General features: G+C 41.7%; 1 pseudogene across 1 annotated transcript; it reads right to left on the bottom strand.

Moving 5' to 3' along the window:
- Positions 1-28,752: 28,752 nt before the first annotated feature.
- On the bottom strand, positions 28,753-135,374 carry LOC309834280 (nuclear distribution protein nudE-like 1; annotated as a pseudogene). The gene is made up of 3 exons: positions 135,222-135,374; positions 134,925-135,002; positions 28,753-29,773 (listed from the first exon to the last, which is right to left on the bottom strand). The product of its transcript is annotated as a nuclear distribution protein nudE-like 1 (transcript).
- Between the last annotated feature and the right edge of the window lie 8,805 nt (positions 135,375-144,179).

Below are 144,179 nucleotides of genomic sequence, written 5' to 3'. Positions count from 1 at the left end.
TGGGCCATGAAGAAGGAAAGATCAACTCAACTTCTGTTAGCACAATGGGCACTTTTTAAATGAAGCACAGCTTGACAGTGCAAATAAAGTGCTATCTCTTGAATTACTGCAAGTGTTATTTTCAGAAATAGCCACAATTCTTATATCCACGGGTCAAACATACAAGGATTTAGAGGATTAAAACTGAATGGAAACAGCATTCAGAAATCTAGATGAAGGACTTCCCTGGTGGTGCAATGGTTGGGATTCTGCCTGCCAATGCTGGGGACTCGGGTTTGAGCCCTGGTCCGGGAAGATCCTACATGCTGCAGAGCAACTCAGCCCATGCACCACAATGACTGAGCCTGTGGTCTAGAGCCCGTGAGCCACAACTACTGAGCCCGCGTGCTGCAACTATTGAAGCCCGCGTGCCTAGAGCCTGTGCGCCACAGCAAGAGAAGCCTCCACAATGAGAAGCCAGTGCACCACAACAAAGAGTATCCTCTGTTCAACGCAACCAGAGAAAACCCACACGGCAACGAAGACCCAACGCAGGCAACAATAAATAAATAAATTTATTTAAAAAAAAATCTAGATGGAATCTCCAGTTCTTGGAGCTGGCCACTTAATTTAAAAGTAGCAACATTCACGTTGTTAAAGTGGAAGTTAAGAGAAGTTGAGCAGAGAAGTCCACCATCTTGGTAAGAGTCAGTCTGGGTAACAACAGAGTTGTTGGGTCTTGACCCCACTTCTCCGACTCCTGCTTTAAGTGCTCTGGCAACCTCTGCCTTGCCTGTGGTCCCTGGGACACACTGTGGCAGAGGCCCTTGTGAATATTTCAGGGAATTGTTAGACCAGGCTAACCCATTCATGCGTCATCTTGGCTGGAGGACAGCTTTAGGAGGAGGTGTGAATTTCCTCCTTGGCTGGGAATTGCTATCCGTGGACCTCTTGGAAGAAGAGAAATACCTACTCTTTTCTACTCTAATCCTCTAGGGGGCACTTGGAAAGACTTTAATTTTCATTCCTAGGAAGCTACATTGTTCTGCCGTTTTGAATATATACAGGAGAGTTTTTATTATTCCCTTAATATACCTGTTATTAATAGTTACATAGAGCACGTCTAGTGGACAATTGTATTATTTTAATAACATAATTGTAGCTTTGTTATTATAGCACACACCTGTTTTCTTAAAATGATGCCATCTTTTCATAAGGTTTTATTATTCATTTCCTGGGGATATTCAATTCATCTGTCTAAATCCAGGACACCCTCACCATCTCTAGGACATCCCCCTAAGGTTGTTATCCAGGACTGGTTGCCTTCCCGTCTCTGTTCCAACCACTGTTTAGGACTGATATCTGTGATGACTATGGGTTTACATGACTTTTCTCCTAGGAAACTAGACACTGAGCATAAGCAGACTGTCTTTAACCATCACAGCCTCAGGGATGCCACAGTAATCAGCCCTGACTACATCTTCATTCCACTAGAACTGACTGTTTAATCAAGTTCTGCAACTGGGTCCACTGCTGATGTTATTACAATAACCAGCATGCTCAAATGTTGTCCTCGTCTCAGAGGCTGGCTCCCAAAACCACCAATTCAATATCTGATTTTTTATTTAAAATCTTTCATTTACTGGAAAATGAAAAATTTCCAGCTTACACAGATGAGTGTGGAACCCAATGTTCAAGAAATAGTTTATATTAACAGCCTGAAACGCTGGGCTGGCAAGACATACCAAGTGCAGCTTTTGGAATGTGCTTCTGCTTCTAAAAGGGACAACCCACACACACCTGGGTGGTCCCTTCCACATGTAAGAGCTTAGACTTTGAGATCTCCTGCAACATTTGGAGCCCTCTTTTAAAAGGACTGTAAAATGAATGCTTGGCCCGTACATTTCATGGGCCACTTGGCAAGAGCCAATTGTCTGCCATAAATGGGTCCTGTTATTCCAGTGCCTGTTGAGGGTCAACTATCCCCCTCAAGAAACACTCCAATCCCTAGTTAATGACTCCCCACAGACCGGGTGGTAGAGAGAGCTTTCTTTGGGAATCTCCATCTTCCTAATTCTCAAGAAGGCCTGTATTCAGGAAGTCATTGCTTATCCCTGAGTCATTTGCAGTGGAATGCAATTATGCTTAGCTTACTTGGCAGTAAATTTGATTTTGGCAAGAAAAGATGGGTTTCCATGAAGTTTCACTACTAATATTAGTACTGTTACTACCAATATAATATAGTAATAATACAGATTGCCATAAGATTGCCTACTGTATGCCAAGCCCTGTGTGCTTTATCACAAGTAGGAAGAAGATGTTCTTATCTTTTGCAGTTTATAGAGAGAGAAACTGAAGTTTAGGAAAGTTAAATACCTTAACAGGAGTCATATAGCTAGCAAGAATGAGGGCTAGTGTTTGAATCAGAACTATTTACTATAAATATTACATTCCTGACTGTTATGACACACTCCTTACAGATATGGGGGTCTCAGACACAATCCGAGAGACCTAGTGTTGCAAAGATGTGAGTTCTAAACATCAGGCACTAAAATACTACATTCTGCCCCACAATCCTCACCTATGCCAACTGCCACTCACTAAACACATGATGTTGTTGGCCATAAGAGAAACCAGACAAGGAATTACTCAACTACTCAACAAACACACCATTGGAAAAACAGCCTTGGGACTTCCCTGTTGGCTCAGTGGTTAAGAATCCACCTGCCAATGCAGGGGACACAGGTTCGGTCCCTGGTCTGGGAAGATCCCACATGCCGCGGAGCAACTAAGTCTGTGTGCCACAACTACTGAAGCCCATGTGCCTAGAGCCTGTGCCCTGCAACAAGAGAAGCCATTGCAATGAGAAGCCTGTGCACTGCAACGAAGAGCAGCCCCTGCTCGCTGCAACTAGAGAAAGCCCGCGTGCAGCAACGAAGACCAAACACAGCCAAAAATTAATTAATTTTAAGAAACAGCCTTTCTGACAGAGTGGGAGAATGTTATCATTGCCAGCAAAGGGTAAAATCATTTGAAAGATAAAATGGTAATTTACTGCATTTTTCCATGCTTTACAATTTATTATACACTTTCAGATTTGGAGGTAATATGGTAATGTGAACCCTGATATGTAAATCCACTATTTCCAGATTTCTATAGAAAAGATTAGCAGAATGTAAACATAGAAGTCACCACCACTGGTAATAAAATGGAGTAATATCTATGCATAGAACATTTTACTAGAAATAGAACAGATGCGTCTGGATTGGAAAAGGCAGAGGACTGATTCCAATTTCCCTCCTCTAAAAGAAGACATCAGGGAAGAACTCTTAAAACTCCAGTCTCAGAGAAGTAAGTGTTCGCTGGAAGGGAGAGGAGCAGAAAACCTACTCTGTGAGGATTCTGTCCAGAAAAAACAGTGCACTTAAGCAGAAATCCAGAAAGCAAAGCCTCCTCACTTTTCAAAGAGCAGTTTGGGGGATAGGAACCCAATATTTGTTCATGGTTATTTTATGACTCTGTACCCAAAGTCAGACCTGGTAGAATAATCAATGATTATATCGTAAGCACAGTGGGGAGAGATCTCAACGTGTGATGCACGGTGCTCCAGAGTAAGAGATTTTGGAAATCCCACCCCTTCTTTCCCTGAAGGGCATGGGAGGCAGGTGAGTTTCAGAGATGTGCCGCCAGGCAGGATTCCCCCCAAAGCTGTGGAAAGGAGCTAAAAATTTTAGATAAGTTTGAGAAAACCTAAGACTATCAGAGTATTGAGCCACCTCCCCAGATATAGCATGAGGAGGAAACTGCATGCTACTAAGAAGAAACTCTTCATGTGGCTGGACACATGGCCAAAATGGTGTGGAAGAGACAGTGTAGCACTAGCAGAGGGAAGTGCTTGAAGAAGTAATCAACAGTGATGTTGGTGGCTTCCCACAGCTGCAGTGCAGCAGGCAGTGGTCCAGAAGCTCCTGTAATTCCTGGGGAGGGCAATGTGGAGCAGATGGAAGGGGAGGATGCCAAGTGTTGTGATATCATTCAAAAGAGATAGTAACGAGGTTTGTGGTCAACAACATTGAATATTACAGGCTTGAAGGCCAGGTAGCACTGGTAGCAAAACCAGGAATTTGGCAAGGATAGAGGCCAATGTAAAGACTAATTCAGTCTCCATGTGCAGACATGGAGCCCTACTCCTCCCCAGTGCCACAAGGACACAGAGCCACACTCCCAGCAAGACCCAAACACCACATTGTGAAGAGTAGTGGGGAGGAGAAGAAATAAAGAAAACCCAACATTTGCCCTAAATAAACTATTTTGAAAAAGAAGAGATTTAGATGCTGCTAAATGGCAGGTTTAAGTAACCCTCTCGGACATCCTCTGTACTCACCAGGGCAGGGAGTTAGAGAAAGATTAGATTAGATGAGTTATTGAAAATAATATAAAGTTTTTCTGAAATTTGTGAAAGTTTGTATGGGGAAATTTCTGTCATAGTCTCACCAAGATCTGAAAGGATATTGAATCAATCTATGTAACCAGCACCAGTACCTATTTCTGAAGGGGTAATAATCTGAGGTATATATTTTTAATTTATGTTGGAAATAAGTATAATCTGCTCCCCTCACTGCCACAGTCACAGAGAACCTAATGAATCCAAGAGAAAATTAACTTGAGAAATTTATGGAGAAATCAGAGAGGGATAAATATATGGAAATTAGGCTAAAAATGAGAGAATTTTGAGGGAAACAATACAGTCGTCTCTCATGTGGCTGATGTGTACCCACCACTAGCCACATCTTTCCTTCTGCAGTGATTATTTCTGGGATGAGCATGTGATTCAAGTTTACCTGACCTGGGAGATCAGGATTGCTGTTCAGTGACTGTGGGAAGATGTGTGTCTGGATGGGAATGAGGAAAACTACAGCCCTGAATTCCGCTGGAAGCCAGCTTGAAACAATGCAAGAAACCAGCCTGGAGTTGAAGGCAACCCAAGGAGGAGTCCAGAGCCAAGGGAACTGACAGAAACACAGGCAGAAACTTTTCCCATTCCTTGCCTGAAGCGTGAGCTCCCTCTGGATTTTTCAGAAACAGAACCAATATATTTGATTTACTGTTTAAGCTAGTTTAAGTTGCACTTTCTGTTATATTCAATTAATACAGAGAGGGAGGAAAGATCAAGAAGATTGAAAACATATTCAACAGGAAACCCAAAAAGAAAACAAAACAGATGCAGTTAATGTAATAATATGAGAAACAGTCAAAGACAACTTAGCTGAACTAAAGTAAAGAAACCTTACTCAGAAAAAGTTCACTAAGTACTAGCAAAATTAGTTAAAATAATCCTGTGCCTGAGCATTTATTCTCTTCTAATTTCATGGATAAAAAAAAATCCCAGAAGCATCCAAGAAAGAAAAAAAGAAACCAAAGGGGAGGGGAAGGGAGAGAGAAAGGAAGTGGGAGCAGGAGGAGGAAAAGGAGGAGAAAATGAGAGGAGTAGGAAAAAAAAGGAAGAAAATTCTAATGGAACAAAAATGTAGGCTGGTATCAAACTTCTTGAAATTGTGCCAAAAGACATTTGAAAAGAGTCTAGTTTTAAAGGGAAAAATCATGATAAAAGAATTAGAAGAATCTATGCCTAGATAAATTCTCTACTTGCGTAAGAAACTTACATTTTCATTTATGGAAAAAACCCAAATTATGAAAATAATGAAAGCAGCACATGACAACTGACTGGAAGATGAATCCATGTACTGGAATCTGCATAAGAACTTCACAATAAACATTAGTGGGAAAGGATGAAACTCACATTTTTAACCAGAGCTCAGTCTAAATAATTATATTTTGAAAGTTATTAAATAATTGTTAATTTTAAAATAATATTATATTAATATATTATGTTAAATAATTGTGTAAAGTGATAACACTTGAATAGTAATCTCAATCTGGATATAAAGTTCCAACATAGAAAAAAACTGAAAAGAAAAAGAGTTCTGAAACAAATAATTTAAATACTTTGTACAGTGTTTCAGAGTATAGAAAAGGAAATTGGGCAGAGGGGGGGAACATTACACATCATAGCTAATACCAAAATCTTACAAAGATATCACAGACAGAGAAAAAAGACTAGGCAATACTGTTTTTGAATCAGTATGTAATGTTCTAACTAGAATGCTAGAAATAGAACCCAGCAGATAATTCAAAGAAGAATACATACTTTGAAAGTTGTGCTAGAGACCACATCATGCGTTTGCCAAGTCCCATTTCTTTTTCTACCTGTGAACACAGGTACACTACATTTCCCAGCCTCCTCTGCATCTTAGATGAAATCATGTGACCATTTCTCACCAGTGGAATGTGAGTGTGGTGGGGAGTGTCACCAACCACAGGGGTGAGTGTTCTGTCCTTCAAGCTCTCTTTTTCCCTGCCACTGGCCAGAGTCAGGGGATTCAGAAAGAACTCTAGACCCCCCAGATAATGGTGGCACCACCAGCCAAGGAGCTTGTGCTTCTGAGTGACTGAGTAAAGCAGAGCCCCTCATCAATCAGCATTGGACAAACAACAAGAGCAGGAAATAAGACTTTATTGCAGTAAGCCAATCAGAATATGGGATTTTTGCTACAGAAAGTAATCTACCCTAACTAATAAAAGCATTTATCCCAACATTTTAAGAATGACTTAATGTAAAATTAATATAATATATTGCAACAGGAAATTAAAGAAGACAAATATATATTTATTTCAATAGATTTGAAGAAAGCATTTAAGATTTAATATCCATTTCTGAGTTAAAGCTACTTTTTAAAAATGTAGAGAAACTATAAATAAATGGATATGTACTTTAAATTGGGAGCGAATACTCACTTGAAAACCATATTAAAACCGACTGTACAACACAATGGTATGGTTTTAGAGATATTTTAATTAAAGACAAGATAACTAAAGAAAAAGTTCTAGCCATTACATATGGCAGGAAGCTTAAAGGTTGTAACGACTGGAAAGGAGACAAATACATCATCCACATATGCTGAAAACCTATAATAATTAACTGATATATTTTAGTTAATAATAAAATTCGGCCTGGTGGCTAAATACAAAACAAACATACAAAATTCCTGAGAGTTTTTATGCATCAGAAATAATCAATGAGAAAAACCCTATAATGAAGATCCACCTTTAAATAGTAAGGAGAAGGAATAAAGAAGAAGAAAGAAGAGACTTGGGATGAATATAAAGAAATGAGTGTAGGATTTATGTTTGAAATTTTTTTAACTTTATTTAGTGACACAAAATTAAAATGCAATATATTGAGAAACATGACATACTGAATTCTAGTTAAGAAAATGCAATAGTACACAATTTACAAATCTCCTCAGAGAATCTCCATAATACCGCATCCTGAAGTTTTTTTTTCTGAATATTGGAATTGAGCTGATTATATTTTCTTCTAGTGCGTTTTGTGTGTTTTTTCAAAATTTTCTTTACTGAAGATGTATTTTTATCAGAAAAAATTATGCTAAAAAATAAAGAAGAGTTTAGAAGGATAACTATTTCCAAGTAAATAGAAAAGTTTGGGGGAAATACTATTCCTGACCTGGCTGAGTTCTGTTCTGATTCCGCTCCACAACCAAGCAACATTGTCCCAATGTCTTCAGGAACTTCTCCTAGGCGTGAGGGTGCTCCCCTCTTGGCTCTGGCCCCTTGACTCTACTATTGCCTTGTAGCCTTCCTGGGATTTTTACTCCCTTTCCCTGATCGAAGGAGGTTCAGCGTTCTGTTCTTTAAGAATGCTTTGAATTCCGATATGTCCTTAATTCTATGTTCACCACACCGTCACGTCCAGTCCTACTGCACCAGGCCAGGCTCTGCCAGCCTTTCCAAGAGAATCGCTTCATTTCATTAAAAAAAAAAGAGAGAAGGAAGGAGCAGCTGGAACAGGGAGTACTTTGCTCCTGCCCAGATCTCAGGACACTTTCACATTTGGTTGCAGAGGGATTCTGACTACCCTTTGGCCAAAATAGGCTTTTACTCTGAACACCCCAAATTTCTTTCAGAGGAATGCTTCAAGACGAATCATTCCGATTTCTGGGAAAAATCCTCCATGGCCCCTAAACACACTTATCTTGCCATCAACACTGGTATGTGTTGGCCCTGGGAAGCATCCCCACAATAGTAATTATTTCACTAAGGGTTGAACAAAGCCATGATTTCGATTCTCAGCTACATTTCGTCATGTGAATTGCCTGGATTACTTTAGTGCTCTGCTGAGACTAGATGATCCAAAAAGCAACCGAATTAGGCATCAGAATAAATTCCATTGTGATTTAGTATTATATTTTAATTAAGTTTGACTTGAATATATGTCTTTGGCATGGTGATATACTCCAATGGCCTTTTCATAGAATTAGTCATTTTAAGAATGCAGAAGGAATACAATTTTTGACCCACCCTCTTTATTTTCCAAATGAGTTGACTATGGCTTGGAGAGGTTAAGTAACTTTCCTGAGTCACACAATGAGTGACAAGCCCAACTCTGTGATATTAAAGGTCTGTCCCATTAGTGAAGAAGGGGCTTTGTAAGTCATGGGCAATGGGAACATCACAGCCAACAAGGTTATGAGGTTGCCAGAGTCCCAGCCCTGAAACACTTGGCATGGTGCCGCCCATTCAGCATAGCTTGGACCCCTCTTCTCTTTAGCTCCAGGCTTGGGGCCTGGGCTCTAGATTGCTGCTAAATTTCGATGGTGAGATTAAACCCCAGGCCTTCTAATTTTCAGGGCACAGTTATCTCTTTACACCACACTCTTACCTTTAATAATACTGGTTATAGAATTGAACCTCTGGCATGTGGCTTTCAAGAGGCCAGGGCTTCATGAGTTAGAAATAATTCAATAAGAGTCTCCTCTGATTATTAATCTAGGGTTTTATTTCCTCTTATAGCTGAAACTATAATTAAAATAATATGTAGACTCTTAGAACAGGTTTCTTTGTATTCACAAAGAGGAAGATCAACAGTCCCTCCCAAAGCAGCTCCTCAGGGAAAGATGGGAAATCCTGCAAGGGTGGGACTGCAAGCCCAAAGGCATAGATTGACCTGGGGCCAAGTTCAATAACTGTGCAACACAAAGCAGGATGTGGGTGGGCCCATCACAATGCCCAACGAAGCCCACTTAGGCCAGGTCTCCAGCTGGTGGAGTTGAGGGTTGCTCTAAGAGGCCCTGCCAGCCCTGCCCATGCACACACTGGGAAGTGGGAGATGTCAGTAAAGACTTGGGAGGACCATCTCAGCGGGAAACCATTTAGGCCTCCATGACTCATGTTTGGAACCTGGAATATTCACCCACTGCTCATAGACATATTTCAGTGCCCTGTTGGGACCTGGAACTTTACACATAAGATCTCCTGGCTCTGCTTCTAGCCATCTGTGTGACCCACCTGAGCCAGTCTTCTCCTAGTCTCAGTGCCTTTCAGTTCTTATTCTGCTGCCTAAAATAACAACAGTAAGGCCTCCAGAGCTCTTTATTAAAATGCAAACACCACAAGAAGGGTTATAATGCACCAAGACATTGGCTGGAACCTTAAGTTGGTGTTAGTTAAGAGCATAAGAGTTTTGTGAACTGCATGATGTGAGGAGGGGGGTGCTGACAGAAAGCCCAGAAGTGAAAACCAGCTACTTCTCAGTGTCTTGGACGAGAACACTGACACCAGGCTGATTGCATTTGTAGACACGTCAAAGCAGGGAGAGGGAGACAATGCAGTGGACGACAGAACAGATACAAAATGGGGTCTGTGGACTGAATAGAAACTCTGAATATAAGATGACATAATTCCAGTAGCTAGAGGGACTCCCCCAACACAGAGATGTGTGTCAAATATCATGGATGAGGACTACCCTGAAGAAAAAGAAGATAAAACAACTGTTTTTTACCCACACTAGTCAGACCTAGGCTGAGACTGATACGTTAAAAATACCTCCCCTTCCCCCCTCCACCCCCCCAAAAAGGCTGAGAAGTACACAGAAACAGGGCATGAAGAAAATCAAAAAGTTTAATTTTGAAACTAAAATACTCAGAAAACATGAAACCGGATAGCTGAACTATTGCTACATGGAAGAGGGTTTAGACGATAATTAGCCAGTGAACCATTGGTTCATGTACTGCCCTCCCCGCCCTTGTGTCCAGACGTGCCTGAGGGACCCCATTTCTCTCTCCCTCTGAGCCACGAGGTAGCCTCCTTGCCTTCAGCATCAGACTGCAGACAACCACAGCCAAATCAGTAGAAACCAAGATAAAGCTCAGCTGCCGTTCTGAGATCAGCATTATCTTTGGAAGTAACGGGGAAGAACCAGTATCAAAGGAGAAATTCTACGGAGGGACAGATTTTATTCAACACAAGGAAGAACTTTTTAAAAAAAAAGAACAATTAGAATCACTCAACTATGGAATGAGTCTACTTTGTGAAGTAAGCAATCTTCTATCACTTTAATTTTTTTAAGCAGAGGTGGTTTAATCATTTGTCAGAGAGGACTCTGTGTGGGTAGGGCATTGAAATATGACCATCAAGGCTCCTTCCGGACTACAGTGCCTGTGATTAAAAAGAAGAAAATACAATCTGCTGTAATCCCTCCCACTCAGAGGTCCACTCCTCTGGAAACAGTAAAGGTCTCCAGATCCATGAAGTTTGCAGACACCAGATGATATTCTCATCCAAGAGGATGACACAGTTGAAGGAGGACCCCTGATGAAGCCCTTAGAGAAGAGAAAGTCAAAATATAGAAAGGAAGGTGATTCAGTGTGTCCTGGCTTCTTCTGAGCAGTGAGGAGAATGAGACCATTTAAATGCAAGAGACCACGTGATTAAAATTAGCTGAGGTTTCAGTGCTTTTTCATTCACCAGCACTTGGCTGAGCACTTCATCCTCACTAGGAGCCTCAATGCAGACACCAGTGGCGCCATAATTTACAAATGAGGGAACTAAGGCAGCAGGGTCGGTTGTTGGACACGGGTCTGGCTGATGCTAGGGCACCTTCTGGTGGTAGGAGCAGTAAACAAAATCCTGCAAAGCCCTGGTGCTAGAAGGAGCTGAATATAATAGACAGATGACTCAGTAGATGCCAGATTTAGAAGAGTGGATTTGAGGTTGCCACAACCGTCTCTTTCTGTCCTATAAACTACTTCATTTGTTCAATCACAACAACCTGTAACAACCTTGTGGGGTTCGCATCTCTGTCTGTGGGACCCGTACCTGCTTCCTCTATATCAGGAGATGGACTCTGCTACACTCAGGTTCCCAGAGGCTACTGGATTGGGAGCCCCAGGGATTATGCCAACCTCGTGGGGTTCACATCTCTGTCCACAGATTCCAGCCCATGGCAGGATCCATAGCAAGTGTGAGAAGTCAAAAGAAAAGATGGGAGTCTGGCCAGATGATTGTCCACACTGGCTGCACGTGAACTTCACAGGGGTGAACTTTTGAAGATATCCAGGCCAGGGCGTCACCTACAGGTGGTGTATTTTTTTGTAGCTTGTCAGATACTTCCAAAGCACAGAACTGCCACAGACTAGCCCAGCCGGACTATGGACAGTTTACTCTTTAGCTCCAGCCCCGTTTTACTCACCTAAGCCTGCAGAAGCTTCTAACTTTATAGAAGAGGAAGGAAGAAGGCACCAATTAAACAAATGAAAGAAGGAAGGCAGTATGATTTTAACATGTATTTTTAACATTACCTATTGCATCTTAAAATTTGGAAAGAACTTTGTGCTTGAGGATTGGAGCCATTGTTCCCTCACATTCCTCTTATTAACAGAGTCTATCTGGTTTGGGACCCTGAACTGGTCAGCAAAAGTTAATTTCCTGTCGGTAAGATTAAAAAAACATTTTTTAAAAGAAATAAAATTTCATGTTCATTTTAATAATCTCACTGGATCTTCAAGGCCTCTGAATGTCAAATGCCTGCTGAAAACTGATACTCCTCATTTTGGAGAAACCAAGTTCCCCTGAAGGAATAGACTTTTGGCAAGTTTGACTTTATTATATTTTTCCAGAAAATAAAAGTTAAGATGAATATGAGTAGAGATGGCCTAAAACAAGTCAGAGACCTGAACTCTGGGCTCCTGGACCTGCATTCTGGTCATTTTTCTGTGAACTTGCCCAAACCACAGGATCCCTTGGGACTCTAGTCCCCTATATAAAATGAGGAGAAGCTGGAAGGAGTTGCAGTCGGGCCCTTCCAACTTCGACATCATCAGATTATGAAGCACAATGAGGAAATCAGACAAGTGATCAGCACAGTCTATAAGGCATTTTGCAAAGTGGGGCGGGGGAACCTCTTTGGATTTGGAGTCAAAATAACTTGTTTCTGGCCAAGGCTAGGCGACACTGAGCAAATTTGGTTCTATTTTGTGCATCAATTCAATCACATACATGGAGTATGTGAGTGTGTGAAACTAACTACAAGCTCTTTTGAAACTTAATGAGTAGAGACCTGATATTCCTTTAAGAAGTTCAAGTTGCTTCCTGCTTCCTAAATGCACATGTGAGAGTTTGCTCTTTTGTTGAGGAAAGCCCTCGGTTTGGGGTGAACCTAGACTCATCATTAACTTGAACGTAGATGTCGAGACAGGTTCCCGTGCAGGTTCCTATTTGGCAGAGAAAACCTGGTGCTGTATTTCTGAAGACCTTTTACTTTTTAGGAAAAAAATTTTGGGGGTCTCTATGATGCAAGATTATTGCTTCTCTTTTTTCAAGAGTAGGCAAGTGTGTGCCTGTGTGTGTGCACTTGAGTAATCACGTGCTTATGTTCATGCAGGCAGCCCCAGAAAACCTGGGGAAGTGGACCGCACATCAGATGTGCAGGCCTGGGCACCGCGTTTGCTCCAGCATGAGGTCAGACCAAAAACAAATGTACCCAGTGTGCTGCACCACTCTTCACACAAGACTATTATCAGTCTCCAGGTAAAGGTATTTAAAACTGAGTAATTCCAAATATGCTATTTTTGGACTGTTAGGTTCTTAGTATAAAGTGTACAAGATCACATTCCTGTTGTCAAGGAAGAAAATTTCTTTTTCCGAAGTGGATATTCCCTGTGCCAATCACTTTAGCTAATCTATGCTCTTTTGTCAAGTGCAAGGGAGTCGCTTATTTATTGGAAGTTACATTTGACTGTGATACCAAGAGCCCAGGAGGAAGTTGCAATGCTACAAAAGTCAGTGGTTACTAAAGCAACCTGGAACTGAGCTCGGTCTGTGGCTACGCCTTATACCAACATCAGAGGACTTTCTTGGCAGTTAAGATGCTGCCAGGGAAACTGATTGACAGCGTGTTTTCTCCTAACTCCTGCACATCCATATGACACCAATAGCCCCAACTGGTGGCTGGTCCAATGGCAGCCCTTTGTAGCTGGACCTAGAAACCCCCAGGCCTTGGTGGATTTATGACTCATGAAAACAGGGGCTAGAATTTGTTCATAGGGTTTCATTTTAATATGCCTTTCCCTGGAACTGTTCATCGCCAAGTCATTTTCTCTGTGTGAAAGGAGGTGCCACTGCTCAGGAGACTTTAACACAAAGTGTGGGACCCATACCTGTTTCCTCTATATCAGGAGATGGACTCTGCTACACTCAGGTTCCCAGAGGCTACTGGATTGGGAGCCCCAGTGATTATGCCAGGAATCACCTTTGGAAGCCAATTCTCTTTCCAGAGTACACTGCTTGGGAAACAGCATAATTTGAAAAATGTGATCACTTTTAAACCTAGTTGGGTTATCTTAGCCTTAATATAAATATGACTTGTAAAACATCTGTGCTTCATATGGACAAAGCCAGGGAAAAATCCAGCTAGGAGCTACATTCTTTTCACACCTGCAACTAAAACGCTCTACTATTATGCTCTCTCTTGGGAAGAATCCTTCCATATGGCCAACACGGGAGAATTAAATAAAATATGTTGCACCTTCTTTTCCTATTATGCACTTTATTTTCTTTAAGGCTCCATATACCTCGTCCTCATGATTTATTTAATGTCCTCCATATTTCTCAAAAGCAGACAGCACTGTGGTATATTTTATCTCTCCATTAGACGGATAAGGAAACTGGGACATACAGACTGACAGTTACCTCTCTCAACACGATTCAAGTGATCTGAGATAAAATCCCTACAGGCTCTCTTCCTCTCAGGACAGTTGCTCCATCCACTTCAATGTCAAATACAGTCACATGTGCATAGAATCAAAAGATAGGAACCACAGTTTCATATTATGCAATAAATATATGTTTTCTAGCAGAACACTAGCTCAGCAGTTATGAGTGAACAAGCTTGTCTTCAAATTAATTCATGCAAAATCAGTTTTATTGCATGCATGAACCCTTGCCATAAACCTATAAGGTACAAGTAATTTTTTCAAAACAATCACAAAGTGCAGAATCGAGTTGTTTAAAGACATCCCTATTACCTGTTAAATGTCCAGATGACGGAGTTCGAAGATAGAGCCCTCAGATCTTCACACACAAGCAACTGCCTATAATCTAAAGAACTTACTAGGTAATAAATATTTCCACAGAATTTAGTTACTTTTCTTTCATGGAAAACTTTGAAGAAGAAACTTTATCAGTATCCAAACTAACAATTAAAATTAGATGACAATATTTATTGAGCACTTCCTGTGTGCTGGACACTCTGCTCAATACTTTGCATTAATAACCTCATTTCTTCCTCATGATAATCATATAGGTGTTTGGGGCAAGTGGGGTTGCACTCGGGGAATAAGTTGCATGAGATCCTAGAGCTAGGAGAGCTAGGATTTGACACTAGACACATCCAATTTACCTTAACCTCTAGACCTGCACTTCTAATAAAATCGCTATGACTCATGTAGATATTTAAATTTAAATTTAACTTAAGGGACTTCTCTGGCAGTCCAGTGGTTAAGACTCAATGCTTCCACTGCAGGGGGAACGGGTTGCATCCTGGTCACGGAACTAAGATCCCACATGCCGAGATAAATAAACAAACAAACAAACAAACAAATTTAACTTAAAAATTCAGTTCGTCGGTCACACTAGCCACATTTCAAGTGCTCAAAAACCACATGAAGCCAACAGTGACCATATTAACAGTGCAGGTATAACACCCTCTCCAGCAGCTCCACCAGACAGCCCTGAATACTCGCTTTCTTAGCGACTACTGCAATTTAAAGAGAATCACCATCTGTCTCCAAATTTCCTCACTTCTTTTTTGGGGGGGCGAGGGGGTAGGAAGGGGGCTGTATGGTGTAAATTTTGGAAATAAACACATTGACAAATCCCAATCCTTCCTGTCCTGTAAGACCAAATACCACTTAACTGTTATATCCTCTCTGATATTTCCCCAAATTCCCTCCACTTCAACCAGAGGAGAGGAGAGGTGGGGAATGGGAACTACTGTGTATGGAGTTCCAATATGGACACATACGATCTCCTTTAATCTCTTCAATGGTATACATGAGAGCATATTATTATCCCCAATTTCCCATGAGGAAAAGAACTTGAATTATTTGTTCAAATTCCCAAATACAGCACGACCCTTATAGCACAATGAGTATTACCATTGAAAAGCCAAGTCTTCTTCATCCTTTTCCCCTCCTCAGTGCACACCTAGGTAACGTACAACATGTGAGACTTGCTCCCAGGTTGTTACTCAGAATTATAGGGAATAACGGAAAGTATATTGAAACACTTATAAGCAGAAATAGCATTACTATAGGGATAACTGTTCTAATAAATTAAAAGGTAAATTATTTGTGAACTTTTGCATTTTCTGTATAGTCTGGGCTGGAAGCCGCAAACTTGAATGCCAAGAAAGATTGTGCAGAAAAGGTAGATGAATGAAACAGATGACTGTGGGCCCTTGCTTGGACCAGTAGCAACACTATCGCCTGGGAACTTACTAGAAATGCAAATTATCGGGCTCTTCACCTGGATCATTAAATCAAAACCCTGGGGTGGATCCTGCAATCTATGCTTTAGCAAGCCCTGCAGGGAATTCTGATTCAAGCTAAAATTTGAGTACCCCTGCTTTAAGCAGTAGGAATTGGTAGTATGATGAGTGGACAATGTATAACCCCTCTACCCAGATGCAACCACTCATTGCCTGATTGGAATGAAGGTCTAGTGTGGCCAGACCTGCCTAGAATTCGAATGTCCTAGATGGGAGTGGAAGGGGAGGATGACTATATGAATTAAGAAGTATATTGTAACTTGGAGGCTAATGATACTGTGCTACTGTATTTCTGTACAATATTTTTAGAAGGTAAATGGTATACAGATTAATGCTAATTTTTTTATTTTATCATTATCTCTAATATTTTAAAACATACCATCTTAATAGTATCACAGCAATTCTTGGTCTCCTTTAAAATCTTTTACTACATCTAGATTCTGTTCCAAAGTTACTTATATTTAGTACATTGTTTTCCGGACTCCAATAGCACCCATCAGAAGTCACAGATTATTTTGTTATAAGATATAAAAAATAGGTCATATTCGAACAACACTAAATATTTGATAAAATCACCTGTATCACTAAAATTTCTCACAGAAATTCTACGAAGTGATGTCCTGAAAAAGAGTAGTGGGAATTTCTGTTTCTCAGCTAAAGTAGTGCTGCTATGAAACAATAAAGTAAAAACAGTTTGCTGTGTGTTTGGCGCCCCCTAGATTAGAAATCATTTAATTTTTTACTTTCATTAAAACTATGGATTTCTCAATACTTTCAATTTTGTACATAAACTGAAACTTTATTAGTATTTTTAAGGAGCTATGTTTCAAATTGTACTAATGTGATTGGACTACATAAGAGTTTTTCTTTCATAAAAATTTTATAAAATGTTTCCTGTCTACAAAAGATAAAGAATGGGGATACTCTTCATTGCAGTGCACGGGCTTCTCATTGTGGTGGCTTCTCTTCTTGCGGAGCATGGGCTCTAGGCGGGCGGGCTTCAGTAGTTGTGGCATGCAGCCTCAGTAGTTGTGGCTCACAGGCACTAGAGCGCAGGCTCAGTAGTTGTGGCGCATGAGCTTAGTCGCTCCGCGGGATGTGGGATCTTCCCGGACAAGGGCTCGAACCCGTGTCCCCTGCACTGGCAGGAAGATTCTTTTTTTTCTTTTTTTTAACATCTTTATTGGAGTATAATTGCTTTACAATGGTGTGTTAGTTTCTGCTTTATAACAAAGTGAATCAGTTATACATATACATATGTTCCCATATCTCTTCCCTCTTGCGTCTTCCTCCCTCCCACCCTCCCTATCCCATCCCTCTAGGTGGTCACAAAACAACGAGCTGATCTCCCTATGCTATGTGGCTGCTTCCAATGAGCTATCTATTTTACGTTTGGTAGTATATATATGTCCATGCCACTCTCTCACTTTGTCACAGCTTACCCTTCCCCTCCCCATATCCTCAAGTCCATTCTCTAGTAGGTCTGTGTCTTTGTTCCCATCTTGCCCCTGGTTCTTCAGGACCTTTTTTTTTTTTTTTTAGATTCCATATATCTGTGTTAGCATATGGTATTTGTTTTTCTCTTTCTGACTTACTTCACTCTGTATGACAGTCTCTAGGTCCATCCACCTCACTACAAATAACTCAATTTCGTTTCTTTTTATGGCTGAGTAATATTCCATTGTATATATGTACCACATCTTCTTTATCCATTCAACTGTTGATGGACACTTAGGTTGCTTCCATGTCCTGGCTATTGTAAATAGAGCTGCAATGAACATTGTGGTACATGACTCTTTTTGAATTATGGTTTTCTCAGGGTATATGTCCAGTTGTGGGATTGCTGGATTATGTGGTAGTTCTATTCTTAGTTTTTTAAGGAACCTCCATACTGTTCTCCATAGTGGCTGTATCAATTTTCATTCCCACCAACAATGCATGTGGGCCCCCTTTTCTCCACACCTTCTCCAGCATTTATTGTTTCTAGATTTTTTGATGATGGCCATTCTGACTGGTGTGAGGTGATACCTCATTGTAGTTTTGATTTGCATTTCTCTAATGATTAGTGATGTTGAGCATCCTTTCATGTGTTTATTGGCAATCTGTATATCTTCTTTGGAGAAATGTCTATTTAGTTCTTCTGCCCATTTTCGGATTGGGTTTTTTGTTATTTTGATATTGAGCTGCATGAGCTGCTTGTAAATTTTGGAGATTAATCCTTTGTCAGTTGCTTCATTTGCAAATATTTTCTCCCATTCTGAGGTTTGTCTTTTGGTCTTGTTTATTGTTTCCTTTGCTGTGCAAAAGCTTTGAAGTTTCATTAGGTCCCATTTGTTTATTTTTGTTTTTATTTCCATTTCTCTAGGAGGTGGGTCAAAAAGGACCTTGCTGTGATTTATGTCATAGAGTGTTCTGCCTATGTTTTCCTCTAAGAATTTGATAGTGTCTGGCCTTACATTTAGGTCTTTAATCCATTTTGAGTTTATTTTTGTGTATGGTGTTAGGGAGTGTTCTAATTTCATTCTTTTAATGTAGCTGTTAGTTTTCCCAGCACCACTTATTGAAGAGGCTGTCTTTTCTCCACTGTATATTCTTGCCTTCTTTTTCAAAGATAAGGTGACCATATGTGTGTGGATTTATCTCTGGGCTTTCTATCCTTTTCCATTGATCTATATTTCTGTTTTTGTGCCAGTACCATACTGTCTTAATTACTGTAGCTTTGTAGTGTAGTCTGAAGTCAGGGAGGCTGATTCCTCCAACTCCATTTTTCTTTCTCAAGATTGCTTTGGCTATTCGGAGTCTTTTGTGTTTCCATACAAATTGTGAAAATTTTTGTTCTAGTTCTGTGAAAAGTGCTAGTGGTAGTTTGATAGGGATTGCATTGAATCTGTAGATTGCTTTGGGTAGTAGAGTCATTTTCACAATGTTGATTCTTCCAATCCAAGAACATGGTGTATCTCTCCATCTCTTTGTATCATCTTTAATTTCTTTCATCAGTGTCTTATAATTTTCTGCATACAGGTTTTTTTGTCTCCTTAGGTAGGTTTATTCCTAGATATTTTACTCTTTTTGCTGCAGTGGTAAATAGGAGTGTTTTCTTAATTTCACTTTCAGATTTTTCATCATTAGTGTATAGGAATGCTAGTGATTTCTGTGCATTGATTTTATATCCTGCTACTTCACCAAATTCATTGATTAGCTCTAGTAGTTTTCTGGTAGCATCTTTAGGATTCTCTATGTATAGTATCATGTCATCTGTAAACAGTGACAGTTTTACTTCTTCTTTCCCGATTTGGATTCCTTTTATTTCTTTTTCTTCTCTGATTGCTGTGGCTAAAGCTTCCAAAACTATGTTGAATATTAGTGGTGAGAGTTGGCAACCTTGTCTTGTTCCTGATCTTAGTGGAAATGGTTTCAGTTTTTCACCATTGAGGACGATGTTGGCTGTGGGTTTGTCATATATGGCCTTTATTATGTTGAGGAAAGTTCCCTCTATGCCTACTTTCTGGAGGGTTTTTATCATAAATGGGTAATGGTGTTGAATCTTGTCAAAAGCTTTTTCTCCATCTATTGAGATGATCATATGGTTTTTCTCCTTCAATTTGTTAATATGGTGTATCACATTGATTGATTTGCATATATTGAAGAATCTTTGCATTCCTGGGATAAACCCCACTTGATCATGGTGTATGATCCTTTTAATGTGCTGTTGGATTCTGTTTGTTAGTATTTTGTTGAGGATTTTTGCATCTATGTTCATCAGTGATATTGGCCTGTAGTTTTCTTTCTTTGTGACATCTCTGCCTGGTTTTGGTATCAGGTGATGGTGGCCTCGTAGAATGAGTTTGGGAGTGTTCCTCCCTCTGCTATATTTTGGAAGAGTTTGAGAAGGATAGGTGTTAGCTCTTCTCTAAATGTTTGATAGAATTTGCCTGTGAAGTCAACTGGTCCCAGGCTTTTGTTTGTTGGAAGATTTTTAATCACAGTTTCAATTTCAGTGCTTGTGATTGGTCTGTTCATATTTTCTATTTCTTCCTGGTTCAGTCTCGGGAGGTTGTGCATTTCTAAGAGTTGTCCATTTCTTCCAGGTTGTCCATTTTATTGGCATAGAGTTGCTTGTAGTAATCTCTCACGATCCTTTGTATTTCTGTAGTGTCAGTTGTTACTTCTCTTTTTTCATTTCTAATTCTATTGATTTGAGTCTTTTCCCTTTTTTTCTTGATGAGTCTGGCTAATGGTTTAGCAATTCTGTTTATCTTCTCAAAGAACAACTGTGCCACCAGGGAAGTCCCAAACCATTCAGATTAATAAACAGAACAATGCAAATATTGTTGAAGTTTTTGTGTACCCATCCTTGCTCTCATTCCTTCCCTTCTCCCAGAGGTAACCACTCTTCCAAATATGTTATTTTTTATTCCTTTTCTTTTTTTATGTTTTACCACATATGTGTATATCTCCAGAATATATCATCCTGTTTTGCATATTTTTAAACATTTTGCAAATAAAATCATTCTGTATGTACATTTCTGAAACCTGCATTTTTACTCACTGTTATGTTTGTGAACTCTATGGTTGGTGATAATTGTAGATCTAATTAATTTTTTTCATTACTGGAAAATGTTACATGAGAAAGAGTCCACCAACATTTAATCATAATTTCTTTTGCTGATGGGAATTTTAGCTGGCTCCAATTTTGTGTTCTCAGAAATGGTGGTGCCAGAATTTTATGTTTCTACTGACTACGTGTACAGATGTTTTTCCAAGTTACATAACCTAGAGAAGAATCGCTGGGTTATACAGAGCTATAAATGATTCTTCTCATTAATTAGATATTGCCGTATTGTTTTTCAAGTGCTTATAACAATTTACATTCCTCTTGTAGGGCATGAGTGTTCTTTTTTTAATATTTATTTTCCAATACTTGACATTGTCAGACTTTAAAATATTTTTGTCAATCTTACAAGTGTGGATTCTTTTTTAAAGAATAAACTTAATGTTTATTACTTATATTCCAGTGAAACTTCTGAGAGCTAAACACAAATTTGACCACAGAAAAACTTTGTAATAAAGTTAGTTTGGTGCTTCTTTACATAAGTGATGGAAAAAATCTTCTCTATTTTTTTAAAAACAACATTAAATTCCTGGTTATAGCACTGTTTGCACACTAATTCAAAACATTCTACACAAAAATTAACATTGTCTATTTTATATTGAGTAAAGTAAATCGAATATATCTTAAATAGTTTAATTCTATGAATATTTTTTTGTCTCCAGGTGATTTAAAAACTTAGAAATGCAAACACCATAGTAAAACAGAAAAGTTATATTCCAAAGAAAGGGAAAAAATAGTTTTTGCTCCCTTTATACAGCCTTTCCCCAACCACAGCCATTCAAATCTATCTGTGGATAACCTTTTGGTAAATACCCCCTTTTGCCCATTCCGTTTTCTTAAGGCACTAGAAAGGAAACTAAACATACTCTTATCATATGATCCAACAATTGCACTCCTCAGCATCTACCCAAAGGAACTGAAAATCTTATGTCCATACAAAAACTTGCACATGAATGTTTATAGCAGCTTTACTCAATATTGCCAGAACTTGAAAGCAACAAAAATGTCCCTCAGTAGGTTAATGGATAAATAAATTATGGTACATCCAGAAAATGTAGTGTTATTCAGCGCTAAAAAGAAATGATCTACTGAGCCATGAAAAGATATGGAAGAAACTTAAATGCATATTTCTAAGTGAATGAAGCCAATCCGAAAAGGCTACATACTGTATGATTCCATCTGTACGACATTCTGGAAAAGGTTAAACTATGGAGACAGTTTAAAAAAATTAGTGGTTGCCAAGTGTTGGGGAGGGGAAGATTGGTGAAGCACCGAGGGTTTTTAGGACAGTGAAAATACTCTCATTTATACCGTAATGATTGATACATGTAATTATCCATTTGTCCAAATCCATAGGATGTACAACATCAAGAGTAAACCTTAATGTAAACTATGGACTCTGGGTGATTATGATGTGTCAACGGAGGTTCATCAATTGTAACAAATACACCACTCTGATGGGGATATCGACAATGGGGGAGGCTATGCTTGTGTGAGAGCAGAGGCGTGTGGAAAACCTGTGTACCTTCCTCTCAATTTTGCTGTGAATCTAAACTGTTCTAAAATTAAAATATCCTTTGAAAACAGGCAAAGTGAGGTAAAAGCAATGCAAATATGGTCAGATGAGAAAAGTATGTATCAAGTGACGTATGGTGAGACTTTTACACGATTATTAAAAAGGAAGAATAAATAAATAATGTGTCAATAAAACAATATGCTAATTTTTAAAACTTTCTTTAAAAATAACCACAAAAAGATGAAGGAATTGCAGTAGAAGTCATCTGGGAATCACCAGCCATGCCTGATATGTGGCCTCTAACTTAGGATGAGAGCTACCTTTTTCTGAGTGTTGAGAAGGGTCTAACAGATGCCGAGATGGAGTGTTTCATGTTGTCCCACAAGTTTCTGAGGCTCTGTCCATTTTTATCAATATTTTAAAATTTATTTTTCACAGCATGCAATTGTAACAAATCAATCAAGTTCACTATTCTACTTCAAATATTATTTTAAATAACCTAATAATTTTTTCATGTCAGCTATTAAAGTTTCCATTAGCTTATTTTTATAATGAATATTTATTTATAGAGCTCTCTTATTTATGGTGTTACTGTCTTTATATTTGCCTTTAATTCTTTAAACATCTTTTTCTTTTCTTTTTATCTTTTGACATATGAGATCTAGAAGTCTTTGCCTGCCCAAAGCAACATCTGGGATCACATAGAGTCACTTTCTACTGACTGCTTTTTTCCCCCCTGAGTCTGGGTCACACTTTCCTGTTTCTTTGCATGCCATACTTTTTTGTAGTTAAAAAAAAATGGCATATTGAGATAATATATTGTAACAAGTCTGGATTCTGAAACTTTTTTGTCTTAAGAGGGTTTTGTTTGTCTTTTATTGACTTGCCTAGACTTATCTATAGACTCTGCCTCCCTGACTATATGTGGCCACTGATGGCTTCCTATGGGCTGCTCCAGTGTCTGAGTAGCTTAGGGATCAGCCAACAGTGGAGAAGAGTGTGTACTTGAGTGTAAGTCTGTGCTCAAAATGTAAGGCTTCCAGTCTCTGCAATGGATCTGTGTGTGGGAAGGGGGCACATTCAAAGTTCAGGCAGTTCTCAGGTCTTCCCTGGCTTTTACTTTCCCCTGGGCCCTCTCAGATCTTCCACAACCTACATGCATAGATTTCCTGTCTTTCAAGCATGTGTGAAACTTATTTAACCCTTCTATGGGTCTCTAATTTCCAAGGTATTACCCTTAAATTTCTAGCTGTTCTGCCACTCAGTGCAACCAGGGCTAACAACCTTATGTTAGCAGAACTATGGATTTTCACCATTTTTTTCCTACTTAGTTTTTTACTTTTACTAACACCATAAGCCATGAGTTCTTACCCTTCACTCCAAATCAAGTTATCTACTCACGGCAGCAAATTTACTGGTTTTCATGATCAGTCCTGCCTGGGTAAAATTACTACAACTGAGCTGGTGGCAGGAAGAATGGAAGAAGATTCACAGTTTTTACCCAAAGTTTCAGCAGCTCTTCATGGGTAAATACTTAATTTGCTACTTGCTTTTGGTCAATCTCTAGATGCCTGAAATACTTGTTTTTGATAATTTTATTTAGTTTTAAACTTGGTTTTGTGGGGGAGAAGGTTTGCCATCCTCTTTACCATAGCCAGAAGTCCCACTTGTTTTCATTTATAATATAGATACATTTACTAAATTTTCCTTTATGGTTTGTAATTTTGTGGGTTTTTTAAAAGAAATCCTTCCCTCTCTCCCTTAGGTGTTAAATATGACCTCCTTTATTTCTTCTAGATTTACATGACTTTTCTTTACTAACTTAAGTTTTAATTCACTTGGATTTAACTTGTGTACAGCATGGTATAGGTTCTAATTGTATTTTTTTCTTTATGGAGGAGTTATTGTATGTTAGCATATCTCTGGAACAATCAGCATGGTCTCTATTTTGCCAAAATCTTTACAAGTCTTGATAGAGTTTATTCTCTACCTTCTTTTCTTCTCTTTGGCTATTTTTGCCTGTATGCTCTTGCATATAAACCTTAAAAGCAGTTTGTCAAATCCATGTAATGTAATTGCATTATCTATAGATTAATCCTGCAAAAATTTATATTTTCATAATAAATATAATATTTAATAATAATTATGTTGATTTAAATTTTCATATCAATTTTACAGAATTCTGTCTAGCTAGCTGGTGCATGTATAGGAAGATGTCAGTAATGATAATCATCAACTCTTAATAACAACAATGTCCCTGTATAGAATTTGGCTAACACATTTTAAATTCTTTTTGTATTTTTAAGTTTATTTTCATCTTATTTTTATAGTGAGTAGGTGTTAAATTTTAAAAGAAAAAAATAGTTATTTAAAAAAATGTATTAAGGAGAAAGCAGCTTAGGAGGTAGACTAATTCAGGATCAGTGACCTCCATGATGGGGGTAGAATATGTATATATGGAATTCTTCTGCAGTGTGGCAATGTTCCCAGTCCAATAGGGTAGCCAGTTTTGTGGTCCTGATAAGTCACAATTTTTCTAATTAAAAAGAATTAGATTCAAATGCTGATTCCCTCACTGAGTGTTTTTTCCTTTATTCTTTTGATCTTCAGTTTCCCAGTAGCTTGGGGTCAATAACTTCCAACCCTAGGATTTTTGTCAGTTTTAATGAAATAAAATAATGTAAATCAAAGTCAGTTTGGTTTTACTTAAACCCCCAATTCCGTGCCCTTGGATGTCAAATCCATCCCCACAATTTCTGCTGATGCCTTAAATTTATACTTGTATGGTTCTCCTATGTTCTATTTCTGTTATATTGTCTCTGTTTTGTCCCCACATAAACCCAAACATGAACTTGCAGTTATTTATGAATTCCCATGCAAATGGGTCATGATTAATTTTATAAAAAATTAGGAGGGGCTCAAGTGCACTGTCTTCTGCCATTTCTGCTGATTCTGCTGCCATTTGTGCTGATTCTCTAGTGTCTAAACTCTGCTCCAAACTCCATATCACAAGGATTGGCCCAGAAATAGTACATTGGTGTCAACCAAACTAAACAAAACCAAACAAAACAAGCAAAACCAAAATACAAATGAAAATCATCTTGGAAAGTGATTGCTGCTATGAAATGTCATGTGTATATATTCTGTGCATGTGTTAATATCTAGCACAGTGAATGTCTAGACATTAGTTCAGTAAATGTTCACTTTTTTTCTTCTTTGTTGGGTCATCACCTTATAATAGTATGAGAATCAATTTTAAGAACCCATCCTCTTGTAAATGTCTCTTAGCTAAGTTTCAAGGGCCATGCCATGGCCCCCTTTCTCTTTTCATACACCTCATTTTCATCCTGCTGAAGACAGCTAGTGGCAATATCTTAGTGTCACAGAAGCATAAATCTCTTCTCTGGCCATGTTTTTGAGTCTCAGCTAGCACTTACAGGGACTGAAAAGTGGAAACAGGACTCAGGGTTTACAGAACATAACTATGTTTTTGGAGACAGGATTGTGTGGTCTTTGCCTTGCAGCCCGCCTGTTCACCATTAGCCCCCAGTAAAATGAAGTCGTCATGTTTTGTTCATAATGAACCAATGCGGTTGGAACAAAATCTTTTGGGTCCCATCATTCTAAAGAGCTTATTCACCATTGAGGACATCCCTCAGCATGTTTCAATGTTAACAGCTCTCAGGTTCATTTAGAATCCCCTTCTGTGACCTGACAGAGACCCAGGACCCTGCATGCATCCACGGGCTTCTCTTCTTAATGGCCTCTAGACTTAATGGCTCAGTTCTGCAATTGTCCAACTGAGAGTGGAGAGCTCCACCTCTTTCTGGGACCAATAAAATCAGAAAATTATTCTTGCTCCTGGCTTCAAGTTGCAAAACAACTACTTTCTACAGTTGTCTACTAGGTCTGCTGTGTCCCACTGCGATGTAATCATTGTTTATAATCTTTACAACAGATTCATGAGATTGGTCTTATTAGAGATCATTTTATAGCTGAAGAAATGGAAGCTTTGAGAGTTTGAAAAACTTGCTCAAAAATACACAGCTAATAAATGATGAGCTAAGATTTAACCCTACTAGAGCTTACTCTCTTTTCACTCACCATGTTCCTGGCAGTGGACATACTGTGAACAAGTGAGCGCTTTGCTTGCCATTTCTAATGGAAGATTGAGGAAGGGATAAGGAGACCCAAGCTCACAGGGCAAATCAGTGGGTGTGCTGGGACCCAAGCCAGCTATAGCAAGAGATTGTTATTTTTGGGAAAGGGCTTGAATTTGGATTCAAACCTCAGCATTTACAAGCCGCTTGATTTGGGGCTAGTCACTTTGTTTGAGTGTCAAAATTCTGTCTTGAAAAATGAGTAGAAGCACATTGGATGCCTCATTAGTTACTATGAGACTAATGAATTGGGATAATTAGAGAAGGCCTGCATGACAGAAAAGTTTCATCTTGTTTGCCAACTTCACTCAGCTGCTGGTGGATAACTTCACTGAGGACTCCGAAGGCCTAGTCAGCGATCAGAAGGAAAAAATGCAATGACTGATTAGTGACAATGGCCTCATTATGAGAGTGGTAAATGTGGTTTTGTCCTACTTATTTGCTCTGTTGATTTAAAACAATATTACGTTTCCAGCTGGAGATTAAGGAGGTGCGATAAATCAGCCCAAGATTACACAGCTAGTAGGTGGGTGGCAGCGGGTCCAGGACCTCTTAGGGTATCATAAGATTCAACCTCAAAACATGCTCTTGAGAGGTGGAGCCCACAGAACCTTGCAGACAATGTGGATGAATCACATTAGGTCAAGGTAGGTGGCAATGCACCCCACTTCTAAACCCCCACTAACTCTTTCCAAAGAAGTTTCAAAGCTATTAGTTCATCTGAATTAGGTTGTTCAAAAAGGATAATTATTGCAACCACCTCAAGCTTCATTGTTTACTATTTTGTGTGGGCCATGCCAGAAGGAATGGACTGTCGCCTGAGATTCGATCTCATGAATTTTTTTATGCTTTCCAACTTGATAAGTTTCCCCTCTGATTCCCTAGCTGCTAAAAGCCACCAGCTTCAACTATCACTCCCTTATTGCCTTAACTATATCATCCCGGATACCAGCAACTTCTTTGGCTTTAATATCTGCATCTGCTTGGATGTTTTCAGAGTACACTGGGAAAAAAAAGAAATAAGAGGAAGAGGGTGGAGGAGAAAATAATGATGATATTAATGGCTGCTGTTCATTATTCCCAGTCATTGAAATGATCAGTTTTCTCATTTGCAAAATGATTGAGGCAATAGTATGTACCCCTCATAGGGCTAAATGAGGTAGTACATATAAAACACAAGCACCCCTGACTGATATAGGGTAAGATCCCTAAAGTATTAGATAGCATAACTTTATAGGTACTTTATTAATATTTTATACAAGATTATCAGTATTACACTGTTATTATGTTCTTTTTCTTAGAGCTTTATTAAGGTAAATTTATTGTATAAAACTGCATTAACCTAAACTCTAAAATTTGATGAGTTATAATATATGTTTCTTTATATACCATGAAACCATCCTAATGAAGATAATATTTTCTCATACCCCATTGTAATACATGCCTTGTATCACCGTGGCCCAGCACAAACAGTATCATTTTATTTTATTTTTTTATTTTTACTTTTTATCTTGGAGATTGGTTGATTTCCAGAACTGGAAACCAAGCCAGGTAAGTTCTGAGCAGGAGGCCTTAAGCACCATAGTGTACTGCTGCTGGGTCATCAATACCACCAATAAGCGAGATACCTAAAGCCTGTTGTAAACTGTAAAGCTCTCACCAGGGCAGAATATTGGTGCTGATGCTGTGATGTACGTTGACGCCTGCTTGCCAGCTGCATGCTGGACTCCTCTGGCTGTGCCTATGGCTAAACATTCTAGGAAAACCTGATGTGTCCTTTTGGCCTCTGGAACTGTTCCAGGTCCTGCCTCTCACCCTTCACTTTGAACTCACTTTCTCCTCAGCTCCCATCCTGCTGCATCTGAGGCCAGACTTTCTTTATCTAGCCTCCTTCTGATGGGTGACCCTGCTTGGCTGGCCTTGAATGGCTTCTGTTTGGCTCTACCTGAAGGCAGTGTTCTCAGGATGGACACCTCTGCCCCAGGCCTCAGCCCATCTCCTGCCGAGGCTTCTAGCCTCACCAGCCTCCCTTCACACCATAACTCCCAAGTGCATCCTCCAGGTACCTGATTGCATCATGGTCTCCCTATCTGCACCTATGCGTGTGGTCCCTTCTCCACATGAAACACTCTCTCTGGAATATTCTACCTTCTCTTGACTTAATTTCAATTTCTTTTTGGTCTCAGCATCTGAACCTGTGAGCCGAGTTGCTGGCCCTGCAAGGGATCCCACAGTGCCCTGCGTTCACCCATACTGTCCACTTGTCAGATTCCATTATGTCACATCCTGACAATAAAGGAGCGATTGGAGCCAACGGCACTAGGGCGAGAAGAGAAAATAGGCAGTATTGATATCGCGCAGAGTCCTGGGGCTGGGCAGGGCCCAGTAGCCGCCACTGCGTGCAGCCTGCCCTCTGCCAGACGGAGGGGCACGACGAGCTGGGCCCGGGCACCGAGGGGTGAGGCGTGGGTGTCCTGGGTTGTCGCAGGAGGGCGGGAGCGGCCACCTGAAGGCCGGGCACTCACACACTGAGAGGCAGCACACGGGTGCCGGGGCGAGGAGCCCGGGCCAGGAGGAGGAGGGGCCTGGTCAGAGCCCTTTACCGCCCCTTTGTTGAAGAAAGACGAGTGCCCTGATAGAGAGAACTTCGTGCCGTGGCTAATTATCATCCCGCAGTTCATGTTCCCTGAAATACAGATTTTCGTGATGCTTGGGCCTTTGCAAACTTCCTGCCAGCTGCTAATTTGGATTCTAAAGCCCCTACTTTCCGTCAGCGATCCCACACGATGTTTGGTGCTGATATCCTAGCTGAAGGAGTCAGTGGACCGGTACCAAAACCGTTTGGTATAGATTTCAGTGAAGGAAAACTGTTCTCTGTTCCGTTGCCAACAGGAGTAGCTGGCAAAGAAAGTGATGCTTGGACGGCAGAATCCATCTTTTCCCAGTCTAGAGTTGGAGAACTGGGAGCCAACTTTCTAGTTACTTCCTGTTGTCTTTCCCCAACAGTTAGTTGTTGTCTTAGATCTCTCGCTTCGTCCATTAACCTCTGCACAGAGACCAACAAAGATTCCTTTTCATCAAGTTCACTTTTTAAAAATGCATTTCGTTCAATGGCTTGATTTAGCCTTGTTCAAAGTCTTCCAGTGAAACTACTGTTGCCCTTTTTGCTCACTCCAGGTCATCGCTGGCCGGCTCCAGCTCTCTCACATACTTACGTAACTGCTGCTTAAAGGCCCGAGTCTGACTTAAATCTTCTTCTAATACTGAGACCTGCTTGTAGCTCTGTGCATATTGATGCTCCAGGTTCTCCGTTAGTGCTTCCACTTCATACTTCAGTCTTGCAAGTCTCTATTTCTTTGTTCAGCCTGTACTGTGCTTCCAACTCTGCTTCTAATTCTCGGCTTCCTTCCTGGAATTCAACTAGCTCATCCCGAGCTTCCTGGAAGCTTTGTTTATACTTCAAGGCAAGTTCCTTCCATTAAGCAGTTTCCTCCATTAAACTTGAAAACTCTGGTATATCTTCCACCCATGATCAAGAAAGCCTCCAATGTGTCAAAAGCGCATGTCCCCCTCTGCTCCACCGACGTCTCGCTCAGCGGGCCTGGCCAGGCCCGCCCAGCTGCCTAGCTCCGCCCCACTCCGCAGCCTTGAGCTCAGCTCCGCGCACCTCCGTGCCCTCTCCTCCCCGACACTCAGGGGCTAAGTGGGTGTCCGAGGCCATTCTGTGACGCACGGAGGCGGGGTTCTGTCACTATTTTTTATTTCAACCATTCTAATAAGTGTGTAGTGATATCGAATTATGGTTTTAATTTGCATATCCCTAATGCCTAATGATTTTAAACATAATGTCATGTACCTATTTGCCGTCTGTATATCCTCTTCAGTGAAGTGTCCGTCCATGTCTTCTGCCCATTTTCTAACTGGGTTTTTTTTCAACTGTTGAATTTCGAGATTTCTTTATATATTCTAGGAACTAGTCTTTTGTCAGATATACTGTTGACAAATATTTTCTCCCAGTCTTTAACTTGTCTTTTCATCCATCATCATGGGGTCTTTCATTGAACAAATTTTTAAATTTTTGATGATGTACAGTTTATCAATTTTTCCTTTTATGGGTCGTGCTTTTAGTGCCAAGTCTAAAAACTCTTCACCTGGCCCTAGGTCCAGAAGATTTTCTCCTAAGTTTTTTTCCTAAAAATTTAATAGTTTTATCTTCTATATTTAAGTCCACAATTCACTTTGGGTTAATTTACATAAAAGGTATGAGGTTTAGGCTGAGATTCATTTTTTTGCTGATGGATGTACAATGACACCAGCACTAGTTATGGAAAAGGCTATTTTTCTACTACTGAATTGCTTTGGCATCTTTGTTAAAACTCAGCTGGGCTTATTCGTGTGGTTATTTCTGCACTCTCTATTCTGTCCCATTGATCTCTGTGTCTGTTCCTCCACCAGTATCACATTCTCTTGGTTACTGAGCTATTCTTACATTAAAGTTTGTTTGTTTGTTTTTTAAGAATGTTGTTGTTGGGCTTCCCTGGTGGCGCAGTGGTTGAGAGTCCGCCTGCCGATTCAGGGGACATGGGTTCGTGCCCCGGTCCGGGAAGATCCCACATGTCATGGAGCGGCTGGGCCCGTGAGCCATGGCCACTAAGCCTGCGCGTCCAGAGCCTGTGCTCCACAACAGGAGAGGCCACAGCAGTGAGAGGCCCACACATGGCAAAAAAAAAAAAAAAAATGTTGTTGTTCTTATGGGGCCTGTACCTTTCCATATAAATTTTAGAATAAAATTCTCTATGCCTAAAAAACTACTGTTGGGATTCTGTTGCGAATTACAGTAAACTTAAACCTCAGTTTGGAGTAAGGCTTTTATTTTGCTGCGTTTCCCTCCAGTTCCTATTATCCATCCTTCAGAGGTTAGTTGCTGGGGCACAGTGTGACCAGAAGGAATAAAACCTGTTCTCCCCCTTGAGGATGTTCTGCTACTACTTCGTTCTGAGCTGGGAGTGGGCTGGCCATGGTAGCCCTGGATCCCAAAGGCAGCACCAACACCTCCCTGTAACCTGCTCACAAAATCTCTCTGGCCCAGCTACAGGCCACCTGTGAGTGACCTGCATCTGGAGTGGCATTGCCTCATCTCTACTTTATCACTCATAATCCTATGTGAGGAGGGGTCTAAGCCCATTTCATCCCTTGCTCCTCTTGGCAAGAGCAAAACTTCTGACCCCTAAGTATGGTGTAGAATCAACAAAGGCACCAGCTTTAAATGGGTCACTGGAGCTCAGACAGTGAGTAAATCTGTGGCCACCATGACACAGTGACATAGACAGGGCCCTTCTCTCCATTTTCTTGTCATGATGTAAGTTTTTCCCATTCCTGTGTGAGCCTGGAGAACAAAATTAGTCAGGTAATACTGGGCCATGAGATGATAACAAATTAACTCCTAAATGTCCCTGGCTTAACTCAATGAATATTTCTTTGTTCCTTCCAGAAAGTTGCGTGTGAATCTGGTGGCCTCCTTTTCTATAGAGCGAAACCATCTGGAAATGTGATTTTGAAGCTTACCAAGCAGGAAAGAGAGAGCTGGAAAGTGAAGCTGAGACTTTATACCACCTCAGCTCAGAGATGATGTACAGCACTCTTGCTGTGGTTCATTGACCAGATCTAGTCAAATGACCCCGAACTAACCTCAAGAGTCAGGGAAATAAAATTGCTGTGAACGCTACACATCAATAACAACGAAGACCGAAATTCCTTTCACCTGGAGGCAAAATTGAGTTTGATTTAAAAGAGATGAAGTCATCTGACAGTTCCCATGCGCACATTGTGGGGGTGATTTTTTACCCACACCATGTGCTGTAGACTGAGCTGCTTTAAGCTGAGGCACGTGAATGATGCAGCTCGAGTCTGTTTCATGCATGTATCCACACCACTTTCCCTTCTCTGCTTTGTCTTCTCTAAAATACTCCGAAGAGGGGACAGCAGCCAAAAGAAGGATTAGCCCCACATAAAAGTCAGGTTTCAGGTTTTGTCCTCTAGGAGGTGTAAATATCATATTCCAAGACAACGAGGCTGCTGTCTGCTCTACTTCATTACCAAATGCAACTGGTGTCCGTGGACCAGAATCTGAACTTCTGTACATGAAATTCAGTTGCTGGCTTATGGCACAATAAATTAATATGTCTTCAAAAGCCTTAACGTGTTCATTTAAGGGCATGCCTGTGTCTTCAAAGAGCCGGGTAGAGTGGCAGCAATCTCAGGTGGCTATTTAGGCAACACTGTTGTTTTCATTATCATTGGAGCTGCTGTCACCTAGTTTTCCTGGGGGTGATTGTTTGGACAAATGCGGAAAGACTGAGGAGGGAAATGAAACGTGTATACACGAGGCCTCCCTTGGCTAGAGCTCAGAGGATGACAATCCACCTACACAAATGAAGTGCCCATTGTCTGGGCTCGTGGAGGTGTTCCATTCCAGAAGCGGAGACTGGTGAGCTGGACAAACTCTAAGTTATTTCCAAATACCATTTCCAGTTTTTCTTAAATATCATTTGTTTGGAACATATCTGTTTTTCTTCCTTTCCTTGAACTTGTGTTTTGGTATTAATATCCCTCAGTGTCCAACACAAAGTTCCCAGCATTGCAATTGCCATTTTGACAGCTGAGGCAGGAGGGAAAAGGGAGCTCTGCTAGGCATTCCTGACTCTCCCTGTCATGACAAACTCTCCGTAGGTGGGTTTACTTACAGGTACAGCATCTGAGTGGCCCTAAGTTACATGTCTGAAATAAAAATGTTGTTAGTAATGAAGTGTGACTGAGTTTATCTGAGGGTCAGCTCTGCACCTGACGTGAGGGGAGGAGGGGTTTGCCCCCCTCCACTCAAACCTCCTGGGACCTAGGCCAGCAAGGGGCAGTGTCCTAGAACTTAACATGACAAACGTCTCTGCCACAGGCCAGCTCTGAAGTTGTTGGATCTTCAGTGCCAAGCTGCCACAGGCCAGCTCTGAAGTTGTTGGATCTTCAAAGCCAAGTAGTCACATCACGAGGAGTCAGTTTGTGAACTTTTCATCCAGATTTCAGTATGCATCAGCCATTGGCAGTTTACCTCTAGTGCTTCTGAAATAGGTGGTGGTGGAGGTGGAGTGTGTGTGTGTGTGTGTACGTGCGTATGCATGTATATGCATACATGTGTATATGTATTTTTATGCATATGCACACATGCATCTTTCATGTGTATGCATAAATGCATTCATGTACACATGTGTGTGCACGTGAAAATATGTGTATATTCGTATGTGAGTATGCATACATATGTATATATACACAGTGTGTGTGTATTTAACACAAATCAAATGCTTGCTTGGAGTATTTATTTGTCTCTTTTATGTTTCAAGTCCGGAAAGAGCATGTTTCCAATCCTGTGTGCAGAAGGGCTCCATGGAACTTATGAACATATAAATCTGAGGCAAGTGAGTCTGATTGAGGAAGCACATTGACCTTGTGATCAATTCCTTTTGTGATCAGTTCCTTTTGACCCTCAAGGGCACCACATTCCACCAGTGAAATAGAAACTCCGTGGAGTTCTGTCATGTCCCTGGAGACAATGCCCACATCCCCACTCTGAAGGAGGCTGCCCAGTACAACAGGAACAAGGATGTCTTTTTTGGAGATCTGGAAATCGTTACTAAGCTTACATTGATTCTGTTCTCCTCTACAACTAAAAGATCAGTAGGAAAACCATAGAAGGTAATCTCTGGATGTATTCTCTTTGGAGCTCAAGATCCAGTGAAGCTCCTAGGGTGGGATTTGAATAATCACACCCAACTGTAGGATGAGGCAGCCCTGGAAGTAATTGGGAACTCTGGGACTGTGTGGGGTTGAAGGGGCAGATGAGTCTCACTGCGTCCTTCCAATCTTAGGTTTCCTGAGACAAACTATTTTTCTTTGAATTACCTAGGCATATTTGGTATTTGCAATTGCGAGGGTCTGAGCCCCATTATTTGTGCAATTTGGCCTGGAAATAGAGACCTCAGCACTTCTAGGGTCAGCTGTATGTGAGAGCTGCGGCTCTGCATACCTCATTTCTTCCTGGCCTTCATAAATTTCACTGCTGTCAGCTCAGGTTTTCTTTGTGGGAGCTAACCCAGGCAGTGGCCAGGAAGAGCAGAGTGGGCCAAACTGTCCATTCAAATCTATTTAGCATCTAATACTGAGAAGTAAAGAAACTGAGAGAAAGGGGGAAGGAAGATGAGATGCTCTGGTGGAAACCTGCTAAACATTGAAAGCATTTGGCAGGAGAACCTCAAATAAATCACCAGTGGTCTGAAACTCACAGGGAGACACTTTGGTCCCTGGAAACCTTGGTGGGGTGAGATATAGGGTAGAGAAGCAAGTCAGTTCTCAGGGAACGTGGTGAAAGCACAGGCATCCTCAGCGTCCTTACACAAACCTCCTTTCTCTGCACCGCTCAAGTCAGTAATCCACAAATCTCTCATCTGCAAACTTGCTCCTGCACTGCAGAGTTAGAGGGGTCACATAGGGTACCACTGCTTGCTCCCATGGACCGGGGCAGATGCTCCACAACCCTACTGCTGGCCATGCTGCCTCCAGGACCAGCCAGTTCTAGAATCATTCTCCCTGAGTGCAGTGCACCCACTGAATCCAGAGACACATCAGCTGTATGAATAAGTTAGATGATTTCCACTTCTCCCGAAGCACAAATAACCATACTGCCTTGCACTTAAAGACAGGGATAGTAACAGTAATAACACTAACTAATATTTATTGAATTCTGTATGTTCCTCCCTACATAACTGAATATAATTCACTTTATTAAATACTCATTAAAAACTGATTTTCTAGAATCTATCCTTGAGGGTCTAAACAGATTGGGAGGTCTTTATCTCCAGTATACAGTAGCGCTGACCCTGTGTTAGAGTTGTTTAATGAAGATGTGAACACTAGCTAGTTTTCCAATAAAAAACAGCAGGACACCATATTTACTAGCAGTCATATTTAGAAAATAAAAATAAACAAGTGAAATTAATGTTACTATATTTTATTTGGCCCAATGTCTAAAATATTATCATTTCAACACATTATCAATATAGAATTGTCAACAGATACTTTACATTCTTTTTTCAGTATTTTACACTGCATTTACACTTACCTCAATTTAGACTAGTCATATGTCAAGGGTGGGTAGCCTTTTACGCTTTACAAAGGTAATTACACTGGGAGTAGTATTCTAGATGGACAGTTTTATTTTTTCTTTTACTACACAAAAAAATGTCATTTCATTGTATTTTGGATTCTCTGGTTTCTGACAAGAAATCTGCTATTATTTATATTGTTGGTCCTATGGATATAATTTTTTCCTCCCATCTGGTAATTTTAGGAATTTCTCTTTTTACCTGGTTATAACAATCGGATTATAAAATCTGTGATTTGATTATCACATGTCTTGATGTGATTTTCCTTGTGTTTCTCCTTAGTTAGGGTTCACTGATTTTACTGGAACACTGGGTTTATAGTTTTCATCAAATCTGTAAAATGTTCTGTCATTTATGTTTTCAAATATTTTTCTGTCCCTCCTTCTAAATCCTTCCCTTATTCAAATTACCCATGTTAGACCATTTCATATTGTATCATGTCTCACTTAATCTCTTTTATTAAGTCTTTATATCCTCTGTGTGCTTACATTTGTATTTTTTATGTTGCTTTGTCTTCAGATCTACTTTTCCTTTATTTTGCAGTGTCAAATATGCAACTATTCCTACCCAGTGAAATTTTCATTTCAAATATTGCATTTTTCATGCCTAGAATTTCCAGTTCGTTCTTTCTTATATCTCCCATATCTCACGCCATGATCACATTTTCTTTAAACCCTTGAACATATTTATAATACTTGCTTTAATGCCCTTACCTGCTAATTCCATCATCTCTGTTATCATTCCTCAATGATGACATATATTGATTAATTTTTCTTCTAATGATGAGCTCTATTTTTCTGTTTCTACACATGTATAGTAATTTTTAACATGTATAGTAATTTTTAATTGGGTGTCAGACATTGTGAGTTTTGTTGTTTAGTTCTCCAGATTTTCTTGTATTTCTTTAACGAGTGTCCACTTTTTTCTGTAAGGCAGTTAAACTACTTATAGAGTAGCTCAACCCCTTCATGTCTTATTTTTAAAGCTTTTCTAGGTTGGGGCTTGAGGAACTTAGTTTACGCAAGGAATTCGTTAGTCCCATTTCTAGGAGTTGACGCTTCTGAGATCTCTATTAAATGACCCATCTATTCAACAAGATCTTTCCACTCCAGGTAGTGAAAAATGGGGAGATCTCCAAGACCTGTGCAAGCTGTAAGGAATTGTTTATCTTACAAGTTCCCTATAATTATTCCTTTCTGGCAGTTGTGTTTTTGTCTGGACTCATAAAGTTTTGCCATACACACATTTAGATTGGTATTCAGCCAAAGACTCAACGCAGCCTTCTAGAGTTCTTTCACTGTGTAACTCCTTATTTTACGGTACTTTGTTCAACAAATTCTAGCTGACTTAGTCTTCCTGAACTCAAGAGACAACTAGCCTCTGTCTGAGTTTTTCTTTCCTATGCTGTTGTCTAGAACTTACTTCCAGCCGGAAGGCCAGGGGGATCACCGGGCTTAGCTCCTTTTTTTTTCTCTTTTCTCAGATGTCATAGTCTGGCACTGCCTATTGTCCAGTGTCTAAAAGCAGATGCCTTATATATTTTGCCCAGTTTTCTAGTTTTTTTTAATGGCATAATTAAAGTCACTTCTTCATGGTTGAATGCAGGAGTGGTTTTCTTTAACTCAACCCCCCCTTTTAAACTTCTTCTAGCAATATCAGTTAAATTATTATTTTGATATGATGATTAAAATGTTATTATACACATTAAAATAAGTATATTTAGTAAAATAATGTCATAATTATTAAAACTATGAATTGGTATTGAATACCAATTGCTATCATCTTGATGCTCACTAGGGACATAAATACCATATTTTAGGAAATTCTATATAAAAATTTTTAAGTTTTTAAAACAAAGTCAGCATTTTATATAATAGCAGGGCCTAAATCAAGGATGAGATGACCCCTGAGTCATTTACTTGACGGAAAAAACATTTAAGACCAAGAACCAAGGGAAGTGGGAGATAGGATCTGGCCTTTCATATTTTCATCAAGGTAAAGATTAAGGTCTTCTGAACCTGTTCCCTATTTTAATTAGATGAGTTAGGCCAGGTACTAGGGCATAAACCAAGACACGGGGTCTGCTATTCCAGGCTTTTGGGATTAGAAAGTAAACCTGTCCTGTGACAACAAGTGGTATAAACATAAACAGTATCTAATAGAACAATCCTGGACTTTCTAAGAGTTTCAAGAGGAACTTCTGTATTCCTCATGTGATGTGTTTTGTATTCCTCATGTGATGTGTATGTATTCCTTGGGTTTGCCCTTAGTATTTTGGAAAGACTTTTGAATAAATCAGCCTACCTTAGCTATTTTTTAGAGGTTCCAAGATCTAAGCTTGATCATAAGTGAAAAGATAACATTGGGCCAGCTTCAGGCAAAAGAAAGGATCCCAATAATCAGGTGAGGTTAAGAGCTATGATTGGGACTAAGCAATCACCTATCCTTACCCACTTGAGATATTCCTTGTCTAGCAAGACTTGAAGGGGCTGAGTTAAATTAGGAAGCAAGACTTTCCTGTTATTAAGCTTGCATTTGTGTTCTTACAGTGACTTGAGTCTCTTGAATACTCAGATATAAGTTTGTAAGAACAGCATCAAAATGGGGGGAGGGTGTTGGGGTGAAATGTAATGATTAAATGAAGGGAAAAAACCTGTCATCCTAATGAAGAAAGGTTTCAGAGTTAGAAGAAATATGTGAGTTCAACCCCTCATTGATTTCTTTAATCTTCACAACAAAATCCCTCCTAAATATTTCAAGCGTAGGGGAGGTGGAGTGATAAACTAGTCACAATGTTGTGTAATTTACTAATATTCCTCCCTGAATCCGTTTACAAATAATGCATAGTTCACTGGGTTCCTTTGAGTTTTAAAGGAGTAAATAAAATAGTGTATGGGTTATAGAAGGTATCCAAAGTGTTAATTACCTTTCTTCTTCCTGTCCAATGACAGGAAACTCTCTGCTCTCTGAGGGAATATCCTTTGGTTTTGGATATGGTGTTAGTCTCCTGTTGCTATCATAACAAATTACCACAAATTGAGGGGTTTAGACAGTATAAATTTATTATTTTATAGTTCTGGAGATCAGAGTTCTGGAGATCAGAGCTATCTTATAGTTCTGTAGGTCAGATCAGATCTCTCTGACCCACTCTTCTGCCTCTCTCTTCCACTTTTAAGGATTCATTTTATTAGACTAGGCTCAACCAGACAATGCAGGATAATCTTTCCATCTCAAGGTCCATAATCTTAATCTTATCGTTGAAGTCCTTTTTTCCGTGTAAGGTAACATACACAGGTTCTAGGGATTAGGTGTGAACATCCTTGGGAGGGGTATTATTCTGCTTACCTGAGATTCCTCTCTGAGAGTTTCATCTACTGATATTACTTGGATTTCTTATAATTCATTTTGTTGCAAAGCAATGTTTTAAAAGCAAGAGTAGTATCCAACACCATCTATTTTGCAACCTGTCAGTTCTTCACTACATTATCAATGTCCCTCTTGAAGTAATAAATTCTGTTTTCAGAAATGGGCTACATAATGGATGATGATAACTGCCGTTTACATGAATGTTTATATGTAACACACATAAGCTGATTCAATCTTCACAATATCCCCATAATTATCATTTCATGGATGAGGATGCATCTTAAATATTTAATAAGTGATCGCTATTATTATTATGATTGCTATTATTACTATTATTCATTATTTCAAATGAAATCTTAGAAAACAAGGGTTTTTTTAATAGATTTATTTAATTTATTTATTCATTTATGTTTTGGCTGTGTTGGGTCTTCCGTTGCTGTGCACCGGCTTTCTCTAGTTGCCGAGAATGGGGGCTACTCTTCGTTGCAGTGTGACGTCTTCTCATTGTGGTGGCTTCTCTTGTTGCGGAACACAGGCTCTAGGTGCACAGGCTTCAGTAGTTGTGGTACACGGGCTTCAGTAGTTGTGGCTCACGGGCTCTAGAGCGCAGGCTCAGTAGTTGTGGAGCACGGGCTTAGTTGCTCCGCGGCATGTGGGATCTTCCCGGACCAGGGCTCAAACCTGTGTCCCCTGCATTGGCAGGCAGATTCTTAACCACTGCGCCACCAGGGAAGCCCCAAAACAAGTTATTTTTAATAACAGTAAATTCTAAGTACCACCATCAATTAACAGTTTTGTCTTCCTAATTTATAAAACAGTAATGGTCACAAAAGTCCTCAAATCTTCCAGTAAATAGGTAAATTTCTCAAAGTTATACAGGCCTGCACTCTTATTTGACAGAATTAGAGCCTTTAGTCTGTTTCTTTCAGAGTTCTAAATCATTCTGTCTGGTGTCCTACTCTTTGGACCTTCCCCTTTACTTTGAGATTTCCTGAGTCCATCTCTCAAGCTGCCTCTTTTGCTCCGGTAATCTCACCTGAATACCCCTTAGTTGTACATATCACAGGATTATCTCTCTTTTTATCTAACAGGTAATAATCATTAGCTTTTTGTTGAGTGAAAATGACTTGAACCCTCTGCTTAGGTAATGCTTGACTTCCCTTCAAATTTCATACAATAAAACATTCCAGATCTTCCTGCCATTTCATTTTACATTTTAGTGAGAGCTTTTTTTTGGCTTGTGGAGACTTTGGCTTACAGCTCAAGAAGTAAAGTTTTTTTTAGTTTAATTTAAATAATCTTTTCCCACCACTTAAGACAGCATTATTCAAAGTAGAGATGTACTGTAGAAAGGAATTTTGTTATTACAATGTGAAAGTAGTTGATGTATATCAAAGATATTCCAAATCCACAGACAATTAGAAAATGCTGGAGCCATTGGAGCAAAAACCTCCACATCTTCCACAGGCCCAGTGGTCAAGTGAAGAGTGTCAGGAGGTACAGCCCAGAGCACGTTTACTCATTTCTCTTTTCCCTAAAGCTTTCACCAGATACCTCATCTATTACAAACTGACATTTTCAGGCCAGAAATCACAGTCACAGTGTCCTCCTTCAAAGGCGGCTTATGACCCAATAGTTGCCAAACTCTGTTGTTGAGCTGGAATTGTTCTCATAAGAAAGCCCTCGGGTGGTGGGTAGTGTGGGAAATGACGAATACAGGCAGTCGGATAGTTTTTGAGCTATTTGTGTGGTTCCTAAGGTACTACAAATGTATAAGAATTGTTCAGCTTTAACTTTTATAATAATTCTTTAAAATAGACAAGATATGGTTTGAGCCACCTAAGAATGGCCACAGTGACCCCCAGACTTGGTACCTTAATTACAGTGATATTACCTCTTAGTCTGGACATCTGAGGACCCCACAGGGCATTAGGCGGGGAGAGTCATTTTCACCTAATTATTTCTGAGCCACATTTACAGATGGCTTAAATTGTCGTAACTTTGGGACAATGATAATGTTCAAGATCTGAGTAGACATGCTGTTTTGTGTACAAGATGGAAGATTAACGTATCCTTGTATAAGGACAAAATTTTTCAAGAGAGTATGTGAAGAGTATGTTTTTCCTCCATTAAAAGGAAAAAAAAGAGATCTGCCCCAAGCAACAACTTACAAGGAAGTCTTCTGATGAAGGAAGGATACACAAAACTAGAGTGGATGAGACTCTGCTGGCCACCCTATCAGAGGCAGACAAGGTTGCCAACTATGGGAGAAGAGTTTGGGCCCAAGGAAGCCACAATCACACTTACAGCTGCTTAGTGGAAAGTCAGGGAGATGGAGAGAGTTCTGGAGCACCAGGCTGATGAAGCCAAGGCTCTTGCTGTCCTCACATAAGAAAGCTCCCTGGCCCACCCCAAGCTATGTTGGCAGTCTCCTCTTGAAGTTATTTGCCCAGATCCTTATGATGCTTCCTTCCAGTAGCCAAATATAAAGATCTAGTCTTGCTTTTTATTGCCTGGAAGATGCCTTTTCTGAGCCTCCCATCATGCATATATTGTTACTCTTGATGGTGTTCTACAGGCCACTGAGGTTCTATTTTTATTTTATTCTCTTTTCTTTCTACTCTACACACTTGATAATCTCTATTGACCTATCTTCTAGCTTATTAATATTTTGTTTTCAGTTCAAATCTCTTTTTAAGCCCCTCTAGTGATTTTTTTTCAGTTATAATATTGTTCAATTCCAGAATTTCTATCTAGTTTTTTAAAATAATTTCTGTATTTTTACTGATATCCTGTATTTGGTGAGATGTTATTGTCATACTTTTTAGTTCTTTAGATATGGTTTCCTTTAATTCTTTGGAAATATTTATAATACCTTATTTTAAATCTTTTTCAACTAAGTCTATGAGGGACATTTTCTATTGGCTGCCTTTTTTATTACTGAGTGTATGATATATTTACCTGTTTCTTTGCATATCTTATAACTTTTTTGTTCTTGAAAACTGGATATTTTAGATATCATCTTCTAACAATTCTGGTACCAGATAGTTCCACCCACCCCGCAACATTTGTTTTTGTGGCTGGTTTGTTGCTGGTTTTTTTTTTATTGTTATTATTTTTCCCTGTTGCTGCTTATTTATTTAGTGAATTTCCTGAATGAGTTCTGTATTTCCTTCGATGTATAGCCTCTGAATTTTCAAGTATATTTTTCTTTTAAGTTTTTGTTTTTATTTTTAAGTCTGCCTTTTAGAAATCATACCTGGGTCGGTATAATTTAGTGGTCAGCCAATGATTGGTCAGAAGTTTATTATTCTTTATATTATATTCTTTATATTATTCTTTATATTCTTTATATTCTTTTATTATTCTTCCCTTCTACCCTTTGTCAAGGCTATCTGTGTAAGAAAGCGTATCTTAAAACTTCAGGCAGTTTACAAGACAACCTTAGCTTCCACTTCCACTTGAGCAGGGTCTCAAGGTCAACCAGAGATGACTGTCTCTTGCCTTCTCCCTTCCCTGGTCTTTCCTAGTCAGGCACACAGCCTTATGCATATGCATCATCTTATATATCCTCAGGCTAATGTTGGAGCTTCTCAAAGTTCCATGTGGTTGTCTTGTTCTCCAGCATTATCTCTTAAATTCCCAGTCTGGCTCTAGTTTACCCCAAATGAGATCACAGCCTTAGGCAGCTGAGATATTGAAAGCAGTTTGCTATTGTTCAATTAGGGGAGTAGGTTCCCTTCATCTCCCTTAGCTAACCTCTGAGTCGAACTGCTTAACCCCACACTCTGAAAATAGAGATTTTCCAAGGAACTGCAAGTTTGGGATAAATCTTAACTGTTCTTTGTGGATGGTCCATTTAGTGGACCTCGAGAGGCTGTCAGATCTCTCCATTGTTGGCAAAGCTGCCAGCTTTGGTTCTCATGTCACTGAGCAAGGCAGGAAGAGGGGATAAAACGTCACAAGTTAAAGTTAAAATGTCACAGACCCTGCTGCTTTACCCAGTTTCAGTTGTGACCGCATTGTCTTACCAAAGTACAGTAGTTTCCAGTTGGTACAGTTGGAAATACAGTTTGGGGCTCCATTTATGGTTTTAGTTAAGTGCCAGAGTTCTGAAATGGTTGATTTTAGTTGTTTTGCTTATATTTTTAGAGGGAGAATGAGTTCACCTGGACCCTCAATTCACCATTCAGGAAGCTGAGACCTCAATCTACTTTTTAAAAGAAAGACATTTTGGGCCCATAATAGGAATTCACTTTTTTAAATTAATTAACTGATTGATATTTATAATAAAAATTTTAATTAAATAAAATTTTAGAAAGTGAAATTCGTGCCATAACAAAAGTAAGAAAATAACACTATCAACAAACCTAGACTAAAGGAAAGAGATTTTTCTTTCCTTTTTCAAAATAACACTGTGAACTTCAGGATAATTGGCTTTTTGATTAGCCACTGAAAGTCACTGATATTTGAATGATATTTAGTTTGGAAGAATAAGACACCCTGGAGAACAGACTTTTTGAATGACAAAGGCTCTCTCCTTGACTAAACTTAAGTCAAGTTCCTATGAGTCTTCTTTCTGATTAGGTCTTTACCTTGGGTTCTGTTCTTGGCCCTCTTATTCCAGTTTCAGCAAGAATACTGCTTAATCAGTTTAGTGAAAATCCCTCACCCTTGATATCATATCACCCTGGCCTGCCTAAAATCCTGTTAAGTCAGCTTGGCAAAGAATTACCTACCTCTTAGTAATTCCATCCATGGACAATGCCCCCACCTTTCTCCATGGCTATAAATCCCCCCTTTTCCTTATTGTATTCATAGTTGAGTCTGATCTCTCTCTCCTACTACAAAACCCCATCATTGTAGCCGCCTTAAATAAAGTCTTTCTTGCCATCTTTAACAATTGTCATGATAAATTTTTTCTTTAACAGGAACAGTCTGAAGAGTTATATACATCAGGAAATAGCTGTACGTGACTACTTTATAGCTGTTTCTGCAAGAAAAATTTGTTCCTTTTCCTGGCCACCTCTTATTCTGCCAATGCCTCATAAAATACAGACATGAAACATAAATATCCCCAACCATTAGGCTGTGATTCAGCAGAATATGGAAGATAATTAAACTGCACTTTGCCATCTCTGCCTTGACTCCAACAATTGTTCACATGTAGAGAACCACTTACGCCTAGCACCACAAGCCACTTTCCCTCCCTAAATCCCTCATGGACCACCAATGGCAATGAAAATGTACGGTGCAAAAGACAGTTTCAAAACAGATGAACTTCAAATTAGGCATTGGTGTGCCTGTAAGTGGTATGAAAATGAAATTATCCAGAAAGAAATTTGTACCTTTAGTGAACTCCAGAATGTATAATAAATTCTATGCATTGGCAAACTTCAATGCAAGGTTTTTGGAAAGAGTATATTTAGGAACATCAGAACTACTGGGCTGCTTGGCTTAGAGTTCTTGAGGACTGCTTTAATGATGACCCAAGCACTCCCCATTCCTGAAGACAATTTAACATACAACTCAACTCTACGTGTGAAAAGCTTTCCCTCTCCTCCTCCAGCCAAACTCTTGTGAAGGAATATGGAAATAGCCCAGCATGTCTCCTTAGTCAAAAGGAAAACATTTGTAAATGTTTTTTTCCACCACCCAAGTCATCTGAGACTCTCACTGGGGCTGCTTATAAGGAAAAAAAACAAGAGAACAATTACTCTGTCCAAGGCTAAGACAGGAACCCATCAAAATGGGTGCCTTCTCTCTAATTCACTCCTGGAAATATTAACTTTATGAAATATGCTGTCAGATATTTATTCCACTAATAAAATATAGATGAGGCTGTGTTGTCATAAAGCACTCCACCATCCTCCTTCCTTAATACACATATGCATACATACTCATGTGTGTGCACACACACATACACACAGACAGATTAAACATGGCAGATGTATTGGTTAGTTTTCCCCAAAACTGTGATGTGATATGGAGATCAGGAAGATGGTGTGGCTATTTCTTATTGAATATTAAGATATAAAAAGAAGCTGTGGCATGTCCTTGGACAAGAAAATAAAGAATCTTTCTTTATTTGTTAAATAATTAGAGTGTGTCCAGTGTGTAACTGACAATGTGAGGTTACAAAGGCACAGCGCTTCCCTTTCAGGAGCTTGTTACTTTAATTGGGCTAGAGAGACATGGAAGGAAAATCCGTTAAACATCCAGCTAATTGGAACGCAAAAGCCAACATCTCAAGGCCATAAGAAAGCTGAAAAACATGAAGAGGTTTGTCAGATGCTCTGTTCCTCCTCTTGCCATAATCAATTCTGAACCCGGCGCTAGCATCCTCCTACTGCCCACCTTCCCTGACCACCAGGTAGACTCTCCTTCTTTCCAAGGGTGGCTTTACCAGTAGAGAAAAGCTTTGCACCTTCCTGCTCCATCTCTGGGTAAATGAGGACCAATATTTTGAGTTGTCTCTTTGTACTCAGATGAAGCTACGTACCTGGCCAGAGAGGCAAGAATTTTCGATGTATCAGTCTCCTTGCATGAGGATCAAACAATTTACGGAGTATTGCTCTAGACAATTAAGTCCCAGTTTGACAGTTCTAAAATGGTGAGAAAGAGATGAGGCTCAACAACAGGGACTTGAATTTCTCTGGGACTTTGTTTTTGGTCCATCAAGACCCTGTATAAGAAATTTCCTCTGCCTGCTTTGGATAAAGTCAACTCAAAGCCAAGCCAGAAAGGCTTGGCTTACCCTCACAGGGAGAATTAACAGTCCTTCTGAGATCCCATCATAACCATTATGAGATTCCATCATAACATATTATTACAAGCATTGCCTTATATAATTTGTTATCCACTAAATTATAATTCCCTCAAAAGTAGGGATTTGTGTCCTATTAGGATCAGCATAATAATAAAAACAATGATAAGCTTATTTTTATTGAGTTCTTACTATGTATCTTCATGGTGAATTACATGTATTATGGTATAGTATACTTTCTAAAGATGGTTGCAATATTGTTAGCCATCCTACACCCACTTTTGCAGTGTACTGTAGCCACTATCCCATCTAATTAACCTAATCTAATTAACCTCCTATTCAATCTGAACTGGTCTTAGTGACTCACTTGTAATCAACCTATTGAAGCGGAATGGATGCTGCATATCTTCTGGGGCTGGCACTGAAGAAGACTTACAACTTCAGTCTTGGTCTCTTTGAATACTCTCTATTGGGACACCTTCTCTTGAAATCTAACTCCCATTCAGTGGGAAGTCCAAGCCACATGGAAATTCCAAATGCAAACACTTTAGTAGACAGTTGCATATGAGTCCCCTTCCCCTTTGAATGATCCAAGAGTAGATGCCAGTCTTGAGAGCAAAGACACCTTCAGATTTTTCCAGCCTCAGGCATTTGAGTCTCCCTGAGACATTGCACACTGTGCTTTATCTGAATTCCTAACCCACATTTCCAGAAAGCATAATGAATGATATTCAATTCATGTTACTAGGTTTAGAATGGGTTTGTTACAAAGTAACAGATGACCAAACCCTCTACTGTGCTATGAAGGCAGGCACTCTTACCATCCCTAATACAGACACAAATAAATTGAGACTCTAAAAGTTTGGTGAAAATATTGATGACCAAAAAACATTGATTGAGCCCTTCTATGTGTCAGGAACTTTCTGTAGATCTCATTTAACCCACATAAAGCTCTATGAGGGAAGTGATTTTTTTTTAAGATCATACTTTAAATATGAGGGAATTGATGCTGAAAGAGATTAAGTAACTGTCCCAAGGATACACAGTGGACCATGAGAAGATCAGGATTTGAACCCAAAGAGTCCTTTCTGGAGACTGAGGGCTTTAACCATTATACCAAAAATATATGCACCAATTAATTAGACAAATAAAATACTTGATGAGTAATACAGCATGAGCAACAGCATATGTCTGACTTCATTAGCAGTATGTGGTATGGTGATTGACATGTAAGAGAAAGGTGTTAATAAATCTGGACCTGGACATTGTAAACAGACAGAGAAACAAGAAGCTGATGACTGAAATTGTGACATTAAATAAGAGATCTAATATAAAAATGGTATTCTTGCAGAAGAAAAAAAATGAACAACAAAAGCAAAATAACAAAAAAGAGCAAAGGGCATGACTGTGAATACAAAAAGAAAGTCAAAAACAGAATCACCATTCTTTTTTAAGTGAAAAGTAGAACTATCTCCTAGGCACAATTGAATTGATAAAAAGCAAAATTTTGCATATAAGATTAAATTTAAAAATCTCATCTGCATCCAGGAATTAACATAGGTTACTGTAAAGGAACAATGATAACAACAAAAGCCACAGAAATCTCAGACTGTTTCACTACAACAGCAAGTTGCAGAAAACAATAGAGTTAGAAACACTGTACTTTGAGGAGAAAATATCTTAACTCACAATAAAATACATAGCCAAGCTGTTATTCATGAATAAGAATGACCTAAATATATTTTCAAATATATAATGATTCAGAAACATACAACCCATTTGAAGATGAGTCAGGAGTCAAAATAAAGAAATCAAGCCAATGCAAAGCCAGTTAAGCAAAAATTTACCTAAACAGTTTTCCAGAATCAGCTTTATAAAACTGATCAATAGCAATCATACTTTCAAAAGCACAAATGTAAAAGATACTATTTAATATTCAAACAGTAATTTAATGATAATAACTTGGAGTCAAAATACTAGATTGTAATAACAAATAGAGGAAGTGGAACATTGGCATATCACATAGTAGCAAAGAAAAAGGACCCTACAGTCAAATCGAACGTTATGGGTTCAAGTTGTGGCTCCACCATTAAAATGCACTTAACTCCTCTGAGTCTCAGTTTCCCAATTTATAAACGGGTGTATAAAGCTATCACTTGTGGCAAAATATTGGAAGAAGAATTCAATTAGATAATTTACATAAATGTGTTACAGTTTGGTAAGTACTAAATTAAGACCAGCTATTGTAGTTGGGTTTTAAATTTCTATTAAAACTCATATTTGAAAAGGATCTTGAGATTTTATTAATGGATACTGCTTGGTTTCCTCCAGATTTGCTCTAACTCCATTGGGAAGTTACATTTGAGAAGCATTTGTGATTCTCAAGTTCTTTAAGCATAAACTACATATTTTTTCCATCTAGATTTCCTCTAAAGCTGCTATGAAAACTTATATTTGAGATGTAGCTGACTTTTTATTAATGGGTACTCTTTGGATGCATTTAGATTTGCTCTAACTCTGTGAAAGTGACATTGAGGAGTAGGTCCGTATATTTTATTTATGGATGTTGCTTGACTACTCTAAGATTTTCTGTAGCGCCCTATGAAAACATATTTAGGAAGTATCTCATGGATACTGCTGTGCTCATCTGGATGTACTCTAACTCTCATTGGAAGTTACATTTGAGAATCACATGTGAGTTTGCCTTACATTAACTGTTCTTTTAAATCTAGATTTTTAACTCTCTGCAAAAAAAAAAAAAAAACACATTAGAGAAGTATGTGAGTTTTATTTATGGGTATAGCTTGACTCCACCTAGATTTGCACAGTCAGAGAAATTGAAATCCAAACCTGGAATTTCTGGTCCTTAGGAACTTATGTTTGTCAAAGTAGAAGAGTAGAATATATTTTACTTAGTAGTTTATTTGCTTGATATATAACTTCTAAATCTTTAGATTTATGAGAGGTGAGGTTCCATTTGTATTCTTGCCCTGGACTCCACAAATATTAGGGTATGGCAAAGAAGCTGGATGAAAGGAAGAGAAGAGAGGTAGAGGAAAGTGGACGGACTTGAACGTCCTTATCTTAGAGAGTCTCAGTTATTAATGGGGGAAACAGGAATGGATTTTTGTATTTAAACCATTTGTACTAATAAAAATAATGGGCACTGGAATGGATCTCACGAATATTAGTAGGTTTGGAGGAGGAAGATTGAGTAATTGGATATGGTTCAAATGAGCAAAATCCTTATTTATAAAGCAGGAAGTTAATTAATATTGTTAAATTGATTAAATAAAGATATAACAGTATGATGCACATTATTTAGAAAAATAGAAGAAAGTTTTAGAAGATCTAAAAATAAACACTTAAAAGTTGTCTTTTATGAGTGGTGTCAGGGGCAGAGGGGAATGAAATAGGGATCTGTTGTTTTTCACTATAACACAGTATATTTAATTTTTTAAAATCATGTGCATGTATCATTACCCAACACTATCCACCAAAATAGTCTTTCAGGTTGATTTAAATATTAAAACTAAAGTATTAAATGCTGGAAGAATATGTTCAATATTGATCTTATCTCAGAATGGGAAAGACTCTAAATGTGAAATCAAAAAGCACAAGGGAAGAAATAAAGATGGAATTTGACCAGTAAACTGAAAATCTACATAATAAAAATGCAAACAATACATCAAGAAACAATGATGACACAAAGTATTATTAACATAGAAAGATTATAAAATTCAATGAAATGCTAGAATCTTAGTAGATAAGTGAGTAAAGAACATGAACAATGAAATTCACAAAAAGAAAAAGCATTGTAAACAAAAAAGTAGAAGTGAAAACTGCAACATACCCTTTCTCATATCAAGTTGTCTGAGATTACAGACAAAAAGTTAAGATCAGGAAATTAAATTAATATGACTTTTTTTACAATGCAAATTGTCATTGTATATTATGAGCTTTACAAATGTTTACCTCCTAACTCAGTAATACTGTTTTTAGAAATTTTTCATAAGAAAGATCATCATTGAACACATATTTATATGTAAGTGTTTTATTTACCATATAATTTATAATAGTGAAAGAGTATCAACTTAAATGTTAAATAGTAGTGGAATAAGTAATGAATGAATATAAAGATGCAAGTTCAAAAGTATGCACCTTGGTGCATAAAGGTATGCACCTTTCATTAACTCAATATTAACATTTTAATGCTTTTATTTTCTCATTAAAGGTAATACATTTTGGATCTCAATATTTTTCTCATGTTATAACTCTGTGCTTCTCATTTACTCTGAATTGCTTCCCTCCTTGTTCCTTCGACTTTCTTTCTTTTAATTGTGTGTATTCAACATGAGATGGTGAAGGAGGGGGCTTTCAGACCACTTTCCAACTTTCCAAACATCTTACAGTTTTCTCTTTCTAATTTAGTCTGTTATTCCATAAGGTACGCTATTTTAGTTTACTGACTTTCTACATCCTTATCTTACCAACCAACCTAATGCTTTTTCCTCGTTCAAGACAATTGATTTCCCTGTTGCACAATACTCTCTAATACTCATTAATGAATGTTCTCAATTCCTCTCAACATAGTCTGTTTAACATTCTTCCCCAGTCACCTGCTATGATTTCTCAGCTTTTACTACATTTTCCTAAACTTTTCATATACCTTTCTAATTAAAAATTTTTATTTAAAAAAATCTCTGGGGTCCATACCCACTTCCAAACAGGATGGAGTAAGAGGAACTAGATTTAGCCTTCACATTAAAACAACTTTTTTAAAAAGGCAAATTATGTGAACTAACGATGTTTAGACACTGGACAACAGGCATCCTAGGGTAGAAGCTCTGAGTCTATAATTGCTCCGGATTGCCAAATGATTTAAAGATGGTACAGGTTTAAAGCTGCAATGGGGGAAGGAAAAACCCAAGAGGAGCATGGCAGTCTCTATGAGCTTAGGAGACAGAGCTGGGAGCTCTGGCTGACCAAGGCAACTAGAGTTTGCAGGGAAGAGTACTTCACAGAGAGGGTCCCAGAGATCTGCGGACGGACACTCAAGTCTCTAGCTAAGGATGATCAGTCCATATGTATGAAAATGATGTTACCAGAGCTAAAACCATCCAGAGGAACAGGTAGAAAAACCTCCAGGTCTCACACAGGACCCAGAATAATCCATGTTCTCACTCGTCAAAGTAGAAAAGCCATGTAATGCATGGGGCGTTATGTAGAATACTCAGAAGTAATGGGGCAAAATTAGCTCTAAAGACCAACCAACCTAACGAAACTTAAAGCAAATCTCTAAAGGATCAAACTGCTTCCACATAACTTAACTGCATTCCAGAACAAAGCTCAAGAATAATTTTAATGTACTTCTTATTTTAAAAGAATTATAGATTCACATGCAGTTGTAAAAAATAAGACAGAGTCTGTGTACCCTTTATACCAGTTTCCCCTGCTGGTGACATGTGGCAAAACTATTAGCACAAAATGACAACGAGAATATTGACCTTGATAAAATCTACTAATCTTATTCAGATTTCCCCAGTTTTACCCATATTCATTTCTGTGTGTGTATGTATTGAGTTCTGTGCAATTTTGTCATAAGTGTAGGTTTGTGTATCCACGACAGTTTACATATAAAGTAGTTACATCTCTACAAGGATCCCCTTGTGTCCTTTTTCATAAGCACACCAGTCTCCCTTCTGCACTCTCCCTTCCCGTCCCTAACTTCTGACAACCACTAATTTGTTCTCCATTTCTATAATTTTGTCCTCTCAAAATGTTATATAAATAGAATCATACAGTATGTAACCATTGGGACTGGCTTTTCTATTCAGCATAATTTTCTGGAGATTCATCCAAGTTGTAGCAGATATCCACAGCTTGTGTGCATCTGTATGTGTGTGTGTGTGTGTATGTGTGTGCACGCATGTTTGAGTTTTTTCCTTTAACTGACAAGCCATGTTGAGTGGTGTTGGACCACTGCTTTTCCCCTCAATTCATAGTGCTGCTGTTCTGTGTGTATTTTCTGTGTGTGTATTTGCTACTTTTTATTAATTCCAATTTTTCATTAAATGAATTTGACTTTCTTTTCTGAAATTCAAGTTTTTCCTCACTTTGGGGGGGTACCTTTTTAAAAGTTAGTGTCATTTGATATGCATAATTGTTTATGGTAAAGTTTATACATATGTATTCAATATATATTTCTTTTCCCCATTAAGCAGTTAGTTCATTATAACTATTTTGTGAAGACATGAGTTCCAGAAAGGAAAGGTAACATTTGAAGACTTATCTGAAGCTATTTAAAACAGCTGAATGGATAAAGAAGATGTGGCACATATATACAATGGAATATTACTCAGCCATGAAAATAAACGAAACTGAGTTATTTTTAGTGAGGTGGATGGACCTAGAGAATGTCATACAGAGTGAAGTAAGTCAGAAAGAGAAAAACAAATACCATATGCTCACACATATATATGGAATCTAAAAAAAAAAAAAAGATTCTGATGAACCTAGAGACAGGACAGGAATAAAGACACACACATAGAGAATGGACTTGAGGACACAGGGAGGGGAAAGGGTAAGCTGGGATGAAGTGAGAGAGTGTCATGGACATATATACACTACCAAATGTAAACTAGACAGCTAGTGGGAAGCAGCCACATAGCACAGGGAGATCAGCTCGGTGCTTTGTGACCACCTAGAGGGGTGGGATAGGGACGGTGAGAGGGAGATGCAAGAGGGAGGAGATATGGGGATATATGTTTATGTATAGCTGATTCACTTTGTTATACAGCAGAAACTAACACGCCATTGTAAAGCAATTATACTCCAATAAAGATGATTAAAAAAAAACCAAAAAAAAGCTGTAAGATGGTTTCCCTTTCTTTCTCTCTTTTTCTCCAGTTGAGTCATACTTTCAAACCTTTTCTTTGAAAGGTTGGGGAATACTAATTCTTTTAAATACTAAGAAAAAAAGCAGGATCTTTTTATTAAAAATACCTTGGACAAATCACATGTTTAAAATTTGTTCTTGTGTTTATTGGTTTTGCAAAAGAAGGCATCATCTTACACAGTATTTGTAATCAAAAGCAATCAAAATTTGTAATCAAACTTTGTTTCTTTTAAAAAAAAGGAAGTTTGCAAGAAAAATACCTCTGGTCTTTCTCATTGTTCTTTCTTATTGTTGAGTAGTAGTCTATCGTATGGATTTACCAACGTGTTTAAGTTCTCACTCGCTGAAAGGCATCTGTGTTGTTTCCAGTTTTGAGCTATTATGAATGAAGCTGCTATGAACTTTCCTATAGAGATTTTTTTGTGAGAATGTAAATTTTTATTTCCCTGGGAGAAAAGCCCAAGAGACAATTTCTGCTGAGTCATATGGTAATTGCATTTAATTTTCTAAGAAATGGACAAACTGTTTTCCAAAACCATTTCACAACCCTAGCAGCAATGTTAGAGTGAGGCAGGTTCTCCTTATCCTTGCCAGCTTTTGGTATGGTTACCACTTTTATTTTAGCCATTCTATAGGTGATATCTCACTGTGGGGTTTTTTTTTTTTTTTTTTTGAGGTACGTGGGCCTCTCATTGTTGTGGCCTCTCCCGTTGCGGAGCACAGGCTCCGGGCGCGCAGGCTCAGCGGCTGTGCGGCATGTGGGATCCTCCCGGACCGGGGCACGAACCCGTGTCCCCTGCATCGGCAGGCGGACTCTCAACCACTGCACCACCAGGGAAGCCCCTCACTGTGGTTTTAATTGACATATCCCTTATGGCCAAATATGTTGAACATCTTTTCATATGCTTGTTTTCTACATATATATGATTATACAGTGAAATCCATTTTTCTGATCATATTCATTGATTTTTTCACTGTTTAATTTGAGAGTTCTTTATATATTCTACATAATTATCTTCTGTTGGGTATGTAGTTAGCAAGTATTTTCTCTCATTCTATAGCTTGCCTTTTCATCTTAATATGAGTTTTTGCAGAGCAGAAGTTTTTAACTTGATAAGGTCCTATTTTCAATTTTTTCTTTCAAGGATTGTGCTTCTGATGTCAAGTCTAGTAACGCCCTATCCCAAAATTCCCAAGATTTTCTCCTATATCTAACTCAGTTTCATAGTTTTGCATTTTACATTTAAGCTTATGATCTGTTTTGAGTTAATTATTGTAAAAGATGTGAGGTTTAGGTCAAAGTCCATTTTCTTTTCCTATGAATATTCAATTATTTCAACACCCTTTATTGAAAAAGTTATCCTTCCTGCATTGAATTGCTTTTTAATCTTTATCAAAAATCAATTGGGCATATTTATGTGGGCCTTTTTCTGGGTATCTGTATTTTGTTCTGTTGATTTATGTGTCTATTCCTCTGCCAATATAATTGTCTTGATTACTGAAGCTACTACACAGGAAGCCTTAAGGTCAGGTTGACTAATTTCTCCACTTTATTATGCTTTAAAAAGTGTTTTGACTACCCCACACCTTTGCTTTACCACATAAATTTTAGAATTAGTTTATCAATATCTACAAAATAGCTTGCTGTATTTTGATTGGGAACTTTGATCTATAAATCAATTTGGGAAGGAGCGACATCTTAACAGTATTGAATTTTTCAGTCCATGAACATGGCATAAGTCTCCATTTATTTAGATCTTTATAAAAAGTTTTTTAGTGTTTTGTAGTTTTCTGTACATAGATTCTGTTCAATTTTTTTTAGGTTTATACCTCAGTGCTACATTTTTGTACTATTGTATTGAATTTTTTAAAAATTCAAATTCCAATTGTTTGTTATTAGTGGAGAGCTTTTATCATAAATGATTGTGGGATTTTGTTAAATGATTTTCCTGAGTTAATTACTATATTCATATAATTTTTTCCTTAGGCTGCTGATGCGGAAGATTATAGTGAATGAACTTTGAATGTTGAACCAGCTTTGTGTACCTAGAATAAATCCCACTTGTTTGTGGTATTTACAGTTTTTATGCACTGTTGTGTTCAGTATGCTCATGTATTGAAGATTTTTGCATTCATGTTCATGAGAGATATTCCCCTATAGTTTCATATCTTACAATATCTTAACTTCTTTTAGGATTATGGTAAGACTCATAGAATTAGTTAGGAAAGGCTCATTCTGATGATATTTTCTGGAAGAAATTGTAGACAATTGGAAACCGTCAAGTACTGGTGCTTTTGGAGGGGAAGGTTTTTATGATTAATATAATTTATTTAATAGATTCAGGGATATTCAAGTTACCTATTTCCCCTTAAGTGAGTTTTGGTAGTCAGTGTTTTTTTAAAGAATCAATCCATTTCATCTAAGTTATGAAATTTGTGGGCATAGAATTATTTATAGTGTTCCTTTATTATTCTTTTAATGTCTGTGGAATCAGAGGTGATGACCATTTTTAAAACTGCCAATTTGTAACTTCTCTCTTTTTTCTTTGTTAGCCTGCCTAGAGATCTATTAATTTTCTTGATCTTTGGAGAAACAGCATTTGGTTTTGTAATTTTCTCTATTGTTTTCCTGTTTTCAAGTTCATTGATTTCCTATCTAAATTTTATTTTCTTTCTTCTGCTTGCTGTAAACTTAAATTGCTCATCTGTTCCAGTTTCCTAAGATGGAAGATTAAGCTATTGATTTTAAATTTTTCTTCGTTTCTCTTATATGCTTTTAATACGATAAATTTCCCCTAAGAATTTCTTTAGCTGCATCCCACAAATTTTGATAAGTTGTATTTCATTTTCATTTCATTCAAAATATGTTTAAATTTCTCTTAAGACTTTTCCTTTTACCCATCTGTTATTTAGAAAGATACAGTTTAATTTCCAAATGTTTGGGGCTTTTCCAGCTATCTTTCTGTTATTGATTTCTAGTTTAATTCCATTGTGACCTGAGTACATACTTCGTATGAATTCTATTTTTTAAACATTTTAAGGTGTATTTTATGACCTTCAATGTGGTATGTTTTGGTAAATATTCTATTCAATATGTGAGCTTAAGAAGATTATGCATTCTGCCATTGCTGGATGGATTCTATAAATAAGTAGATCATGTTGATTTATAGTGCTTTTTAGGTCAACTATATCCTTACTGATTTTCTGCCTACTTGATATATCACTATTGAAAGGAGTGTTGTTAGTCTCCAAATATATAGTGGATTTGTCTACTTCTCCTTCCAGTTCTATCAGTTTTTGCCTCATATTTTTAGATTCTGTTGATAGATGCATACACATTAAGAACTGTTACATCTTCCTAGACAATTGGCCCCTTCGCTCTTATGTAATGTCCCTTGTCTTTCATAATTTGCCTTTTTATGAAGTCTGCGTTATCTGAAATTAATATAGATATTCCATATTTCCTTTGATTAGTTTTTCCATGGCATATTTTTCTCTATCCTTTACTTTTAACCTGTCTCTTCATATTTAAAGTGGGTTTCCTTTACCAGGGGTCCCCAACCCCCAGGCCGCAGACCGGTACCAGGCCGGGTCTGCGGCCTGTTAGGAACCGGGCCTCACAGCAGGGGGTGAGCGGCCGCTGAGAGAGCGAAGCTTCATCTGCCGCTCCCCGACGCTCCCATTACAACCGGCATCATCACCCCGCCCCCAACATGGAAAAATTGTCTTCTGCGAAACCGGTCCTTGGTGCCAAAAAGGTTGGAGACGGCTGCTTTAGACGATAAATATTTGGGTCTTGTGTTTTCATCCATTCTGACATTCTCTGTTTTTTTAATTTTTGCACTTAGACCATTACATTTGATATGATATCAAGATATTTGGAGGGCTTCCCTGGTGGCGCAGTGGTTGAGAGTCCGCCTGCCGATGCAAGGGACACGGGCTCATGCCCCGGCCCAGGAAGATCCCACATGCCGCGGAGCGGCTGGGCCCGTGAGCCATGGCCGCTGAGCCTGCGCATCCGGAGCCTGTGCTCCGCAACGGAAGAGGCCACAACAGTGAGAGGCCCGCATACCGCAAAAAACAAAACAAAACAAAACAACAAACAAAATATTTGGATTAATATCAACAAATTGTATAACTGTTTTCTGTTCATAATATTTGTTTCTTAGTTTTTTCCCCAATTTTTTCTGCCTACTCTGGCTTTAGTTGAGCATTTTATGTGATTCTATTTTATCTCCACTCAATGTATGAATTATACTTCTATTTTTTTTATTTTCACAATCACCATAGACTTTCTGATATTTATTTTTAACTAATTTAAGTTTACCTTCAGATTATACTCTCTGCTCCCTGTGTAGTGCAGGTAACTTAGAATATTTCCAATTTTGGCATTATGGCATTGCTAGCATTCATTAGGCATTGCTAGGGGCTGGAGGAAAGTGGGCATGAGGAGTGACTGTTAATGGATCTGGTGTATTCAAATATTTGTAATTAGATAGTGGTGATGGTTGCACAACCTTGTGAATATACTAAAAACGACTGAATTGTACATTTTAAAAGGTTACCTTTTGTAATATGTGAATTATATTTCAATAAAGCTGTTGTTAAAAAGTCTTACTGTATGATTCCATTTATGTAATATTTTGAAATGGAGAACAAAGTAATAGTTGCAAGATGTTATGGTGGGGAAAGAGCAAAGGAGCATCAAGTGGGTGTGTTTATAAAAAGCCACAAGAAGCGTCCTTGTGATGATGGAACTGTCCAGGGTCTTGACTGTGATACCCAAAATTACACATGTGATATAATTTTATATAACTAAATAGACACACATACACACACAGACAATTGCAAGTAAAGCTGGAGAAATTCGAATAAGCTCAGTGGGTTGTGTCAATGTCAATAACCTGGTTGTTATGTTGTACTACAATTTTGCAAGTGGTTGTCATTGGGGAAACAGTTTAAAGATTACATGAAATCTCTATTATTTCTAACTGCATTTGGATTTACAATTATCTCAAAATAAAATTTTAATTACAAAAGGTATAGAGCAACCAAGATATCCTTCTAAAAAAAAACTGCGGTATATCCAGAATATGGGATATTACTTAGCACTAGAAAGAATTGAACTACCAAGCCACAAAAAGACATGGAGGAAACTTAAAGGCATATCCCTAAGTGAAAGAAGGCAATATGAAAAGGCTACATAGTGTACAATTCCAGCTATATGACACTCTGGAAAAAGGTAAAACTATGGAGGTAGTGAAAAGATCAGTGGTTGCCAGGGGCTCAGTGGGGAGAGAGAAATAAAATATGTAGAGGATTTTTAGAGCAGTGAAACTATACTGCATGATACTAGAAGGGTGGAAACCTGTCTTTGGACACGTCAAAATCCATAGAATGTACAGTACCAAGAGTAAACGCTAATGTAAAATACGGACTTTGGTTGATAATGATGTGTCAATGTTGGCTCATCAATTATAAGTGCATCACTCTGGTGCAGACACTGATGGTAAGGGAGGCTGTTGTCTGTGTGTTGAAGGGAGGGGGGAATCTATGTGACAACTCTCTGTATTTTCTGTTCAATTTTTCTGTGAACCTAAAATTGCTTTAAAGAACAAAGTCTAGGGGTTTCCCTGGTGGCACAGTGGTTGAGAGTCCGCCTGCCGATGCAGGGGACAGGGGTTCGTGTTCCAATCCGGGAGGATCCGGGAGGAACTGCAAAAAAAAAAAAAATATATATATATATATATATTAATTTTCTTTTTAAAAAGAGTATAGAGGGCAAAGCTTGCTTTCTTTCTTTTTTAAACGAGAACTATCACAACAGAAGTTAACTTACTCATCCTTAACTCAATTTACTGAATTAACCAACGCTTCTCATTCTCTCTGTAAACACATTGACTGATAGATATTAACGCCATATATATATATGGCAGTGCAGAAAACTTGGGACTAGCAAACTATTCTTCAGCCTAAATACATACTTCTGCACATTTTAAAATTGCTTATATCACTTACATCTGTTATTATGCTATAATTAAATATCGTGAAACTTATGTATCAGTATGAAGAGAGAGCTGCTGAATATAATAAAGATAAGCTGGATATTTTGTAAGAACCCCATAACGTAATTCAAAAACCGTCCTCAAATTGAGAATGAAGAAAAGATGGCAAAGTCCTGGAATTTTTTCGTTTAAAAAAATCTATCAAAATTCTGCACTTGGATTGTTTTGCAAAAGTTCTACTTTAAATAACTGCAAATAATTATAGATATGGTTTATGTAACAAAGGTAAGACACAACCCGGCCCCTTCACGTGTTTGAAGTTGAGATAAATGTGTTCTACTAACCAGTCCTAGTCACACTAACTATGTACTTGATACTCTCTGTACAGTCCAGATACATGGAAATTGTGCTGAATGTGGATGCATCACAGCCACAGAGGATGGATTTAGAAATCTGTCAAACTTGTATAGAGCCATTGCTGAGAGAATCTAAAAAATGTCATATAAACTTCGGGTAATTTACAATCTATAAATTATAGACCATTTTAGTGTAGGGGCCCCAAGAGAAAAGAGGGCATCAAACAGGCCTTCAAATCATCGTGAGATAGGTCCTACGGAATTTAACCCCATCTCCAGCTCACAGTTTAAAGAGTTAGCAGACATTCGGGGCTGACAAATATGTCCAGAAGACATTTGGACATTCATGTGTCAGAGCCGTGGAAAAATGATCCATTGTTTTTTTTCAGTGTGTTTTCCAGGGACTATTGGCACTTCATGCACAACAGCAGGGTATGTTTTTAATGAGCCTGTAGAAAACAGCACTCATATCCAAACATAGGGCCGATGGTATATTTGTCATGCAACTTGGCCTTGCAGTTGGAGTTGAAAGCTGCTGCTGTCAAAGGAAATGTTTAGATGACTCAGCCAAGAAAGTGGTTTATTGGTTTTGGCAGCAGACAACAGGTGAATATTTCATGGAGGAGAGAAGTTTTGTACAATCTGAGAGAGATTGTTTATACAATCTGCCCAGCCATGGCCATGGTTATTTAGATTGATGAATTGGACAATATTTCATTTCTCATGAGCCTGATGACTTCTGTTGATGGGTTGATTTTGCCACTATTTGCTTAACATGATTGGAATAAAGTTCTCACTTCACCAATATACTCTCCAGCTCCCCTGAGGAGCGACATCTAGGGTTTGGGGCAACTGTATTAGACAAGCATCTCTAGTTCTGTGCCAGTTTGGCAGAAGCCTGCAGAAAACTCCTGCTGCACCTTTCTTTTTAATGAGCTCGGTAGGCTAAATGGCTGCAGAAACTCTGGCTATCAAGTGCATTTTATCACAGGAGCTTGGCTGTGTGTGTGTGAGTATATTACAGCCTGGTGAATGCCCACGCTCTAGGGAGGCTGGATATACTCTATATGTAAAATAAGGAGGCCCTCGTCCACCCTGACCAGAGAGACAGGTGGATCTGCGTGACATGTTTACAATTACAGTATGCAAAACACACTCACCCACACAAACACAAAAACAAATCAATGGATTTGTCTGAGAAGCCACATGGTACATTAGAAAGGTATTTCTATACAACCTGGACCATCTGGATTCTGCTATCAATATTTGCTAGTGCTGTGACTTTGAATGTCTCCCCTTCTTCAGGAAACCTGTTTTCAGCCTGATACATTAAGGGATTTGGAGAGTTGGCCTCTAAGCTGTAACTGAGGTCTGACAACTAGGATAAATTCTTTAAAATTTGAAGCAAATTTCTCTTATCACAGAAAAACATAAGATCATCATAAGAAAAACAAGTTTTTAGTGAAGGATCTAGTGAAATATCAGAAGACAGGAGGTATTTGTATGTTGCAGAACAGACATAAGGCTGAGAAACAGAGTTTCCCCCTTCTTACTGGCCATAAGCCAAGGGCACATCAATGAAACTTGCTGAGGCTCAGGGTCTGCATCAGGGAAATTGGAGCCACACATCTGCCTTGCCTTGTCATGAGGAGATAACGAAGATTATGAGTAAGGACACGCTCTGATAAAGAGAAAATACTGAACGTGTATTTTTTTTCATATTGTTTTTAAGTTTATTGGCATTGTCAAGAACAATTCTCATCTTTAGTTTTTAAAATTAACTTTCTTTTTCTTTTCCTTTTCTTTTTTAATTTTTTTTTACCCTTGTGTAATTAATTTTTATTGGAGTAAGGTTGCTTTACAATGTTGTGTTAACCTCCACTGCACAACAGAATGAATCAACCATACCCATACAGCTATCCCTCCCTTTTGGACTTCCCTCCCATTTAGGTTACCACAGTGCATTAGGTAGAGTTCCCTGTGCTACACAGCATGTTCCCATCAGTTGTCCATTTTATACATAGTATCAATAATTGAACATGTATTCTTTGTAGCATCAAAAGAGTTTGTTCAATTCAGCCCATGGCGATTCTGCATACCAGTTTCCATCTTTACTGGGGCCATCATATAGAAAAATAGTCATTCTAATAATAATAACAGTACTTCTAACAGCTCCATTTATTATCTTCAAGGTGCTAAGCACCATGGGCTTCCCTGGTGGTGCAGTGGTTGAGAGTTTGCCTGCCAATGCAGGGGACCCAGGTTCGTGCCCCGGTACGGGAAGATCCCACATGCCACGGAGCGGCTGGGCCCGTGAGCCATGGCTGCTGAGCCTGCGCGTCCGGAGCCTGTGCTCCGCAATGGGAGAGACCCTGACATTGAGAGGCCCGCGTACTGCAAAAAAAAAAAAGGTGCTAAGCACCGTGCCAAGCATTTAAATGCATTATCTCATTTAATCCTCACAACTCGGCAAAGACTGTGTCATCAACCACACTTTACATTTGAGGTACTTAAGGTTTAAGGCAGTAAAATACATGTGTAAGGTCCCACAACTGACTAGGGTGAGAGCCTTAACTCCAGCACAGCTCTTTACAAAGAGATAAAGCTGCTCATAACCTCTGTGTTGAAAAAAATTACTCAAGAGTAAGAAAAGTTCCAGATTCTTGAATCCAACGTTTTGATAGCTTTTAATACCATTTTATAGCGCATCCCATTACCTCCATGGCCTCTCTCCCAGATGCCTCTAGGCAATGACCTACCTGGGAAGGGATGTGGACAGGTGGTATGAGGCAGGATAGCATTGACCTACCTTACTCTCTCTTTTTTTTTCCAAACACCCTATGACATAAAATGGGTACAATTTCTAATTGTAGTTTTAGAGATGGAAAAACTCAGGCTCAGAAAGTTTTCTTTTGATATCTCATCGCTCCTTGTTTCCTAAACAGAGTCATCTCCTGCCAATTTCTGTTCTATGTGAAATAGTTTTATTTTGAGAGTTTGGAATAATACTAAGTCATCTAATGGACCCCTGCTGACTCTTTTGCCCCACAGATCTCACTGTTATCATTTTCATTGACCCTTTCAAGGGAGAAAGTGCATTTTTTAAAGTGAACCAGATTAGTTTAGTCATTTCCACTATTCATTTTCAGATTAGCTTAGTCATTCCTGTTATTCACTTTCCATCCTACAGCTCTGTACTTTTTTCTGAACTTTTGCTGTAAATTTCACCCCTGAGGACAGTTTTCTAGTTGGTCAAGATGTGAGGGTGTAACTGCTTCTCTTTCTTAGACACTGGTCAGCCCCACTCCCTCTCCCTGCCTGCTGAGGGTCATCTGGCCCTGCTCCTGCTGCCCGAGTGACTCAGCCTAGACATGAATGCCTCCCCACCATGTACTCTGTACCGTAAGTGATACCATATATTATGTTCTATATGCAACACTACTGTATACCATACACATGCATATGTAGAAGACTGAATTAACATGAAATGAACAGTATTTTCAGTCATAACAATGTTCTATGTACAGGTGTATCCATATACACATGTATGCATGTATTATATCATGGCCATCACAATTTTGTATGTATCCACATAGGTCTTGCTCACAGGTAAGTCTTGAACCACCGATCTGGGTCTTGGCTGAATGCCTGTGACCACCACAGAACACAAGAGTATGGGAGGCCTGTGAGGAGCTGCTGGGAGGCTGTCTTCTTCTTTCCTCCCTGCCTCCCTGGTGAGACTGTCATGAGACTGCTTCTCATCTCTTAAGTTCTGATGAAGTAAGAAGCCTTCAGGCTCCCCGCTCAGGATACGGCAGCAGAATATAAAGCCCCTGAGCTAGAGATGGCTCCTCAGCAAAGGGTGTCCTATCACTCAAGTTACAGTCATTTGGCCACTATCTTTTTTTTTTTTTTTTGGCGATACGCGGGCCTCTCACTGTTGTGGCCTCTCCCGTTGCGGAGCACAGGCTCCGGACGCGCAGGCTCAGCGGCCATGGCTCACGGGCCTAGCCGCTCCGCGGCATGTGGGATCTTCCCGGACCGGGGCACGAACCCACATCCCCTGCATCGGCAGGCGGACGCTCAACCACTGCGCCACCAGGGAAGCCCTGGCCACTTTCGTTTGGGTGTTACCCTGGGAAAGAGCCACAGGGAGCTGGCACCTTTGGCTACTCTTCCTTCTGCTGTTAGTGTAAGCAATAAACTGTCTTTATCTGAAAATGATTCATTGTCCCTTTACCAGTTGAATCTGTCAGGCCTTAGCCTTTGCCTTATGCTTGACAACATGTGTGTGTTGTGTGTGCATGGATGTGTGTACGTGTGTGGGCATGTGTGTGTGCATGTCCATGTGTGCATGTGAGCGTGTGTTTTAAATAAAAAAGAGACAATGTCACACCTTCTCCATGCCCAGTCCTTGTTCATAAAACTATTCGTTTCACCTTTTCTGGTTTTAGTTTATCTCTTCATAAATTTTAAAACATGAAAATATTTCCATTCCTTGTTTTTCAACGCTAGGCTATGGTTCACAATGAATGTGATGACTCAGCTCTCTTAACACACTTCCTACCTCTGCTCCCATGAGCTTTTTCCAAACTGCACTGTTTATTTATCAAATACTTATGTAGTCTTTACTACTGCCAGGCACTCTCTAAGTATTTTATAAATACTAATTTATTTCATCTTCATAACAACTTTGAGGTAGACACTATTGCTAATTATATTTTATAGATGAGAAAGGAAAGGTGCAAAGAGTTTAACTCATTTAATCAAGGTAATAAAGCAATTAGTGCCAGAGCTGGGATTTGAACTTGGCTAGATGACACCAGAATTTGGACTTGAAAACACTCATCTATATTGCCTGTCTTTGTTGGTCTATCAAGTTGTTCATTTAAATGACATATGTTATTGCTTGATCTGGGTTTCCTTCATGAAAGATGAAAATATTAGTCTCTCTTTCTCATTTCTATTTTCTAACTTTTGTCAGTTTTATTTTTATGTTGTCAAGTTTTTAACAGTCTCTGTTTTGTAAACATAATAATGTTTTCCATAGTTTGTCTATGGTTGAATTCAAAGTTAAATAATGATATTTACATTGCTATTACTAAAAATATTGTTCATTTCATGGTAAAGTGTCTGCTAGAATTATCTCTCTGTATGGTCTCATGATGTGATCCCTGGACAACACATTTTCATAGCACTGAGATAAAATATATTTGGTTTTCATCAATTGCTTAAAACATGGCACATCTGACTTTGTTTCACATTTGGGCCACGGTTTTCAAGCTTTCTGTTTTTCTTGGAGTTTCTAATTGTCTTTCTTGTTTTTCCTTTGTAAGAAGAATAATATGCTTTTAACATATCTTCAAGTTCATCCAAATCTTCAATTATAATGTCTATGGCATGAAATACTATATTTTTCCTCCAGAGAGATCATTTCTGGAGTTTTCTGATTTGCTGCTATAATCTCAAAGGCTGCTCTCTTGGTAAGCTGCAGAGCTGTCCTCCCAAGAATTTTATTTACTACATCTCTGGGTCTCCAGCCTGTTCTCAAGATCCCATTTCTGTTTTTGCTTCTTTGTTTCTGGTTACCTATTTTGTTGGCGTATATCCTCAAGCAACATTAGCCACCAACTGTTTCCTCAGTTATCTCTGTATATGACTAGTATTCAGATTTTTTCTCTGTCTCATATGTTTTGTTTCATATTATCTGCCTTTTTATCTTTTTTCCACTAGGTCTTGAAATTAACTTTATCTTCCATTTTTTTTTTTGCATTTAAAAAAGTTTTTATTTTGAGATCTTTGTAGATTCACATACAGTAATAAGAAATAATACAGAGATCCTGTGTATATTTTACCCAGTTTCTCCCAATGATAATATCTTGCATAATTATAGTACAATAGCATAATCAGGAAATTGACATTAATAGAATCTATCAACCATGTAAATATTTCACCACCTTGATATGCACTCATCTGTTTATGTGTGTAAGCACTAGTTCAACGCAGTTTTACTGCATGTGCTGATTTATATGACCACCACCACAGCTAAGACAAAGAACGGTTTCATTACAAGATCCTTGATTCTATCCTTTATAGCCATAGACACCTCCTTTCCCCTCCCCACTCAGCACCTAACAACCACGAATCTGTTCTCCATCACTATAATTTTCAATATAGCATTTCAAGACATAATACAGTACTTAAAAACGCTATTTAAAGATGACTATACAGTATGTAACCTATGATGGCCTTTTGTTTCATTTAAGATCCATCCAAATTGTGTGGATCAAGAGTTCTTTTTTTTATTGCTTTTTATCCCGTGGTATGGATGAACTACAGTTTGCTTAATTATTCATCCATGGAAGGACATTTGGTTACTTCCAATGTGGTCTGTTACTAACAAAGTTTCTAAGAATATTCATGAACAGATTTTTTTTTTTTTTTTTTTTTTTTTTTGCGGTACGCGGGCCTCTCACTGTTGTGGCCTCTCCCGCTGCGGAGCACAGGCTCTGGACGCGCAGGCTCAGCGGCCATGGAGCACGGGCCCGGCCGCTCCGCGGCATGTGGGATCTTCCCGGACCGTCCCGGACCGGGGCACGAACCCATGTTCCCTGCATCGGCAGGCGGACTCTCAACCACTGCGCCACCAGGGCAGCCCTCAGCATCCCCCTTTTAATGAATCTGATATCCAGGCTGCTGCTGTAAACAGACGCCTGACAGTAAGCGCTTTGGAGGGGCCAAGGCACAGTGTGTTCAGCCCAAGACCTTTCCTCAAGTTCCCATGGAGAAGCTCTGGAATCTGGGGAACTGTTTCATTGAGCATGGGGTACTACGTGGACAAGCCAGCATGAATCACAGCTATTTTAGCGGTGATCAGTACTGGCTATGCAGACAGCTGGAAGGAAGAGATCCTCTGGCTGTGATTTATTTTCTGCTGTATCTCCCTTGGTATATTCTAAAAACAAGACATAAACTAGTTTCACTGTAGGGAAGGACAGCAAACACATGAGAGCATTTGCTTTTTCATTGCTCAATTCCAGTGATAGTTGGTTTAAATCATGTTTTTCCATTGATTAATGTTATTTTCTATTTGGAAGTATTGGCCTTTGTTCCCTTGATTAAATAGAAAACATGAAATTTGAACAATTCTTAACGTAGCTTTGAAATTATTTTGTTAATAGACACAGAATCTAAAACGAAGACACTTACTGTCAAGAAATGAAGCCTTGTGTTTTACCTGAATTAGAAATGGAAAAACTACTGGTGACTTACAGACTGTTTTAATCTAGACATTAGCCAGTGTTCTCTGGCTTTTCTACAGTTTTAAGTTTCTTGAAGCAGGACCTGTCAAATGAATGCTAGTCACATATTACACATTCTAATCTTGGAATGTTTGTAAATTTGTGCAAAATGAATGCATTACATATTTATTTTTGCAATCTGAAAAGGGCTAAAATATATGAACTGTTTAATGTTAGTTAAGAATGATGTAGGTATTACAATTCAGAAATTCCTGCAAGATTTTCTTGAGTTACCTGGCAGTTCCTGATTCACACCATGGGGCCAGATGATCTCAAGCTGGGCAGGGTGGTGAACCCATCCCACTGTCATGAACAGCCAACCATGAAGTGTGGCCCCCTACGACTACCAAACTCTAGACCTGGATCTCACACGCCACTTTTGAAATTGCCATTGCGTCTAATTTTACCATGAAAGATATAGCCCAGATTTTCAGTTCTGAAATAACCTTCCTTGTAGATTTACAAAGAGTATTGCCATGAAACTGAGCTCTAATGAAATGTCCTCCTTAAGGGCCAGTCTTGCTTTGGGAAATGTCCACTGAAAGGATGCACTCAGAGGAATTCAGACATCGTTCCATCTCTGGATCCTGTCCAACTGGCACACAGGCCCATTTGGCACTGGTCGTACGCCAGCTTTCCCACAGACTCTGGAAGGGCTCCAGGAGCTCATTTAGGCTCTGCCTTTACATATGGATCCAAGCACCAGAAAGGAATCATGGAGGAGACCAGTCTCGGGCACCAGAGTTGCAGAAGAGACCTGGAGAATATGTAAAGGACACATGTTAGCCGTGGTGGTTTACACAGTAATCTGGGAAGCCAGACCTGAGGCAGGGACCACATTCTGGACCCCAAGGAAGGCAGAGCCAGACATTCAGCAGTGACTCTCAGGTGCTGGTATTCAGGGACCCCCCCAAGCAGCCAGAGCACCCCACAAACTGAACATGATCTCCAGAGAAAACGAGAAATAGAATATGTGCATCTATGTGCACATAACAGAAAGAGACTTATAGAAAGAGGGTAGGATTTTTCTTCAAGAGCCAGTGAGGTGATGGGTGGAAGGCTACCTGACACCAGTCCACAGTAATGATCTTTAGCAAGTATCTTACAACCTCCGTGCCTCAATTTCCCCATCTGTACAAAGAGGGCACTGGAAGAAGCAGTCCCTTAGGTAACTTTTAGTTCTTTCATTTACTTGGACTTAATAACACTGGGAGAGAGTCACTCTTCCAATGGCCATTTCAATTACAAATCCTCAGCAATTCATAGATCACCATAGGTAGAAATGATATAAGCGGTACAGATGTATATCCAAAATGGATATTCACTTTCCTTTCGAAGAAGGTAAATTATAGCTCTCAAGCCTTTTCTGTCTGTGAGGCATGACCTTCTTTCGCAAAATATTAACCATCAAAATATAGGTTAAAAGATGAGAACGCAATACAATACAGTTCATAACTGAAAAACATACAGTTACTATCTAATCAATTTAAAAAGTTGAATATCACAGAAAATGAGCAAAAGTTTTGAACAGGGAAGTAACTAAAGAGGCAAATAGTCAATTAACAAATAAATATTTTATTTTAATAGCTGTCGTGTAAATGCTAATTCCTAAAATAGTATATCCTTATGTTGTCAGTGAAGTGGACCAACCAAATACAGGTCGAACTGTAAATCAGTTCTGTTTTCAGTTTTCAGAGACAAATTAGGCAATATAAAGCAAGAACTTTAAATGTAGTAAGTCCTTTGAGTCAGAAATTCTGCTCCTCAAAATACATGCTGAAGAAATAATCGGAAGTGTCCATAAAATGTATGTAGCAATGCTCATTGAAGCACTGTTTACAATAACAAATTTTAAAACAATTTAAATCATTAAGTTTATTTTGACACATCCAAATGCTGTCATTAAAATTTTTTATTTGAAAACACTTAATAATATTAAAAATGCTACAACGTAAAATGAAAACAGAAGGATATATAGCAGGATTCCAATTCTGTGATTACAGCTGGCCCTCTGTATCCATGGGGGATAGGTTCCAGGACCCCTGCGGATTCCAAAATCCACAGACGCTCAAGTTCCTTATGGTATAAAATGGCATAGTACAATCCGCCCTTACTGGTTTCAGGGTAGGGAGGGCCAAGTATATAAAAACAGAGTAATGTGTATTTTCATTTTGTTTTACTTTACTCTGTTTTCCAAATATGCATTACTTTTATCATCATAAAAATAAATATTATTTTAAAATAAATCACCATTGAAAAATACTTTGGTAATATCTACTCCATCTTAACAAGCCCTATTCTATGATGGAGCAATTCCACTCCTAGGCATATACAACAATGCATACGTATGTTCAACAAATTTTATATCTTAGACAACATTCATAGCAGCACTATTTATAATACCACAGAGCTGGGAACTGTCCAAATGACCGTTAGCAATGGAACAAGTTGCTAAGTAGTGGTATATTCCCACAATAGAGTGCCATAACCAATAAGAATGCCATAGCATTGGAACAAGCTGCTAAGTAGTGGTATATTCCCACAATAGAGTGCCATAAGCAATAAGAATGCCATAACCAATAAGAACCACAACTACACAAAATGATGCAGGTGAACCTCACAAATATCATGTGGAATGAAATGAAAGAAACCAGACATAAAAAGCATATACTTTATGATTCCATTTATATAAAGTACAAGAAATGGCCAAATTAACTAAGCTGTTGGTTACTCAAGGGAGGTGTTTGGGGAAAAAGAGTGAAATGGATTCTGGGGTGCTGCCATGTTCAGTATCTCCATCTGAGGGTATTTTCAGGGTACCCTGGAAATCCATCCGGACAATACATCTCTGGGCCCTTGTCTGTGTATCTGTTATACTTCAATAAAAGGTTTAAATATAGATTAATGAAATATTCAACTAATAGGATGGAGGAAGTGGGAAAGATGGGAGGGAGAAGAAAGGAGCAAGAGAAGCGCAAGCCTGGGTCCCCAAGATAAGAATACCTTTTCCAAGTGAAGGGGAGAGAGGTTAGGGAAAGGACGTGGGAAGAGGGGGACGAGCTGACGCAGCGTGGTCCTGCAGCTGGCACAAGAGCCTCGGTGAATGGCCATGAACTCTCAGCCACACTCGTCCTAAACTCACACCACTTCATTGACACTCGCTTTACCCTAGCCATTCCCTTAATCTGGAAGACTTGTTTTCTTAAATCTGTCCTTGGCTCACTCCATTCAAGTTATTCAAGGTGTTCAAGTATCATCTTCTCCAAAGGGCCACTCGCTGACCACTAATTTAAAATAAATAACATCCCTCCAACCACACACTCATCCACTAGTCCCTACTCCTGCATTATTTGACCTCATAAGACTTATTGCTATGTGTAATTAAGTTGTATACACACACACACGGTAAAGGAGATATATAGACAGATGTTGATATATAGGTTTAGGTATAGATACGGATATTTGTTTGCGCCACTAAAATGTAAGCTTTTCAGGGGAAGGCACTTTACCTTATCCCATTTTTCTCTCCCTAATGCCTTAAATAGTTTCCAAAATATCAAAGTGCCCAGTAAGTACATGTTGAAGAGACATTTTTCCCTTTGGCCACACAATGCGGCCACACTTTCATAGGTTCCAGGGTTGGGTAAATGGAAATACCCTTTCCTGGTGACTGCTCTCTGTGCTTTGCTCTCCATGGGAGCCCAACAGGATTCTGAGCAAAGCGTGAGGCCACAGTTGCAGCTTCCCAGGATAATTGGAAACAGACCCAGCAACTGCACACACTGAAGTTTAGAAAGTGGTTGTTTGGAGAATGGTGGAGCCCTAAGTGCTTTTGTATTTTTGTTGAGCAATCTGAGCTGCTGGGCACATTTCATGCAAAGGGTCAGCATCATACTTTTCGAGAACTCCACTTGAGAAATAGTAGATGAACAGAGGTCAAGATAATTTGAGTCCATATGGACCTCTCTAGTGCAGGGGATTGGTGTAAAATGTGTTCTCATGGGCTGTGTGTAGTCAAGATTCAAAAATTCCCAGAGTGTTTGGTTCACATGTGATTTCCTTATTTCCGTATTGAATTACAATAGCTCGAAGGCAGGAATCTGAGGTTCTCATTACGGCTAGGGGAGCTCAACTGGCCTGTCCCAGTTTTGGGAGATAATGTTAAAATTTACCTATATGTTGACTTGTGACTCAAGTAACTACCTCATTTGATGTTTATCACAATTCATTGAGTTGGACAGGGCAGACTTTCTAAGCGTTCCCTTATGCCGATGTGGGAGCTGAAGTTCAGAAGCGGTGGCTCATTTGCTTAGTGTCATCCCTGTTAGGACAGTTGCCCCATGTGGCCAGATACACTTATTAGGTCATCACATGTTGAGATCAGAGGACTAGTAGATGGTGCACTTGGACCTCAAATCTTTCCATTTTAAGAAAACAATAAAATCCTTAATATTTAGCATGTTTTTCCTTTTCTTATCTATTCTTTCCTTCCATTTCATAATATGGCCCCTAGACTTTGTGTATTTATATTTTGAGAGTTCCTACAGTTCCCCTGAGTCTGGATCATTTTAAAACAAGACAAAACAGGACTGAAAAGAGCAGACAGAGAAACTCGCTTTTCAGTAAAATCTCAACCTTATTCTTAGTAAGTATATCTGGTTGCCATTTATTTTCATGGCTTTGCCAAATAGCTATATGGTTAATAGCCCTGAGCTAGCAAATTTTCCCAAAGCACCTAAAAATTTCACTAGGTGCCGTGAACTTGGGGAGTGTTTGACTTCATAACGTGCGCCTGGGTTCCTCAACTGTGTCTATAGAGACTCTTTTAACATTTTCATAATCAATTTACTTAAAAGGTCAATTCTTTCCTTTTGTCTTGTTTGACTATCAAATGTTCTAACTGCAAACAGGCAGAGTATTCTCTATATGCTCCTGTTAAAAAGGCACCATAAACCCCTTTTAGTTCATCCTGTGCCTTGTGTTATTCTTTGACTGCTCCAGGCCTGACCAGCTCTAGGCTGATCCGATCTGTAGCTCATCTGTGGGCCCATCAAGCTCTGAGATTACAAAAACCCCAGCGAGTTTTTAGGCTCCTTTTTTTCCCGCGCAGCATGTGCGATCTTAGTTCACTGACCAGGGATTGAACCCGTGCCCCCCTGCAGTGGAAGCGTGGAGTCCCAACCACTTGACCACCAGGGAATTCCCGGTAGGCTCCTTGACATCGGCAGGAAAACACTGAATTTGATCTTGCTGTCCTGAGCCCTATATCTGCTGCCTTTAAAAGCTTCTGCTTCTGTGTTGTGCAGACCTCATCTAAGGCCTGTTTGCCCAGCTCTTATGCTTTGGTTTCCAGATTAGAGTCAAATTCCCCCAGTGGTATTAGAACTCTCTCAAGGTGCCTTTCCAATGCTGGCCTTCTCTATATCCTGGGCTCAGTTCCCGCCACTGTGGGTCAGGTTGTGAACATATAACTGTACCACGAGCCCATGGCCTATGTCCAGAGATTCTGCTGCTGTAGCTTTCACACTCATTATTTAGAGCTCCTGAGACACCAACACCACTCTGGACGATCATGCCCTCTTCAAAATTGTGATATGAGCTATTGGATATTTCCCTTATGGGTAGGAGACAGACCCACAGCCAGAAATGTCCTCTTAACTCCAGATATATTTACTCCAGCTTGCTCCTCAAGCCCAGCAGGCCTCACGGACGGACCTATATCTGTCATAGCAACTGCATCCTCCCCCATTCTTCTGCTGCCTGTGGAAACCCTATCTATCATAAAGCCCCATGCCAAACTCACCTCTTTCAGGATGCTGCTGGATCCTCTGGCTGCTCTGACACTTTATAGTCTTTGAGTGGCAACTTTATATTTTTTTAATTTTAATTTTTGTCTACGTTGGGTCTTTGTTGCTGTGCATGGGCTTTCTCTAGTTGTGGGGAGTGGGGGCTACTCTTCATTGCTGTGCGCAAGCTTCTCATTGCAGTGGCTTCTCTTGTTGTGGAGCACAGGCTCTAGGTGTGTGGGCTTCAGTAGCTGCGGCACGTGGGCTCAGTAGTTGTGGCTCAAGAACTTAGCTGCTCTGCGGGATGTGGGATCTTCCCAGACCAGGGATTGAAACTGTGTCCCCTGCATCTACAGGCCATTCTTAACCACTGCACCACCAGGGAAGTCCCAGAGTGGCAACTTTATCCTCCTTATATAGTCACTCATTCATACCATTTGCATAATCATCTTACTTAAGAATAAGGACACTTGTTTATCCAGTGATGCCCTTTGTTTGTCTTATCATGGCTATTTCTAATTAACGCACTGATACTTTGGCCGGCCTCATCTTCCAGTGAAAAGCAATTAGAGGACACGGGGTTAGTACAGAAAAGTCCTCACCCTGATTAAAAGAGGTGGTTTGAAAGTTTCAGGGTGTCTTAGTGCAGCTGCCGTAACAAATACTATAGATCATGTGTTTATACAACAGAAATTTACTTCTCAGAGTTCTGGAAGCTAAGAACTCCAAGACCAAAGCACTGACAGATCCAGAATCTGGTGAAAGCCTGCTTCCCAGTTTGCAGGTGGCCATCTTCTCATTGTGTCCTCACATGGTTGAGAGCAGAGAGAGAGATCTCATGTTTCCTCCTCTTTTTATAAGGGCATTAATCTCATTTATGAGGACTACACGCTCAGGACCTAATTGTCTCCCAAAGACCTGACTCCAACACCATCACTTTGGTGATTAGGCTTCAACGTATGAATTTCGGGGGTATGGGGGTGAGGACATCCAGTCTATAGCACATGACTTCCAGGCACTTGGATGTACCTCTGGGGTGTCACTATGTCCTGGAAAACCACATGGGGGAAGACTGCCCATCAAGCCACGTGGTCAGGGTGTCTTGGGTAACTGAGTGTAGAAAGCATTTAGCACAGGCCTTACTCTTCATTCTATGCTTCACTGGGTCCTGCGAATACAGAAACATACTCCATGTGGTCTCACAGTTACTACAGGACACATAACTGACTCTCACTGTGATACTGTACGTGCAAAAATAGAGAAACTGGGGATATATTTGAGGCGGAGAGAGAGAAGGGGCATTTAGTCCAATCTGGAAGTCTGAGAATACTTTCCGAAAGAAGTGACAGCAGAAGTGAGTTTTCCCAGGATGATTAAAAGTTAAACAGAAAGAAAAGTGAGAGAGACACTGTGAAAAGAAACGTTTCCAACTTCTTATGGGTTGAATTGTGTTACCCAAAAAAAGATCTGTTGGAGTCCTAATCTAATATCTCAGAATGTGAGTGTATTTGAAGATCAGATCTTTACAGAAGTAAAATGAAGTCATTAGGTTGGGCCCTAGGCAGATATACCTAGTGTTCTTATAATAGGAAGAACTTTGGACCTAGAGAGCCATAGGGAGAAAGCCACGTGAACATAAAAATAGCCATCTACTAGTCAAGGAGAGGGTCCTGAAACAGATTCTCCAAAACAGCTCTCAGAAGGAAGCAACCCTGCCCGCACTTTGATTTCAGAGTTCCAGCCTCTAGAGCTGTGAGACACTATATTTCTGCTGTTTCAGCCACTCAGTTTTTGGTATCCAGCAAACTAATTCACAGTGTGAGCCATTTGGGTTGACCATAAAAAGTCAGGTACCCAATCCTAGATCCCACCAGACTGGCTAGGTCTTGTTTGTCCATCTCATGCCTGTCAGCTTGTTCCCTGGACAGGCTCTGCTGCTCACCAACCCCACCTTGCTTTGTCTGAGTCTGAAGAACTTGTGGACACTCACTCACCACAGTCAGCGTTCAATCATTCCTAATCAGAGCTCCTTCCTTATTACCATCTTTGTCATCTACTCACATAAACAGCAGCAGTACAGTGAAAAGCACTTAGCACCTTGTACACAATATTCTGATGAAGAATATTCAGCTTTTAAGCTTATGCCCTGAGGCCAGATCCTATTCTTGAGAAAGAGGAGGAATTCACATTGTTGGATTTTAGTATCCATGGATTTTGGCCCACTAATCTGATCTTTTATTATCTTTAGAAAGCTGGAAATGAATAAACAAACACATGTCTGTTCCTACTTAGAGCTGGATGGTTGGTCTCTATAAAACAGCCTATCAGCAATCCTTCCTTTACTCTGAGGTACTTAGGAGGCATTTCTCCATCATTAAATCAAACTGCCTGAGTCTGCTGTTGGGTCTGCAGGCCACAACAATAGGGGCTTCAAAGGGGAACTGCTCCTTTGCCCTAATTCTATGCTGGATCAGTCTCTACTGTGCACGTCCACAATCCATCAACAGGGGACACAGTCTGTTGATGAAAAGGGTAGGCTGAATGGATGCCACTCGTTTAAGTAAGTGCATAAGTGCAATAATGGGAGTGTCCATCGTGACCCTGTGTGCTTCAACCAGCATAGCCCATCCTCAAACTGAGATGCCCGTGGTCTTTTGTGACGAGAAGATACCTCTGACTGGTGATGTGTCCTTTGTTTTCCCGGCCCCCTGCACTGACTCACCCAGGCTGGCCCAGTTATTTCATGTTCCTGACCCTAACACTTCTTACCCTTCTTTTTCTGTCCTAGCCCCACTGTTTCATATGGCTGCTGATGTAGGTCTTTCCAGTTCAGTCCCAAAACCTCAGAAATCTCTGCCTTTTCTGCTCTGCCACCTAGAATGGGACCCCAGCTCAGATGGCAGCATCAGCCCTCTTTGGCCATGCCTTTCTCTAGGTAGGGGTAGACCAGTTGGCCACTCCCCTGTGTTCCGAGGAACATCCCATTATTAAGGAAATGTGATTCGACTAGTAATTCTCTCTCTGTCTTTTTTTTTGTTTTGCAACAAATTTTTTTTTTTTTTTTGTGGTACGCAGGCCTCTCACCGTTGCGGCCTCTCGCGTTGTGGAGCACAGGCTCCGGATGCGCAGGCTCAGCGGCCGTGGCTCATGGGCCTAGCCGCTCCACAGCATGTGGGATCTTCCCAGACCGGGGCACGAACCCGTGTCCCCTGCATCGGCAGGCGGACTCTCAACCACTGTGCCACCAGGGAAGCCCAGCAACAAATTTTATACATCTTTTGAGCAGCTGTTTTGTTAATTTGCTCTTTAAAATTTACTTTTCCAATGAGACAAGTAATACAGGAACACACTTATGTGATACATCTCCACAGCTCAGTCCTCCATTGATGACTCATCATGCATATATGTGCATTTTCAGCCATGTTGTCCGTTAGGGAACCACTAGTCACATGTAGCTTTTTAAATGTAAATGATTTTAAATTCAATAAAATTTGAAATTCAGCTCCTTATTCATAATTGCCACATTTTACACACTCAAAGCCACATGTGGCTAGAGGCTGCCGTATTAGACAGTACAGATTATAAGACATTTCTATCATCAGAAAGTTCTATTGGACAGCACTGATCTATAGAAATATTCATCTCTGTGCTTATGTGATGTGTGCCTGTTTTACATAAATTTACCACGTGGCACATACTGTGTTGTAACTTTTTTGTCACTAAATAATGTGACTTGCAGATCTTTTAATGCCACTTCATGTATATCTCCCATGTCCTTTTAGCACCTGCCACTTCTATATTGATGGAGTATAGATTGTTCCATTTTGATTTTATTTTATGTTTGCAATTACAAATGATGTTACAATTAACATCCCTGCACATCCCTGTACCTGCCTGTTCATGAATCCAAGTGATTATTTTCCTAGGAGAGTTAACAAGAATTTCTAAGAAATAGAATTTCTAAGTCAAAGCATATGTCTATTTTTAGTTATTACAGTTACTAAAATTTGCCCTTTAAAGCAGCTGTATCAATGTGCAATCCCATTAAAACTGTTACCTTGTTATCACCAATTTTATCAAACTTTGAAAATTTCACCATGCTCATGGTTTTAAATGATATCATTGCTGTTTTAAATGGACACTTCTGGATAAGAAATTGACTGTCAGTCAATACAAATTACTGACAATTAGTATTTCCTTTACTGTGAACAGCCACGTCAAATATTTTGATGATTTTTCGATTTGTGTTTATCTTTTATTGAATAAAGGAGGTCTTCATATATTTAGGATATTGGTCTTATATCTATTACATATGCTATTAATATTTACTTATAATATTTTTTAATTTTTAAAGTAATGTCTATACTTTTTTAACCTTTTAAAAATGTTTTTGATTTTACAGTTTTAAATGTTGCTGTCATCATATTTGTTAGTCTTTACGAGTTTAGCATGCATTTCTTATTTTAGGTCTTTTCTACTCCTAAATCATAAACATCCTCTCTCCTAAATTATTTGTAGCTTTTAAAATTACTATTGTTGTTTAATTCTATAACCCATCTGGAACTCATTTTTATGAATGGTATGTGAAGTAGAGATCTAACCTTTTTTTACATTTATAGCTAAAAGTTCCCACACAACTGTATTAGATAGCCCATTTCTCTCCATTGATTTTAAATATTATTATTATCCTATATCAACTACCCACATACATGTGAAAATGCCTATACTTTCTATTCTTTAATATGTCTGTCTATTCTTGCACATTGCTTTACATTCCTTTTCTTTAAATTAAATTAGACAATGAGGAAAATGTTTACTTATTTTCCTTTTTCAAATTGTCTTGGACATAGGAATCAGAATTAAAATTTCACATTCCATAAAAAACATCATAATATTCTAATGAGTATTGAGTTGAAATGATAGAATTCTTAAGAAGGTAATGATATATTTATAGTATTGAGTTTTTCTTTCAGTGAAATTGGTTTATCTCTTCATGTATTTAGCTTTATTTATGTGCAATTATATTTTTATTTATAAAGAATTTTATTCATAAAGATCTGGTATTTCTTGCTAGAGCTATTCCTAACTGTTGTATAGGTTTTGTTGTTATTGGAGATTAATTAAATTTATATGATATGTTTGTTAATTGGTTACTACAGACATATTGAAATACCACTAATGTATGTTTTCTTCTACTAGATAGTGACCATAAGTGGTCATTAGGACTGATGGCAAGTGTGGTGTCCACAGATTTTACCAATTGGTTCTAAACCATTGTATTCTAACTTGGAGCATGGTGCCTTAACATGGTCATTTGAATGTGCCCCATTCTCACAATGAAATGTGTCCAGATTGATGTCTCACCTGTTTCTAAGCGTTACTTCTTTGCTTGCTGTGGAAGTGGTTTCTGCAGCATGTGGTATGTGAAAGGACCCACTTTACTGTAAGGGGGGTGGCTTATCTGAAGTGATGTTGTATGGAATCCCATGTAGGTGGATCTAACACTCTAAGCCTCAGATAGTGATGATGACCAAGACCCTGAAGGCAGGAAAAACAAACCAATACCCCAGATACTTGTCAATCATGGTCAGGATGATGCTTTGCCCCTTCCAGGGTAGGGAGGCCTGATGTAATCAACTTGCCACCATGTGACAGCAAGGTCTTCTCAATGGAGGTCACTGGTGCCACATTGCGGGTTCAGTGTTAGTCTGTTACTGGCAGCTTGACATTAGCTAGATCAGCCCTGGTAAGTAGGAGCCCATGCTTTTGAGCGAGCCCATTCTTCCAGAACTTCCACCCTTGTTGTCATAGCAACTCTGTTCATGTACCCATTGTGCCAGCACTAGGGTTGCCAAAGATGTAAGCTGTCTCATCTCACCTGGCTGAGTCATTCTCACTACTTGGTTGTTTGTGCTTTTTCTATTGTGAGTGCTCTCAGTGGCCATTCACATGTGCTACAAAAGTCTTCACACTTTCCTTTTCCACAGTTCCATCCACATGCATGTTCCTTACACCTTCTCATTTCCTATCTTTCAAGCTTTCTCCATCCAGGCCGTTGACCAATAAGCCAAGAAGCTTGAAATGCTCATGAATTTACGTTTATCCTTGCCTAGGATGATTTCTCTTTCTGCGCATAACATGCAACAAGGTATACTGCCCCAAACTCTGCCCATTTTGATGTTTTCCCTCACCATTGTTTTTCAGGATTACTCTGAGCGGGGCTGTAATTCAGCAGCAGTTCATTTTGGGTTTCAACAAACACACCCAAGCCTGCCCCTTTGTGAACCAGCTTTTCTTCTTTCTCTGTTAGCAAGTCATATGTGACCACCCCTCCAAGCAGCCATGCATGTGAGCTGAGAAAGCGGCACAGCACACAAGTCGTAGATGACATGGAGGTCTGGGCCCTCTGCCCGCATAGGCTGCCAACGTGTGCTCTCTGCCTCTACTCACGACCCTACCACCAGGGATGGAGTCCTCATTGCCAGCCACCCCAGTGAAAGATCCAGCTTCCAAATCCCACTGGAGGGTCTCATTCCTACGACCACTCACAATATCTACAGTATCAGGTCAGATTCCCAGGACACAGACTCTGAGATGAGATCCACATGCAAAATATTCATTGGGAGGGGCTCTCAGGAGATACACTTGCAATAGAATGAAGAAAGCAGGAATGTGGGAAGGAGAGGCTGAAAGTCAGTGTAGGTGCAACTGAGGGCCTATCCTTCCCTGTGGGCACTCCAGAGCTGAGATGGCCCTTCAGAGCTCTCCCAAAGGTAGACAAGGCAGCCAGGCCTTTGAACCTCCACAGTGGCCAAGCATTAGCCCTGGTCTGCCTCTCTGGGAGGGCAAAGGCTATTCCCAGTGAGAGAATGCAACCTAGGCTCCTGGAACATCAGTGGGAAAACCAACGGGACCCAATTAAGTTCTGTACATTTGTTAATAATATTATACCAGACAGCCCTCCACAGCCGCAGCTTCCACATTAAAAATAATAATGACAATAGTATTACTATACCAGAGTTAGTTTCTTAGTTTTGCTAAATGCTCTATGGTTATGTAGGATGTTAACATAGGGGAAACTGGGTAAAGAGTAAAGAAGTTATACAATTTTGCAACTCTTCTGTCTGTCTAAAATTATTTCCACATAAAAAATGGTGATAAAGATAAGTTGAAAGGAGAAATGAATAAATGAGAGAAAGGGGTAATGGATTTACATGCACTGTTAGAGAAGATATAAAAGGAAATGTCTTCTCCAAGAATCATAAGGGAGCACAGGTGCCAAGGTAGTAAATAATGAAGTCATCAAAGATATTAATAAAGGAGTTTTAGTGTTTCAAGGATGCTTGAAGCCAATTTTTATTGGATTGTGAAATGAAAGGAGATTAAAGAAGCATAGATTTTGTTTTGGGGGAACTGTATCTATAAGGGAAGAAGAGAAGTGACGAGTTAAATGAAATATTGTGCATAGGCTTAGATGAGTTATATAATACAGTGTAAGTGTGGGACATGATGAATAAGCTTACTGGTGGACATAAAAGGTACAATTTCACATTTGTCTTTAAAATTCACTTTCAACTCAAATGTTTTTTTGGGGAATTTCTTCACGTGATGTATCTCTTATAATGGAATGGAAATCAAAAGGAAACTGGGATTTCCTCTACATAAATTTGATTCTATACTTAATCTGTGTTTTCTGAAAGTTCTCCAATTAAGCTACTTGGCTTCAAGCATCCTTGAAACACTAAAACTCCTTTATTAATATCTTTGATGACTGCATTATTTACTACCTTGGCACCTGTGGTTCCTTATGTTTTTTTTTTTGTTTTTTTTTTTGCGGTACACGGGCGTCTCACTGCTGTGGCCTCTCCCGTTGCTGAGCACAGGCTCTGGATGCGCAGGCTCAGCAGCCATGGCCCATGGGCCTAGCTGCTCCGCGGCATGTGGGATCCTCCCGGACCAGGGCACGAACCCACATCCCCTGCATCGGCAGATGGACTCTCAACAACTGCGCCACCAGGGAAGCCCTCTTATGTTTCTTGGAGAAGATATTTCCTTTATATCTTCTCTAATAGTGCATGTAAATCCATTACCCCTTTCTCTCATTTATTCATTTCTCCTTTCAACTTATCTTTATCACCATTTTTTATGTTGAAATAATTTTAGACAGACATAAGAGTTGCAAAATTGTATAACTTCTTTACTCTTTACCCAGTTTCCCCTGTGTTAACATCTTACATAACCATAGAGCATTTAACAAGAGTTACAATAATAGCTAACCTTTACTGAGCATGTGCTATGTGTCAGCACTGTGCTGAATACTTTAACTGTGTTATTTGAGAGAAATTAAGGAGGTTGCAGAATGAAAGAGACAGGGCAGAATAAATAATCACCTCAGGACTGGCTGACTTTATAAAGAGAACAGCCATCTCTGTAGCCTCTCAAATAGTGGGCGATTAGAATAAGAACCCCATTAGAAAGCACAAATCACATCTAGTAACAAGAGACCTTCTTAAGACCCATGTCCTCTGGAAGGCTGATTTATTTTCATTTATTAAATGCAGGTTTCCCTTCTGGAGAGGCTGTGCAGGGAGTCTGTACACATACAATCTGTTTTTCTCTGCACCTATTACACATAATACCTTAGGAAAACAGCCAAATTTTCTGATATGGGAGGGTATATACAAGACAGTGTGCCTAAATTCCAAGTCAGGTGGTGCACTTGAAATTTACTCTGAGAGGCTCTGGGTACATTTCTAAAAACCCAGTCAGCCTTCAGAGCAGCAAAAAACAGGGCACAAGGGGAAAACAGTGCACAAGGGTGAGTCTCAGAGTGAATTTTTTCAATATAGCTAATGTATCTCTTGAGCGATACTAAGTAAACCAGTGACTTGGGATATATAAGTCTGGAATTATATTCCCATCCTGCTCTGTTCCTTCAAAATAGAAGAAGCTTCCAACTCCTGGAAAGAGTAGGATAAAGAAGCAATTTTCATACAACCTATACCACCTTGCTGCTAATAGGCTGAGAAAAGTGAGAAGGGGTCCCTCTTCTTTGCAGGCAGGACATTTCAAAAGAGTCACTGACCTGCCTTGGATTAAAGGCAAACTGAAAGACAATTGCATGCTGTGAGTTTAGGAATCCAAAAACGAAATACATTCGAAGAAGCACGATTCCATAGCAAGCAGAGGGATAGCTTTTACATAAGTATTGGCAAACAGAGCACATGGGAGACCAGCCTGAACCCAAGGAATCACACCTGATTCCATCTCGCCTGTACTAGATTTCTATGGCTGCCATAAGAAATTGCCACAAACAACACAAATTTGTCATCTTATGGTTCTGTAGGTCTGAAGTCTGACATGGGTCTCACTGGGCTAAAATCAAGATGTCACCAGGGCTGCATTCCTTCTGGAGGCTCTAAGGGAAGATCTATTTCCTTGCTTGGATCCATTTTCCAGGTTCCAGAGGATGCCTTTGGCTATTGGCCCCTTCCTCCATCTTCAAAGCTTGTAATGTTTCACTTTTGACCCTTTCTCCCTGACCCTGCTCCTATCATCACATCTTTTTCTCTGACCACAGCCAGGAGGTTCTCCAAATTTAGGATTCCTGTGATGACATCAGGCCCACCTAGGTAATCCAAATCATCTTCCCATCTCAAGATCCTTATCACATCTGTGAAGTCCATTTTGCCATGAAGATAATATGTTTACAGGCTCCAAAAATTAGGACAGGGACACCTTTGAGGGCATTATTCTGCCCACCACATCACTCAATGTGATATATCATAAGAAGTTCATGATGGGAATGAAAAGTGAGATAATTACATCTTAAAACAAATAACTATGTGCCTTGGTTGGAGTTACACATGAACTAAAGATGTCCGCTGATTGGTCAGGGTTCACGCAATGTATCCCTATGGCAGTATATTATCTAGATCCATCTGTCTGGGGAGGGATATACTGGGTTCCTCCTACAAATGGACCACTCTTGGAAAGTAGGAGGTGTAAGGCTGCAGCAAGAAGATGCACTGGGTCCTGGAAAGCAGGAGTCAGGGAATGGCAGGCCTGGCTCCCTGCAGGGGCTGATAGGCAGGCAAGCTGGAGAGATGCCCAGGGCTGAGACAAAGGGCTCAGAGCCCCCGGGGAGGGGCAAAATGAGGGTGAACAGCCCTGTGAGTGAGGAGCCCCTCCCACTCACACTCCTTCTCTCCCAACCTCTGCCCAGTCTAGGGGGCTCCCAGCTCTGATAATCCCAGCTTTTTACCCCATCCTTTCTCTGGAGAGTCATCTTTCCCCAGACTCTCACGCTCTCTCCCTAGACTATTGGGAAGATAGGGAAATTTTGTTACTTTCCTGAGATCTGGGCAAACACGGGCCCGATTGTAGCTTATATTTCTCTCTTGATTGAAAAACAATCCAGGTCTATTGGCCCCAAAATGCACATTTCAAACATGATTAGAACTCTTTTTTCCAAAGTAACTCCTTTTACCGTAAATTACAGACAACTCGATATTCCATCCCTGAAGACTTTAGTATGAATCTGTAAACACCTTCTGTAAGCATTTTTCTACTAAGCCAAATGCATATTTCCCACTTAACAGAATTAATAATGATTCATTCATACCAACTAATACCCAGACCAAATTCATGTTTCCTTATTGTCCAAAAATATTTTTGGTGGGTTTGTCTCCACTAGGTTTCAATCCACAGCTGCATGTTGTGACGCACCTTGAATAAAAGACCAGCATTTGTGCAGAATCTGGTTCACACAGCACTAGGCTTCCTGGAGCTACTCTGGAATTTCTCAGAGACTGGGCTTTAATCCCTTACAACACTAAAGTTCTCACATTTAAGACCTGAGTCTTTTTCAAAAAACAATACAACAATGATATGGTCCTAGTGGGTTGAGCACTGACTGACAGTCAATTCTGAACATTTCCATTAACTCCTTTTGAAATCCTCCCACAGCACTGAACGCTGTGAGCAGCCACCCCACTCTCTAGCGGCAAATGTTCTGTCTGAAGTTCTTGTACACCTCCCCTAAAAACTCAAGCTGTCTATGCTTATGAGGGAAGTGGGGGCATCCTGAGGGGTCTTGAGTACTTTGGGTAACTTTAGAAGTACCAGCCAGCATAAGATCCAGGACCAGCTCATGGCACATTAGAGAAGAAGGTAGAAGATGGGGAGGCTGATGGACTTCAGGACAAGTTTGTTCCAAGGTCCAGGTCTCTGAAGGATCTGAGGTAGCAACTTTCTCTGAGGTACTCTGATGTGAGGGGAATTTGACATGCCCGTTGCAAACAGAACATGCTCACATTGTTTTCTGTTAAACTCTTTTCTACAAGCTGTTCTCCCCAGAAAAGAGGAATTCTGGGCTAACCTGAGGAGACACTTTGCAAGAGATAAAGTTTCTGGGTGAGAGCCAAGGCTGCTGAGAACACGCCAAACCTTACTGCTTGGTTGAGCGGTTTCTTAGTTATGGTGGCCAGCTGGCTGCTAAGATGAAAGCCAGGAACCATTTTGCCCATCAGATACTACTCAACTGAGCTAGACCACAGAAAGGGTGATCCTGTATTGACATCTGCCGCCAAAACTGCCTCCAAAGAATGGATTATGTTCAGAGTCTGCAAACACGTCTGAGGCTGGTGTTTCTGGGCCTTTGGGTAATTCTTTCCATGCCCAGATCTGATCAATCTGACACGGTGGTAAGCACGGTGGGAGGTTCGTTACAGGGAGACAAAGAGATCAGATCATGAGGATGGGCAAGTGAGTTCAGCATCAGGGAAGAGCCCAGAACACACACGGATAGTGTCTTCAGAGCTCCAGACTCCTCAGAGGTGAGAGACAAAGGGGAATTATGACAAGAAGGGCCACACATCACAAGGAGGCGCCAGAGTAGGATGCAGGGAGTGTATTAGAATAAAGCAGCGGACTGGGAAAGTGAGGCCAGACCCATCTTTCCTGGTTCATCCCTGTTAAATTTCATTAGCGCCTTAGGTATGGTGCACAGAAGGAAGAGGAACCGGAACCACTAGGGGGCGAGGCAGCAGCTTGGAAGGGAAAAATCATGGGCTGGGAATCAGGAGTTGGGGCAAATCTGGGTCCCTCCCACCTCTGGCCAAGGGCCTTGGGTGCAGGCCATTGACTCTCCTAAACTCTAACTTTAGAAGAATACCATTTGTCTGCCTACCCCACGGGCATGCTATAAGCATCAATCAGCTCCCCAGGGCTATGATGGCCACACTGCAAATCTAAGTCCGCACGATGGGATGCAGTTCCAAAGAGACTGGGGAACATCCCAGATTTCTTTCTTGGCCTTATTCTAGTCTGTGCCTCCACTCCAAGTGTACACATGAAGCCACACATACATACCATTTGTACACAAGTTACCTATGTTTCCCTTCAGCAAGCATGCACGAAGTTTGACTACCTCAGTGGATATTTGTAAAAGTGAAAAAAACAAACATTTTGCCTAGTTGTGTGGTTGCAAAATCAATATGTATAAATGTAGATGGAAAGATAAGGGAGATGTTTTACAAAGTAAGAATGTAGTCAGGGGCTTCCCTGGTGGCACAGTGGTTGAGAGTCTGCCTGCCGATGCAGGGGACACGGGTTCGTGCCCTGGTCCAGGAAGATCCCACATGCCACGGAGCGGCTGGGCCCGTGAGCCATGGCCGCTGAGCCTGCGTGTCCGGAGCCTGTGCTCCGCAGTGGGAGAGACCACAACAGTAGGAGGCCTGTGTACCGCAAAAAAAAAAAAAAAGAATGTAGTCAGAAGTAAATGCTTTGGGCATGCAAAATGAAAAGAAAAAATAGTGCCAAAAATTTATTCTAATTGAATATTTGTAGCTCGTTTCCAACTGGCAAAAGGTACTACAAATAAAGAGATGAGAGATAAAGCATGACTCTTCATTGGAATTAGATGTCACCCACAAAATCTGTTTCTTATATACTCACAAGCTATGATTAAGATCTCCCCTTTTCTTGACATTTGGAAATGAATTGTCTACACATATGAAGGCTTGAAATGCTTACCATTTGAATTAGTAAAGTTTTTCCATTTCAGAAGTCTCCACTGCTCCTTCACGTCAGGCTTTGAACTGAAAGTTTCCTCTGAGTGCCAATTAAGACCAAAGAGACAATATTTTCAACGGCTAAATTAATAAAAATTTAAATGAAGTTACCTTAAGATAGTCCTAAACCTTGCCAGCTGTAGTATAAACTGGTATAATCTTTCTGGAAAGTAACCTGACATATCCGTCAAGAGCCTTAAACTCTCTATTTCTTTTTAGTGTATTAATTCTACCTCTAGGAACCTAGAAGCTTGGACAAATGCACATGAATAATACTTTACATATCCAAGTGATTCAATATTAGCCAGCTTTCATTAAAATTATGAATTAGGTCTGTATTTATTCAAAGAGAATGATGCCTGCGATATTTTGATGTGAGAGAAAAATAATCTTTAAAAACTTGCAGATACTGAACTCCTTATGCCATAGGTATATGTGTGAGTTTGTGTTTGTAAGTACATCTGATTCATATGTATAAGGACAATGAAAACAAACTGGAAACAAACAAAATCCCACCAATGTGTGTACTAAGATTGTAGATAATTCCACTTATTTGGATGGTTTCAATTATTTGAGATCTCAGAGTATTTATTACATTTATAATCAGAAATAATAAACCTACTTTCATTTTGAATGCACTCATGGTTGAAAATTTAGAAAATAAATAAGAACTACAAAAATAAAAATCACTACCATAGTCCCCAAATAGAGATATCACCTATGTGTATTTTCTATTTTTCATTACAGATTTAGACGGGTTCAAAATAAATGTGAATGTACATTTATTTTGTAGAGAGAGATACACAAATGGGAATATATAATACTTGAATTTGAATTTTTATTTTAATTGATACGTAATAGTTCACCAAACTGATGTGACTGCCATTATTTGTGCAAAGATTCTCTTATTGTTAAATGTTTAACTTGTTTGCAAATATTTTGCTGCTACGATAACACGGTGATGGAATCTTTGCACGTGGCTCCTTGCACAGTCTCTGGTTAATACTTTTGGATAAAACAATAGAAAAAAATCGATGAGCTGAAGTGCATGTACATTTAATTTTATGTATCTATATGTATATACATTTGTATATATAATATATAATCATATATAAATAAATGATTGATGAACTGAAGTGCATGCACACTTAAATTTCATAATCACCAGTTATTTTTCAAAAGTTTACGTCAGTTTGTGGCCCCATGTATAACATGCTGAGAATAACAATGATAATTATAGTAAGATCAGTTAATGTGCCAGGGACTCTTCTAAGCATTTTGCATGCTGAATCTTTTATTCTGCCAAGAGCCCTCTGAGGCATTATTAATCCCATTATACAGATGATGAGGCTGAGGCACAGAGAAGGTAAGTGACAGCCAGCAACTAGATTTCAAACCCAGGTGGATCTGCTCGTATCAGTGCCCCGACCACTCTGCTCTAAGGCCTGACACAGTATGGATGCTGCCCTTTCTCCTCCTTACGTCCTCACTGTTATTAACAATCTCTGTCGTCTTTTCGGACTTGACCGGTAAACAATATTCTATTATTTTCATTTATTTTTTTATAAAATGTATTTTTATATCCCCATTGGCCACTTATATATGTCCTTTGCACATTATTTTTCTTATTAGGATCAAATAGATCTTATTTACCTATTGAAGTAGCATCTGTGTAGATTAGAAGTAATAATACACTGTGTTTCTTGATTGTTGTATTTTTCTCTCGGTTTCTTCTTTGTCCTTAAACGGCATGTATGGTAGACCGCCTTTTACAGAAATTTCACTTTTTCTGTGCAGTCATATTTATCATTCTTTTCATTTGTGGTTTCTGCTCAGATAATAATCTGTATATATTTTATTCTATACACATTTGATTCTAATATGTTTTTAGAAAGTTATTTTAATCTACCTGAAACCTAAGTGTAAGGTGTGAGGTAAGAATCTTATTTTTCCGCAAGTGGCAAAGTAGTAATCCCAACTATCATCTTATAAATAGAAGAAATAAATTTTCTTGTAAAATGAATAATGACAAAAGCCAGAGGGATGTGAGAAGCCAACACTGGGGAGAAATTGTAAGGAAATGGTTTCTTTGTTAAAATCCAAACCCCATGCTCCTAACAGTTTAAGGAAGACAGGCTCCAGAATAAGAAGTCTTGCTGATGACACCGATCAGAAGTTGCCCCTCTGCATCCTGAAACTTTCTTCTCCTTTGATCCTTCATCTAATTCCCAGTGCAATCCTCAGCCGCTCACGCCCCCCTGCAGATGGGACGTCCCTTTAATTTTTTTGATAGCAGACCCTTTCCTTTGTTGGTTTGTACCATGGATTTGAGTAGCATTTTTGCTGAGAACTTTAATTAAAAACCAGAAAAGAAATTGTGGGCAACATAAAATAGCACTCTTCTGAGAGATGAGCCTGTCCTCTGATCCTGCTCATTCCTATGAGAAGGCCTGGTACCCTGGTAGGTGGCTCTCTGGCCTGGGGAACTAGCCCACATCTGCTCTCATAGCCACAGTTTAACACTTGGCCTAGTCCCTGAGGCCGCTTTCCTGTCCCCCTGCTTTGTCCCTCACTATACATGTTCAAGAGGCCAGGAGGTGGCTCTTGTGTATGTGGCTCGCCTTAGCAGAGCCTGGAGAGCCAGCTGGGCTCTGCACGGAGGAGATGCTGCACTTCCCACAGGTGGAAGCCAGCCAGCAGCTGGGGCCCATGGTCACTGCCCAGTCCTCTCCCTGGCGGCATTACAATCCACATTTATTTCCAACTTGAACTTCTCTTCATTTCCCACATTCCTTGCACATTTGTTTCACATAATTTTCCCCTTTTTGACCCATTTCAATTCAAACTTTATAGCTTATTTTGTCTTATTCCATTATCTCTAGCATGTCTGAACTCTTTATCATAGTTTGTGGGTGCCCAGGAATACCTCTTTACGTGATCTAGAATGTATAGGCATTTTTAGAACTAAGCCCCAGTGTCCTAGGAAAACAGTTTGTCTTAAAAGAGGAATAGGACAAACACAAACTCTTTTCAGTTAAATGTCTTTTTTATACCAGGTATTTTAGATATTATTTCAAGGGAGCTCCCTGGCGGTCCAGTGGTTAAGACTCCAAGCTTTCACTGCCGAAGGCCTGGGTTTGATCACTGGTCGGGGAACTAAGACCCCACAAGCTGCATGATGTGGCCAATAAATAAATAAATAAACAAATATTATTTCATTTAATGATCATACTATTTCTCTAAGGTAAGTATTATTCCCATTTTACACATGATGAATCTGAGTTCAGAGAGGTTAGGTAACTCGTCCAAGATCACTCAGCTTATAACTGGTGGAGTAAGGATGCAAACCAGTTATGACTTTCTTTAAAGCCAATGTTCTTTCCACTATGTTGCCTCCCTGAGTCTCAACTATGGGAACTTGTCTAGATTTCATTTATGATGAAGAAGGGAAAGGTCTTGAGAAACATTAGCTGTTGATGAGGAAGCATGAAGTCTCATCGCCTTTTCCTCAATAAGCAGTTTATTCTTTCAGTTTATTGGGCCATTTATGGTTGCTTCATGTCTTCAGAGATTCAGTGAGAGGTTTAAATCACCTCAATTTGAATTTTAAACACAGGACTGTGTTTAAGTCCAATCCACTTAAGGGGCATTGACAGTATGGAAGACTGATCCCTGCCCCAGGGATCAGTAGAAGCAGTAGAAGGGCGCCTTCCTCGAGCGGTACAGTTCAGAGTGGATTAACTCGGACATCAGAGGGCCAGGCTCCAGTCCAGACCTTGCTATAAGTAACCCCGGTAAATCCCAGGCTCCCTGAGCCTCAATATCCCTGTCTGTAAAATGGAGAGGGCTTGACCATCTAGAGGATGACAAGTAGGTTTTAATTCCCATGCTCAAGGGAAGGAGTCTGTGATAATGACAGAAGTCCCCCTGATTTGGGCACAGAAGACTAGAGTGCAAGCATCTTCCATTTCCTAGATCAGGAAACCACTAAGATCCCTGTAAGTTATGACGTTTGTGGCAACATAAATCTGCCCCTTTGGCCTTGTCTAAAGTCAACAGCCTCATAAATGTAAGTCCAGCTGGACCATCATGGATACAGGGCATCATGGGACATGAAAACAGCGAGAGTGATGAGCTGGTCCTCAGAGGGGAGGTGCAGGAGAGTTAAAGGGAGAAATGCTTTCAGACCGCCTTCTCACCCTGGAGCCGGGTTGGAGCAATGGTGCAGTATTTGAAGCTAAGAACACACATGTCTCAGAAATGTCAATTTTCTTCAGTGGTTAAAACAAACAAACAAAAAAAGTAAAGCCTTGGGCTTCACATTAAAACAAACAGATCTAACAGAGTAGAATAAAACATATTTACATGATTCTGGGCAAGAAACTTCAAGGAAATTTAGTGCTTGCCCAACCTGCTCTTCTCCCAAGGGCCTACATGGCCTGCCTCTTTTCTATTAGTTTTCCGTGGAAAACCTGGAAAGCGCCAGTAGGAAGGGTACCAGGAAAGTGATGACCAAATATTCAATAGGGAAAGGGCGAAACCGAGGGAGGCCCCAGGAGCTTGTCTCTACTGGGGAACAGCCCCACTTGGCACTAAGAGCCAAGCTGTGACCTCAGCAAGCTCTAGAGAAAAGCCCAGGCCCCTACTGGGGGCCTGTGGGACATAGCATGAGCTCTGTTGAGCAGTCTCCCTGAAACGGAGCCATTGTTCTGATGGGAATGGCAGAACTTTTGGCTCTCTCCTGCATAAACTCATGGCTATTCATTAGCTACAGTCCCCATCTTCCAAATGGCCCTCAGGTCAATATATCCACTTGCCACGTATTTACTGAGTATCTACTATGCACAAAGCATGATGTACATTCAATAATCCATTTAATATCCTACTAGTATTTCAGACCCATGACTATCTTGAGCCTGGTCTTCCTTTGTATGCCCATCTTAGTAAACGCCACCATCATCACCCTGTGATCTAAGCCAAAGGCGCAGCATCATTCTCTTTCTCCCTCCTCTAAGTCCTTCCGTTTTAGGACCAACTCAGAACCTAGCCAGAAAGAACACTTGAGTTGTCTCCTCTCTGTGTTTTTGGAGCTAAGACTCGTCAGTCACAGCAACTGCTTCATTCTGAAAGCAGAAACCTCTGATACTTTCCCATGGGCTTGGCAAGCAAGTCATCCTTCTCCCAATTTGCCCCAGTGCCAACAAGGCTGAGTTCCTGGGGGCAGCAGCAGTCGAGTTCAGCCCCCGTGAACATGGCTGGCCGGCGTTGCTGAGGCTGGAGGACAGGCCTCTGGGTGGAGCAGGTATGGCTGCAGGGGTCACATCAAACCAGTTCTGGGTGTGACTTTGGCAGCTCTCCTGCCTACTGCTTAGCTTCCCTCATGCCTGATCATTGTCTAAACACTGTTCCATGGTCTTCCTAGGGGTGCTCTGAATTATCCAGCAGCCTTTCCACAATCCCTTTTCTTGATGTAATCAGCCAGGGTCAGTTTCTGTTGCATGCAGACAAGGATTTTGCCCAAACGAGTATCAGGGTTCTGAGTATCACTTCCTGGTGAAGAGAGGGAGGGGACAGAGCCACAGGTGACTCCTGGGATGTGGTCTTAGCAGTAAGGACAAAGACAAACGAGGCACAGGCCAGGCCTCTGCAGCCAGACCGGAAAACGTGAAATCTGGACAAATGTTCACAGTGACGCCAGAGAGGAGGAATCTGACCTGAGCTGAGTCCCCAGAAGCCCTGTGGAATTAGAATGAGAAATAAGTGACCGTAGCAGTGAATGGGTAGGCAGAAGCACTGAACCAAGGAGCTGAAAACAGAGGCACGGGCTCCCAAAGCATCCTAGATGCTCCTGGGTCAAAACCATGGAATCAGAGACCAGTGGGGCTCCCATCACATCCTTAGTTCCCTTTGACTTCCTTGGTTCCTCCATGTCTGGATTCACCCTCCTGTGTTCCGGAGGTCTCCATGAGTCCCGAGCCTCTGAATTGTCCACATACAGACTCAATCTCTCCCTGACCTGGTATACCGTTAGCCCTGCCTATGTGGTCATTTCAGTAACGTCAGTCTCTCCCACTGGACTCTCCCATTGGACTGCAAGAGGGAAGAAACCATGTCTGTGTTGATTCGCCACCATATCCCCAGGGCAAGCCAACAGTAGGCTACTTGTTATTCTTGTCTAAGAGAGGGAAAGTCAATAGTTACAATAATAATTAATTAAATTAATATAATTATGAATAATAATAAAATAATATAATTAGTAATAATTAATGTAGTCTTAATATTCCATCCTCACAAGTCAATGAGGTAGTCATTATTGCCCCTGTCTCACAGTTGAGAAATCTCGCACAGATAAAGTGATGCCATTGGCCCACATATGAACTTGACCCAGGTCTATCTTCACTCATGTTCTGCAGTCTCCTGCCAGCCCTTGCCCTCAGATGTAACACAATGGAAGGGACCCAGGACTTGTATTAGGTACCACTCCTTTCTACCCATTTGAATTTTGTAGCAGTCATTCTCCCTCTTATGTTCTAATCCACAACCAAGGAGGTTAGGCTGAAACAGGGGGTGAGTCTGGTGGCAGGTGCTGCCCACAGGCCTCTTTTGTTTGGCCAGCATATTGTTTTAGTTGAATTTGAATGCCCTTGGGCAAGGAAGAGCTCTACAATTTTCAAGCTGCTCACCCGATTCTACCCTCCATTTTAAATTGTCAGGACCCAATTCAAGCCTTAATGTCATATGCTTGGAGTCTGTAAGCCTTTGAGCCTTGAACTCCTGGACCAATGGCCTCTACACCCTAATTACACACGACTCCATTGATATTCTTGTCCCTTTATGCGCCCCCCCCCCACATTTCTTTATGAACCCAGAGTCTGCTAGAACCCTGGCCTCATATCCAACAAGAAACCAATGTTACAGGACTGCTGTCTTCCCATCTTGTCAGCATATCTAAGGGTTATTTTGAGTATTTTTAGGATAAACACTCAAGATCTGAGACCCTTAGGAAAAAAAAAAAGACATCTACAAAAATACCTCGTATTATTCAGAGGGATTCAAACCATATGTTTCTGCTTCTTTTACTGATTCTTTTACAAGTAAACCATTAAAATGCACTCCTCTAAGAGCTGTTTGATGTCCCAAGAGCTCCCAAACATTTCACAAGCTGTTTTTCTTAGAACCAAAGGATACGTTCAACCTACCTAAAAGATGTGGAAGGCACCCAAATCTGAAGGATTCTTTCACAGTCTTTGAATTGGATGCAATAAATTGCCTGCCTCTAACTCTCCATGATGGATGAAATTTGTAACTGTCCTTGTGAAACCATTCATTTGGTTTCTGGGAGCATTAGAAAGAATGTCCGTGGAGGGAGCCAAGACCTTAGGAAAATTGTGATGTTTGTAAACGCAGCTTCTCTGAGGCCGGGTCCCTTTCTCTCGGCTGGAAGTTGCTCTGGAGCAGCAGAAAACAATTGAAGGCCAATGTTCATCACCAGCTCATCTCCAGGATCTCCCTCTCATATTTGCTTTTAAAGTTTTGTTTGACAAACAAGTGACGTTTCTTTTCCTGTTCTAACCAGCAGATGATATAATCATCTCACCTCCCTCAGTGGATCTGAGTCCAGCAGAAAGCAAAGTCCTGTTACATCTTCATCAGCCTGTCCTATCTTGTTGAGACTCAGTTCATAACTTTCCCTTGGCTCGTGGAAAGAACCTTATTATTATCCCATCTCCACTCTCTGGGGCTTTTAACAGACATGTTTCCCGCTCAAGGTATTAATTTTTATTCTGACTAAAAAAATACAATAGTAACTTAAACATCTCACTTCGTCCAGAAGTTTAGTCTTTGAAAATTCCCCACGAATTCTCTTTTTTTCATATATTTTATTGGAGTGTAATTGATATATAACATTTTATTAGTTTCAGGTGCACAACATAATGGTTCCATATTTATATTTACTGCGAAATGATCACCACAGTGAGTCTAGTTAACATCTATCACCACACACGGTTACAAATTTTTTTTCTTGTGATAAGAACTTTTAAGACCTACTCTTTTAGTAACTTTCAAATATGCAGCACAGTATTATTAGATGTAGCCCCCACGCTGGACAACACATCCCCATGACTTACTTTTTTTTATAATAGAAACCCATGAATTCTCTTACTAAGTCTTACATATTATTCTTACAATAGCTCTGGGACAACCTTCTCAGCATCCCGTCATCCAGAGAAGATAAGTGACGCTCCAGGGGAAAATAAGGACAAAGAGGAGACTCAAGTTCCTTGGTTAAAAACTACCGCACCTTTACTTTGGGGTCTCTAAGCACAAAATACTTAATGGAGCTCCACAGTGAAATGACCCTATGAATATCTGTGATTGAATCAGTAAATGAATGAGCGAATTTCTAGCACTAAGGAAGCCACGGTGGGGTGAGGGCTACCTGAGAGGTGGGCATCTAACTAGCCTAATTTTAAGGTTAGCCCAATGGGAGAATTAGCCTTTCCAGTGAGTTGATGAGAACCTATAAGACTGAACGGATACAAGTAAGGCTGAGGAGGTTCATTCTACTTTAAGAAAATACAAACTAGTCAAATTAAGAGACTTCTAGAACTGCTTAATTGTGTACAGCAAAAAGTAGCCTTGAACACCTGGTTCTTTTCACAGTGGAAGAGCTGTTTAGACAAAAGCCGGCACTTGGCCATAATTACTGGTTATCCAATACTTTGCAAAAGGCCTCGATGTTTGTAGTGCCAGGGTGATTTAATGTGAAATATAGCTTCGGTCATGCTTTGGTACAGATGACAAAGAACACGGGTGCTCTTTCTGGCTCCAGCCGCACTCCCACCCTCCTCCACGCCCAGAGCACAGAAAAAGGGTGACTTAGTGAACTGGGAAGTTCCAGGTCCTTGAAGATCCAGGAATGTGTCCTTCTGAGCCCAGTGATGAACATTCACACAGAGCAGCACTGAGTCCTTTTACAAAAGTTCCACCAGCTTCAACTTCAGCTTAATATTCATTCGTCCAGTCTAATGTCTCTTGACAAAGAAGGAGAAGCATTGCAGGAGGTGAGGAGTCCTGCTTTCTGTCTGTCATCCATCAAAATCGCCCTCTTCACCTCCAGCTACAGGCTCATACCTTCCAAAATGTCACTTTAAAAAAAAAAAAAATGGAAAGGACTTGTTGACATCCTTACCGTGGTGATCACTGCCTCAGATTATCAGAAGTTCGATACTGCCCCAGCCACCCCACATCATGGTCAGCATCTCATGGAAGAGAGTCTCAGAAGCTCTTTCTCTGTCCACGGCCTCAGCTCTGAGTTCCCGGCCTCCTTCATCTGGTACCAGGCTTTCATCCAGTTCTCTTACTTCTCATACCATCCAACCTTATCACAGTTTTCTTGTGAAGGACTTAGTTCTACCTTCTTACCTAACACCCTCCCAATACACACACACACACACACACACACACACACACACACACAGAGGATTGTCAGACCATAACCTCATAGAACACTTGTCCCTGCCCACTAGGCTGTGGTCTAGACACTTGCTGGCTGGACTTTTCCACTGAACACAGAAACCAGCCCACAATTGCAGCTGAATCACATATTTGAATGTGGAGCAGAATTTGTCTCATTTCGGGTGGCTTTGCTTTTCCGAATCTTGGGAAGATAAATATGACTGAATAAGAAGCATCGTCTGTGTGATGGTCACAGAGAGTCGTTAAACAGCCATCCCAGCCTTCAGAACCACGTCCAGGGAGGTGGGCAGTGGGCTGGGGCCTCCTCTTTCCCTCTTAGCTCTCCTTCTGCAAGCGATACTTTGAGACCAAGTGATCCTGGGAAGACCATACATTACACGGAACATGGACATCTTTAGGTTCTCAATGACATTCATGGACTCCTCCCTTTGAATATTTTCTCCTACTTCTCACCAGTGAGGTAGCCTCTGATATGTTCTGTTTTAAAGGGAAGCTCTCTGATCCGTGGAAAACTCAAAGTTGTGAATTGGCGCTCCTCGACCATCCTGAGTGGGCTGGATGCTGCAGGATCTCCTGGACCCAGCAAAATCCTTCGATGTAAAGCAAATCAGAGAGCCAAGTGCAAATCAAGATGCCACATCTGATGAGCATCATGGGCTTGGGAGCTCTAGGAAACCCAAGGCAAAGATGAACTCCTAGCAACAGCTGCGTTTTCCAAGAGGAACCCCTTCCCCTGAAATGAGAGAACAGTTGGGAGCTCAGTCAGTCAATATGGGCCTGGTACCGACCTGAGAAGGAATGGAGAGAATATATTCACCATGACTTTCTTAGCCACGTCCAGGCTCCATGAGCCTATTTCACTCAGTGTTTACTCAGGTCCTCTGCAACCAGAGGTTAATGCTCTGAGTTAGGGATTCTGAAAGCAAAATATCACAAGCTTTTGCCGTCTCATTCTCATCCTTCCTATGCTCCTCAGAGCTCCATCCCCAGAAGTTAGGCATCAGCAACCCACATTGCCAGTAAAGCAGTTAATACTTAAACCAGGTCAAAGGATGGATATTGTCCCTGATTTTAAAGACCTGCAGGATTCCGTCTTACATCCTACCTGCATGTCCCCAGGTCCCTACATCCCCAACCAAACCATGCAGCTCTTAATGAGAAATCTCTGGGCAGGGGAGCTCTATTTGTGTTTTAACTCTCAGTTTTCACAAGGGAAAGAGACCTTCCCCATTGTCCCTAGTGAAGTCACCCAAACCCTCTTGCCTCTTTTCTAAATTCCATCTTTCCAGCATCTTCATCATCTCTGGGACCATTCCCAAGAAGGCCTCTGGCTTCTCTAAATCTCTCCTAAAAGCCTTCCTTTTGTACCAAACGAAAGCTAGCTGACACATTCCTTGGACCCAGAAGTCTCTAGCTTTGCATGGCCTGCAGTTTTTCAAGGATAAAAAAAAAAAAAAATTAGAGAAAAACATGTCTTTGAGGAATGAGTCAGCAGCATTAAAGTAACTCCCTGTGCAGGGGATTGTCTCCACAGGCTTGGTACCTCGGCCCTGCTCTAGACATTTCCCATACTGGGGAAAGGTCTGAAATGTTAATGCCTTGGGACCCTGCCACAGTTTACAAAAAGCACCTTCGCCTTCAAAAGCTTCTGTGTTAAGCAGAGGTGATTAAAACCAGGTCCTTGCCAAGAGCGTTCTTTCACAGTTCTGAACAAGTAAGGAAAAGCAGAGATGATTATCTGGCCAGCTCAGCAGAGATTTGCTCCTTTCTGTAAAAATACACATGCTGACAAAACAACAGCTATAGATTTACAATTTGTCCGTTTTGATCACCTTTCAGCACAGGAAAACCTGTCTTGTATACTCCATTAGAGGAGCTGCTGTGGGAATTGTCGTGGGAGACAAGGCCAAGCCTGGGACCCGGACCAGAGATCAAGCTCGGTTATCACCCGGAACATCACCCTTGAGATTCATCTGGAATGTCCCAGCACCCCCGGGACCGAAAGGCCCTCTATTCTCTGTGTTCCTGAAACCCCGTGATTGACTCTTTGGCAACTTACTGTGAGGTGTGTGGTGATGTGTGCATCTGTCCACCTCATCCAATAGCTCATGAGTTCCTTGTATTTCGGTGGGAGTCCATTAAGCCTTTCCTGAATTGTTAAGGGCTTCTCCCTGGAGCACCAGGAGAGCCTCTCTTTCTTTTAAAGAGACATAAAATGGGAAGAATCAGTACCTTTATTTTCATCCAGACAAAACAGTGCTCATCCAGGCTACTGACAAGACAGTCTAAGGCAGACCTCAAAGATGTTGTGGGTTCATTTCCAGAAAACAACAATAAAGCAAATATCACAATAAAAAAAATCACAAGAATTTTTTGGTCCCTCAGTAACATAAAGTTACGTTTATACTGTACTGTAGTCTATTAAGTGTGCAATAGGATTATGTCTTTTAAAAAGTGTATGTACCTCAGTTAAAATATACTTTATTGTTAAAATAAACAATCATCTGAGCCCTTAGCAAGTCGTAATCTTCTTGCAATAGTAACATCAACGATCACTGGTCACAGATCACCAAAACAAGTATAATAATAATGAAAAAGTTTGAAATATTGCGAGAATTACCAAAATGTGACAGAGACAAGAAGTGAGCAAATGCTATTGGAAAAAATGGTGTCAATAGACTTGTTTGACGCAGGGTTGTCACAAAACTTCAATTTGTAAAAATCCTTAATATGTGTGAAGCGCAGTAAAGCAAAGCACAGTAAAACAAGGTCTGCCTTTAATCGTTAAGACAGATCCAAAGGCACTTCTCTTCATAGGCAGAGTTCAACTAAAAAAGTCCCAGTTCATGGATACGGAAGATGCACGAACGCCAGAGAAGTGAGAGGACGCTCTCGCCCAGCACGTTTGACCATTCGGTAGCACCCACCCTCTTTCCCAGAGAGGCCTTAGGAAAGGATGCTCTCCACCATATTAGAAATCCAAACCACGTAATTTAAAACAATGAGGTGCTATTTGCAATCTATAAAATTAACAAAGTTTTCTAAAAATAATAACAATTTTCATAAGGCCAAGTTCTAATGGATACTCTCTTGTACTACTTTGTGTGTGTGTGACGGGAGGGGGTGATATACATTTTCCAAACATCAGAATATATTCAAGGATCTTAGTCAGAGGTATAAGCAAAGATTTGTGTTTTACCATGTCCACTGAAGCTTTGTTTTAAAACAAGAAATTGGAAACAAACAGCTGTGCAATAAATGTGGTGATGTATCAGTATAAGCTAAGCTATGCAGAATTAACAAGGAAATGTTGAAATTTCAATGCCTGGACACAACAAAGGTTTATTTCTTACTCGAACTCTGATGTATGTTGAGCATCTCCAGGCAGCTTTCCCCCAAGCAGAGACCCTTGGATCCGGGCTGCTCCCATCTGCCATCTGCCATCTGCCATCTGCCATCCACTGTCACTGAGGAGGGGACAGAAAAGCCTGGAGAGCGTACTTTTAATGGCCGCATGGTGCTCCCTCATCCGAACATGCACTGTTTCGCTAAGCCATTTGTGGCAGAGTCATGTCATGGGTTCTCCACAACATTTCCTCTCCCTGAGCATTTGGGAAATGTGTGTTGCCAGATCTCCTCTGCAGTTTGATTGGACCAACAGGTTGAATTCTGGACGATGGGATGTGGGCAGAAGTGAGGATACTACTTTGTGCCTGGGACAGCACTCCAGGCTTATCTGTCTTTGGCCAGTTGTACCTTGAATTTCACATTTTTAAAATGAGTTTCGTCTTGCTCACCAAACTCTCGGAGTCATTTTTCACTCCTCTGTTTCACACTCACAGAATCCCTCGGCATAGGCTCTCACGTTTATTTCCAAAATACGTCCAGCATCTGACCACTTGTCATCACCTCGACCCTGGTCCAGACACCACCACCTCTGCCTGGATCTCTGCAGTAGCCTCCCCTGCCCTTGGCCCCCTACACTCTAACTCCACACAGCGACCAGAGTGAACTCGTTAAAACGAAAAGCTGGTTATGTCACTCCTCATTCAAAAGCCTTCAATGGCTCCTCATTAGACGCAGAATGAGAGTCAAAGTCATTACAGTTTCTTTTCCTTATTGAAGTATGGCATTGTACAATATTATATAAGTTACAGGTGTACAACATACTGATTCACAGTTTTTAAAGGTTACATTCTATTTATAGTTATTATAAAATATTGGCTATGTTCCCTGTGCTGTACAATATATCCTCCTAGCTCCTTACAGTTTCTGATAAGGTCTTCGTGGCTAGCCTGCCCCTGCCTCTCCACCCCGAGCCCCTGTCCCATTATCTCTCTTCCTCACTTCCTGCCGCTCTGCTTCTTCCCCACTTTGCACCACTCACAATGGTCTCCTCCTGACATCCCAGGAGTGCTCCCAGCACGGGGAGGTGATGTTTGCTGCACGCCCTACCAGGGACAGTCTCTGCCCAGCCCTCCATAGGACTCCCTCCTCACTCCCTTCAGTGCTTTGTTTAAATGCCACCTTCACCATGAGGACTTCTCTGAGCCAACTGCTTAAAATTGCAGATCTTCCTCCATGTCTCCTTTCCCTGACTTAATTTTCTGCATAACACATATCACCCCTTGACATACCTTACATTTTCCTCATTTTTTCTTTATACTATGTCTCCCCAAACGAGAATGAAGGCTTCATGAGGAAAGGAGTTTGGTCTGTGTTGTTCACTGCTGTATTTCCAAACCAAAGGAGATAGAAGGAAGGGGTAAGGGGAAGAAATAAGCACATTTTCCACACAGTGTGCTTAATCACTGGATGAGGACACGTAACATGGTTCAGAGGATAATGTTCTGGTTATGGACAAAACACAGTATGAGACAGCTCAGAGGAGAAGAGTCAGGCAGAGGGAAAGTGGCATTTTTCTTGATGTGAAACTTGCCTTGTTTACATCCCTCCATATGAGCATCCCACTCACGGCTCTGTGGTCAGCCAGATAGCACCAAAAGGCCAGTGAGTTACTGGGTGTGGAGAAAAGCACCTGGGCTGGGGGCCAGGAGACCCTGGGTCAGTCATAGCCATGCTTTGGGTCTGAGATTTTCCTACTGTGAAATTAGAGGGCTGATACTGTAAAACATTAAGAGCCTAAAATTCTTCAGAAACTGAATTTTATATGTATAAGTGAGATATTTCTATTTGGAAAATGGACTTCACAGAGATTAAGCAGGTTCACTGCATTAAAACACATTTTGATAGCACTCTCTTGTGTATTAGCATACAACAGAAAGAGAAGATCACCACGTCAGACCAGCAGGACAGAACTTAAGAACCCTTTGTTGAGTCTGGGATACTTTTCTATATGATTTCTTGGTTAACCTTGGATTGCTGACAACAAATTCTTGAGGGGAACATCGGGGCACAGAAAGGGTAAGCAAGTGTTCAGAGTTAGAAGGGGTACACACCCAGTTAGTATTCAACTCTCTGCATCCTGACCTAACTTGAGTGAATATTGGCCTTGAGAGGCATAGCATTTTGGGGAGGTCATGCTGTTTCAGAAAAAAACAACTTAAAAATGCCACAAGTCTTTGCTTTTCTTCACCAACAGTGGCCTAAATACAAGGGTCCTTTAGAAGACAACAAGAATGACAGAGAAGTGCCAGGTGGAAACAATTAACCCAATGTCCTATCAGCCCAGATGGCTCCAGACCTAGACACTCCATCTCCATCCACCAAACTATTATGATGGATAAGGAAGGCCAGTCCCCAAAAGACAGACATTTGAGATTCTTTGAGATTCCAGGTCATGCCCTCATGTCATCTTTTAAAAAGAACCAGCTTGAGGCCAGAGGGTCTTCTTTGAAATTATGTTCCCTGTCCAAAGTGGACTCTCCAGGCTCCTGTTGGGCTGTGACCAGTGGATTCATTTAATATGGAACAAAAGCAGATGATGGTGGTGTGAGGTTTTAGTGCTGCCATTGCCTTAAATGATAGGAATTGTCATCATGCCCAGAGAAGACAGCTATATTGAGATATCCCTAGAGTCAACATGGGCCACCTCCTCTGCTTCCGGCCTCCGCAACTTAGCTTTCCAATGTCCGTTCAGAGAGGCATAAGCATCTGGGCCTGCTCCAAGGAACTGATTGAGAAGCCACAGCTTCTATGTTTCTAGATGAAAACTGCCCTGGGATCTCAAAATACTCAGAGGAGCAACAGAACTCTGCACTTGTTAGCTGTGGAACCCTTAAGATAAGAAACCACCTTGAGTGCGATGGAGATGCGTAATAGAATATCCAAGTTAGAGAGACCAGGGCACCCGGAAGAGAAATAAAATTTTACCTGACTAGATCAACAAACTGAAAAAAGAAAAAAAATCACCACTAAGTACAAAAGTTGTAAACAAAATGGAAGAAATGAATAGCTCAGTATCTATATTTGAAATCAATGTGAATGGGCTGAATCCAAATGCAAAGACATTCAGATAGTATAAAATTAAAATTGAGCCATAAACCGACTAGAAAAAACCTAAATGTTAAAAACAAAATAATTGAGGACTTCCAGTTCTACAATGAAGGAGTAAATATACTTATTCCTATTCCTCCTCCTGAGTACAGCTAAAAAGCTGAACATTAGGGCTTCCCTGGTGGCACAGTGGTTGACAGTCCGCCTGCCGATGCAGGGGACACGGGTTCGTGCCCCGGTCCAGGAAGATCCCACATGCCACGGAGCGGCTGGGCCCGTGAGCCATGGCCGCTGAGCCTGCGCGTCCGGAGCCTGTGCTCCACAACGGGAGAGGCCACAACAGTGAGAGGACCGCGTACCGCAAAAAAAAAAAAAAAAAAAAAACTGGACATTATAAAACAAATCAAGAAAGCTGAAAAGCAGAGAGAAAAAGGCAGCCTGGCCAGGGACTTCAGAACCCAAACCATGGTATGGTGGAGAGTTCCTTGGGTTTTCTTTTGGATTCACCTATTCTAGACTGGGTGCTGGAGAAGACAGCGAGCTGGAAATGCCAATAGGTACCAAAAAAAGGCCCCACCAAGAAAAGCTATTTTTTTTATAGCCAAAGGGCCAGAATGGGGGTAGCATCACAAGACAGAAAAGTTTTTGACAATAATCATTTTAATCCAGCCAGACACCACAGAAAAAACTGCAGCCCCACCTTCCTCCCCACCAGCACAGACAAACACTTCCACTCTCATTGGGGTGTAATAAGGCTCCCTGCAAACCCCGCCAGCCCTCCTCAAGATGGTGGCAAGGTAAACTAAGTAGGGAGCCTGGAATTCCATCCTCGCTAAACAATAATGAGCTCCTTCCCACTCCCCAGAGTCAGTGGACACCACGTCAGAGCCTGGACTTTAATGCCCACCTGGCAGTAATGGGGCAGCCTTCCCACTCACGGCTGGGATGGTGTCAGAGGATGCCTGCAAAAACACAAGATTTAATGAATATCCAGGTTCTCATAACATAATAGCTGAAGTGTCTAGGATTCAATTACATATACAGTTAAATATATATATACCTGCGTGTGTGTGTGTGTGTGTGTGTGTGTGTGTGTGTATACATGCTTAAAAATAGACGAGAAAGTTGGTTCTATAATATTAACGGTGATTATCTTAAATAGTGGGAATTCAGGTGATGCTCACTTCTTCACAGAAAACAGAATGAGATCACTTTCTCGTTGTTCCTGTGTCCTCTGGGCAGTCATTCCCATGAAGTGATGCCTGCAGTTGTCCCACAGGCCTTTGGGAGGGCAGGGGGACGCTCTGGGGACAGGTGAACACACTCTTCTGTCATGGCCACTTGAATAGCACTGAACTTGACACTGAGAATTGTCCCTGAGAAATGACGTGTTTTATTTTCCCTCACTGGGGGCCATGCCAGCGGCACTCATGCTGCACTTGTTAAATACCTCGAAGGCAGGCTGGGGCTGCAGCCAAGTCAGGCAAATGGCTGGCTGGGTGCCAGTCTCCCAGGGGTATTCTTGGAACCTCTGGCTGAATCCTCAGAACCTGGTATCCCCTGTGGCCCAGACCACGCATGCAAGACTCTCCTCCCAATTGCTGTACCGGAACAGGCCAGGGGTTATGCAGAGGCAGAGAGAAAGAAGCCAGGGATAAGGTGGCTGAGATCGGTCCTTTTTAACATTAAAAGAAAATCCAATTGTTTTTCTGCAGGCCCTGAAGAAACGGGAAAAAACCCAGAGGACTTTACTGACACAATTAATACTTTACTTAAAAGTCGATAGTCAAGCCAATGTTTCTACATCAAACCAAGCTCGATGAAATGCAAATAGCCTACAAAGAATCTACTGCTTCTGTTGAGAGACCATAGTCAACGTAGTAAGCAGACTGGCTGCACAGCAGAAATGGAACCACCCTGGAAGGGCAATGGGGACTTGGAATGTGCTGGCAGAGGACTGGGGGTCAGTTTCCTGGAGCCGTAAACCACCAGGGCAATCAGAATCAGCCAGCCCCTCAGTAATCAGGAACTGGACCATCACACAGGGCAAAAATAAGACAGCACCTTTAAGAGAATATCCACCTAAAAGCCTGCATCCTGCGTTAGAATGGTGGCGATTTTTCTTCAAGGGGTGTGTATGAGTGTGTGTGCGCATGCACTATTTGTGTATACATGTAACTTTTGTGACTCATTTTTTTCACTTCATAGATTTTGATCATCCTGCCTTCTGCATGGATATAGTTTAACTCATCCTGCCTCAACTACCAAGCGAATTAGGAGTTCATTGCAGGGCTGAGTCACTGGGATGGAGTTTCCTGGTTTATGGTGTAGGCCAGAGTCAGCCAAGGTTCCCTGTGCCCCTGTCCACTGGGGCTCAGAGCCTGCAGGCACTTCCTCCTCCTCCACACACAGGCTGAGCAAAAGGAAGCTCGGCAGGCCATGAGCAGGGTCCCCAAAGTCTTTCCCTCTGACCCTGCTTTCTGCGTGATCCCCAGCGCTCCCAGCACTGACGCTCTCAGTTGAGTGAATTACAGGCTCTCTGCAGAAGCCCATGCCTTGCCCCTCACATATGAATCCTAAATATCTGGATATCACTGGCTCCAATGCCGTCAGCCTCCTATCCTCCAAAACTTCCTTGATGTCTCAGGACCATTTATGGTATCATTTTCAGTCTTCCAACTGCTTTGCAGACATTTTTCAATTTCTCCATTTCCAGGATAAGCACAGGGACCCAACTTACTAATGTGAAACTGGAAAAGGTGCATTCTCAAAGCACCATGGGAAGACAGAAGAGCTTGTTCAAGGGCTCAGACTCATGGAAGAGCATGATGTAGCCAGAGAATCTTAAGAATGTGGGTAGTGGAAAGAGCAAAGGACAGTGGGAAGGTTCATTCAATAAGCATTTATAGAGCGCCAGGTTTCTGCAAAGTGGCAGGGGACGAAGTGAAAGGGACAGCCAAGCGCCAGAAAGTATAGGACTTTGCGAGATCCACGTGACATTTCTTCTGTGGTGTGAGGGTCTTCTGGAGTTACCGTTGTCACATGATGCTCAATGTCCCTAACCAGACCCTGTAGCACCACTGGCAGCAGGTGTCATGCTGGTCCAGCTTCACAGAGCAGGAGGGGGAGCCACAGAGGCGAAGCCCTTGGCCAGAAGAAAGCTGAAATAGTGCAAAGTTCCACTAAAACCCAATTTTTTTAATTTTTAAATTTAAAAAAAATTTTTCTTCCAGTTTTACTGAGGTATGATTGACATACAGCACAGGATGGGTTTAAGGTGTACAGCAGAATGATTTCACTTACATACATCATGAAATGATCACAATACATTTAGTGAACATCTATCACCTCCTATAGATACAAAAGAAAAGAAAAAGAAAAATATATATTTTCCTTGTGATGAGAACTCTTATGATTTGCTCCCTTAACAGCTCTCATATATAACATACAGCAGTATTAATTATATTAATCATGTTGTATATTATATCCCTAGTATTTATTTATCTTATAACTAGAAGTTTGTACCTTTTGGCCACCTTTGTCGTTATACAAAGGTATTACGTTATTATTGATTGTAATCCCCACACTGTACATTTCATCCCTGGGACTCATCAGTAAAACTCAATTTTTAAATAAAGTTATGGGATCAGAAATCCAAACAGTGAGCACTTAAGAGCAAGGATATATAAAACAAGAAAGTGCTGCACTCGGCACTTTTTTGGATGGGTGAGAATTACGGCCATTGTGCTTTTAGTGTCTGGGAAGGGTTATAAAGAGCCGGGGGAAGGGGATTTTCCCATATGCTCTTTCAAACACACACACACACACACACACACACACACACACACACACACACATTTTAACACTCTTGATTTTTCAGATGTTCCCAAATTTTAAACAAATGAGTTAGTTGGATGGAGATGTGGAGTGTGCCAGTTTTCACCAGCAACCAAAAGAACCAAAAGTATGAACATGCAAGGCAGCTTCAGGACACAAACCAGGAGTCTGACCCTTGGTGGAAAGAGTGGGTCCCCCTCAGAGCCAGGCACTGGGAGGACAGGAATGTGAAGAAGGGTTCCCACATAGGAGCCTGGGTTCCCACATAGGAGCCTTGCTTCACTAATTGGACAGAACACCTGGATATGGGATTGTGAATATCCACCTTTCCTGGTGCTCCCAGACAGATCCTTCCATGTACGAGTCCAGTGCCCAGCTGTGGGGAGAGGAAGCTCTGGAAAGTCAGGAGAGCATTCTTGTTTCCCATTTAGGCTGGTCTTTGGGACACGAGGGGTGGGAGTCAGACCTGGAGGGACATGTCCTACTTTACAGTCAGTTTTAGAAGGAGGCTTCTCCAAAGGAGGGTGAGGATGGCCAGGGTTAGAGACCAAGGTCCCTGGAAGGGAAGACAAAAGATAAATCTGGAGGCAGGTCTTGGTGGTTGCTGTGATAAGTCCCCTTGCTTCATCTTCAGACCATTCCTATTGCCACTCGCCTTCCCCGGTTGACCATTTGACAAGCTTCCATGTGACTCTGGCCTGGCCTGAGACCTACTGATTCACAGAGATCCCCAACTGGAGAAAATGCACAGGAGTAGGAGACCTAGTCAGAGGGAAGACCAGGTCAGGGATTCGCTTTTATTTTAGTCTAAACCACAGACAAGGAAAATCAGAACTTTTTCTTATTCAGGGTCCCCCATCCACAGTCTCTTCTTTTCCAGTAAAAAAAAGCTGAGCTGGGAGATATTTCAGGATTCCACAGTCATGTCTTTCACCAACACACAATTCATTCTTGTCTTGGAAATGATCAAAGGAAACCTGCTTATAAACAACACTGCCACATGACCAGAAGCAGGAGAAAGATTGGGGAAGAGGTGTTCTCATGCCCAGGGGCTGCTTCGCCATGCTCGGAGGGCATTTGCAGAAGAATGAACAATAGAAATATGTATTTGTCATTCATTCATCTATTTATTCTTCAATCAACAGCTATTTTCTGAGCTTGTTGGGCACTGAGGGCAAGGGGGAAAGACAATTAATTCATTTAACAAATATATATTGAGTACCTATTGCACATAATAATTGCGTAAATATTGTGTGTCATCACTTGGACTCCAATCACTCAAGGGGAGTGTTCCAGGGAGTAAAAGTGCACCTGTATTTGTTAGGTTATGTCTATACCCCAACTTTTGTGGACCTCATGCAGGTTTAGCCAACGATCATTCCTCTAAGGTTGATAAGGTTATGATGCTATGGAATAAAAAAGCAACTGCTGTGCTGTAATGGCTAGGACAGATTTGACAAGACAGGAACTTCCCGCTACAGGGAGCAAATGATGTGTTACCTGCAGCAAATGGAGGAAATGCTGTAATCTGTTCAATTACCAAAGCACAACTCCGCTTATGATGTAATTTGGAATTCTAGGTCTGCTGAGTTTTATGCTCTTTATGGATTTATGCCTGCCAAAGAGATGATTTTCAGCTTGAAATGTGATCAGCGTTTGACTTTGGAACTGGCATTCTAATGTAGCTTACTTAGTCCTCATGGCCATATATTAACGCTAGCTGGATTTAGAAATATGAGGGACAAATGCAATCACGGGATATTTTTAAGTGCAACCCTATTTCTAAACCAGTAACCTCTGATCCTACATACTTTGCTTGGTGCCCAGGTGGGGAGCACATTTTTACTGCCATGCATGCTCCCAGCTTGTGCGTTAATAATGGGTACAAGTTTGGTATTATGCCAGCCCTGTCCTGGCAACCATTTTTGGATGGACTATTTCCAGCGAGAACAATAGCTCACCAAGCAGTTTTAAGGGAAGTATCCAATTAGGAACATAAATTCACAATGGTTGATAGACCCTCAGCTTTAAGAAAAAAAAACTAATCATAAGTTCCAAGCTGCCTGAGAAGAAACCACTCCAGAATAAGAAATCACAACCAGGAAATAAGCCATTATCAAAAGCAGTCCTTGAAAATCAAAGGAAATATGAGACTAAGAAGGCTGCAAAGCAGGAAACGACAAGAACCAAGATATGGCACCTACCCCTGCCCCACAGAGCACACCAAGGAACACTGTATCTCGGTTAACATCTGGAGACCGTGAGACAGATGAAAAATTCAGTATCCTAAAGCAGCCCCACAAGCAACTGAACCCTGGAAGAGCAAGCAGCAACCGAAACATGGCTAGAAAAACAATGACTTGGAGATAATTGTAAAAGATACCACCCTTCTCCAGGTAGATTTGGAATTGGTTATGTTAAAGATTCAGAGAAGGCAAGTTTTAGCATAAATCAGTGGAAACACATCCTGTGCATTAAACCCTCTAGAGCACTCTGAAGGTCGCCTGGCCACCGTATACCCATACTTACTGCTCATCTATAATGCACCCATTTATCTAAGATTTGGCATGTATGTGAAATTAGTTAATAATGTCCACTAAATGGACTTTTCCTACCTCTCAATACATGTTATAGAAAAGAGACGTGTCATATTTTAGATTCCGCATATAAGTGATATCATATGGTATTTGTCTTTCTCTTTCTGACTTATTTCACTTAGTATGATAATCTCTAGGTCCATACATGTTGCTGCAAATGGCACTATTTCATTCTTTTTTATGGCTGAGTAATATTCCATTGTATATATATATGGCATATGTATACACACACACACACACACACACACACATTCATCTGTCAATGGACATTTAGGTTTTCTCCATGTCTTGACTATTGTAAATGGTGCTGCTATGCTGCTATGAACACTGGGGTGCAAGTATCTTTTCAAATTACTGTTTTGTCTGGATATATGCCCAGGAGTGGGACTGCTGTGCTCATATGGCAACTGTACTTTCAATTTTTTGAGGAACCTCCATATGGTTTTCCATAGTAGCTGCACCATTGTACATTCCCACCAACAGCATTGGAAGGTTCCCGTTTCTCCATACCCTCTCTAGCATTTGTTATCTGTAGACTTTTTAATCATGACCTAGCACTGGGAAATATAGTCAACATCCTGTGATAAACCACAATGAAAAAGAGTGTATATATATGTATAACTGAATCACTTTGCTGTACAACAGAAATTAACACATTATAAATCAACTATACTTGAATAAAATAAATTTTAAACAAGAATTATAAAATATAAAAAAATTAAATTAAATAAGCCTTTGAGAAAATGCAAAGAAAGAAAAGAGACGTGAATTTCTTAGCTAAGCTCAAGACATTGAAAGTCAAGTATCATTGTTATTCAGTATGATTTACCATCTAAGGATAAAGGCATCTTAAATTTAAATAAATGTAACCCATTAGATTGGTTAAAAGTAGTGCAAAACAAGCAAGATGAACTAAAGTTTGTTTCTCTAACTTTAGAATGAATATTAGTTTTCTCCTGAACTTGTTGATCAGCATAAACTCAATAGAGTAATTTTGAAGAAAACTGAATTGCTTTATAGTGCACTTTCTTCAAGAATCTTTAAAGTTTTCATTTTTAAACCAAGACTTAGGCTTTGCTCTCTCCAGTGAGGAGCCTGAATATATGTGTACGTGTCATTCCTCCTCACAAAAAGGAATTGAGGCAATCTTTTTGGTGGTCTGGAATGGTCAGAGATGGCGCTGGACACAAAATTCTGGTGTGCGGGAACCCCCCCCCCCATTTATTTGTGCATATGTACTTTGTGCCACCCATGAGCTAAGCTTTGTCTAAACATAGTCGAGATATAATAAAAAGTTCCGTGTGGAGACTGTCAGGAAAGACATTAATAATATATGTTAAAGTTTCTAGCAGGTAAAAGAACTAAGAAACAAACACAAAAAAAATGAGAACATGGAGAAAATAATACAATGTGGCAAGAAAGGGACCTCCAGAGAAACTGCTTTGAGAAACCAGAGGGAGGGCTCCCCTCAGCTCCTGACTGGGAATGACACTTGCGGAGGAAGCCAAGGAAGTCACGTTTCCTCCAGCTCCAAATTCATGGTGGTCTGGACACCGAGATGCTCTGCAGAAGCAGGGCTCCATGAAGCACCCAGCAGAGGCAGGTGTTGGCTGAAATTTCTGGAGAGGATACTGTCTACCCTTAGAGTGGTAGGTCTTCCCTGGTTTTTCTCCATTTTCCGCTTTTATATTGAATGCAAATTTGAGTTGTTTGCACTGTTGCAGGACACAGGATTCATTTTTTGAACTTTATGTAGCTGATCCTACCACCCATGCTGTAACTCATCTGGAGAACTATGCTCCTTCCCTGTGTGGGTGACATGACGCTGTCCTCAAACTTTATAACGTGGAAAGCAAGCTGTGATGGGGGCGTGTGTTCCTGCTGTCGTGCTCTTTATTGCTGCACTGATGATGACCAGGGAAACAGGATGCTGATGCCACAGGACACCTTCCAACTGAGGTCACTGGGAAGTAAATGGTTACTTAGAGCAACAGCTGCTTGGAGAGGTGGGAATCTCTCCCGAAGGGAAAAGGCGATTCTCCTGGATGAAATAAAGGCTCTCAAGGCAAAATTTCTTGCCATTTTGCCCAAGGAGAGATAATAGAAATAAAGGGCTTGATTTCCTTCCTGTATATCTTAGTATAAGCCACCCAAGCCAGCAATGGCACTGGTTTCCCAGCACAGAACCTCTGATGAGGTGAGCCAGACACCACATGAAAAGCAAAGGGCAGCATCTACTGAAGGGAAACAGACCTTCCCTCCAGTCCTAGAGAAAGTGTTAGAATTCCTCCTTGCACTGCTGTAGCCCTATGACCCCACATCCTTTCCTTAATTCTTTGGCAGGAGAAACTGCAGGAAAAGCCTTCACTTCCCTCAGCTCCTGGAAAACCATTTGGAGTCTGGTTCCTGTCATCCCTGTAGCAGGGTCCTTTCCCTGGGAGAACCTGATTAAGTAGCGTGACTGAGAGATTTATTCTCGGGCTTGAAACCAGGGATAAAGGAAGGGCCTGGGAAGGCAAAGGAGAAATAAGAATCATGTTGAACTTCACAGGTTCCATTTGTGGTTTGGGAGAGGGATAGGGGGAGGGGAAAAAGAGAAAATAAAGATGTTTCTGCCTTTGCTTCTGCTCTACTCCAGCTAGGAAAGCATACAGTGGTCCATCCTGTCCGACTCCTCACGTTGCCCGGTTGGTGGAGGTGCGGTGACCCAGGTAGCACATTTGTCATTCATACTGTCTCAGAATCAACATCATACGATCCCAGGCCTCAGGGAATCTGCTTTCTATCCATTCTATAATCAGAAGCTGTCATTTTGGTTACATACAGTTTATTGAGCCCTTTCACATTTGTTCACTCAAATCAGTTAACTGAGAGAAAACGTGGGCAAAGCACTGTGAGAGACTCTGGGCTCTAATAGTGAATAAGACAGGAATGGCTGTGTCCTCAGGGAGCTCCTAGCCTAGTGGGGAGACAGGCATGAAAAACGTTCGTAAGTCAATGATAGTGAAGTAATTGTATGTTGTGATAAACGTTGTGAAGAAAACAAATAGAAGCTAAGATACGATATATGTTAAATATTGTATAAATGCAAATGGGTGCAATTCCTAAATTAAAAGGTAGAAGGGGAAATGGGAGTGAGGGCATTAAGCCCTGGATACAGTGTCATGTTTGGAGGGGATGAAAATGTTTTGGAACTGGCCATCTGTGCTTGGAAGAACTTATATATTGAATAGTTTAGCATAGGTTGGTGGAATGGACCACCAACAATATTAGTGACCTTCAAATGCCAGGACGTGTAGTCCTTTCCTCTGAGTGGTTCAGTTGTTCCAGGAAAAGACCCTACAATCTCCCATGTTAGAGATGGAAGACTAAGGATGTCTCTAAATCAGTTAGCAACTAACTTAATTTTCCTTTTTCTTACCCAGTTTTGTTATTTGCCTGTCTCCAAATACAGAGTCTCTTTGTTCCAGTTTCTTTAGCAAAAGAAATCTCAGGTGTACTCTTTGGGTAACAGAGGTGGCTGTATAAATTGTGGCACCAAGTGCAAAATGAAAATGTGAGTCCCCTTGTTTAAAAAGCTGGAAAAAAATGTTGTAAAAGTTCTTAAATATAAAGCTTTTCCCTTGTTCCATGATCTGAACTGTCCTAAAATCATTTAGAATTATGGATTCAAGTTTTTATTAGTTGTCATTAATTATTTTAAAAATTAATACTTATTTAGAATTAATAATTAACTATTTCTTTGGCTGACCACTACTCCCTATATTCCAAGTCTTCTTCAATTTAACGTGACAACAGTTTTGAAGATATTGCTCTATTGCTTTCAGAAATCCTCTCTTGCTTTTGAGAAATATAATTCCAATCTGATTCTTTTTCCTTTATAGAGAAATTACAATCTCTATTATTTTGCTTTATTAGAATTTAGGACACTCTTTGTCTGAAATATCATCACAATGTGTACATGTGACTTGTCTGTTACATTCGTCCTACCTAACACCCAGTGGTCTGTTTGGATTTGAGGACTTACGTCTTCATTTCTGAAAATCTTGTCTTCTGTTATTTATTCCTCCCTTCAGTTCTGTTTTGTTATTTTTTTCCCCTTGCCAATTGAATTAGGCAGAATTTGGAACAATATGATAAGCCCTCTCTGTCTCACTATGCTCCTTTAATACTTTCCATTTTCTTATCTTTGGGGCTATATTTTGGAAGAATTCTTTGTTGACATCCTCCAGCTTACAAATTCAATTTTCAGCTACATTAATTCTGCTCTTTAACCCACTTTTTTATTTCATTGACCTTTTTTTCTTTTCTCCAGATGTCTAAGAGTTTTGAATTAATTTATTTAGAAAATGCTCTCAATCATTTTTGCATTATTATATCATTTGATAACATTAATTATACTTATTCTAAATTATACTTATTCTTGTTTTTTTGTTTTGTTTTGTTTTGTTTTGTTTGCTCGATAAAGACAAAAATTAACATCTTTATAATTCTGACATGAAAAATAATATATTCTTGTTTTGATGCTTTAAACTTTGCTTCCTGAGGCAATATCTTTTTCATGTAATTTGTAATTTCACTGTAGTTTCAAAGTAATTTGACATGTCCTTCTGATCAAGTTGATTTTCCTCCAGTGTTTGGAGGTTCTTGGTTGTGTGAACATCTTTGCATTTGTTTCCTTGACTGTGGAATAGATGGACATATATAACTTCTGAGTTAGGTTTGCCAGATAGATAGGTATAGATATATATATATAGATAGATATATAGGTGTAGATATGATATAGATAGATAGATATTGAATGAATGTCATCAGTCTTCCCAGGAAGGCAGTCTATTCTGGTATTTAAATATTCAATATTTCATGTGTTTTGGGTAGTGGACTAACCAGCAATGCCAATTACTAACTCTCTGACTTTGAGTAAATTATGTGTCTTCCCTGCTACTCAACTTTCTAATCAGAAAAATGGGTACAGCATAAGAATTAGGTGAGGATTAAGTGTAACCTTGCAAATCTGTATACTAGTGCCTGGCATATAATAAACAGTAACACAAATGTTAACTGCTGTTTTAATTGGTTCAAATCAGAACCCAGGAGTGGAGAAACTGACACCCAAAGAAATGAGTCACTTATGGTAGAACTGGTAATGTGATGATGGATGAAATATTTTGGTAAACAGGAAATGCCCCAGTGCCTTGCTCACTGTCCCCTCATTGAAACCTGCCACTCTACCTATGTCTCTTATCCTGAAATGTCAGGTGGGAGTAGCCCTGAGGAACACCATGCAGCCCCAGGCCTGGCAGGAGGAGAATCTATAATCACTGGGTGTTGCAGCTTTCTGATGAGAACAGGAACCCACAGCGTCCCTTGGGGTTTCCGTCCTCCAGGCTCATCTGTGTTTTTATTTTGATTTCCACTGGTAGATTTGAGGACAGCTGAGCATCTTCTTTCCTCCCAAGAACTAAACAAGGCAAACTGTAGCCAAAATCAGCAGCTGTTGGTTTGCTTAACAGGGAAAATATCTCCCAGAGCTACCAAGGATACATGATAGAAGGGGATTGAAGAAGCTTGAGGTTCTTTTCCTGAGACATAAAGCAAATTTTAGTACAAAAAAATCACAATGCTCACTTCTACATGGGGACCTCTATGTGTTTTTCCAGAGGCACTGTCCAACCGTTTGCAGTGGGCTGCACTGGTCCCTAAATACATCCCCAGTTGTTTCTGCTTGTCTGTTCTTTCTGCATGGCCCCAAACTCCTTGGAGCTGAATTCCCAGGATATCCTGCTTTCAGGAGAAGCCCCGCACCCAGCCAGGAGTTCATCCCTTTCTAGACTAGCCATCAATCTTGCCCCCCATGTCTAAAATCAAACTGTGAGTACAGACTTGGTGCCAATTTGTGGGCATTGGGTTTGCCCAAGTGTGGAGAAGGAGACACAGTGCTGAGAAGATGGGCTGGTGACCTTGGATGTTAATTAATGCTACCCGATAGCAGCCAGCTCCTCAGTTACAGTCCTGGCAAATGAGAAAACAAACTGGGGCAAGGTAAGCCATCCCCCGCCCGCCGGCCTCACATTCCAGTCCTGTTCTCTCCCCCGTGTTTAGGGCCCCACCGTAGAGCATTTAGTTAAGCCAAGTCGCCACCCCAGCCAGCACCATCCGGCGGGCTGGACATCCCCCTCCAGCTGAGCTGCTGAGAGGCAGGCTGACGGCGGGGCGGGAGCAGACTTCCAGCTCCCTGAGTGCTGGAAGGAGCGAAGGAGTCCAGCTGAGACCTCTTCTTCTTAAGTGCTTCCAGCCCAGTCTGTCTGGACAGAGCAGATCTGCAAACAGGAGTGACTACGGGTCAGAAGGGAAGGGACAGCCTCTGGAGCCGGGGCCAAGGCTGGAACATTGCCCTTCTAGACCAGCTTTTACCCGAGACTAGCCTGGCAGCAAATCAAGAACAAGATCCTGAACTGGGACTCTGGATGGAGCATCAGAGCTGAGCCACACACCAGGTCAGGCCAGCCTGACATATCGCTGCTCTGGCTGGATTCTGCTCTCCAGAGGCCAGCTTGTTCCCAGCCCACTATTGTGGGACTGTCCTTCCTGCTATACCCTCAACCCCTTTCCCGGAATTAGGTCTTATGCAGGTCTCTCTCCTCTTAGGGAAGGGCTTTTCTGACGATGGTCTGGGCTTTGCCTGGTGCCAGTGACTACTTCAGGATTTCAAATATCAATCAATATAATATCAATACAAAATTATATTAAGATATAAGTTTACAGGGTTTCCCTGGTGGTGCAGTGGTTGAGAGTCCGCCTGCTGATGCAGGGGACACGGGTTCGTGCCCCGGTCTGGGAAGATCCCACATGCCGCGGAGCAGCTGGGCCCGTGAGCCATGGCCACTGAGCCTGCGCGTCTGGAGCCTGTGCTCCGCAACGGGAGAGGCCACAACAGTGAGAGGCCCGCATACCGCAAAAAAAAAAAAAAAAGATATAAGTTTACAAATGTAAGCAAAGAAAAAGTATAGATTAATTGGAAAGAATAAGATCCAACCTCTGGATTCCCTTGGAACTTGATTTTCTTAGTAAGTTTTACATCAGTTTCCCTTTATTTCTGCTTTTCTCTTTCCTATAACAAGTAGAATCTCTATGTTTCGGGCATGGGAAAGGATCCTTATCCCTGAGTGTCCACATGAAAAGGCCGTAAGTACTTACAATGCTGTGGTGTGAGTGTCAGCCCCCAAAGCCCTGCTCAGTGACACCAAACTAGTTTGCCAGTTTCCTGATGAATCTCTCATTAGTACAGGCGGACAAGGGCCAACTCAAACCCAGTGGCCCAAGCACCCTTTAACTGGATGGGGGCGGGGCAAACGATTCCACTGGACTGAGGTAAACCCTGGAGCTGCTTCCCATGGCACCAGCCGAACTTTTAACCTTCTGAGAAAGACGGCGCCTGAGATGTTCATGGGAATGGGCTTCACAGACAGGGAAAAACACCAGGAAAGAGAAAGCCCCACACAGCATGTCTATAGCCCAGCCCCCGACTCAGAGCTCCAGCCCTTGCCTTTCATCCTCAGGCCAACCCAATGTGGGTCACCCTCACCCTTGTCTTCAGGGCACGAATGGGACTGTCTGAGTCGGGATTGGACTTCCCTTCAGATGTTAGGAGTGCAGGAGCGGCTGCAGGTGAAACTCCAGGCCCGGTTCATCAGCTTGAGAATGAAAGCTGAACAAACATCCCCTGCCGGCCACGGCCGGGCCCAGCACCCTCCATGAGCACAGCGTGGCTTTGCTGCCCTCCTTCCGTGCCTCAGAGCCATCAGTGAGGCGCCGTAGCCTCTCACTCCTAAACTGTAGAGTTATTCGTGCTCAGAGGTGAGAGACTCAGTGTGTACCCACCAAGCTCCTGGGAGAAGGGAGCCAGCCTTGGCTCGGGCAGCCGGGGTGACATGGTGACTGCTTTCCCACATGGCTGCCCCGGGGGTTGCTAAAAGAGGATGAAGTGATATCTGTCCCCTGTACCTTCTACCTACAGATCAAAGTTCTACCCTATGGTGACTACACAGAACCAGTTTGTTTTCTCTACCACATTGTAGTTCTTTAAACATCTGGAGACAGTCATCGTTTTTCTCTCAAGTCTTCTCTTTTTTTCAGATTAGACAGTGCTCTTGGATTACACAGTTTTTTCACACCTCTCTATACAACATGGTTTCTGATTCTTCAAGATGTTAGGCATCTCCTAATATTTATTTTCCACATTCTTCCTGTAATGCAATGGACAGTTAAAATACGAAGTTCCGGACCAAGTAGCCAGCAGAGAGGACAGCAGAACTCTCTCTTTCTCTGATCCACACTCCATTTCTCCACTAATGCAGTCCAGATTTGCCTTCTCAGCAACGTGATGTTGCCTCCCAATGAAGCTGTAAGACACCCAAACTCCAAAACGTTCACTACCTGCTATTTACCCAATTAACTTCTGAATAAAAAATATTTTATGTTATCACTGTTCATTTTGTCTCTACAATTAACACAAATTTAACTCCTAGTCACGGGTCTCCTGAAGGCATTGGAAGACCCTCCTAAAGAAAAGTGTCACGGTGGATCCAAGCCTGTTGCCTAAGATGGGAGAATATACCAGAAGGCAAAGCATCAACACGGCCCAGCTCACCAGATAAGGCCTCACTTATTCCTAGTAAAACGGAGCAGAGAAGACCCCAAAGCATTGAAATGTGGAAATGAGGCAACAGGAAGCCAGTCGGCTCCAGAGAGGATGGGAAGGGATGTGAGGGACTCTGGAGGTAAGGGGCAGCCCCGGATGCCTGGGCACTTGGAAGCCAAAAGGGGAGCCAGTGTGTCTCTGGCCCTGGAGGAGGGGCCTGGGTGACACAGGCCTCCTTCCCCACCTCCATCCACAGTAGCTAAGACAAAGGCATCACTCTGGCTTAGCTACTTCTAGAAGAAAGATCGGTAAGGAGATTGAATGTACACCTCACAAAGGACCCAATTTACTAGTCCTAAAAGAAATGTCGAACCTTTTTCATCTTGATAATATCCAGACTCCCAGAGGGACATCCATCATTTCAATGAAAGACAATAACATCTTCTCTGCTCTGGAACTACAAGCCACAGTCTGCAGGAAGCAACTCCACTTAGGAAAGCGACACCAAGAAAACACTCCCTGCAAAGACAAAGGACGCATTAAACTGACCCCTTACAAACGCATCTCAACTGCACCGAACTGTCAAAAGAAAGGCAATGTGTTGGATTTTCTTTCATCACATAAAGGAAGTCCTTAAAGTGGAGCACTGGGATTTTACTAGCCAATGCATCAGGAGCAAGGAACACAAGGTAACCTTGACCTCCTGCAGGATCCCACAGATTTCAAAGTATCTGTGCAGGTGAGTGGGGCCAGCTGTGACCGAGCGGTTCTATAGTTAAACCATCCATGGATTAGGTTGTGGCTAGTCTAAGGTTCATTGTAGGCAACTTCATCGTGGTAATAACAATTGGGAGGTCTAGTGTACCACAAGCCCATGGCCCCAGGAGGTGTGTGTAGGCTCTCACAGGAGCAGCCTTCATCTCGTGTCGGCCCAAAGGCATGGGATTTGGCAGGTATCTCACCCCATTTCTGGTTTGCATTTGTGGCAATTTGTGGTGGCGCAGTGGTTGAGAGTCCGCCTGCCGATGCAGGGGACGCGGGTTCGTGCCCCGGTCCGGGAAGATCCCACATGCCACGGAGCGGCTGGGCCCGTGAGCCATGGCCGCTGAGCCTGGGCGTCCGGAGCCTGTGCTCCGCAACAAGAGAGGCCACAACAGTGAGAGGCCTGCGTACCGCCAAAAAAAAAAAGTTGCTCATTTTCACTCCTTTCCCTTTTTAGATTTTGTTATTTCAGTAGTATTCAAAGCATCTTTAAACCACAAATTTGTGTCTTGAGATTATTATTATTTAATTAACAGGAAAATTCACAGTGCACTTAATATGAAACAGAAGTATACTAAGAATAAGCAGCCTTAATAAAAGGTAGAACTTCCAAAACATTCTGAGAGGAAAAAGGAAAAACAGAAAAAACAGCCAAAATTTAAGAACTGTTGCAAAATCTGAGAAGAGAGTAAAACAACAATAATAGCTGAGAGAGCATTTACTCCAGGCCAAGCGCCATTCTTTATAAGTATTAAATCATTTGAATTTTCAGAGTTCCATGAGTTATGAGTTTTAAAGAGGACAAACCTTAGAAACAGTGAGTGACTTTCTCATGGTGGTCCCTCTAGTAGCTTTAAGAGATGGAATTTGGGGACTCCCCTGGCGGCACAGTGGTTAAGAATCCGCCTGCCAATGAAGGGGACACGGGTTCGAGCTCTGGTCCAGGAAGATCCCACGTGCCACAGAGCAACTAAGCCCGTGTGCCACAACTACTGAGCCTGAGCTCTAGAGCCCGTGAGCCACAACTACGGAGCCCATGTGCCACAACTACTGAAGCCCGAGCACCTAGAGCCCATGCTCCTCAACAAGAGAAGCCACTGCAATGAGAAGCCCACACGCAGCAACGAAGACCCAATGCAGCCAATAATAAATAAATAAATAAATTTATTTAAAAAAGAGAGAGATGGAATTTGAACCCAAGAGCCCATGCCCTTAACTACTATACTCTACTGCTTTTCCCTTGATACAGTCTATTAAATACAAGTCATAAAATTAGATTATATAAATAAGACCAAAGGTATAACTGGTTATAATGACTATTTTTGGGTAGATCTTCTCCCTCAGCTCCGGTCAGTGATAGCCACCCTGTGACTGAGCTACTAACCGAAAATTCCCCCTATCTGCCCCTTCTGGAGGAAGCATCTGTGCTGAGATCTGAGTTCAAGGAGAACTGAACGCTCCTTCCTGAGGGAAGAAGGGAGGGAATGTACAAGGATGGACAAGGACCCAGGCCTACATCTCCAGGAGACCAGGACCTCAGAGGAAAGAGGAAACTGGCCAAACTTTGACCATTAGGGAGAAGGGGGGAAAAAAGAAAGAAAAGAAAACTTTCCTGTATTGGAATATCCAGGTTTTTTTTTTAATGTGAATTAAAAAAAAAAAAAGTGGCTCAAATGACCTACCCCCTCCCAAAGGCAGCAAAAAGATAAATATAAATGTTGACTGTCTTATTTTAACTGCTGTGAAGCAAATTTAAAACTTTATAAATCACAGAATGTCAGAGGTAAAAAAATGGTAAAGGCCATCAGCTGCGTCCCTTCATTTGACACCTGAAGCCTGAGGGGCAGAGAAGGCCTGACCCACGAAGGTGGGCAGCAAGCTCAAACACAGCACACAGAGCTGCTCATACAAACACGGCACCCTCTCCTTTCCCGGCAGAGCCATGTCTGCCCGTGCGTGTGCAGGGGCAGAGCCCCCTGAGTCCGTGTGGCCGGCCCCTCCAGGGTCTGTGCATTGCGGGAGCAATAATCCCATCAGTCCACAAGTCTGACAGGCCATGGCTTTCTGACCAGGGTTCCAGGGGTCCAGGGAAAGCTCCCAGGAAGCGGCACAAGATCAGATGAAGCAAGTGGGAAACCAAAGGGAGCCCCACCCTGATGAGACGGTGTCAGCTCAGACTTGGGGGTCCTCCAGGCATGGGGAGCAGAGGAGCATGATGCCATCCCCCATCAGAGCTCAGGCTGTCTCCCTGCTGCTTGGCTCAGGTGCAGCCTCTCTGTCACTGGTCTAACGATCCTTTTACAAAGGGAGTAGACCCTTCTAGGTGTGGTTGATTGAATTTCCAATCCCATCACTTCCCAGCCTGGACAAGTCACTTCATCCAAGTGAACTTCCATTTCTCATCTCAATCAACAAATGAGACTATTACTAAATGAGCAATTATTTGATGGCAGGTCTTTTTTTTTTTCCTTTTCTTTTTGCGGTACGCGGGCCTCTCACTGTTGTGGCCTCTCCCGTTGCGGAGCACAGGCTCCGGATGCGCAGGCTCAGCGGCCATGGCTCATGGGCCCAGCCGCTCCGCGGTATGTGGGATCTTCCTGGACCGGGGCATGAACCCGTGTCCCCTGCCAGCAGGCGGACTCTCAACCACTGCGCCACCAGGGAAGCCCCTGATGGCAGGTCTTGCTGAAACACTGATTGTACAACACAAAACAGATAGTGTTCCTTTGCAACTATAGTACATCTTACATGTATGTAAAATGTATCTCTATTCAATGTGTAAGTGTGACTATTCAAAGGTGTGGAAACAACCTATGTTGTTGGCAGTGGGTCTGGGTAGGGAAGACAGATTTGAACAATGAATGGAAATCAGAGCTTAGGTTCCATAATCATACCAACAAAAGCCACTGTCTTCCCGGAAGAAGAGAGGGCTGGCTGCTGTGACCTTGGTGCCTCCAGTGCTGTGATTCTGGGTGAGTGTGGGATTCCCGTCTCTAACCCTTGAGCTCCCCCCGCTGCTCCACAGCCTTGCAGACAACACCAAGGGGAGTTCGGGGCTCAGTGAATATCTGTTCTTTCTCTGTTCATTGTCTTCACAGGAAGGTTGGAGCTACTTTTAGCTGTGATGCCTTTTCCTCTATGAGCTGAATGCTAAGAGATGGAGTCCAGCTAGATAAATAAACCAAGTCCCTTGGCAGAGACCCTTGCCGTCTTCCAGGGCCAAGAGAAGCTTCCTATCAATAGACAGCCGCGCTGGGCAGCTGAGGGGCCTCCTCACGTTTCAGGGTTTGGAGGAGGAGAACCATGGGGAACAAAGGATGATCAGCCTGTAACTATCCCAAATCATCATCCCTCACTGTGCTAAAACCACATGAGGCCTGGGGATTCTTTTTTGCAGAGGAAAAGCATTTGTTCAGGGCTGGCTGGATCCTGGAAAACAGTGGAGGGGGAGGCAGAGGACCCATAGTGAAAGTCTAAGAGGTTCTCAGGAGAGGCCACAGGGAGGCCAACGCCTGGCTCTGTTCTTAATATGCACACAGAGCCATGGGGACCAGACAGGCCTGTCTCAGAGAAGGGTGATGGCTCAGCAGAGGAGGCAACACAGAGTTTCTCTCAGCTCCAGCTGTCTGCTGCAGGAGAGGAGCTGTGAAGGGAAGGGTCAAGGTGATACTTTGAAATAGAGTGACGGCCAAATGCCTTTGCCAGATGCGTATGTCATTGTCTGCTAAGCCTACGCAGACAGGTGGCAGAACAGCCTTTTAAGGAGTTGCCACCCGGGTTCTTGCTGTGGTCTGTAAAGTGGACATGCCCTCCATCCAGGGCCAGGCATGATGCTGCTGAGCCAGGGACGTTCTGGGAAGGAAGAAATCTCCAGGCTGTGTGAGGATCAAGAGAAACCAGAATAGCAGTCTCGCTGCCCCCAGATCCCTGAAATATTAGGAAGAAGGAGCAGAAGTAAAAGGGGAGCCTTGGGAGCAGCAGAGAAAGGAAGGATGTGTGGCAGGAGCGATGAGAGTAGCAGACAAGCCTCTTTCACGTGTGTCACTGCGCTCACGTTTCCATCCTGGCTCACTGTGCTTCAGCCGCAGAGCCCGTCTTTCAAATTTTCTGATGAGCCAAACTCCTGCCTCCACCGCACCTTCAAACCAGACCAGCTCCAAGTTCACACACAGTCTGTGCTTCCCACCCCCGTGGTTATTTCACATCCATCCCTCCCACCAGCTGTTTCACGCATGAAGACAGAGACAGTGATGCAGTCTTCACTAGCACAGCGCCTGGGTCATGGGAGCCCCCAGGAGACACTGGCTGAATGGATTAATCTAAACCAGTGGTCCCCAACCCCCGGGTCACAGACTGGTACAGGTCTGTGGCCTGCTAGGAACCGGGCCACACAGCTGGAGGTGAGTGGCGGGCAAGTGAGCAAAGCTTCATCTGCGGCTCCCCATCGCTTGCGTTACTGCCTGAACCATCCCCATTCACCCACGCCCCCCAGCCCCATCCGTAGAAAAATTGCCTTCGACAAAACTGGTCCCTGGTACCAAAAATGTTGGGGACCGCTGATCTAAACAATCATCATCTAGGGCAAGAATAGCATTCGCGGGCTTCCCTGGTGGCGCAGTGGTTGAGAGTCCGCCTGTCGATGCAGGGGACACAGGTTCGTGCCCCGGTCCGGGAGGATCCCACATGCCGCGGAGCGGCTAGGCCCGTGAGCCATGGCCGCTGAGCCTGCGCGTCCGGAGCCTGTGCTCCGCAACGGGAGAGGCCACAACAGTGGGAGACCCGCGTACCGCAAAAAGAAAAAAATAGCATTCCCACTTTAGGACAAATAAACTGAGGCTCTGGTTTTCTTTTTTCCCTAATCCTAAGTGTAAGAACTAGGAGTTGGTCCCAGGGCTTCTAAGTGTCTTTCACATGCTACGTTCTCAAAGTTAAGTCATATCTTAAGTTGGGAAGGACTGCCTTCACCATTTTCTTTAACTTTTAAAATTTTTTTAAAGTTAAGTATAGTTGATGCACAATATTATATGTTATAGGTGTACAATATAGTGATTCACAATTTTTATACTCCAGTTGTAGTTATAAAACATTGGCTATACTCCCTGTGTTGTACAATATATCCTTATAACTTGTTTTATACATAACAGTTTGTACCTCTTAATCCCCTGTCCCTATATTGCCCTTCCCCACTTTCCTTTCCCCACTGGTAACCTCTAGTTTGTTCTCTTTATCTGAGTCTGTTTCCTTTTTGTCATATTTACTAGTTTGTTTTATCTTTTAGATTCCACATACAAGTGGTATCATACAGTAGTTGTCTTTCTCAGGCTGCCTTGTTTCACGTAGCACAATACCATCCAGTCCATCCATGTTGTTGCAAATGGCAAAATTTAATATTTTTATGGCTGAGTAGTATTCCATCGTGTGTGTGTGTGTGTGTGTGTGTGTGTGTGTGTGTGTGTGTGTGTGTATCACATCTTCTTTATCCATTCATCTGTTGATGGACACTTAAATTGCTTCCACATCTTGGCAGTTGTAAAGGAAGGGTTGTTGGTCAATTCACTGAAAATCAATTTGCCAGAAGCCAATTTATAATATACATCAGATGAATATCTTAAACATGGTGAAGCAGGCTGTTGCAGCTGCTTTGCTGATAGAAGCAGAGGCAGAGGCAGAAGCCTTGGCCAAGGCAGTGCCAATTACAGGGTCAGGACATAGATCCACAAAGGGGACATGATGGTAAACTGCATTTAAGGGAAAGCCCACCCACTCATATATAAAATGATGTGTGCAAATGCAGAGGGACTAAACCTTGCAGCAAAATCCACAATAAATCAGGGAGCAGGTCCTTCTGGAATTTGGAATTTGGTCACTTGATTCTCAATGAACGAGCCATTGGCAAAATGTATTTCAGTGAACTGTTCTGCTTCTCACAAAAAGGCCCTAAGAGAGATCTATACACTTGGCTACCAGAGCATTCACTTTGGTCACCTACCCAGGTGTAGGAAATTTAAAGAAAACTGAACTTACTCAACTCTCCACAGTTCCCTCTTTCCTCACCTCACAGCTCAGCTCCTTTGAACAGGAGGCTGATGTCATTTCCATAGTATGTTCCAATCCTTTTTCCTGTCCCTTTCCATCTTCACTAAAATGTCCTTTCTTCGGGTTTCTTTCTCTCTCATTCTCTTGCTCTCATCCTCACTCTCCTGCTCATTCTTGCTCTTTCTTACTATAAACAATGATATAAATTACCACTTAGCTTGAGTCGCATAGTGTATTCTTGGTCTTGATGGAGACAGCATGCTCCATAATGGATCGCCTTTGTGGAAAAGTGCAATCCCTGTAATTAGGAGCACTTTGATGGAGAACTCAAGCTCTATAACTCAGGAGATCATAAGCACTTCTGCTCTGGTGAAGTTCAGTTTAATGCAAAAGAAACATGTGTTTCCTGTCCCTTATTCTAAATCGATTGAGCCATTTGTCTAATTTAAACAATCTATAAATTACGTACATCCTCCAAAGATAGGGATGAGGTTGATGTACTTGATATATGCTTTTTCATATGGCTTGAATCCATCACTGTCTTCCACAAGACCCCTTATCTTTATCCTGAGTGGACAGAGGCCCCATAACTCTCTGATCTACTCCATTTTCTCTAACACCCCTTAGGATTCTTGTTCAGACAATTTGGCCAAAGAATTATGGTCGACTTTCAGAAGGCATGGATTGAAGGCTAACCTAGTGCTGCATCCCTCACTCTCCTATGTTTTATTAGCACAACCATCAAATTCTCTCCAATTTCTATTCCCACTCTGTCCATTATTATAAGAGACTTGATGAGGGAAATGTCAAGGAAGGTAGATTGGGTATGAGCGCTTGTGGCAAGCAAGTATGCATCATTTTTGGCTAATTTAGCACACTGAATTTGTGGGGTGGGGGGAACTCTTGTTCCAGACATTCAGTTTCTGTGGTATCTGAGTGTTCAAGAAAAGTTAAAACCTCTCTTTGGACTTTAGCATCTCCAGCTGCAGTTCCCCTTAACTTCTCAAATCTTGTTAGGGAAATTGTAGTCTAACTATCAATTAGACTCCCTTTCATTATAAATCAATAAGCATTTATTTCATTTTAGTTTTTGTTTTCAAAAGCTGATATTTGTTCTCATGCCCATCCATTACATAACATATTAAAAGGATATACAAACTGAAAGGGAAATAAAAGCTCAGTGAATGCAAGCCCCTTATTTTATAAATAGGCTGAAAACAGGCAAGGGGTGACAACTGAGATATAAATAGAACTAAAATTATTGAATATTTGTTCTTTTCTAGGTGTTAGAAAATATAACAAAATCACAAATAAGACAAGCCTCTAATCACTGCTACAACATGGCATTGCACAGAAGTTTCAGCTAATGCAGTAAGGCAAGAAAAATAAAAACGTAATTTTGGAAACGAGAGAAGAAAATTATATTTGCAGATTGAAAGGATTATATACCAAGAATAACAAGAGAAACAACTAAATATTAAAACCATAATAGAATTCAGTGCAGTGGGTGATTAATAACAAGAATATCACACAGAAATCAAGACCTCTTTAATTAAAAAAATAGAAAAAATTATTTTTAAAAATTGCACAAGCCCATAAGATTCCTAAATATTACTAGTAAGAAATGCATATGGCACATATAAATAAAACAACCATACATTACTGAAGGCTATAAAAGACTGGATCAATGAAAGACAAATCATCTTTGTTTCTAGGTGAGAATGTTGCACACTGTAAAATCAACACTTCCATCAAATCAATTAGTAGATGCAAAACACTCAAATCAAGATTCCCACAGGATGTTTTATGAAACTCAACAAGCTAAAATTCTTCTGGCATAGAAAACACATACGTGTAAACATAAAACTTTAAGAATAGTTACGAAAAAAGGCTTGCCGTCCCAGGTTTCCAAATGTATTTTGAAACAATATTGATGGAAGAACTGTTAATTAATCAATGGAGCATAAAAACACTAGAAATGGATACATAGATAGTGTATGATAAAAATAGTATATCAAAACAGTGGGGAAAAGGATGCATTATGATAAATAAACAAACAAAACAAAATTCTATACAACCAACAACCAATTTGAAGAAAAAAATAAAGTGAATTCCCTCTTTGACACTATATGCAAATGTCAATTCTAGCTTCAATAAAGAGATAAACAAAACTGTCATTGGGATAAAAGTGTATATATAGGAGATTATTTTTTATAGATTTTGATGGAAAAATCTTAACAAGGTACATACTCGAGGCATCATAAAGAAAAATCATAAAAGATTTTGTTACATAAAATTTAAAATTTCTGTATGGCAAAAGATATCATAAACAAAGGGCAAGTGACAGAGTTACAGTCAGGGAAAAGTATTTGCAACACTATTAACAATGTCTGATAATGACTTCCAGAATATATATGGAATTCCTATTAAAAAAAGATAAACATAAATATACGAAAGATTCAGTACTTGAGTAAATTTTAATACAAATAATGATGTGGCGGGAGAAGCCAAGAAAAGAATTAGATTACCATTGAGACAAAGAAACATCCACGGATTTGAGGAAAATTGATGTCTTTAGTATTGTTTTCCCATTCAAGGATATGATCAATCTCTCCATTTATTCAGGTCTTACTTTCCTTTTCAGAGTTTTATCATTTCCAGGTCACTCTCCTGATCCTGAGTCTTCTATTGCCCTAATAATAATACATTCTGTTTTATATCACATTAAATAAGGAATAAATAAGAACTCTAGTAAAGGTTCAAGCAACATTCTCTGAAAATGGTGGAAGGACATAAAAATCATGTACAAGGGATTATTGAAATTGGTCTTTAAAGAGCAAGACAGTTTTTCACACATGACATATAAGCAAATGTGGAGATAAAGGAGTTGATGATTGATGAGTGAAGGAACCAGCTTGGGTCCTGTTACAGAAGATGCAGAGACCTGCACAGCAGAGGATGGGCCAGAGCTAAGAGTGCTTTCAGCATACACCACCTCTCTCCTTCTTTTCAGTTCCTTCCACCCTAAGACCAGAGCCCTTGGGTTTCTCCTTTTTTCACTTGCTCCTCCTACCCCCAGGTTGACAACTCAGAACCCTGGGTCTCTTGACTGGAATAAAAAGCCTTGAACCAGGCTTCCCTGGTGGTGCAGTGGTTGAGAGTCCACCTGCCGATGCAGGGGATACGAGTTCGTGCCCCGGTCCGGGAAGATCCCACATGCCATGGAGCGGCTGGACCCGTGAGCCATGGCCGCTGAGCCTGCGCGTCCAGAGCCTGTGCTCCACAACGGGAGAGGCCACAGCAGTGAGAGGCCCACGTACCGCAAAAAAATAAAAACCCTTGAACCAAAATGCCCTGTGCAGGAAAGCACATTTCTGCCTTGTCTATCTTCAGGTCTCATTGGCTTTACCTAGATGGGTGTGTGGGCTCTACCTTTGATGTTTACTCTCCTGGACTTGGACATCTCTTGTCATTGCACATTGGTAACTAAATTCTGTTTCTTCCACTTCGCTCTGATATTGCTTTGGACTCCACCAGTTAATTCTCCAGCCTTCCCATTGTTTTCCTGGCTGTCCCACCGAGTGTTGCTTTAAATATCTTGTTCAGGTCTTTCCAGCTGTGAGGACAGATGCTGCCTCTACAGGTGCATATTAACACTGTTGTCCTCCAGAAAGAGAGATGGTTGGACCTTCAAGTCCAGGTACATCAATTCTATTTAAACCTATCATTAGCTCGATGAAGCTAAATTCCCTCAGAGTCCAGCATTAAATGTGACCTATGGATGAAGTGCTTCTTCTCCTTTACCTCAGAGAAAAGTGCTCTTAACAAACTGAGAACCTGAAGACAGCTAAATATCAGCCCAGCAGTCCATGTCTGCGGACAGATAACAGAGCAACTCCAATGGCATAACCAGTAGCTAAGCCACCTTTAAATAAAGAGGCTTGGGCTTCCCTGGTGGCACAGTGGTTGAGAATCTGCCTGCCAATGCAGGGGACACGGGTTCGAGCCCTGGTCCGGGAAGATCCCACATGCCGCGGAGCTACTAGCCCCATGAGCCACAATTACTGAGCCTGCGCGTCTGGAGCCTGTGCTCCGCAACAGGAGAGGCCACGACAGTGAGAGGCCCGCGCACCGCGGTGAAGAGTGGACCCCGCTCGCCGCAACTACAGAAAGCCTTCGCACAGAAACGAAGACCCAACACAGCCATAAATAAATAAATTTTTTTTTTAAAAAAAGAGGCTTATCTTGAACTTACCACACCCCTCTGATTCCCAGGAGATAGGTTGTGACCAGCATATGAAAATGAAAGTTGCAGTTCCAGGAATTGGGGCAGTCCAGGGATCCCTCAGTGGAAGGTGGGACGTTTCAGAGAAATGAGTAGGCACCCCACTGAGCTTCTCTTTTAATTTCTCATGTATCTGTCTGGAAAACAGAGTTTGGAAAGTTAAAAGCAGCTTTCTTCAACTCTCTAGCAGGTAGGGGTCTGGGTCATTTAGTTTCTGCCAATCAGATGAGTTTTCACAACAATTTAATTTGGAATAGAATTAAGTAAATTCTGTAAATGGACAAAATATACCAATTAAAAGACTGAGACTGGCAGAGTACATTAAAAAAAAACCATGAGTCAAATATATGTGGTCTACGAGAAATTCACTTCAAATAATATAACAATACAGACAGATTGAAAGTAAAAGAATGGAAAATATTTATCATGCAAATATTAGTTAAAGAAAGCAGGAGTAACTATATTAATAGCAGATAAAATAGATTTTTCAGAGCAAAACTAATTACCAGAGACAGAAAGAGACATTATTTGATGATAAAAAAGTTGATCTACTAAGAAGACACAGTAACGCTAAGCATGCCAAATAACGGAGTTGCAAAATATGTAAACTAAAATGTGACAGAACTGAAAGGAGAAATAGACAAATCAGTAATTATAACTGGAAACTTCAAAACTCATCTCAAAAATGATAAAATAAGACAGAAAATGGGCAAGGACACCATGAACTAATAGGAACTAACTGACATTTATAGAACACTTGACTCAACAGCAGAATATGCATTCTTTTCAAGTACCCACAATGAAAACAAACATATAACATCAAAATTTGTGTGATACAACTGAAAACAGTGCTGAGAGGGAAACATAGCACTAAATGCATACATTAGAAAAGAGAAAAACTCTCAGTAGCTTAAGCACCCTCCCCCCCTTAAGAACCTGGAAAAAGAAGAGCAAAATAAATCCAAAGCAAGTTTCTGGAAATAATAAAGATAAGAGTAGAAATCAGTGACATTGAAAACAGAAAATCAATGGGGAAATCAAAGAAACAAAGAGCTTTGGAAAGATCGATAAAATTGACAAACCTCTAGCTAAATGGACAAATTAGAGAAGACACAAATTTCCAATATCAGGAATGTAACAGGGGATATTACTTACTATAGACCCTTCAGAAATTGAGAGGGTGATAAAAGAATACTATGAACAACTCAACACACATAAATTTGGAAACTTAGATTAAATGGACCAATTCCTTGAAAAGGACAAATTATCACAGCTTAGCCAATATAAATAAATAGTTTGACTAGCCCATAACTATTAAGGAAATTAATTCGTAATTTAAAAATCCTCCAAAAGAAATCGCCAGGCCCACATGGTATCACTGGAGAATTCTGCCAAATGTTTAACTCCATATGGAGTTGAATTAATCCATTAAGGGCTGAAACCTGGAACAATGAAGACTAATGTTCACATAGAAACTTGCTCACAATGCAACTAGAGATTATCATACTAAGTGAAGTAAGTCAGAAAGGGAAAGACAAATACCATATGATATCACTTACATGTAGAATCTAAAATATCACACAAATGAACCTATCTGTGAAACAGAAACAGAATCACAGACATAGAGAACAGACTGGTGGTTGCTAAGGGTTGGGGGAGGGATGGAGTGGGCGGTTGGGGTCAGCAGATGTAAGCTTTTATGTATAGAATGGATAAACAACAAGGTCCCACTATATAACACAGAAAACTATATTCAGTATCCTATGATAAACTGTAGTGGAAAAGAATATAAAAAAAGAATATATATATTTATGTATAACTGAATCATTATATTCATAAATCAGTATATTTATGTATAACTGAATCATTTTGCTGTACAGCAGTAATTAACATGACATTGTAAATCAACTCTACTTCAACTTAAGAAAAAACTTGCTCACAAATATTTACAGCACGTTTGTTCATAACAGTTAAAAACTGAAACAACCCAGATGTCCTTCAGCAGGTAAATGGTTAAATAAATTAGGTCTATCCATACCATGGAATACTACTCAGTAATAAAAGAAACTATTGATGCACGCAGAAACCCGGAAGGATCTCCAGAGAATTAGGGGGAGTGAAAAATGCCAAAACCAAAAGATAACATACCTTATGATTCCATATATATAACAGTCTTATAATGAAAAACTTATAGATATAAAGAACAGAATAGTGGTTTCCAGGGGTAAAAGAGGGGTGGGGGCAGGAGGAATTGGGCATGATTATTAAAGAGCAACACGAGGCATCCTTGTGGTGATGGAAATGCTGTGTCTTGAGCGCAACATTGTCAGTACCCTGGGTGTGATATTGTACTATAGATTTATGGTATGGATGTACACAATTTGTTTATCCACTGGAGAAAACTGAGTAATGTGCATATTGTATATTATTCCTTACAATTTCATGTGAACCTACAATTATCTCAGAATAAAAAGTTTAATTTAAAAACAGGAAAAAAAATAATAATAATAAAAAAAGGAAAAATAGGGCTTCCCTGGTGGCGCAGTGGTTGAGAGTCTGCCTGCTGATGCAGGGGACACGGGTTCGTGCCCTGGTCCGGGAAGATCCCACATGCCGCGGAGCGGCTGGGCCCGTGAGCCATGGCCGCTGAGCCTGCGCGTCCGGAGCCTGTGCTCTGCAACGAGAGAGGCCACAACAGTGAGAGGCCCGCGTACCGCAAAAAAATAAATAAATAAATAAATAAATAATTTAAAAAGGAAAAATATTACCTGTAGGCAAATGGAAACAGACAAAATGAATAAATGAAAGTTCTGTTAATTCTTTTCATTATAAGTTGTCTTGCACGAACTCCCCAGAGTCTGTCCCGAATAGAGACTTTTAACTCTAACCAAATAATCTGCTCCCTGTCCTGAAGATGGAATCAAGGTGGAGTTATCACCATCCAACTCAATAAACTGCACATTTCATCCAGTTCATCTCTTCCTTTGCCAAGGTTCCATCAGTTTGCTTTCTCATAAATTCCACACCAGCTTAAGGCCTGAAGCCAGGAGGCTTTAGACATACTTATTTCACTATTATCACTAAAATAATCTAATTCAACTGACAAAACTTAATTGGAAACAAGATTGATTGTTTGGAAATATTTGTTGAAAACCTCTACCGTTATATTATTGCCAAAATGAAAATGGATCTAGAGACTGTCACACAGAGTGAAGTCAGAAAGAGAAAAACAAATACCGTATATTATCGCATATATGTGGAACCTAGAAAAATGATACAGGTGAACCGGTTTGCAGGGCAGAAATAGAGACACAGATGTAGAGAACAAACGTACGGACACCAAGGGGGGAAGTGGCAGGGGGTGGTGGTGGTGGGATGAATTGGGAGATTGGGATTGACATCTATACACTAATATGTATTAAATGGATAACTAATAAGAACCTGCTGTATAAAAAAATAAATACAATTAAATTTTTTTAAAAAATGAAAATGGTAAGGAACAGTCTCTCAACGGCTTAGTTTCCAAACCTAAACTCAATAAGAACCCCTTTTGCTTTCACTTACCTCTCATACCTTGATTCAGGTTTTAGGCAAACTGTATGTGTGCCCCGTGCACTCATATAGGAAAATAAGTCCCCTCCCCCACCCCCTGCTAATGACAAGGTTTATATTGTGAGCCAGGAGTGACCTTCAGAAACAACTGTGGGCTAATTATGTTTAGAAAGAGGAATAAAACATTAACTAGGTTGAGGGTCACTGTTGCTCTTGGCAGACATTCCACACCATTCTATTCAATGAATCGGTGGATGCCATTACCTCTATTTAGGGTCCATTTTGTAGTCCATGTAACCTGTCAGTCTCAGAGAGAAGCAAAATCAGAAATCCTACTAGGGCTAGCCAGCTGATGAAACCAATGCTTAAAACCCCAGACTGATACCATACCGTCTGTGCTTTGTAGATCTGAAGCCTTCAACCCCAACCAAGTACATTTCCAGATACTTGAGTTACCTTTAAAGTTCTTTCCCCAGGAACCATCTTTAATCCATCCAGTGGCCCCCTAATGGCTTACTTCCATCCAGACTAGGACAGCTCTCCATTTGGAAATGAAGCCCTCAAACTTTATAATTTCCATAACTGAAAATTAGACCAGGCTGAGCCCACTGTGTCCTGGGTCAGTGAGAACTAGACATAGCAGGTACTAGAAAGCCAACACTGCCAGGTGATAGAATGCTGTCCTAAGTCTTAGCATCACGTGCTTTGCCCACGTGCAACCCAGCCATTGCTTTGCTCCCAATCACTACCGAATATGTCCAGTCTCTGTGACTGGGTTTCTGCTTTGTATCTAATTTTGTAGTCGAGTTCCCATTTGGCTGTGGCCCAAATTTTTCTAGCTGTCTAGGCCTCATTTTTTTCAAGGGCTGAAACCTGATTCCTTTACCTCCCAGCTACTGACAACTCAAGATGTTATCACTCACCTGACTTTGAGTTTTGCCAGTTCTCAAAGATTCAAGCTCATGTTTCCAGAATGCCATGAAACAGAAAGTCTTGATTTTTCTGCACTCACATAGCCAGATCCATCCCAAAAAGGAGAGAGTAATCCTGATTCAGACTCATCTTGGACAACTCTGCACAACTGAGATAGTCAATTCAATCCAATTCAGTGACAATGTGTTGAGTTCTCACATGTATCTGGCACTTTTCCAGTTGTTGGAATTATAAAGGTTAATATGACACAGCTCCTGCCCTCCTGAAGCTTGTTGCTGATTGGGTAAACACACAGGTAAACCCAGATCTTTAATCTCACATGGTAAATAATTTGATACGTTATGAATTTGTGGATCATTGAGAGTAGGGCGTGGATCCTCCCAGAGGAAGAGGGGAGAAGGTGTGGACAGAGGAGAAGAGACATAGCAGGGGCAAAAAAGGGAGAGAGAGATTCCCCAACACGAAAAAGTGCACATCAGGCAGAATTATGTAAGCAGCAGGCCTGCACTAACCCACTTGGGGCACCCCAGGAAGGAGGAGGCCCTCACAGCCTGTGTGGCAGCCTCAGGGAGACTGGGTTCTCAGCCTCAGCAAAGAGCCCCCCACCCAGGCCTGGCATGGAAGCCCAGTACCGTCTGCCTGAAGGGAGGCAGATAAGAGCCCAAGTGGACTTGGACAAGGAATGAATCAAAGTGCACGTGATGAAAAAGAGTCCTCCCAGATGCTCTATTGGAAGTAAGGCCTCCACAAGCCTTCATAGAATTTTGGGGTGGGTGGAATAAACCCCAGAGGTCAGATGATGGATTTTTCTGCCAGCCCTAGCAGAAGTGGGGTTCATAGCTGATTATAATTGATTTTATAAAAATAAAGCACTATGACCATTGAGTGTGTGTGAAAGATAAACTCTCTACAGTGATGAGCACAGAGTCCAGAAGAAATACAGAGACGGGCACATGACATAGATGTGGAGTCCAGTGACATCTTCATGGAGAAGTCAAAGGGTAAACTGAGTCTTGAGAGTGGGTTCGAGGTTATCGGGTAGAGAGGGAACACAAAGGAGATCCAAGTAAGATGAACCATGTGGAGGTGGCAACTGGAGTAGAAGCTCAGCAGAGGGACGCCGGCAGGTTTGCCTCTGGGCCCAGGCCTACAGCCCTCTTAGGCTTGGCCTGCTGCTGTTCTCTGGTTTCTGTTTGCAAATAGCCCCTGATATCTTGCACATGTTTGTGGGGCCCACTCTGGCCCTCTGTCTCCTCTTCAGGAACTACCCCAGAACCACAGCCAAAAGAGCATCTCTTTTACTTTGTCATTAATACCGCATTCATAATCTTTCCTCACAGCTGGGATGACAGAACATGCAAACTGAAGGTGGCTTAGCAGTAACTTAGTCCGAAGTTGCCCTTGTGGCAGAAGGGGAGACTGAAGGCCAGAGAAAGGAAATGACCTACCACTTGTCGCACATCTGGATAGGGGCGGAGCTGGAATCTGCATCCAGGTCCCTTAATGGCTAATCCTGGTCTACCAGTTAGCAGCTACTTTGCATGACTTGTTCACCTTGTTCTGTGTGGAGGGGTCCCCAGGTGCCCCTCGGCGTTGTGTGGCATGCTCGCCGCACTACACCACTGAAAGGGCTATGGGCTTGCTGTGGTGGCTTCTTTCGGGGATCCGTACCTGCCGTGTTGGGAGTTCACGATGGTGTGGAGAAACGGCTGGGAATGGCACCAGAACTCTCCCACCTCAGGGGATGAGTGGATACAGTGGATGCCCAGTATCAGGGGAAGAGAACCATGTCTTCTTCAGCAGCAGAAATCAGCTGGGCAGAGAGAGGAATCAGAGGTGACCCTGCTGCTTCCCTTCTTGTTCTGACACCACTTCTCACACCCACTTTGCCCATCCTCCGCCCTCCAATTCTCTGCTGCTGCCACCTAGGGGCCACGAGATGGGAAAAGCATGTGAAGAATATAAGCCGAGGACAGAAAATGAGGCTCTTGTCGCTGAAGAAGCAGCGCAGGCTGAGTGAGGCCCTTTATATCCCCTTATGGACAAGGCCAGTGGCCATCAAGCCCTGGACACCAGGCCCCATCCCCAGGTGGCATCCATCACAATGGTACAATGGTTGACTGAAAACCCATCTTTAGAAACGCACTTTTCCTTGAAAGGGAACTTGAGAGGCTCAGATGCTTGGAGAGTAATGAAAACCTTCTTGATGGAGAAGCTGATTAAAAGGAGAAGAGAGACACATGAGCCACGTGGAGGTGTCTCTGGGTAACTCTGGCATGCACTGAACTAGTTTCATGCCAGAGTTACCCAAACAGAGACACCAGGCTATGCTGCCATCTCTAGATTTCCTGTTCCATCTAGTGTGTAGATTCACCTGGAAGGGGGAGTAAAAGTTAGGAAGCAGGACTGGCAGAGCAGAGCTATGGGGGGAAGCCTGATCCTCACGGTGCTATCACACCCTGTGTCATATCCATGGCCTCTTCAGGGTTGAAAGGGACTTGGAAAGTGAGTGGTATTGAAGCCTGTCCACAAATCCACAAGTTCCTTGAAACTCCTCTTGCCAAAAAGTGGAGTCTATTCTCCCTCCCCCTGAATATGGGCCAGTCTTAGTGCCTAACTCCTAACAAATTGAATGCACTGGAAGTAACTTGAAAGGCTAAATCAGAAAAGGTGATATATATCTTCCACCTCACTCCCTCTCCCTCTCTCTCTCCCTCCCCCTCTCCCTCTCTCTGTCTCTGACTCTCTCCCTCTCCCTCTCCCCCTGTCTCTAAGGATGCTGGCCACCCTCTTGTTAGGAAGCCAAGCAGCCACGTGGAAAAGCCACAGGTGGGTGTGAGAAAGTGAGCCATCTGACAGTTGGCAGGTGTGGGCTGTGCAGTCGCCCCCGCTGGTGCCCAGTGGAGCAGATAGGAGCTGAACACCCCGAGTCAGGGCCAAACTGCAGATTCATGAGCAAATGAAATGTTGTTGATGGAAGCTACTAAGTTTGGGGGTGCTTTACCACACATCAATAGAGAACCAGACCAGAAAGCTTCTTGTTCCAACGTCTCATTGCTATATTTGGAAACTGAAGCCCTGGGGGGCAATGCTTGGTCAAGGTTACTCTGAGATGAGATAGAGCTTCTGCTCAGACTTTGGCTTTCCGCCTCCCCGGCCAATGCCGTGTCCTCTGCTCCACATGAGGATCTGTGGTCTGTGTTTGCTGCCTGAGCGGTCCCAGGAGAAGTGAGAGATGGCAGCAGGGCAGCATCTCCAACCCACCAGGTGGCCACACCTGGGCAGCCACACCTGGGCAGCCTGTGCCTTCTTGTACAGATGGGAGACTGTGGGCTGGGCCCAGCTCCCTGTTACCCAGGCTCCTGGGAATGGGACCTCCTTGCACGACAGCTGGTCCTCTTTGCATAAAGCGCCCTGGGTGCCCACCAGAGGCTGGGGAGACAGAGACAGCACCTTTTACCAGGTGTCGGCACACTGGGAGGCAAGCTCACAGAGGCGGCGAGGGCGAAGCTGTCCTGCTTCCGTGTATCCACGTATGGTCACTAGGCACACATTCAGCCCCATTACTCCAACTCTGCCCCCTGTGTCAGCACCTTCCCCAGCCTCCCATGGCTCCTCCACAATTGCTCATCACACATGAAGATGGGCTACGAGGGCCTCAGCCGCCCAAACTTTGCCCTGGAGCTCGTACAGAGCGAAGGCGGTGGGGGCAGAAGGGCCTACAGTCAGACGACTCCTCTTCTGCAGCACAAAGGGTTCTTGGGGACTCCCGTCAGGGGGTGGACTGGGGTGAGGCGGCATCATGCTTCCGCAGTCCCTCCCTCAGCTGGGGTTCCCAATTCATGGGGCTGGACAGGCTCACTGGCTCCCCATGGCTCCAGTAAGACCCTGAGGCCAGAGACACTGGAGGTCGGTGTGGTCTGTGGGCATTAGGCACTCTTCACAGAGAGCAGAGGCTGCCCAGACAGCAGGGAGTGAGGGTACTGGCTGCTCCTCCAGGGGGCTGGCATTCTGGGTAATAATTAAGTCAAGGTGGGACCTTCCCAAGGAGCTGTCTCCCCACAAGAAAGTGTACAGTCACCAAGCGGTGAGGGGCGGCCTCATGGGGGTAGGGGCGGGGAGTCCAAGAGCTGGATTTGGCCAGTGCAGGCTCCTTGCTCTAGGCGTCTCCAAGAGCCTATCCCCGGGCCCAGTGGAAGGAGCTGGGGGCAAGCCCAGGCTTCCCTAGGTGTGCACTGCGGCCTGGGGCTCTGGACTCCCCAGTGAGGCCCCCCAACCCTCTGCTACATGCTCACTGGCTCCAGGAATTTGCTGCTGCTTAGAGCAGGGGATAAAGAGCAAACCCTCTTTCCAGCATTTTGAGAGTTGCCATGGTTTAGTGCGTCTGGGTGGCCAGCTGGTTGGGCTTACAGGGCTGCCAGGGCATGGGGCATCCTCCCTCATCCAGTTCACATGCCCGGTCCTTCATGAAATCATTTTTCTTTTATTCTTCTTTGACACATCACATGAGCTTAAACTTATGTCATCATAATGAAAGGCAGGGAGTTCCAGGCAGAGAGACCTGTACTGACTGTTTCCTGCACGGTCCCTGTCATTCACCCAGCATTTTTTCCTAGGTCTCCTGGACTCCCACAGCCCACAGGATGGTAGAGATCTGAGACCCTGCTGGCAGGTGAAGAAATCCAGGCCAAAAAAGAAGGGATTAAGTCCCACACCAAACTGAATGTCTTATCCATTCAAACCGATGACTCCAAAATTGTATTTTACCGGGATTGGTATAGCCCACCTGGAGAGAATAAAGGTGGTTTTCCCTATGTCTGTCTGCCTCTCCCTCTCTCCGTCTCGATCTCCAATTCCAAAAGCTATAACCACAAGCACAGCACACCTCTTCAAGGTCTACCTTCCCTCTGATGTGGATCCTACAAAAAAGCCAGGATCACAGGCAAGGAGCTTTAGTGAAGGAGGAGAAGGTGGGTCCTGGTGGTCCCACATGTTCACCTGCTGGGGGAACAGCTTTCCTGCCTCACTCACAGCATTCTCCCAGAAAAGACAGGAGAGGGAACAGGGCCACTTGCAGCCACCTGCCCTGAATGGGAAGGGGAGACCGGAAACCCTGCAGTCAGGGCCTGGGGGTACAGAACAGAGGAACAAGCTGCCCAGCTCTCCATCCATGGAGTCAAGCTTCACCCGGGTTGGGGGGGGGGGTCTGCGGGAAGGAAGGAGGAGGGAGAGAGAGAGAGGGAGACAGAACCCCCAGGGCTGCAGCTGCTACCACAATGGAGCCATTGAAGCTAATAGGAAGTTTCCCCGCCCCTATGGAAGATTGTAGGGGCCGGGGAGAAGAGCACAGAGGGAGGGGGCCGCCAGGAGAGCCCCACATGAGAGGGTCTGACGTCCAAGCAGCTGGAAGGAAGGAACTGCACTCTGGGGGAAGGGGCCTCCTGACCTTTAAGTCTGCCCCCAGTGCCACAAAGTGGGGCAGGCTGGACTGCAAAGCGTCCCCTGGGCTCGGGCTCAGGCCTTCATCTCATATCTGCCCTGCCCCCGGAGGCGTCAAATGCCCATTGTTCACAGATTCCCCACCCTGCTGCCTTTCACATCCTTGGCTGAAACATGTGCTGCAGGCACATGACGGTGGGAGAGGGACTGAATGGAGACCTCCACTCCCTGTCCCCTTCCTCTACTCTCCCTCACCTCTGCAGACCCTTTTTTCTTTCTTTATTTTTTTTAATGTTTTTTGAAACTTTTAAAAAATATTTATTTATTTGGTTGTGTCGGGTCTTAGTTGCTTCAGGCAGGCTTCTTAGTTGTGGCATGTGAACTCTTAGTTGTGGCACGCATGTGGGATCTAGTTCCCGGACCAGGGATCGAACCCAGGCCCCCTGCATTGGGACTGCGGAGTCTTAACCACTGCACCACCAGGGAAGTACCCCCTTCATCTTTAAAGCCCCAGTTCTTCAATGCCCATGGGGGCTGGAGACAGGGTTCCTCTCCTCTCCTCCCTGGAGCAAGCCCGCAGCCCCTAGGAGGGACCTGGTGCACTTCTGGGCGTTGCTGTGAGGCCAGCCTGTGGTTCCCATGCGTTCACACTAGGCTCCGCATCTAATTTGCTGCATGACTCAGGCAAGTCCTCCCGCCCTCGGACCCTGCAGGTCTATCTTCTGTACACTGAGCAGGTCGGAACGGATGATCCCAGGGTGAGCATTCACTTCTTTTAGTCAATTACTAGCAGCTGGTTGAACAGAACCCTGGCAGGGGCAGGTTTGTGTTTTTAACCTCCTAAACATCCCTCACATCTGTCCACTCCTTCCATCTCCACCTTCACCCCCTTATTCCCAGCTGCCCTCCTCCCTGCCTGGACCACCACAATATTCTCCAGGCCTCCTGTCCTGACCTCCTCCAATTCATTGACTTAAAAAAATTAAATGAAAAAAAAAAAAAGCAAACCTGATTGTATCACTCACCCCCGCCCTCCCCGCCCCTGCTAAAATCCCTTTTTAAATTTCCCATTATTTTTAAGCTAAAGACCCAAATAATTCCCAGCGCTCAGGCAGCCTTGCACGATCTAGTACCGCCTCTCAGTCTCCTAATTACCTTCTTCACTTTCCTGCTTCCCTTCCGACAATAAGGTTCCCAAGGTCAGCGGCCATGCCTGGTTTTGTTCTCTAAACTATTTCTGGCTTGTGACTTCATTTCAGCTTGAACCAGTAGTATTAAATGAGTGAGTGAGTGAGTGAATGAATGAGTACATGCTCAGAGGAGGCAATTGTCTTTACCTCTGGAGGTAAAGAGACAGCTCCCCCTGCACCAGGCATGCCCTGTTAGTCTGATGCCTAAAGTTCCATCAAAAGCTGGACTAGATCCCTCCCAGGGCCCTTCCAACTCTACAGAGTCTGTGTTTCAAAAGGTATGATGTATGTTTATAAGACATACACGACCCACCCATGCTGGCAAAGGCTTCCTTTTATTAAGCAGCCGCAATGTGAAAAGCATCTTATGTTTGCGGGGGAGCCCTGGATGAGTGTGTGCTCCAGCTGAGATGTGTGGGGTTCAGCAATGGCCCTGTTCAGTCAGTCATTGCCATGATCTGCAGGAGCAGGAGCCTCCTGAGAAACACTGCAGCTGTCTGTCTGTCAACCTTGAGATAACTGCTTTACAAGGGGACACAGGGCCCCCAGGGAAAGAGAGTCAAAGAAGTTGCTCAAGCCAAGAGCGCAGTCAGCAGCACAGGTGTCCTGGAGGGCTCATCAATGCTCCCATATCTACAGGGTGGGGGTCTGCAAGAGGCCTCCTTCCTTGAGCCCACACCCGCCGTAGGCATCACCAGGCAGCCACAGACCTTTCCTGGCCTCATGGGAGAGCAGTCCTGTGGCCAAACATCCAGGGCCACTGTCAGATTGGCCAAGGCCATGGGGACTCTGCTGGCACCAGCTCTGGGCTAGGGAGACGGGCTGAGGCTGAAGATTCTAAGGCACAATCAGGAGAACCCACTCCTGAAGGGAGAGAGAACAGTGGAGTCGGAAGAGGTGAGGACACGTTTCCAGAGCACTGCATCTGTGGAAAGAGGTATCTTTTTTTTTTTTTTTTTTGTGGTACGCGGGCCTCTCACTGTTGTGGTCTCTCCCGTTGCAGAGCACAGGCTCCAGATGTGCAAGCTCAGCGGCCATGGCTCACGGGCCCAGCCACTCCGCGGTATGTGGGATCCTCCCGGACCGGGACACGAATCCGTGTCCCCTGCATCGGCAGGCGGACTCCCAACCACTGCGCCACAAGGGAAGCCCAGGAGGTATCTTTATATATAGGAATCCATCTCCTCCTCTTCCTGACCCACAGAGCAGACAGCATGATTCTCCCCGCCTTGATGATAGGAGGCCCAGAGGGACAGACAGTCTCTGAAGCCAAGCCGTCTCTTTCTGCTGCTTCCTGGTCCTTAGTAAACATCCGCCCAAAGAATAACCTCATGAGCCAGCAGAGCTGGTCCCTTCTGGAAGCTGTGTGGTCTCGGGCAACCATTTCTCCCCTCTGAGATCCATTTCCCTCCTCTGTGAGATGGGCAGGGCTTCCCTTCCCCGGGGTTGCTGCAGAGATTAAGTGAGCCTCACACGAGGCTTGCACACAGCATGTTACCAAGACACTTCCGTTCTCCTCCGCTCCCTTCCCTTCTGGGCACCGTTTATCCCTTTACAAACAGAGCCCTTAGACTAGATGTTCTGCTGGACCCTTTGAATTCTGCTGTTCACGTGTCTGTAAGAAAGACCCTGGGTCTGGCCAGGACTGCTTGTGGAAAGGGAGCCTGACGTGGGTCTTTGTAGACACCGAGGAGTCTTTATTCTGGAAGAATCTTGATTCTGACTAAGCCCATTGGTGCATGGAGGGTGGACGGCGGGACGGGGAGGGGGAGGGGGATAAAAAGAAAGGTCTTAAGGAATGCTGGGGAAGGAAGAGAAGCCAAATATCTGGATTGTGTGACCCCAGGCTGCAGTGCTAGAATGATTCTCAAAACATTCTCCTTTATGAGGAAGTTGGAATGTGAGTCACACTCCGCGCGCTACCCCAAGGGTTGCTTTGCCGAGAAAGACTGCAAATTGTTCAGCTAATTAGCCAGCATTCTGACCTAAGCTTCAGCCCAGAGCAGGCCTCCAGCACAGGGCACCCCCAGGACGGATCCCCGGGGGCTACTGCCCCCTGTCGTCAGGAGAGTGAGCTACGTGGGAAGGGGGGTGCCCAGGGTAAGGAAGGGAGGTCCCCAGTGTTTCAGCTGCTGCCAGGAGATCATGGATAAAAGAGCAAGTGGCCCAGCATTGTGCAGTTTACAAAGAACCTTCCGTCCACAATGGTTGGATTCTTAAAACAATCCTGTGAGTCCAAAAGATCAAGGTTGTACTATAATTGCTTTGGCATAAAGACACTGAGGCTGAAACAGTGCATGCAATTTGCAAGTCTGCAGAGTAGGGGTGGGATGGAGGCAACGCAGACTGGCAGCTCCTGGGCGGTGCCGTCCCCACTCCACCACACTGCCTTCTGGGGACGTTACTATCTGTGCATTAGAGGTTATGGGTAGATTGTGGGGATTCTTCATGAGGCTTTTACAAAGCTATCATCCGTCTAAGGTGGCTTACAAACACATCCCTGGAAACAATGGGGAGAGCCAGAGGAGTTGTGGGGTAGAGATAATTGCACTGAACGTGCACCATTGTCTGCAGGGAGACGGCTGCAGCCCACTTTCCAAAGGGGTTGGCCAGCCGTGACAAACACGACTGTGCACTAGAGCCTTTAGGAGAATCAGTCACTGTGCTCAGGTCGTCCCCCCCAGTACATTTCAGATTATCTACATACGTTATTGGAACACAAGAAAATAAAATATTCAGTATTCAGTTTTTTGAACTCCAAAGCTAAGTCTCAAAACTGACATATTAGACAGTAGTGGAAAAGGCAAAACTGTTGATTTACAAGAGCCAAGTCATGGTAAGACAAATTGGGCCTCTAGAGGGGACTCCTCACTCTCTGGGAAGCAGGGATAACTTTCCTCCCATGCAACAGATTAGAGAGAAAAAAAGAAGTGGGCCTAGATCTGGGGAGAATAGATGAGCAGCTGCACTTGGACTAGAAGGAAGGAGGTTGAGGCCTGAGGGACCAAAAAGAGAAAAGGTCACAAAGTGTCAATATTGAAAGAACCTTCCATCCAGCACCAGGGAGCCACTGACTGGATGCTAACCTTCTGAGTGGTCCGCACATCCCCTGCGTTGAAAAGCTAAGTGAGCTGTTGCTTTCACTGCTGACAAGTGAGGTCCACCCAGAGGCAGGGGTCCCCATGCTGCATGCAGAAATGATTCCCACCAGCCCATAGGGGTTTTACAGCACCTCACCCAGACTGTTTCATCTACTGAGCATCTTTTCCAACTTTCACAAGTCCCCTGGGACGAACGCTGCCGTCCCTGACACCCAGAGGAACAGACGTGGGATACAATGGAAAGCCCCCAGCCTCTGAACTTGGTGGGACTGGACAGCGGTGGCCTTCGTCCCTGCCACTTTACGATAACATTTTATCCACTCCGCGGCAGAGTGGAAGTAGAGATGGTTGGGTCCCAGTTTGATCATCTGTAAAATGAAATTCAGGGATCAGACCACGTCATGTTCAGCTTGCGTTGTCCAGTACCTGCTACATGCACACTCCAAGGAGAACTGCCTGCCCACTGCCCTTCTAGGGGCCGGGGGCCTCATTCAGACCACAGGAACTCAAATCCCAGTCCCAGTACTGGCTAGACTTTAGGCAACAGGAGGCACGGAGGTCTGACTAGCAAGAACTTACCAACCTGAGCTCTCTGAGCTCTCCCGTCCCTGTGGCTGGGATGGAGAGGCGGGGATGGGCTGCCCTGTATTCTTATGGTTCACGTCATCTCAGATGCCCTTGGCAACATTCTGAAATAAGATTATAAATTCAGGCTAAATAGATCTTTCCTCAGAACAGGAGCCCTGAGAATAAAAGATAGCAGAGTTTTCTCTTCACTGGGAGAAAACTATCAAGGTGCCTATACATACATGGGCTGGGTTATCCTCAGAAAAGGAAACAATAAAAGAGTACTAGAAGTACCAGCTCTTTTCGCATATAGCTCTCGAATGAGACCTGTCTGTGTGACTCTGGGGGAGATGACGGACTCTGCTCTGTCTGCTAAATGCCATTGTGCATAAATCACATTTTGAGAAGCTACCTAACGCAGAAGCTTTTTAATGCTGTCAAAGATAGTAGCTAAAATTAAATGCCACTTAGCTTTTTCAGAGATGAATTAATGGACCGCCTGGTCAAATTCAAAGCTTTTTGATGTATAAAATCTTTATAAATGGAGCTCTTCCATCAATAGGCAAAGTGTAACGAAAACCTGTCTACATGGATAGTGTGTAATTTCTGCACAGGTCTCTGTAGCAAATACATCACTGTATACTGGTCAGGAATCTTGCTCCAATAAAGGAACATAAAGATTAAAAAAGAAAAAAAATGGAGTACTAGAATTAGGGAGTCCAGGGCAGGTGACGCTGGGAAGCCCTCTCCCACCTCACCCTGGCAGTCCCTGTGTGATGAGACACATGTCACCCCAACCTACTCTTCCCTTCCCTACTGTGGGACCCCTGCCGGGTCAGCACAGGCCGACCAGGGCTGGAGCCTGGGATAGAAGGAAAGAAGAAAGTGTGCAGATACTCCTCCTGATGGCTGGACTTCCACTGTCCCACTTCTGAGCAGGCAGGCCCAGTGCAGAGATGGCAAGATGGCAAGAGGACTGCAGAAAAGGACGTCAGAAAGAAGAGGCTATTGAACACGCCGAGTCCCTCTTCTAACGCCTTGGGGGGCCTATCACCTCCATAAGAAGAGTAGCACCCTACGGTATAGGGCACTCGGGCTTCTCACGGTGCCCTAGAAAAGTGCCACACACACCGCCAGGCACTGGGTGGGGAATCACAGAGTGTAGAGTGAGCCGACATGGGTGGCCTGCAAGGATGCCAAGCCTGCTTAATGTTCACACCTGCTCCTTCACTAACCCTCAGCACACCCCTGAGAAACAGGTTTTCAGATAAGGAAGCAGAGGCGTGGAGCCAGGAGCCAGGCTTAACACACGGACAATTCAGGAAGACACATTTAAGCTCTTTCAGAGGAAAAGTCGTTCAAGTTAGGAATGAGATTCCGTGATTCCAGTTGCCTATGTCTCTGACACTGTGTGTGTGTGTGTGTGTGCGCGCGCGCGCACGCATTAGGGGGGAGGGAGAAGGGGGGTGTGCGTACGCGTGATTACCAAATGCCAGTAAAACACAGAGGCTTCATTTCTTAACTTCTTCCATCAGGGTCAATGTTGCCTCCACTAAAATGATAAAGAACAAATGAATACACAGAAATAACTGGCTTTGTCAGGCAGATATCCAGTGTGTTTGCATTTTTAGCTTCCAGCCTTTGCCAGAGTTGATGCTTGCCTTTTCCGGAGTTTATAGACACGCGTGCGCACACATACAGCCACACTCACACACATGCACACACGCAGCACTCAGGGCCCCGTACTGGGCTACATCTGGCCCCGTCTTAGGCACGTTCTTTCCTACAGAACAGCCCTGCCCTCTCTCCAGGTTGATTGTCTTTTATGATCAATGAATGGTTCGAAGGCCCACAAATTCTGCAGATGGGCCTTTGAAGAGCACTGCCCTCAAGATGACTCTAGAGCATGCGGATGAGAAAGTGCACAGATGCATCTGCGGGGGAGCATGGTGCCCGACTCATTCTCCAGAGCCAGGTTACTGGGGCACCAGCCATCTGACTCACCAGCTGTGTGACCTGAGGTGGGTGCCTTAGCCTCTCTGAACCTCGGTTTCTTCATTTGTCACTGGAGATAATAACAGCACCTGCTTCCTAGAGTTGGTGTGAGGGTTAAATGGGCCTAACAGAACAGGGTTCAGAACAGCATCTTTCCCACAGCAACTCCAGACCTTCCTCCTGCAGGCTCAGACCCCCAGGACCTCCGAGCCAGCGGAGGGTTTAGATCTTCCTTCCCACCAGCAGCCACACTCCAGATGGAGTCTGGAGCCTTTAGTTTCTGTGTAGCTGTGCCCCTGGGAGCTGGCTCCTTCTTA

Source organism: Grampus griseus (assembly GCF_964374135.1).
Source record: "Grampus griseus genome assembly, chromosome: 16".
Classification (NCBI taxonomy): domain Eukaryota; kingdom Metazoa; phylum Chordata; class Mammalia; order Artiodactyla; family Delphinidae; genus Grampus; species Grampus griseus.
Note: the sequence above shows the minus strand (reverse complement) of the source record. Positions and strands in the feature narration are given on the sequence as shown.